The 141,380-nt window shown below is 43.7% G+C and overlaps 2 protein-coding genes across 2 annotated transcripts; one reads left to right on the top strand and one right to left on the bottom strand.

Moving 5' to 3' along the window:
• The first annotated feature begins 21,045 nt into the window (after window positions 1-21,045).
• Window positions 21,046-107,905, top strand: B4GALNT3 (beta-1,4-N-acetyl-galactosaminyltransferase 3). Its single transcript, XM_054987693.1, has 20 exons — window positions 21,046-21,224; window positions 71,170-71,273; window positions 74,442-74,519; window positions 81,523-81,618; window positions 82,935-83,025; window positions 84,695-84,795; window positions 86,669-86,736; window positions 87,598-87,676; window positions 89,818-89,884; window positions 90,991-91,134; window positions 91,766-91,875; window positions 93,279-93,379; window positions 94,998-95,077; window positions 95,873-96,881; window positions 98,500-98,795; window positions 101,325-101,478; window positions 102,789-102,861; window positions 103,540-103,693; window positions 105,707-105,833; window positions 107,146-107,905. Exons 1-20 carry the CDS (start codon window positions 21,077-21,079, stop codon window positions 107,249-107,251), a joined length of 3,186 nt encoding a protein of 1,061 aa, XP_054843668.1. The 5' UTR covers window positions 21,046-21,076; the 3' UTR covers window positions 107,252-107,905.
• A 10,311-nt stretch (window positions 107,906-118,216) lies between these two features.
• Window positions 118,217-128,315, bottom strand: NINJ2 (ninjurin 2). Its single transcript, XM_054989234.1, has 3 exons — window positions 128,147-128,315; window positions 122,312-122,501; window positions 118,217-118,420 (listed from the first exon to the last, which is right to left on the bottom strand). Exons 1-2 carry the CDS (start codon window positions 128,298-128,300, stop codon window positions 122,335-122,337), a joined length of 321 nt encoding a protein of 106 aa, XP_054845209.1. The 5' UTR covers window positions 128,301-128,315; the 3' UTR covers window positions 118,217-118,420; window positions 122,312-122,334.
• Between the last annotated feature and the right edge of the window lie 13,065 nt (window positions 128,316-141,380).

Genomic DNA, 141,380 nt, shown 5'->3' with positions numbered 1-141,380 from the left:
CGGAGGTACGATGCTCTGCTGCACCCTCCGTCCCTCAAATTCTCTGTCCCGAGGGTCATCCTCTCCTCCTTGGACTGGTGGCTGTCTGATGACAACTTGTTTAGAGGGACCCCTTTTGGGTATCAACACCATGACATCACGGTTACCACTGATGCCTCTCTGTTGGGATGGGGGGCTTACTGTGGTGATGTGTCTGTGCAAGATGTCTGGTCTGACAGGGAAAAGACCCTCCATATCAATGTGCTTGAACTAAGGGCCATTCGTTTCGCACTTGTGTCTCTTACAGCACTGCTGAGAAATCGTCAGGTCTTGGTGCAGACGGACAACACGACTGCCATGTACTACGTGAATCAGCAGGGGGGCACAGTGTCCATGGCCCTGTGCCGGGAAGCCACGCTCACTTGGCAGTGGGCTATCAGGAACGGCGTGTCGCTCCGTGCTATACACGTGGCTGGGTCAGACAATGCCCGAGCAGATGCCCTCAGCAGGGTCCCTTTGCTGGACCACGAGTGGGAACTGAACGTAGAGTGCGTTGGGCCGATCTTCCAGATGTGGGGTCATCCAGTGATAGACGTGTTCGCCACTGTGGCGACCACCAAGGCCCACACGTTCTGTTCCAGGGCAGGGAGCGACCCCCTCTCTATTGGGGATGCCTTCCAGTTTACGTGGACGCAGGGCTTGCACTACATGTTTCCTCCGTTCCCCTTGATTCCCAGGGTCCTGTGCAAGATAGAGGAGGACGGGACGGACTGCATCCTGGTGGCCCCCTTCTGGCCACGGCAGGTTTGGTTCCCGAAGCTCCTGCGGATGTCCCAACGGACATATGTGAGTCTGCCCCCTCGGCAAGACCTTCTCCTAAACGGGAGCCTAGTCCACCACGATCCCAGGAAGCTGCACCTAACGGCTTGGCGGATCGTTCCTCCCCTGTAGGCTTTACTGACGAGGTACGGAGGGTCCTCCTGAATGCTCGTCGGCCATCCACTAGGCGCGCTTATGCGGCCAAGTGGCGCAGGTTTGAGCTCTGGGCACTGGCCAGAGGAGTGGTGCCCGAAAGCAGTCCCTTGGGGGTTGTGTTCGAGTATTTGTGCCACTTGCGTGGCCTGGGCTTGAAGGTGTCCTCCCTCAAGGTACACTTGGCAGCGATATCAGCTGCTCACGCCCGAGTAGAGGGTGCTACGGTGTTTTCTCACCCACAATCCCGCCAGTTCCTTAAGGGCATGTACAATCTTTACCCACCTGTGTCGGCGCCAGTGCCTCAGTGGTCGCTGTCCTTGGTGCTCTCACGCCTCATGTTGCCTCCATTTGAACCTATGGCTACATGCCCCTTGGATATGCTATCCTACAAGGTAGCATTCTTGGTGGCCGTCACATCGGCCAGAAGGGTCAGTGAGCTGTCTGCACTGCGGTCTGACCCTCCCTTTCTTGTGTTTCATCCCAACAAGGTGGTCCTGCGTCCCTGCCTCGGGTTCCTGCCCAAGGTGGTGTCCGCCTTCCACCTCTCGCAGGATATCTCACTGCCTGCATTCTTTCCTCAACCTTCCTCTAAGGGGGAAAAGGCCCTCCATTCCCTAGACTTGAAGAGGGCCCTAGCCTATTACCTGGATAGGACGAAGGGATTCCGCTCCTGTCCTCACCTGTTTGTATGTTTTGGGGCCAAGGACAAAGGTAGCAGGGCTTCCTCACAGACCCTGTCTAGGTGGATTGTGGCGGCCATTAGCAAGGCCTATTCCCTGGCAGGGGTGGCTTGCCCGCTCCATGTCAGAGCCCACTCCACGCGGTCCTAAGCATCCTCTTCGGCGCTCCTCAGGGGGGTGCCCCTGGTTAACATTTGTAAAGCAGCCACATGGTCCTCTGCAGACACCTTTGTCAGGCATTACGCCGTTGATGTCAATGCGGAGCAGGATGTATCTGTGGCCAAGGCTGTCTTACACTCCCTTTTTTCCTGAGGGAGTTTTGGAATGACTTTCTTGGCGTACCTGCTGGGTACCCTTGAGTGAAAGTGTGTATATATGTACCTGGGGGTGTGTATATATGTAAATTTTGAGTATTTATGTGTCCTTACACAGTTTTTTACATAGATGTATATATGCATATCTATTGTTGTTGTTCTTGTTGTTCAATAAAATTGTGTTGGACTTCACCCCCGCCTTCCTTATTGTGTGAAGCTTGGTACACTCCCATGTGTGGAGGCACAGAAGAACGAAGATGAAAACAGGGTTAACATACCTGTAACTTATGTTCATCGAGTTCTTCTGTGCTGACACACAACCCTCCCTCCTACCCCGCTGTGAACTCCAATGCACGATAATGTGATGGCTGTAACGGAAATTGGTGTTTTTAAGGTGTTATGGCTGAGGTGTGTTGGTCAAGCGGCGGCAAGGGAGAACTGAGGGAAGGGGCCGTTGGTCGCTGGAGGATCACGTGACCGTTTGGGCGGGAAGACGGTCGCTGAGGCGCGCGACAAACGGCCCCTTCGGAGCCATGGAAGCTCTAGAAAATTCTCCGGCGGCTGGCCTGCGCCTGCACAGTCCCCATGTGTGTCAGCACAGAAGAACTCGATGAACATAAGTTACAGGTATGTTAACCCTGTTTTCTGTTGGCTCTCTTCTACTTGTGAGCACTACGGGTTTGTTTTTGTTCTTCACTTCAGTGCACTTCTATGAAGCGTGTATTGTTGGGTGAGGGTGGTTGGGGGGAAGGGCAATGTTTGTCCACATCGCCCATTGGTGATTGCCACCCCTACTGGGGGAGAGGTCTTGCGGGCACCAGAGACTCCAACTGCTGATCCGCCCAGGGGAGCTGTGGAGGAGGCAGAAGATGTCTCTCCTCCACTGCCGGGAGTAGACTTTGTTAAACGTTTTGCGGAGGACGCGGAGGGGTCTGAGGAGGAATGGCAGGGGTTTGTAGAATCAGCCAGTCCCTCTACAATCCAAACTCGATGGATTGTCCCTGCCCGCAGTCCACCCCTCACTCCCTCTTCCCAGTCCAGCTCCATGCCGCGGAAGTTAGTCCTTCGTTCTCCTGACTCACCAAGTCCTGGTCCCCATTTCATTCAATCACTCTGGCAGCACTTTCAAGCTCTTCCCAATGATCCCTGCTCAGCACAGTGTCGTCACTGGGTCCACCATCCTACGCAAGCATCTGGAGAGGCACCACCTGAACATGTTGCTTCCTCTGCCACGCGAATCACCTAGCAGCCGGGTGAGGATGGCTAAAGATCAGAGAGAGAGGGGAGGGGAACGGATGTCCATGGCCAGTAAGAAGACTTGCTGTGTGGGTGCTGCGGGTGGGACCCTGAAGGAGGTGGTCCCCTTTGGATCTGTGACAGTGTCCAACATACAAGTCGGGGAGGGGGAGGGCTCAGGCGGCAGGCACTAGAGTGGTGGCAGAGGTGATTGCTCTGGATAGACTCCCGTTGTCCATCGTGGAGAGTGTGCGCTTCCAGAGGCTTCTGCATTACTTTGCACCCTGGTTCTCAATGCTGTCGCAGTGGACCATTGGCCAGCGAGTCTTGCCCGCCCTGTACCAGGGTGTTCGCGTGAGGGTCATGAAGGAACTGTCAAGTGCAAAGGGACAGACCGTCCACGACAGACCTGTGGAGCGGCCGTCATCACAGCTACCTCGCCATCACAACCCAGTGGTGGCAGCCAGAGGATTTCTGCTGCTCGAGGGAAAAAATCAGGTCCCTGGGAGGAGGTGTTGCCATTGGCACCAGGTTACAGAGTGCTTCTGCTGCAGGCATGGGGGATGGATAAGGATCACACAGGGAAGAGCACTCAGGCTAGGTAGCAACATCAAGGCCAGCTTGGCGGACAGCTGCCGGCGTTTTGCGTCCCATTTTTCTCACAGCGTGAAGTCTTCGCGTGAGCTTCAGAGGCAGGAGAAGGGGGAAACCTGAGCACCACCTCTACCGGGACATGGCTACCCAGTGGAACTCCACCTAAGACATGGTGAGTCATCTGGTGGAGCAAAAGAACCCTGTGCAGGACATCAGGTCCTCGGTGCCAATTTTGCAGGGGAGAGAGGAGCTCAGTCTCAGCTCTACAGATTGGCTAGCCCTCTCTCAGATGGTCTGTGTCCTGAGGCCATTTAAGGAGACCACCGAGCTCCTATGCTCCTACGAGTCCAGTTTGGGCCAGGTCATCCCCTTGATCCATGGCCTGGATCAGGTGCTGGCCAGAGAGATGGAGCAACAAGACCAGCTTATCCCCAGGGTCGGTGACTTGGTCAGGAGGTTGCAGGCAGGCATGGCCACCCGCTTGCATCCTCTCTGCAAGGAGCTGCCATACAGACTGGCCTGCATATGTGACCCACACATAAAAGGCGGCATAGCCATGAGGAACAGAAAGCTCCATCAGTGGACGAAGGACCTGAGCAGAGCGGTGCACAAGTTCCAGTTCCAACGAGTGGGATGGAGGGAAGAGTGTGGCCGCAGGGATGGAGGAGGAGGAGGCGGAAGATGCGCCGGGCGTCCCCAGGCTGGAGAGCCCTCCCCACGATGACCTACCACCCTTCTGGTGCTCGGTGGTGGGCTGGGCAGTTGGCAGCAGCAGGGCTGGTACGTCCATCATGGCGGAGGACTCGTCAGAGACGATGGTCAGAGTACCTCACCGAACCCCCCAACGCCAACCTCCTGGTGTATTAGGCAAGAAAATTTGCCATCTGGCAGGACCTCTTGAATGTGGTCACCAACATCCTCTCCTGCCCTCCCACCAGTGTCCAGAGTGAGCGGGTCTTCTCACACCTGGGAGACCTCCTCTGTCCCTGCCGCTCGCATCTGGACCCGGACCTGGTGGACATGCTGTCTTTCCTGAAAGTCAACCTCCCCCACTCGGCTACCCCTGGAACTGGAGTTTTCTGACCTCTGACCCACCCTTGTCTCTGCTTTTCCGCATGCCTACCATCAGGCTGTGGCCCGGCCACAACATCTGAGATCAAGGTCCAAGCTTGCTGGACACCTGTGATGCAGGCTCACAGGAGCACGTTTTAATGTTTTGTCTCCTTTGCTGTTCAGCACATGATGCTTTTCCTTCCCCTTCACTTTTGAGCACATTTTGAGTTTCTGTCTCCTTCGAGTCTAATTTTGAGCACCTTTCTTGAATGGGAAGGAGACTATCCACTGCCAGGCTCTGGCTGGGTTTCTCTGCTTGCAGGAAAATATTCTTGCTTAAAGCGCCTGTCCAGAATGGGAATGGGTGTGTGGGTTCGGGTCCTGCTGCACCAGAAGTAAGTACATCCACCATCAGGGTCTGGGCCACCCACATGTCCTCGTGGTGGAAGGACATGTTAGTCTGTCTGAAGCAGTACAGAAGAGCTACAGGTGAGTGAAAGAGTGGGGGGGATTTTCTACCTTTTTCCCATTGCCTCACGAGTGGCGGGCTTCCCTCACAGACCCCATGTCCGTATGGTGGGCTCTGCTGTTGATCGTGGTATTTTTGCTGGGGGGGCCCTCCCACCCCGTCTTGCCAAATGTGTTGGAAGAGGTGGGGTCCAAAGATGGCCACGGTGTCTCTATTGCACGGGCACCTTTGTGCCTACATCTGGTGTCATGGATCGGAGAAGGTGACGGCATAATTGATTGTTTGGTGTGGCGGGTGCTGCATAAACTGTAATGTCTTCAATGCAATACGATGCCCTACTGTCTCCTTTGGGGGGCTTTTGTTTCTCCCCAAGATGGGGGGGGGTGCATCCTCCACTGCTGCCATGTCCGGCTGGTGGGTTTTGTTGCTAGTCGCCTCCAATCCTCAGCAGGAATGGCAGGCAATGATCCAGCTGTACTGCCCTGTGTTCTCTGTTTGGGTGTGTGTGTGTGTCTCCATCCCTGGCCCTTGGGAGAGTCCCCATCCTTGCCACCATGTCTGGCTGGTGGGTTTTGCAGATGTTCAGCGCCCAGGGGTCTTATTTTCTGCAACATGTCCCTCCGGCAAGGGTGTGTGCGGCACTCACCAGCACTGCCATGTCCGGACGGTGTGTTCTGTTGCGCGCTGGCAGCCCATGCCCTGCTCCTCAGCATGACGGGCAGGCATCGCCATCTATTCCCGCTGCTTGCCAAAATTATGACATCTGTGTCCATTCAAAACCACACCCATATCGGATTCCATTTTGATATCATTTTGAAAACCACATCCGGCCGGTGGGTTCTGCAAGGTACTCCCGCACCTCAACGCAAGTGGTCGCATGAGAATGGTGGGCTGCCCAGCTGTCCCCATCCGGAGGAATTGCTTTGAGCAAGCTGTCCCTTGTGAGAGGGTGTGCAGGGACCCCACTGGTGCCTCACTGTCCAGCTGGAGGGCCTTTCCCGGGGGCCTCCACTCCTTGACGCGAGGAGCGGTCCCCAATATCTGTGTTACTGTGCTGTCCCCATCCGGGGGACCTGGTCTCCCCCTCCCCAGCTGGGGGAGGGTATCCTCAGCCACAACCACGACTGGCTGGTGGGCAATATCACTGTTTAACATTTACTTTGTACTACATAGTATGTAACAGGTTATATATAATATGTAATATGTCATCCCTAAACCTATCTGACCCTATCTCTGTCTATATCAAAAACTACATTTTACACAGTACCAATATACCGCTGAAGTGTGAACTTTGTGCCTGTAACTATTTATTACCCCATACCAATATACTGATGAAGAGTTACCTCTGTGCCTTGACCTATGTATTACCCCGTACCGATGTACCGGTGAAGATTGTGCCATGTTCCTATAACCACGTATTACCCCTTACCGCTGAAGAGTGAACTCTGTCCCTATACTCACACATCACCCCTCACTGATACAATGTTGAAAAGTTACCTCTGAGCCTTAACCTATGTTACCCCATACCAATATACCAGTGAAGTGTGACCTTTGTGCCTTAACCTATGTATTACCCCGTACCAATGTACCGATGAAGACTGTGCCATGTTCTTATAACCATGTATTATCCCTTAACGGTATATCGCTGAAGAGTGAACCCTGTGCCTATACTCATGCATTACCCCTTACCGATATACTGATGAAGAGTAACCTCCGTGCCTTAACCTATGTGTAACCCCATACCGATATACTGATGAAGATTATGCCATGTCCCTATAACCACTTTTCACCCCTTAGCAAAACAAACATGAAGAGTGATTTCTATGCTTATAACAACACCTCTCCCCTTACCGATATAGTGATGAAGATTGTACCATGTGCCTAAACCTTTGCATAGTAACCGATACCATGCTGATCAATAAGTATATATTTATTGTTACACCAGTGTACATACCGAATAATGTGAATACCACGGCCAACGGGAATGTTTTGTCGGCGGCCTCCGCTCCTTGGTGAAGGTTCATCGGTAGGTCTCAATTGTGTGCTGTGGCAGGTTATAGGGCCCAAGGGGGATTGTGGGCCACCCCCGGGGCCACAGAACCCTGGGGGAACTAGGGAGGGCAGTCCTGTCCATAGACTGTCTCCCCGGCCCACAAGGAGGGGGCAGCCACCAACCAAACACACACGTCTGACATGGTGGGTGCTCCTTGGGAACAAGGGGGTGGTGCAGAGAACGGGGGGCAGTCCTGGCCATAGACCACCTCCCCCACTCGCAAGGAGGGGGTGGCTGCCAACCAAACACACCCATCTGGTGTGGTGGGTGCCCCTTGGGTGGAAGGGGAGGTGCAGGCCACCCCAGGGGCTGCAGAACCCTGGCAGAATGAGGTGAGGTCCTGTCCATAGACCGCCTCCCTAGCCTGCGAGGAGGTGATGGCTGCCAACCAAACACACACGTCTGGCATGGTGGGCACCCCTTGGGCACAATGGGGGTGGTGCAGGCCACCCCCCAGGGCCGCAGAACCCCTGGGGGAATGAGGGGGTGGTCCTGTCCATAGACCGCCTCCCTGGCCCACGAGCAGGGGACAGCCACTGACAGAACCCACAGGTCAGGCATGGTGGGTGCATCTTGGGCGCATGGGGGTGGTGCAGAGAATGAGGGGAGGCAGTCCTGTACGTAGACCGCTTCCCCGGCCCATGAGGAGGGAACGGACGCCAACCAAACACACACGTCCAGCATGATGGGTGCCCCTTGAGCACGAGGGGAGTTGTTCGGGCCACACTCAGGGGCACGGAACCCGGGGGAACAAGGAGGCAGTCCTGTCCATAAACTGCCTCCCCAGCCTGTGAAGAGGGGGTGGCTGCCAACCAAACTCATATGTCCAGCGTGGTGGGCGCCCCTTGGGTGCAAGGGGGGGTGCAGGCCACCCCGGGGGCTGCAGAATCCTTGGGGAACAAGGTGGAGTGATCCTGTCTATAGACTGCCTCCCCAGCTCGCAAGAAGGGGGCGACCACCAGCAGAACCCAAAGGTCAGTAGTGGTGGGTGCCCCTTGGGCGCCAGGGTGGTGGTGCAGGGAACGAGGGAGGGCAGTCCTGTCCATAGACTGCGTCCCCGGCCTGCAAGGACGGGGCTGCTGCCAATGAGAGTCACACGTCCAGCATGGTACCCACCCCTTGGGCGCAAGGGGGGGTGCGGGCCACCCCCGGGGCCGTGGAAACCTGGGGGAACGAGGGGGCAGTGCTGTCTGTTGACTGCCTCCCCAGCCTGCCAACAGGGGGTGGCTGGCAACAGAACCTACACCTGGAGGTCCATCAATCCAGTAACTGTTGGGTGCTGCAGTGCAGTCAAAGGAGCCATTGGTGGAGGTGCTGGCTTTGGGGGGTCTACAACTTGAAGATGTATATTGTGACCTTCACATAACTTGGAGGATGGCTGGAGGAGAGTCTTCTGAAGACTCCGTGCAAGTATGGCATTTCTAAGGGGCCGGGATCTAACAAACCACGAATCGAACAAACCGGTTCATGAAAATGGGAAGTTCATGAAAATTCGTGGTTCGTCAAACGGGACAAACCACGAATCACGAAGTTTGGTTTTTTGGCGATTTGTGCCCATCTCTGGTTACCAGTAATACAGTTTAAAACCACTTCATCAAATCAATCCGGCCATGACATTACTCTCATCTGACAGTAAGATCCAAATCAGAGTGCATATGGACTTAATCCTTCAAAGGTTTGAGCAAACAGGAAGACTTTCAAGGCCTTTTTTTAAAAAAAAAAAACTTTGAATCTTGCTGACTTTAGCAGGCAACATCCCTGGCAATCTAGCAGCCATGATGGAAAAAGCCCACTCTCAAAGGGCTACTAGCCTGCTATTGTGTGGAACCGTTTACAGATTATCCACTGCAGATCTTACTGAGTGGGTAGGACTGCGGCACCAGGTGCTCTTTCCGGCATCTTCACCTGCTAATGTTCGAGATGCTGACTAGCAGTTCTGAAAGTCTTTGCCTCTTCAGAAAACTAGAATATCCTAGAGAAGGGTTTTATTCAGGCCAGTCTCCTATGTCCAGGAAATTTTTTGAGGAACGTTCAATCATCTGAAGTTCCAGACTGAAGAGGTATCCTGAGAAACAGGTTTTCAGCACCTCTTCATTTTGTGAAAGCTAGACCTCAATTGCAGCTGTCAACTAGGACGGGGTTTTCCTCTCGGCGCTTGTAGCCTCTTAGCACCTGCTGAATTCTGAACGCAGGAACACTTTAGGAGTGGACCGAGAGGCACCATAATTAGGGTGAGCAGGGACATTTTGCCATACTTGGCATCCACTTCAAAGCCCGGGTTCAAATTTCTCTTGGGCTATGAACTCATTGGCTCAGTAAATCTCAGCTGACAGAAGGGATTTCTTCTGGTGGAGCAAGACTTCCTCATCTCTCTCCTTCCGCCACAGCTCAAAATGCCTGCCAAATTGCTGCTCTTAGGGACAGGGGACTGTCTCCCAGAACAGCACGAGGGGAGAACCAGCAAAAACAGCCTCCCCCTTCTGTAAACAGGCACTTTCTGTGGGATCCAACTCACTGAGTGACTTTAGTCACTTATGTCCCCTGTCTTTCCACCATGCCTCCCCTCGTATTACACAGACGATAATGCTGTTGTCTTACAAGGTTATTCTCAGAAAATGTATATGAAGTTTTCTGAAGGCTCAGGAAAAAGTTGTATGCAAATGCTGAGTCGTATATTTTGTGTACAAGTCCTGAGGGAGACAGAATTGCTATAGGTTACAAAGTTCCTGCCAGATGTCAGGATAAAGATGACTAACCTACCTAGAGAACTCTTCACCTGAACATGAACTAAGAAGAGCACCAGAAATGATTCTGCCTGTTAAGCAGCATAGTGAAAAATCCTACGAAATAAAAGCTTAAAAGCCCTAGAGCAGATTATTTCAATATATTTTACTAGATCTTCTAGGGGATGTACCAGCTACTTGCAGCATGTATTTCTTCGTTGCCAGGAAGTTGAATCACAGTGATGACATATACGTAGCACCACTGTTTCACTAAAGTATCTCTGGACTTTAAACCTTTATTTTGTAAACTTAATTTTTTTGTTTGTGTTCTGTAGCTTAGGAGTCATAAAGGGCGAGAGGGAATTTGGGTTTGCTTGTATGATCAACCGTGTTATAAATCATTACCTCAGTGTTCTGTTTTCACAACAAATCACTATTTAACAGACTTGCTGTTACTCTAAATAGCTAATTGTAGAACTCTTTCTCTAGGCTACGCATGTAGAAAAACAGGGAAGGATTCTCTAGCCCTGCCAACAACATTGGGAGAAGGCACAGCTTCACCCTTGTCCTAGCCAACCTTGGAGTAAAACCAAGCATATCCACTTACACTATTAGGACCGCTGGTGGAAAGTACTCACAGGCTTTTCTAGTCTTAATGAATCTGGTAAGGAGAGTTGCTCGTATTCCAAGGAGCGATGTAGAATGGCAGCCAAAAAATAAAACGCTCAATGTTCTGCTCAGAATAAATTATTCCAATAACTAGGATTCATACACTTTTCTTTTCATCCTATTAAATTTAACTTCTAGTAAAGTAGCTTCCACACAGGGATATTCCCCATTCTGCCTCATTGCTGCTCTGAATTCAGAGGTGTTCATAGAAGCAAAAAAACCCCCCAACCTTCCGCCGGGCCTGTAAGACAGAGCTGTTCCGCCAGGCGTTCGGTGGTTGAAGGGGGCGGCGCCATGTCGGCTTCCCACCTTTGGGGTGGGGGTGGGGGTTCTCCCCACCATTGCACTTGGTTAATTTATTTTATTATTGTTTTGTATATTGATTTTAGTATTGTTTTCTTGTTTTTATTGATTTTAAACTCTTCACCGCCCAAAGCCCCTGAGGATGGGCAGTATATAAATTGAAATATAAAAAAAAAATAAAAAAATGGGGGGAGGGGGATTCCCCACTGTGTCCCCTCCCACCTGCCATTCCCCCCTTTACCTCCAGAGGGCTTTTGCACATGTTAAAAAATTGTAGTAGCTATACCATCACAGTGTACTAAGTCTATAGCAATATATCTACTATCATTAAAACAGTAGCCAGCAAAAAGCCCACTGGCAGAGAATGAGGGATTGTGCAAAAAGGAAAATGGTGCTGGTTGTGGTACTGGATGTGGTCAGGGAAGTGTAGAAATCCATCCGTTCCCTTCCATGCTTTCCAAACCCTGGTGTGGGTACAATTTTCCAGGATATATTATACCTAAGCAGGTTTGGGAAAACACACAGCAGAGCCAGGGACAACCCAGAAGGTGGGTGGAAGTACAGTGGTGTCATGCCCAAAATATAGTTTGTGACTGGACGAGAAGTGCAGAACAAAGCCTCCATGTAGAAGCAACTTACAAGGGAAGGGGTTAAAATAAATCTGGTTTGCTCTGCATTCTGAGCTGTGCATGTAAATTACTCAGACATGCTGAACTGGGAGTGATCTTTATTTTAGACTCTCCTTACATCAAGTGCACCCAGATGTGCTTAATCTACTAAGAGAAAGACATAGGCATTGGCTTTGTTTGTGGTCCATACAAAGATAACATCAACCACATGGCTTCTTCTGTATTTCCCAAGCTGTTTCTAATACGGAGGAACTCTGAGGTCCGCACCTAATGAGGAGAGTGTGCTTTTGATCTCTTTCCAAAGGCAGATCACACACAACAAAGGCAGAGGCTGCTAGAGAGATTTCTGCATCCCAGGTTCTGTACGCTGGCGTTACCTAGCACAGCATACATAAAACTGTTGCAAAGACCATGCAGCTCTACTCCTCCCTTTCTCTGTCCCCCATTCTAATTCCCTGTGAAGGATGGGAGCAGAAAATAGTGGAACCCATACGATTGGGAGTGCAAAGATGAGAAGCTCACAGAGCTCCCCGGTATGAGAGGATGCTGGTGTCTGTTACCTTGTACTGTGGTTTAATGCGGGAAAATGACAAATGCAGCCACATGCATTAACAAAATTTTAACAACGCATCATGAAACGACAAAGCATCGGAACAGTGATTTGCCAAGGACTAGAAAATATAGACCATCCCTGGAGAATATGAGTTTGACTGTGGAGTTTTACCACCAGCTGCATGTGTTCCAGTTCACATCTGGCCATTCTGATTTTACAAAGATTCATGTCTTAGTCATGTTCTTTCCACCTTCCAAAACACATTTTGAAAATGCAAATGTGGAAAAGTAGTATCAGAGCCAGCCACGAAACTTCTTCGGTGTTTTCTCTATAATACTTTTCTGTCGTAACATTCAAAAACACTAGGGGGCAGAGTCACTCCTTGTATTGCTTGTAAGGAAACCTCTCCCTCCCCGCTCCATGTATTCTTTTTCAATTGTGCGCGTGCACCTGTATGTTTACAGTTTTATTTTCTCTGTAACTTAAAATATATATATATACACGCCTCATTAGGTTCCTTGCAAAGCCTTTCTAAGTTTCCCTCCCACTCCACCCCGAAGTTTCTGAAAAATGTATTTAATTCCATTGACTATTCTAATCCAGAAAAAACGGTTTTGGTTTGGTTTTGTCAAAGACAGCGAAGCCATACTTGCCTCAGAATAATGTCCATAGTAATACAGTTCAACTGTGGTTCTCAAAAGCTTAAGCTAAGCATAAGAACATAAGCAAAGCCATGTTGGATCAGGCCAGTGGCCCATCCAGTCCAACATTCTGTCACACACAGTGGCTAGAAATCCAGTGCCATCTAAAGGACTGTCAGTGAGGCCAGGACACCAGAAGCCCTCCCACTGCCTTCCTTCCAGCACCAAGACAACAGAGCACCACCTCCCCACAAAGAGAATACCATCTATCTCCTGTGGCTAATAGCCACTGATGGACCTCTGCTCCATATATTTGTCCAGTCCCCTCTTGAAGCTGGCAATGCTTGTAGCTGCCACCACCTCCTGTGGCAACGAATTCCATGTGTTTATCACCCTTTGTGTAAAGTAGTATTTTCTTCTATCTGTTCTAACCCGACTGCTCAATAATTTCATAGAGTGCCCACGAGTTCTTGTATTGTGAGAAAGGGAGAAAAACACATCTTTCTCGACCTTCTCTAACCCGTGCATTATCTTGTAAACCTCTATCATGTCTCCCCTCAGTCGTCTTTTCTCCAGGCTAAAGAGCCCCAAGCGCCTCAATCTTTCCTCATAGGGAAAGTGTTCCAACCCTTTAATCATTTTAGTTGCCCTTCTCTGTACTTTTTCCAGTGCTATGATATCTTTTTTAAGGTGTGGCGACCAGAACTGTACACAGTACTCCAAATGAGGCCTCACCATCGATTTATACAGAGGCATTATGATACCGGCTGATTTGTTTTCAATCCCTTTCCTAATAACCCCTAGCATAGCATTAGCTTTTTTTATGGCAGTCGCACACTGTGCTGACGTTTTTAGTGAGTTATCTATCATGACTCCAAGATCTCTCTCTTGGTCAGTCTCCGCCAGTTCAGACCCCATCAACTTGTATTTATATTTTGGATTTTTGGTTCCAATGTGCATTACTTTGCACTTGGCTACATTGAACCTCATTTGCCACATGGATGCCCACTCTTCTAGCCTCGACAGATCCCTTTGGAGTGCCTCACAATCCTCTCTGGCTTTCACCACCCTGAACAATTTCGTGTCATCTGCAAATTTAGCCACTTCACTGCTTAATCCCAATTCCAAATCATTAATAAACAAGTTAAAAAGCATTGGACCCAATACCGACCCCTGTGGCACCCCACTGCTCACCACCCTCCACTGTGAGAAGTGCCCGTTTATGCTCACTCTCTGTTTCCTATTTATTAGCCAGTTTTAGCTACAATAAACTTGGTTAGTCTTAAAGGTGCTACTGGGCTCTTTACTATTTTACCTCCCAAAAGTTTCCCTTTTCTGGATTCTCTAAGCATTTGGGCTGATATACCTCCCCCCCCCGCCACCTTCCTTTTTAAACGACACTTAGTCGCTTTCAACATTCCTTCCCTTCTGAAGCATAATTAGTCTTCATCAAGCTGGTTTAGAGAGGGTTTCCCCCCCTTTTTTGATTTATTTAAAGAATATGTTTCTAAATACCTGGGGAGTTCTCATCCTCAGAGAGAGGCCATGATTCAGTGGCTGAACATCTCCTTTGCATACAGCATGTGCCAAGTCCAAGTCCCGTCACTTTCATTTCAAAAGAATCAGGTAGTAGATGAGAGTTAATCTGATATTCTGCAGTGATACTCACTCAGTGGCTCAGGAGCAAGATGTGGCTCTTTTACATGCCACCTGTGGCTCTTCTGAGCACTGTTCCCCTATGTGGCACTATGACAAATGTGGAAAGTCTTGCCCCTTTCTGTCAGTCATCAATCACTTGTATGTCTGTTTGGTGAATATGCAGAGCAGCTAACAGTCAATTAGGGCCCCTGGATGGCTGAAGAAGCCACAAGGGAGGGAGAACTGTCAGCTTGGATGAGGATCTCACCACACGAGACAAAATACACTCGAATTACATGGGTAATTCGAGTGTATTTTGTAATTCGAGTGTATTTGAGTGTAATTCAAGTGTATTTTGTCTCATGTGGTTTGATGAGACAGAGTTGTGCCTTCAGAGGGATGAGCTGAAAATACCTTCTCAGGAGACTTATATAGATCTCCAAGTATGTCTTTAGGAAGAGTTTGAGCTGTCTCAGGGCCCAGTTTCTAAGGGAAACTGGCTACAGATTTGTAGTTTCTGGGAGAAGCTCACATTTACACTGTGAGAGATTCCTGAGGCTGAGAGAAGGACAATATTCACCTCGAGAACAAAATCTTGGCTGTTAACTGTTTCATGCACCCAGGAACTGACACCTGAAATGTTATAATTTAATAAGCCCAGAAAAATAAGTGTTGACTGTAGATAGTTTTAAGCCTCTTTCCTGAACAATCTTATTTCTCAGCATAGTTTAAATGCTCCCTTATCAATTGAAAATAATTCAGTATATTTCTTGTGAATACTGAGAGAGAGAGAATATATTCTATGTGAATACTGATAGCTAATTCAGAAACCAATAAATGTATGTTGGACTGCATTTATTCCAGATTCTTGCAATACCAGAGAACATGCCAGATGCCCCAGCCTCACAGTTCCAGTGTCTTACTTTTGATTTGACAATTTGATCTAGAAAAGTATGTTCTCCATTTAATTTAATTTGCAAAGTATCTGACTGGGGAAACAATATATTTTTTCAATTCAGAAAAATTCAACTAAACACAAATAATTTGTGTACATCTACAGTTAAGGGCTTGTCAGAACCTTTAACTGCAGATACCTTGACCCAGAAGGCATGGGAGAAGCAGCTAAAGTAGTTTGTACTTTGTATAGAAGGGATAACATGGGACAAGAAGAATTTGGAACAGCCGTTCTGCCCGTTTTCCCACTGCAATGCTCCTTTTCAGCTATGACGCTATCAGAGGATCACCAGGCACATTGGCAATGTTTTTTTAATAATTATTTATTTTTTCAAATAATAAGATACTTATGTAAAACATGTCTTACAGATACAATTTTACTTATTAAGTACAATACTGTATAGAATTGGCATTATAAACAATTGTAATTAACTATAATGTTTGTTACACTTTATAGGTATAATTAAGAATCTCAAGTTGGCTTCAGCTGGTATTACTCCAGTTTTAGAGATTCAAAATTGCTTGGTAGGTTTTGTTTGATGGTTGTATATTGTTGATAGTAATGAATTCAAAAAGGGAAACCATTTCTCCATAAAGTTTGTTGTTTTAGGGAAGTTTTCGGCTTGATAAATTTCATCATTAATCTTTTCAAATATTACGCGGTCCCAGATTTTTGAGTACCAGTTTGTTGTTGTAGGTATGACGTGGCCTTTCCATCTAGAAGCTATTACATTTTTAGCTGCCATTAAAAGATTAATTATGAGGTCTCGTCTAATTTGAGGAATATGTATATTATCCCATTGGTCTAGAAATATCAGCTCTGGTTTCATTGGCATTTTGTATCCTGTTATGTCAAATATGTGGTTCAGGACTGTTTTTCAGAGTTCTTCTATAAAACAACATTTCCACCAGCAATGTAAGTTCCCGGTTCACCACAACCTTTCCAACACAGAGGTGATCTTTTTGACTATATAACCGTAGTTTTTGCACATTGGCATGTTAATAAGCAACAGCTCACAAAATAAAGCACCCTCAGAACTATGGTTGTTGTGGGTTTTCCGGGCTGTATTGCCGTGGTCTTGGCATTGTAGTTCCTGACGTTTCGCCAGCAGCTGTGGCTGGCATCTTCAGAGGTGTAGCACCAAAAGACAGAGATCTCTCAGTGTCACAGTGTGGAAAAGATGTAGGTCATTTGTATCTACTCAGGAGGGGTGGGGTTGAGCTGAGTCATCCTGTAAGAGTTTCCCAGGGTGTGGAATGCTAATGGCACTCACACTGATCGGTACCTACACAAAAACTCCAATCACCATCCCCGACAGAAAAGAGGCATAATGAAAACATTAGTGGATCGTGCAAGACGGATATGTGAGCCGCACTTGCTAAATGAGGAAATTAATCATCTAAACCACGCACTTCAGGCAAATGGCTACTCCAGAAATGAAATCCGAAGAGCAATCAAACCCAGGATGAAGCAAACAACCAAAGAAAAACAGTCTCCCACAGGAAAAGTGTTTTTGCCATATATCAAAGGAATTACTGATCAGATGGGAAAGCTTATGAAAAAGCATAACCTTCAAGCAGTATTCAGACCCACCCGAAAAATACAACAGATGCTACGATCAGCAAAAGACAGTAGAGACCCCCTAACCTCTGCAGGAGTATACCGTATACCCTGCAGCTGTGGACAAGTTTACATCGGGACCACAAAGCGTAGCATCCAGACAAGAATAAAAGAACATGAAAGACACTGCAGACTTGGACAACCTGAAAAATCAGCAGTGGCTGAACATAGCCTAACTCAAACAGGGCACAGTATCTTATTCCAGGACACCAAAATACTGGACAACACTTCCAACTACTTTGTCAGACTGCACAGGGAAGCCATTGAAATTCACAAGCATAAGCAAAACTTCAACAGGAAAGAAGAAACCTTAAGAATGAACCGAGCATGGTTGCCAGTTCTGAAAAACATCAGGCTAACAAAACATTCTATCCTTGACAATAGCCCTGCAGAGAAGATTAGCACATCAAGTACCAATCCATATGCAAAAGAACCTCCTCAGGATACAGTGAAGCCTCCCGCCATTAGCATTCCACACCCTGGGAAACTCTTACAGGATGACTCAGCTCAACCCCACCCCTCCTGAGTAGATACAAATGACCTACATCTTTTCCACACTGTGACACTGAGAGATCTCTGTCTTTTGGTGCTACACCTCTGAAGATGCCAGCCACAGCTGCTGGCGAAACGTCAGGAACTACAATGCCAAGACCACGGCAATACAGCCCGGAAAACCCACAACAACCATCGTTCTCCGGCCGTGAAAGCCTTCGACAATACACCCTCAGAACTAGATTGGAAAGTATATTTTTAAAATGACTTTACCAACTTCATGACTGGTCACAATCATTATATCTAATTCTGAACAACAGCTGTCGAGTATGGATCCAAAAGTCTGTATGATGGGGCCATCTTCAGATATAGAGGATTAGAACATACCAGGGAACCCCCCAGGCTTGCAGAAAAATCCCAACATACACAAAAACACACACCCCGGTTTTTTAATGGAGAATGCTGACTAAATCTTGCTAGATCACAATTGGCATTTGGGGGCTTCCTAGCGACCAAGGTGATGGAACCTGGCCTTAGGCAACTCTGGTACGACTGGAGGTTTGGGGCAAAGCAGCAGCAGCCATGATAGGGGAGGGGAGGGGAGAGAAAGGTGAGAAAGGCCTGAAAAAGTGGGGACTAGCATGGACGTGCTGATCCCCAGCTTGTACATATTTAAATAAAAGATATGGACATTTTACGGACAGACATTCCCTATTTCTGCCCTAATCTAAGAGCATACTTTGGCGGGGTGGGGGGGAGATCTTACTTGGCTCTATGAGTTTATAATCTTGCCAAACGGACTTGTTTTCTCAAAAACAATGACGGACGCAGCTGCTCTGCTTATAGGTGTCAGTCCCCTCCTTGCTATTAGAGTTTTTCTTCATGCTTACAGTGTGATCCTAAGCAGAATGAATCCAGTTTAAACTCGGTGACTTCAATGGGCTTAGACTGGAGTAACTCTAGTTAAGGTCGCACTGTTAATTATGCTTGCTTCTAAATCACTGTTTTATTTTGATCTTTTGCCCCTCAAACTTTCTTCCTTGTTATAGGCAAGCCTTGTGGTGGGTACCATTTTCTCTGTTCCTCTGAATTGACACAGCATTGAACTTGAGTCTCAACCAGTCTCTGATGGGCAATTTTCCAATGAATATTTGCTCTGTAAGGCGTCATTTCTCCAATCTGGTAGGTGGGGGAAATGAAAAAAAAAATGTTTGCGGTGGGGACTGCATGAACCTGTAGTAACAAAAATAAACAGAAGTCCTCATGACCCCTTAAATGGCTAACAAAATCTTATTTTAGCTCATGTTTTTGTCATGTTTACATTTCTTCAGATGTAGCTTTACTATACAGATGTAAAGTATGCAAAAAAACAAACAGTGAGGTTGCGGAAAAACAAAATAGAGGTAGCACACAGTAAAATGCAGTTCTGTCAATCTAATCTAAATTTGAATTTATTTTGATTGCATGTCACCCTGTGCTTCCTGCATCACAGGGTCACAGAAGGGGGTAGGGCCCGGGGGGGGGGGGCAGGTACTGGCAAGTGACGACAGTCCTGGCTGCCTGCTCTACAGATGGGAGCGAGGGAGAAAAGGTGGATGGTACAATGTGTGTGTGGGGGGAGAAGGTATTTTGTCAAGCCCCCCCCCTCACACACACACACCAGGAACTGGACTCATGAGCTACCTGTTAGCTTAAGGAGAAGATGGAAACCTATACTATACCCTGGGTATGCTTGCTCATTCTGTCACAAACTCCCTGCCTCCTTTATATGGCACCTCTGATTTCCCAAACCTATTGCTTTAAGCAAGATAAGAGTCAAAGAGCTGCATGTCCATCAACCTGATTTCCATAGCTAACGTTGTTTTGTGAGCCCTTGTGTCCCCCTAGTGGATTTAAAAAAAACAGTAACTCCGTAGTCTTATGTTAGTCTCTTGCAGCAAAATTGAAAAAGGATCTGTGAGGTCCACTAAATCTTTAAGGTGCCACAAGACGTTCTGTTTTTTTTAGAGGGTAAATTGACCTTTTTATGTTTCCTGATTGGTCCACTTCTCCCACTGAATTAGTAACACTGAACAAGAAGTGGAAGAAATATATCTCCTATGGATGTATGCACACAGTGCTTCTAATGAAGTGGGCTGTAACTCATGAAGGCTCATGCTAGGATAAATTTCCTTAGTCTTGAAGGCACCCTGAACTTCCGTGTAGATTTGGAAGATAAAAGCCACATGTGGTCTTAGTGCTACTACTGTTGCTGATTCGGACTGTGAATAAACTCTGCGCATTGGCTGGATTCTTCTTTCCATTACAGTTTCGCGGCTCTCCTCTGGAAGGTGCACAGTCTCCCCACATTATTATATGGTGCACTGAGTGTCTGTTTAGGCTAGCAACAATTAGACTGGGCTGCACATGGGGCCATCACAGTGATCAACAGGGGCGAGGTGCAGCTTGCAAGTGAGCTAGGGAGGGACCCTTCCCTGGCTCCTTTCTAAGGAATCTCTCGCGCTTGCCTTACAGTAGTTTGGCAATCCATTTTTCAACCAAAGCAAGGCATAATTTAGGGCTGTATAAGATTGGTCTGGGTAATCGGTTGCCCTTGGTTTTCTACTGGGGGGATTCAGGTCCAGTAGCATCTTCGTCTCTGAAGCACCACTGTTCCCAAATCTTGCTCTTCTACTATAGCCCAACAAGGCAACCCGCCTGAAACTGTCTACTGGGGGATTTTAGCATTGCCAGTTTTGGGTTGAAAAATTCCTGGAGTCTGGTGGTGGAGCCTGGTGAGAGCGGGTTTGGGAGATACCTTAGCAGGGGGTAATGCCACAGAGTCCACCTTCTGCAGCTGCCACGTTCTCCAGGGAAACAGATCGCTGCACTTGGAGATCATGGTAATTTCAAATCTCCAGGTCTCGCCTGGAGGTTGGCAGCCCGAGGAGTGTCTACGGCCATCGGGGTGAAAAACAGGTGCGCGGGGCGAGCAGGCAGGGAGCGCAGAGCCGCCGTGCTCGGAGGAGGAGGCCAGAGGGCTGCCCTCGGAGAGCCCTCCCTCGGCGAGGGGTGTGTGGCGCTTGTGGCAGTGCGCGCCTGGCTATGCGTGTGAGGAGCGCACGGGAAGGGAGAGGGAAGCCGGGCTCGGTTGCCTGCAGGGCGGGAAGGGACGGGCAGAGGGCGAAGCGAGGTGGGACTGGCGAGCCAGGAGGGGCGGGCAGAAGACACCTGGAGAAGGCGAAGGAACCCGTCGCGCAAAGCAGGAGGCACCGCGACGGAAGGGGGCTCCGGGCAGCAGAGGCGGCGGGACCCCAGGCGGCGGCGGCGGCGGCGGCGCCGGGGGATTCAAAGGCGCAGCGAAGCCCCCCCCCCCCGTTGGGCGCCAGAGGCGGCGGGAGAGCTTGAATTTTGGCGGCCGGAGCAGCGGCAGGAGCGCCGGCGCCGGGGAGGAAGCGGCGCGCCGAGCAGGAGCCCGAGGCAGCGGCATGCTGTGGCCCGCCGGCTGCGACTGAGGCGGGATGAGGAGCCGCCCGCTGCAGCTGGGCAAGCTGCTGAGGAGGCGGTTCCGCCTGGTGCTGGCCCTGGGCGTGCTGGCCGTGGGGCTCTGGGCAGCCTACCTGGAGCTGGTGGCCTCGGCCGAGGCGGGCGGGCACCCGCTGAACCGCAGTGAGTGGCTTGCGCGCGCGTTCCCGGCCGGCCGGAGCGGGGCTCCCTCGGTTACTTTAAAATGAGCTCCCGTGTCTTCAGAACGAGGGTCCCGAGCATGTGCAGAGAGATGTTAAGGGAAGGGGCAAGCTAGATTTTCAGAAGCAGGGTTTGAGACCTTAGAGACGAACAAGATTTTCAGGGTGTAAGCCTTCGAGAGTCACTCACAGCTCCGTTCTTCGGAGATCTTTTTGGACTGGAAGGCACACAGCTGTGCCCCATGCCTCTGGGTTGGTGTTGTAGGGCCTGGGAACTTCTGGAAAGACAGCTCTTTCCCCACAGGTGTACGTCTCTCACCGCAGCAGAGATGGGAAGCCATACTGGACATGCGGGTCATAACACTGGTTCCTCTTAGCTCTATGGAAAGGTTGGGGGAATGGTGCATTCTGCACCTGGGTGAGATTTTAGCCCTGTTCACAAATTACAGTGAACACATGTGCGATACATGTACAGCTTGATTTTTTAAATACATGCATTGGGTAAATTCTCATGTTATGTTCAGTGCATGCACATGTGATACATGCTCCATATTTATCCAAGTTGTGGTCCCTGGTTTCAGTTGCAAAGTGAATGTGTGTTGGCGCTTTTCCAAGCAGATGTATTCAGGGTGTGTGAAATGTGAATAGAAGACCTAGTAAGTTGAATGGTTAAAAGAGCTGTGAAGTGTGAGTTCAAACATCAGCTGAGTCATGAATGCACTAAAAAAAATCTGGCAAGCCTCTGTGGGTTGGATCCAGCTGGCTTTTTTGCTGGTGAAAAAAGGAGCCTTTTGACCACCGAAAAGACTATGCTGTGAATTTTAGGACCTGCATGTACAAAATCCATGCAGAACGGAGGATCTAGTCAGGGGGAGAATTGGATAAGGTTGAGTGAAAAAACTGATTGGATCCAACTGTGTGTATCTGTAAGAACTGGTCCATATCCTGCCGCTCTGCTTAGCCATGTTCAGAACTTCCTCCAACTTCAGCAGCTCTGAAAAGCCCCTGAAGTCAGAGGACTGAAGGTTCCATAGGCAGGAGGAAGGCTTCAGTGTTGGCTGAGCAGAGTGGCAGGATATAGGCCAATGCTATGATCTAACACCATTTATGTACATAGCACTTTTATAGAGGATAAGAAGACACGTCCCTGCTTCAGGGAATTTACAGTCTGAAATGTAATCAGATGATGACAAGGGAAGGGAGAGGAGAAATATGACTGCATTTAGATGTCACGCAAAAACGTGGTTTTATTTAACTTGACTATGGTTAGCACAATCACCCGGATGTGCATCATTCCAGTAACTAACATTGGTTAGGGTTTGTCAAACCAAGATCTGAAACCATGGTTGGAGCTTGCTTTATTAACCACTGTTAGTCTTAATTATATTTTTTGTATGATACAGACGTGTGAACATCCTAGTTTATTGCTGACTTGTTTCCTGGCACTTCCCTTGTTACAGTTCAGAGACTGGGATACCAGCCAGCTCTCTCTGGAAGATGGAGGGAAAGTACAAAGGCAAGGAAACCAGCCTTTGTTGAGGCAAACCAGGATGTGGGTGATCATCTGTAAGCCAAATCCTGGTTTTATGAGCTAATCACAGTTAAACCATGGTTTTGTCCGGTATCCAAACGGACAAATTCTGAGTTTAAGCTTCCTTTCAGCAGGGAAAGAGGGAGCTTGAAGTTTGCGTCAAAGAGGTTACAGGAAAGGTTGTTTTTAAGGGAGGTTCTCAAAGAATGTGAGAGAGGTATGAGGTTAACACTGGCATTTGGTAGGTGTTTGGGTAGGCAGTTCTAGGAATAAAGAGCTGCCAAGGAGAAAGAACATTGTTCTCATCTAAGGGAGCGATAGACCTAAATACAACTGACCTCACTTACAGGGTGATTGTACTGAAACATTATGAGCACTTGTGAAAAGTAATAATAAACATGGAAGTAAACATTATTATTAGATATTCTCAATTTGTTCATTCAGTCCCCTAGATGAATTGCTGGAATTTAAGCAGGTTCCTTGAGGCTACGTGCACCCTGGCCAAAGAAGTTGCCTACAGAGTATGCAATGAAGATGCTCGTGCAAAAGGCAGAGGGGAATGTAGCCAGAAATGTTGGCTAACATTTGATCTAGGGCTGGATTTTTTTCCCCAGGGGGATAAACAGGGAAGTGGGTGATGCTTGTTCCAGAGGGCTTGCCCAAAGGCATGATTAAGAAACTAGTATTAACATCTGGCAATTGAAGGTTCAGGTTATTGGTTTCTTGCAAGGACAGATTGAACTTTGAGGCCCACAGAGTTCGCCTGGAAGTGACATGAATTGTTTGTTCACGTTTTGAATATTGTTATGTGTGGGAGGATGGTGATTTTAATGAAACTGAGTTGAAATGTTCTCTACCTCTCTTATACATACAGACTCTAACCTTATATGACACATAATTTTAAAAGAATAAGGGTGGGTTCATGAAAATCATTTTTTTGCTTTAAGGAAGCAGGATTCTTTTTGAAAGTCAGCATTCGATGGACTCTGCCGCCAGCTTCAGACTGTCTGCCAGAACAGTTTCAGAGAACTTTGGGCTGATCCTAATATGACAGTTTTCTTTTTGTTTTTCACCCAGCGTGCACTGACTTTTAAAAAAAAGTATGCACGTTGACAGTTTAAATGGCATTACGTTGAACTGGTCTAGCGAATCATCATTGGGGCCAGCCCACATTCAAAAGTGGCTTGATTGAATGTAGGTCGATGCAATAGCTTCAACCATATATTGATTAGTTCCAGTGATGGAAGGAATAATAAGCTTCTCGTTCAGCCTAACCTTACACTGCTTGATGACTGCAAAAAGTCCTCATGTAATGGGGGGAAATTAATGGACTGATTCTAGCCTTGGTTTCTAGACTCATGGTTGCAAAACCATTCTTAGAGGATAGAGCTACTATAGTCGTGACTTCGTAGCCAGGTTGAAAAATATAATGGGCAATGGCAATTAGTTACTGTTATTTAATTAATATTTCCCAACACGGTTCACATAACTTTGTTTGTAGCCATCCCTTCTTATCCTTTTCTTAACAAAGATTGTGTCCTTTGTACCCTGTGTATGGCTGGTTATATCTTTGGGTATGTGCACACATCCTTACACAAATGCATAGTTACATTCTAATGGCCTAAAATCAATATATCTAATTCTCGACATGGATAAATCCATGGGTACTCAAATTCAGAGACTGGAGTCATGGACAAACAAGATAGATCTTTCTGCAATCCTGAGAAAAACCCCAGATTTGTAGAAAAATGTGAAATCTAACACCCCAAACCCTCCAAAATGATTGAAGCAGCACCTGTAGCTTTAAGAAATGAATGCCCCTCAGTGGCCGTTGCTAGCAGTATTGCCACAGCCTTAAAAGGCAGGGTTTAGGGCCCTTTCCAGGGCAGTTTTGGCTTTCAAAAGAGGATGCCTCGGGGCAGGCCCACCAGCAACCTGCTACCACATGAATTTCTTGAATTACCCAGGCGCAGTTGCCTGCTGCTGTTCAGCTGCAGCCACTGCACAAAAGTCAGAGTGGTGTAGTGGTTGTAGTTTCACAGGAGAATCTGGGAGACCCGGGTTCAAATCCCCGCTCTGTCACTGGGTGACCTTGAGCAATAGGGCTATTGTGAGGATAAATGGAGGAGAGGATAATGATATAAGTTATTTGGGGGGCCCCCCTGTGGAGAAAGATGGGAGGGGGTATAAATGAAACAATAAATATAGCTAAAGATGGGGGGCAGGTAAAAGGTAGGTTGGTGGATGGGAAGGAAAGGAGCAGGGAAAATTGAGAATGGGGGGGGGGTGGTTACCAGGATAAGGGAAAGAGGAAATAGTTGCGTGGGGGGGGGGAATGAGAAGGCCCCTACAAGTCTAATGAATCGCCTGCTTGTATTTGTTTAATATTTGTCTCAGTTGATAGGTAGCAGATAACATAAGGCAGCTGAATCCACTTGCACACATCGAGTTGCTAGTACCTGGCAAATGATTACCTGGATTTATTATAGATTGCTCTTTACAGGACTCTCCCAGACAGAGTTACACCTTCTAGGTTAATTGAAGTCAGTTAAATTAGAAGGGTTTAACTCTGTTTAGGATTGCACTGTTAGTCTACTGGGCAGAAATGGATTTGTACTATTGACTCTGGTATGAGGGAAGGGCACTGTATTCATGGGCTGGTTTGTACTTTTTAGCAGCAGACATCTTTGCGGTTTTGACGCTTGTGTTTCCTGCAAAGATCACGTAAAATGTTCTACACACCTTCTGCAGAAAATGAGACTGTAAATGCAGTGAACATGCCAGCCCTCTCCACTCCTGGCATTGTGTGGATTAGCTCTATGTTCAGGTGCTCCTTAATAACTGCGCACTTGGACAATGGCTAAACTGTGCCACAGGTTGTGTATTTCTGGACATTCTTCAGCAATTAACCATGCAGTCTTAAACAGAGTTTACACCCTCTGGACCCAGTAATTTCAATGGACGTAGGAGAGTATAGCTCTGCTTTGGATGGCACTGTAACTCACTCAGCACTCGCTCTGTAACTCTTGCAGTTCCTAAACTCTAAACGGGCAGCAGTAATTTAATCTCAGACCTGGGATGTTGAGAGATGAATGAAATAATTGTAACAAAGTATTTTGCATATTAAATATCAAGCAGGGGGAAAGGCTAGGCACCTAAAATATTTTATTTATTTGATGCTGAAATTTGGAGTATGTCTTCAACATTGCACAGAAATAACAAAGAAAAAATACTGGGATAGTTCCAAAAATTCTGGTACTGGTTTGTAGGAATTAGAAATACTGTAAATGTACAGTCCTGTAACCTAGGCTTTAACATGTGTCGCCAGATGAAATCAACAAAGGAGATTTCTGGAGCAGACTAGCTGGTGGTTTGAACCCTTTGCCTTTGTGTCAGTGGTGGATTTTGATGGCCCATTTTCCCAATAGACGGATCATTTATTAATTCAAGAGCCATGAGAAAATTCCACACTTGGTTTTCCAGCATGCTGAATTTGCTGAAATAATAGTAGACGCAGTGTCCCATCATAGGCAGAACCCCTTTCTGTAACCCAGTTCCAGTATTTCCATGTAACATAGTGCATTATCTGAATCTGCAATAGTGTGTTATCTGAATACATAATGAAGATGACTAAACTTGGGTTTAATCATACTGTTGTAATTGCAATCAGTGTGATTAAAGGATGGAAAAATAGTACATTTTGAACTCCGTCAGTTCATACTTATAAGTGAAGACAGAATTCTAATTCAGATTAGAATGCCCCCTTTGGTATTTATAATTCACATGAACAATGGTGAATATGGAGCCAAGCATAGTAGTAATTACTATACTGCTATAGCAACATATATGAAGGTGAGTGTTGGAATTAAATTTGTCATATTTGGACCTAAAATTGTCATATCTGACAAAGGGAGCTCTGACTCTTGAAAGCTCATATCCTGGAAATCTACAGTAGTTGGTCTTTTAGGTGCTACTGCAGCCGCATCTTGCTCTTCTACTACAGACCATCTAGTCCATTTCTTAAATCATTTTGACGCCATTACAGTGATGGATATTGATAAAATTCTAACATCTGTGAAGGCTACTACTTGTCCTCTGGATCCTTCCCATCCTGGCTACTAAAATCTTATAAAGACCATATAAAAGAGTCCTTGATGTTTATCATAAATCAATCACTAACTCACGGCACCTACCCTCAGCCTCTTGAAGAGGCGGTCATCTGCCCTCTACTTAAAAAAATTTTTTAGATTAAAATGATGTATCCAATTATCGCTCAGTCTCTAATCTACACTTCCTGGGCAGAATAATTGAGAGAGCAATAGCTGACCAACTCCAGGCCTTCTTGGACAATTCTGGTGCTTTGGACCCTTTTCAGTGTGGTTTTAGGCCAGACCATGGGATGGAGGCAACTCTAGTAGTTCTAGTTGATGACCTCCACCTGAATGGAGACAAAGGCCACGCTTCATAGTTGCTCCTCCTAGGTCTATATGCAACCTTTGGCACAGTAGACCACGCCAGTTCACAGCACGGTGTTATTTGGTTAATTTAACATTCACACTGTGGTCCAGTTGTATTCTATTGACAGCTATTGTTAGGTGGCTGACAGCAAACCAATGGAAATTGAACCCAGACAAGACAGAAGCGATGCTGGTTGGAAAAGCGGAGATCATGAAGGACATTGTGCTTCCAACCTTTGGTGGAGTTCAGTTGACCCTGGCTGACTCAGTTAAGAGCCTAGGGGTTATACTTGATCGAGCACCGCTGCTAGAGAAGCAAGTAAATGCAGCAGCAAAAAAAAGTCTTCTCCCAACTCAAACTAGCCTGGAAGATGACCCCCTACCTTGACATGGCTGATCTGGCTTCCTGGGTTCCCAACACAGTAACATCGAGACTGGACAATTGTAGTAGACTATTGTACTCTCAGGAGCTAGATGGAATATTTATTTTATTTATTTTTATTTATTTCAAATTTCTATTCCGCCCTCCCCGCGGGCGGGCTCAGGGCGGATAAGAACATATTAAAATACAATAAAATTTACCTTCATTAAAACAGCTGTGTATTTCTATTAATACACATTTAAAGCAGGATGGTGGACAGCCTTCACAGGGAGGGTTAATATGCATATCGCTACCATTTTGCAGTCACTCCATTGGCTTCTCATCGGTTACTGGGCTCAATTCAAGGTCATGACTTACATTCAAAGCCCTTTATGGCTTTGGCCCCTCATATCTGTGCGACCGCTTCTCCGCCTATGTTCTGCCATTGCAGCTTCGCTTATCTGGATGGACAGTGCCTTCTTCAGATAACCCCCTGCAGCTTGGCAAAATCAGCAGCTGCCCACACACGTGCCTTCTCTGTGGTGGCCCCTACCTTATGGAATGGCCTCCCTGAGGAGGTCAGGAAAGCTCCCGCCCTCCTGGCTTTTTGCAGACTATGCAAAACTGAATTATTCAGGAGGGCTTTGTACCCAGGATATAGGGCTTTGTCTTAAGAAGTAGCTCAGAGAGATGCATTGATAGGGATAGCGATTGTATGTTACTTTGTTGGACACTGTTTGCTGATATAAACATACACCTACTAGTGAGCTTTCCGCATTGCACATGTCATGTAAATTAGTTATGCTTTGTTTCAGAAAGATTTTATCTCTGTGCTTGGCTTTATGCTTGTTTTTCAGATTTTCTGCTACCATACTGTATTATCTCGTTCTCTGAATATCCTTATTATTGTTCATTAATGTACTTTGCTTTTGATTATATTGTTTTTTTACTTGCACTGTGTAATCTACCTTGGATTTCGGTGAGAAACACAGACTATAAATTATTAGTATTATTATTGATAATAATAATACCCACCTGGACTTATTATATTCCTATTCAACACAGTTGTTAACATATCAAAGCTTAGCAATGAATGATAGTTTAGAAATGGGTCAGAAATGAGTGTTTTTTTTTTAAAGCAATGGGATGGGTCTGCAAACATTTGTTTAAAACAATGAACACAATCCTACCATTTTAAGTCCTACTTATTGCAATGAGTGAGAGTTACAGTGCAATCCTAACCAGAGATTTCTGTAATTTTGCTTACAATTGCACTGTTAAAGTACTAGACTTCACCAAAGAGACTGAAAAGTGCTTAATTTATTGGATGCTGTCCATTTTAACTGGATTAAAAATTAGGATACCCCAGACTCTGGGCACACGCAGATTGTCAAAAAACTGTGGTTTGCTTTTAATAGCAATATGCTGTCATATAAAGAAATGTGCAAAACAGCCTACTTCTGTGTTTAGTTTAAGGCTGAGTTGTTTTTTCAATGGTTTGTGTAGATAATTTTGAAGGCTGCCAATATTAGTGAATTACTAACAAAAATCTATTTGGGGTTGTAGGAATGAAAAGCAAATATTGTTTTGTTTTTCATTTCACTATTCTAGCTCAGTAAAATTTCCTCCTTGTACAGATAGAGGCAAGCACTAAAGAGGAGAGAACCTCAATGGAAGGAGGTAGAGACAGTTAGATGCAGAGTTTTATTCATTATCCTCCTTTATATATTTTTGAATCTTTCTTCACAGTCTCCCAGGTGGAAAACTCAGTGACAACATATAATTGGGTGTCAGCCAGCGTTTATACCATTGGCTTTGCTGATGCAACAGCCTCCCTCCGCGTATGTTGTTCTGAAACCCAAAGGTAGATTTTTCAGTATTTTTCCAGGGCTGGAAGTAAGCCTGAAGTAGATCATTATTTCCATTTCTCTGGGTGCAACAGGACACTCTCTGCTCAGCTTTGGCTAGAAGACACTGCTGCAGTATGGTGTGTTCAGAAGACATTTGTGGAGGGGTGGGGGGACCTTGGACTGTCATGTCCCTACAGTGTCTTTTTTTTTCTACAGTAAAAACTAAACAAAATGCTAAATGTCTTTTTTTATCAAGGAAAAAAAAGTTGGAAATGTTTTTGCCTTTCAATGTTGGAAAGATGTTCTAGCCCCTTAATCATTTCTAGGCATTCCCTAGGCCAATTAGTCTGCATTAACTGCTGCCACAGCACTGCTTCTTCTGGTCACAGAAATGTCAAAAGATTGACATCATTGCTTCAGTTGCATAGTTGAAAGGAAAAATAATGCCTTAACTGCTCCTTAGTTACCATAACCTTGTGAACTAAAGAGGTAACTAATCTGTTAAATTATTTTGCACCCGCTCCTCTGCTAATACTTCACATATAATGTATTTAACACTAAGAGATAAGAGGATGGAATCTCTCCTGGGATCGGTAGCTGGTTTGAAAACAGGAAACCAAGTGCATGAATAAATAGCTAGTTTTCACAATAGTGGAGTGGGTTTCCCCAAGAGTCTAAACTGAGACAGGTGCTAAATGATCTGGAGTCCGGGGTAAGAAGTGAGTTAACTGAAGGTGTCGATGGTACCAAATTACGCAGAACTCCAGCATGATTGTCCTTGACTGAGGAAATGAGCAATGTAATGGCGGTTAAGGTCTGTTGTCGGTGATGCAAATGTGGGTCAAAAATTATTAACTTTACGTACATGCTAAAGGGTCTAGCTTTCAGTGATCATCCAGAAGAGAGATCTTGTGTCCCAGTGGAAATGTCTGTTTGGTTTGCAGGGTGAGTGGAAAAGGCAAGTTCCATGCTAGGGATGGTTGGGAAAGAATCTGAAATTAAAATGGCCAGTATTGCCTTCGGCTTGGATCCCATCTAGATTCCACAGCTGCAAGGGAGGGGCTGATTTTCCCCAACCCCCCTCCTGCAGGAGAACTCCAGTTTCCCCTCCCCTTAAGCTATTTCTGAGGGTCCCCTGTCCCCCAGAAGCAGCATTTCAGGGTGTGTTTTTGGTGTTATGAAAGCAAGGAATTTGCAAAAATTGCTCCTCACCCTTATACTTGCAGAAATCTAGGCAGGATCCAAGTCCGTGGGTATATTTGTGATGCACCTGCATGTTGTATGAAGCCCTGGGCTTAAAAAAGCCCAATCTCAAAAATGATATTGTAGACCTAGAAAAATGAGCAGAAAAGAACAAATCCAAACAGTAGTGAGAAATATCCATATATCTAGCAAAATCAAAAAGAGTCCAGTGGCACCTTTAAGACTAACCAACTTGATTGTAGCATAAGCTTTCGAGAATCACAGTTCTCTTCGTCAGATGCATGGAGGGCAAGAAGAAACTGGTCAGATATATAGGTGGAGAGAGCGGAGTAGATGCAAACAGTAGCTTCTGATATGGAGATCAGTTTGCTTCTGTTAAGGAAGTCATTTACTTCTGATAATGAGATAACCATTCATAGTCTCTATTCAATCCCAGCCTGACTGAGTCAAATTTACATATGAATTCCAATTCAGCAGCTTCCCGTTGGATTTTGTTTTTGAAAGGTTTCTGTTGAACTACAGTGACCTTTAAGTCCTTGATGGAATGTCCTGGTAGATTGAAGTGTTCTCCCACTGGTTTCTGGATGTTGCCATTTTTAATGTCAGATTTGTGTCCATTTATTCTTTTGCACAGAGGTTGGCTGGTTTGTCCAATGTACAGAGCACGTGGACATTGTTGGCACATGAGGGCATATATCACATTGGAGGATGAGCAGTTGTAAGAGCCAGAGACAGTGTAGTTGACGCCATTGGGTCCTGTAATTGTATTTCCTGGGTAGATATAAGGGCAGAGCTGGCATCTGGGTCTGTTGCAGGGCCTGGTACCTGTGCTGGTGACTCTGCTAGCCGATTCATGATTGTAAGTGAGAAGTCGTTTCAAGTTGGGGGGCTGTCTGTAGGCAAGGAGAGGTCTTCCACCCAGGGCTTCTCAGAGAGAGGCATCATTTTTCAGGATGGGTTGCAGATCACTGATGATACGTTGGATGGGTTTGAGCTGGGAACTATAGGTGACAGCCAGTGGTGTTCTGTTGTTAGTTCCTTTAGGTTTGTCCTGGAGCAGGCTGTTTCTGGGTACTAGTCTGGCCCTGTCGATTTGTTTCCTCATTTCATTTGGTGGGTACTGTAGTCCCAAAAATGCTTGTTGTAAATCTCTTAAGTGGGAGTCCCGATCAAGAGCATTGGAGCAGATACGATTGTAATGTAAGGCTTGGCTGTAGACAATTGACCGAGTGGTATGTTTAGGGTGGTAGCTGGAGGCATGTAGATATGAGTATCGGTCTGTGGGTTTCCGGTATAAGGTGGTATTTATCTGTCCATTATGTAATTGTACAGTGGTGTCCAGGAAGTGTACCTGCTGTGTTGAGTGGTCCAGGCTCAGGTTGATAGTAGGGTGAAAGTTGTGAAGTTATGGCTAACTCCTCTGCATCTATGACCATATATCTAGGTATGCTTAGTAGTGTTGCAGTCTGTACCTTTAACATTTTATTGCTTTTTAACTCCCTCATTTTATATCCCAAAATAACCAGATCTTTGCATAGTACCTTAAAGACAAACAGAATTTCATTTTTTTAAATGTTGGATTTGTATTCATTTATCCTCCTGCATAGAGACTCTCCAGTTTAGCCATCGAAAATGTCAGAAAGGGATTTCTGGCATGTGTATAAAAGGATGTACAACTGAATGAGTTGTTTATGGTAAGGCTAATGTTGTCAAGTCCTCTGATATTGTCACTGGGGAGGATGTGGGGACAGAGTCAGCATCAGGGTTTGCTGCAGGGTCTTGTCCCCTGGGTTTGGATCTCCATTGGTTGGACTTTGTTGCTGGTGAATAATTGATTCAGTTGGTGGGGCTATTTGTAAGCAAGGGCCAACCTCCCCACTCCACTCCCCACTCCTCTGTGTGAGGAAAGGATCCTCTTTCAGGAAAGGTTGCACAAGCCTGATGCTACACTGAAGAGAGTTGAACAATGAGTGACAGGCGACACAAGCATCTTGTTGTTTTCCTTGCAGAAGTTGGTTCCTGGATACCTGTCTAGCCTATTCAGTCTGTCTGCTAGCTGAGACACATTGTGCATCTGATGAAGTGGGCTGTAGTCCATGAAAAGCTTGCTGTACAATACGCCATCAGTCTTTGAAGTTTCACAAGACTCCTTTTTGTTAATGCATATGTATGTGTATACAACATTTGACAAAAGGGTTGGGTGCATTAGAGATGGGACAGATTTGCCAGGTGGTAAATTCCCACCAGTTATGTAAGGAGAACAGAGGATTGCCCTCACCACCTGCCAACAAGCAAAGGTGAAAGAGACCATTCTTTATTGCCCATGAAGTTCAAGGTTTATGGATGTTTTTCCTTTCAACTGTTCCTTTTGCTGGCTCTTAAAAGGTGCTGTGGCAGCAACTGAGGCATCTCAAAGGACTTCACTAAGTGCCTTGGAACTCTGTTCTTCGGATTCCTTCCCTGCAGTATTGATTAACTCCCTGAGAAATAATCAAGAGGGTTAGGCCTGTCTAGGAGTAGATGTTCATTGTCTGACGAATGACACAAACTTCCTCTGCCCAAACCTGTACGCTCTCAGCTCTTCACATCTTGTTTCTCCACATTTCTCTGGCAGGATCATGCTGTATTTTTGTCTGGTTTGTGACAATACAAACTTCTTTCTTGTTTCCAAATCTGAGTTGCAATAGCAGCAGCTCACCTTTAAAACAAATGCAGCCTCTATGTGGACTCTGTTATTCCAGGAGGAAAAGAAAAGGGTTAGAAAACGGGCTACTGCCTATTCTAAAGTACCCCAGGGCTTTCTCATGCGGGAAGCAAAGCTTAATTGCTGCTGCCGTGAAAACATTCTTTTATCAAGTAGAGATGCTCACAACCTGGAGTTAGCTTTCTAGTTTCACAGAAGTTTCATGGATATTTCTTTACTCCAAGACCCCCTTCTAGTCAGTTTGTGCTTTCACGTATAACCTGGAGCAAGATGTCCCTTGCAGAAGCAGAGGGCAGAGAATTCACCCATGCACACTGCTAGTTGTTTGCCTTGAAAATAAAAGATTTCCTTTTCATGTTGTGCCAAAGGCACATACACAGTTGATTTTAGTGGTAAAGTATCAATCAGTTCTAGTTCCCCAAATTAACGTGTCTAATTATCAGTTTCAGGGTGTTCCAAAAAACCTTTGGGGACAGAACAAAGAAGAAACACCTTTTCAGGCGCTTCAGTTGATATTGTTTATTCTGTTCTTATATCCCTCATATTTTCTGCTTCAAGAGTTTTAAATTTATACTTTTGAAATGTAAAAATCACAATAGAAACCCCTTTAAAATAACTAATATAGAAAAATTTCAAATAAAGTTTCATAGAACAAGCCAAGTTTAAAATTTGATCTTATCATCATCCTTCAAAGAACTTTTTGAAAGAGAGGTTTTACATTGATTTCTAAAAATGAGGAGGCATGGGCTTGGGGGAAGAAATATCTGGGAATATTGCCTATCCAATACAACATTTGCAAACGTACTAGCACTGTTGTCTTTTCTCAAACTATTTAGTCTCTTAATTGGTATCAAAAATATACATGTTCTGGAAGAGTTCTCCCACAAATCAGGATTCCAGGATCAGACACAATCAGGATCAAATTTTAAGTCAATCCAGCACATGTTAAAGAAATCTTTTGACTACTGACATCAGGGGGTTGTCACTGTGCGTATGTGCACTAGATTACACCCAACTACCTTTAGCATGTGTGAATGTCATAGAATTCCATGTTCAACTAAAAACGTATACGGCTGTATTCACACAACCTTTGATAGACACGAGTTCACGCAGAGAGACCTTCCTGCTTGGGCTATTTTCCCAGGGCACTCCTTTGACTTATTATGATCTTTTAATTAGCAAGACGGGGAATCCTATGACACAGACTTAGTAAATTTTGTGCTTACTGCTGTTGCTTGCGTGCTGCTCAGATGAGTAGGAAGACCTTGTGAAAGTGATTGTTTTGTCCAAGTCGTTCTTCTTTGTGTACGTATGTACAAGTTTAGGCAGGAACAGGGCTTGGAAGATTGGTTTTAGCTTATGTTATTTCTTTCACTGGATTTCTTCTGCCAAGGATTGTCTGGGCACGTTCACAGGTGGGGATATTTTTAATAGGTGTTTAATCTCCTTTCCCTTTACTTTCTGGATCTTTATCACACCTGTCTTTTCCACCACCCCTTTGAGTAAACAGCTGAGGCGCTGCAGACCTAAGCCTTTTTTTTGTGATGTACAATGAAAGATCCTACAATGAAAGATCAGACAGAGATTTTTCCCTAACTGAAAGAAATGGGCCATTATTTTGATGGAAGGTTTTGGAAAGGAAAACAGGTCTTCCATAGACCAGCACTGGATGTGACAAGGGATCCATGGTTCCCAGGGCTCTTTTTCTGGGAAAAGAGTTGGTGGAACTCAGTGGGTTGCCCTCAAAGAAAACGGTCACATGGCTGGTGGCCCCGCCCCCTGATCTCCAGACAGAGGGGAGTTTAGATTGCCCTTTGCACTGCAGCGTGGAGGGCAATCTAAACTCCCCTCTGTCTGGAGATCAGGGGGTGGGGCCACCAGCCATGTGATCATTTTCAAGAGGTTCCGGAACTCTGTTCCACCGTGTTCCATCTGAAAAAAAGTCCTGATGGTTCCATATAAACAAGGGGGACGACTATCTTGTTAACAAGAATGGAGCATGCAGGCAAGGGAAGTGAAACCTGTCCTCCCCCCCCACACACACAACTTAATGAACTCCATAAATTTTACCACTTTTTAAAAAACAAAAACAGCCTTGGGAGGCTGGAGTTATGAATGGGTGACAGAGAGAAGAAGAGGCCAATCATTTTTAATGTCCTGCTCTTTTTCTGCTCAAAACTACCCCTGAAAGGCAGCATACTGTTTCCACCCCTGTGTCAGAAGGGGAGGAGGATTTTGATTGGAAAAGCACCCAGAAAGGATACAGTTAAACAGTCCCTGCCCATGGCAGTCTGCAGCATCCATGGTTGCTTTGAATTTTAAAAATTGCGTTGAAGGAAGGAAGATGCATATGATTAGTGTCACATATAGTTTCCTCGAGTCAAGACTATGGACTGCCTAGTTTCAAAACTCTTGTTAACAGCTTACCATAGCTCACATTGAAGCAGATGTAACACTACACTATGTTTAATCCTGAAAAGCAAAGGAGAGAAGTATTTGCACAAGAGGGAGGGAGCATATGAGTCCACAGGGTGCTCCAGGTGCATTAACCATGGATAGAAAGAAGATTGGGAAATGTTACAATGTGTTAAACTTGTGTGTTTAGGGAGGAGTTGACGATATACAGCCTACGGACAGGCGTGTGCATGACTCCTGAATGAATTCAGTGCAGCCAAGAGACCTGCAGAGAAGCTCAGTTGTAGGTTTTGATGATGTTGGCTTATTTGTAATGGCTTTGTTTTTAATGGTTTTGTTTTTAATGGCTTTGTTTTGTTGCCTTAATCGTAAGCTGCCTCGAGGTGCTTCCTGGATAAGTGGCATACATTTTTTCTAAATAAATAGTTTCAAATATATATAATGCCACCACAAAATGCTCGATAGTACCAGCTCTATTTGGAGTGTGCTCACACCACCTACCAGTTTATATTTTGCATTTTGTCTTGTACGGAGACCAGGAGAAAAATGGAAACCGCAGTGTAAATGAAGTTTTATCATTTTCTCAACTAAACTGTATGAGATGCCCACACGTGTCGGGTTCCCACAAGTTTACCTGGGAAGTGTAGTTGCCCCCAGCTCTCTGAGGAAAACCTGAGCGGAGTGTCTCTTGCCAAAATCCGCTCAGCTTGGGTTTTCCTCCGGGAGCCCAGGGGGTGGGGAGGGCATGTCAGAGCAGCAGCAGCAGGGCCAGACGGACAGGAGGGAAAGAGTCAGCAAGGAGAGCCCGAAGAGAACCGAGACTGAAGCTGACAGGCAGCTAGCAGGAGCAGAAGGAGCTGCTGAAGTTGCTACTGCCACCAGAAATTCTAGACTCAACCATCTCGTGTCTAATTGCTGACACTATAGCTTACAGGACGTGTTTCTGAAGCATGTGTGTCATGATCTGGCTGTGCCAGGAAGGCCTAGCAAGGCCTCAGAAGCCTGTTAGCTGTCGGAGTAGGCCGGCCTACAATTCCAGGAGCCCCTGGGCCGTTTTGGCGCTCCTTTTGGCCAATCAGAACACAGAGGCTAGTGCTATGTAAGTCTGGGAGGGGGAAAGCCCGAGTTCTTTCTCCCAGGGAGCAGGCCAGGGGAGGTTTCTGCTAGGGAGAGAGGCCCTCATCCAGGTAGGGTGAGAAGACAGGCCTGGCAGACAGAGGGACAGTGAGTTCAGTCGCGCTAGGGCCTTTTGTTTATTTTGCTTTCACCCATCTTTTGTTGCTAAGGCACCTTGTTTGCTTGTTTGTTTGATATTAACTGACCTTGTAAATAAACTATTTCGTTTGTTGTTACTCTGCTGGGTCCTCACGCCTGTTTATTGGCCAAGCTACGGAGATCAGAAGGGTTGGGAGGGTACTCTGGGCCTTCCCAAGGGACCCTAAATCCCAGAGTGGTGGCAGCGTAAGGTGGCTCACCCCACCTGAGGCATGACAATATGCTTTGGACATGTCCAGTTATTTTATCTTTTGGGGAGGACGTTATCACCCATATTCATTTTGTATTAGAATTTCTATTGATTTTTGAGGATGTTTCTGTACTTTTAAACTACCTACCTGGAACCTAACCAGTAGTCAACGGAAATGGACCCTCCATGCCCTTACTGTAACTAAAAAGTTATGTTACAACACTGGAGAGACTAATTCAATGGATGGAGGACCTTATAACTTTATATTTGAACATAGGGCAAATAGACAGCGACGGAGGGTAGACTTATTTTTAGACATTTGCAAGCTTTTTATGGATACTTATGTGTAGATTTCTTACTATTGTCATATTTTTATTTCTATTGTGTATAAGGCTTACTCTAATTTTTTTTCTTTTCAAATAAAAAAAAAGTGAAGGGCCTCTGCTCCTTATCTTTTAGGCATTCACATTTCGAAATATGTGATGCATAGATGCATGTATCAAGGATCTGAGTTACCTTCAATTCCCTGTTAGCGTGCAAACCCAGATTTGTTGCTTTGTGCTCTGAGACACAGCACCAGGAGCTGCTTCAGCCCAAGAGGATGCAAGTTTGTTTCCCTTTTTGTGGTCGTGGCAGCGGGTTTATATTTAGCTGGCAGAGTGTGGCCATGTGGGCAGCTTAGAGAAAGAAAAAGAATCTCTCTCCTGATCATTACCTCACGTTGCCCAGCTTCCCAGAGCATTTAAGCCTGGGTGGAGAGCTGGGTGATAAATTTAGACGGGAAATTTCTTGCCAAAAGTTGTGTAGCTGACCCAGGCGGGCCTGGCAAGACAGGAGAGGAGAATGACATCCAATCTCCTCTCTGAGAGCTCAGAGTTCCGCAAGCCCTCTGTATTCCAAAAATTTATAGCGGAAAAAAAAGAATGCCTTTCTCAAGGACACGAAGAGTCCCATAGGAAAGCCCTGGCAATGGAGTAATATTGTTACTATCTATTGTTTATAGTGAAATAGTCAAGTGGTATTCTTCTAGTATGACATGGAGTAAATGCCTCCTCTATTGAGTGCTCAACTATGCAGGAAAGCAGCTGGTGCATTTATGCATGGAATGCTACAGGGCTTTCCTGAAAGAAACCTGACACAGGAGTAAAGGCCTGTAATGGCTATCCAGAACTTCTCATCATTTGTGAATGAAATGCAAAGAATACTGGTCACTTTGAGCAACCTCTTGTCTTAGCATGCATCTTATTATTAAAGGAATTTTCAGGTATAGCCGCGTAGGAGATACTCATTTTTGGTTTCCTACTTGCATCCTCCCCTGCCCTGGTCCTCCTCCATCTCATGTGTATGTTAGCGTGTCTTTCCATGCCATATACTGGGCCTGCCCAATTTTTAAACCTACCATGCCAAACATAGCTGTGTGTTGTAGGCTGCCAGGTGCGTGACAATCCCAGGCAAACAGCAAAAACAGACCCCGGGTGGAGCACCATATATAGCTCATGGCTGCAGTTCACTTTGTGAGTCACAAGTGGAACAGGCCTTCTGTACATATTTAAAACAAAGGCCGTTAATGGTGCAGCCTTGGGTGTAAATGCAAACACTCATTCCTGCCCTGCAATAAAAGATGGCTGCAGGTTTTTTTTACTGCCCCTGATATTTTACTGTCCTCAGTAATAATCCCTTTCTTTGTGTTAGAAAGCCTGCTAGCAGCCCTTTATGCCAGACCCATACTTGCTGCTGGCCACTGGTGCGAGGGTGCGGCACACTAGTCAGAGCAGAGGGAGGGAAGCCAGAAGCCCTCATGTTCTGTTTGCTTTGGCCATTGATATACTGTGGGATTTTAAAAGAGGCCCATTTACCTCACTCTGGCTCAGCGAGTTCTTGTTAAACTTGTAAAAAAAGAAAGAAAATGTGTGTGTGCATTCATCCTTTAAGAAGGATGCTGTGTTTTAATTAATGCTTAAACCTATGAGAGCTGCCTAAACAAGAGAAGGTAGAAGATGCAGATGCCTGGAAGAAATTCAACATGAGACCGCGAAGACAGACTTTCTATGAACCCATCGCTGTTGCTTGTCTGTGGTCCTTAAACTCTGGAGACTGAAAAGTTGTTCAAATACACACCATTTTTTTAAAGTTCAGTTTGTTGCAGAAGTTGCCAGTGTACAGCTTTTTCGAAATTTCCAGTCGTGTAACTTACAATGAAATAATAATAATAAGGATCTGTTTTCATTTTTTTAAAGTACATTTCTGCTCCTCATTGTTGCTATGGACAGCTTTGAAAATTAACTGCTAATTGTCATACATTAAAGAAGTCTTGAAAGATTTTTGTGTTTAAATAATCCTGTTTTATATTACTGTAATCCTGTTTTTCATACTGTAGTTCTTTGGCACATGGTTTTGGAACATTTAGAAATGACTGCTGTGGAAGGATCAGAAATAAGATTTAATGAAAGATGCATACAACCTTCATATAAAGATGCCAGTAGATAGGTAGCAATATATAGAAACAGGTGTCCTGTTTAGGAGATGTGAAAAAAAACACTGAAAAGATCATTTCATTTTTTGTGTGGACCTTGCAATGAAATCATTGCTGCTGAGGCAAATGTAACTGATCCTAAGAAAAGCATTTACAGATTTCTTTCTTGTTACTATTCTAGACATACATCTGTCTGGCCAGATAATGGCATCTCTTTCTCAGCTGCAGTGCTGTGTAATTTTCATTATAATTAACAGAGGAAAATCCTTTCATTTTCTTTGCCAGAGACCAAGGGAGGAACCGTTAGGATATTTATAACATGAAAATACAGGGGGAAATAATTTTAGTAGTTTCAGCCGCAGAGATTCAATTCTAAAATCACAAATTGGACTACAACAAGTCTCTCTCAGTAGATGTTAACATTGTGATTGGGGAGTGGGGGGATAAAATTCCACGTGATGGGACTATTAGAGTACCCTGCTGCCCAAGAGCTGAGATTGCACCAGATTTAATTATTTATTTTTATTTTATTTATTTACTTCATTTATAGCCCACCTTTCTCCCTGATGATGATCCCAAGCAACTTACATCATTCCCATCTTCCCCTATTTATCCTCACAATAGCTGTTTCCACACGGCCTTGTAGGGACGGACCACTCACAGAATGCTGGCAGCATTTCCCCAGGAATCCAGACATGTCTGTTTTCAAAACAGTTGCAGGCTGTTTGGCTTCTGTTTTTTCGGCACCTTTTCTGGGACTGCGGAAAGTGCATTCCCAGAAAAAACGCCAAAACAAGATGTTCAAACCTCACTCCCCCCAACGTTTCAGTGGCTGACTGCTATCAACTGGGCTCTATAGTATTCCTGTCTGGCCATAAAGGTGTCCCTTCTGGAATGATGCTGCAACAGCAAGCAAACCAGACAATACAGATAACCTTCCTTGGAGAGATCCAATGGCTGGTAGGGGCCAACACAAGGTTGCCAGTTGGCCAGTTTTCCACTGTTTTCCCCTGTTTGGAGCAATTGTGAAATGAGTTTATATGGAGGGAATAGGAGAGAGATCAGTTTAGTGCCTTTTAAGGCAATGGAATTTATGTTCCTGCATTTTGCTGCATGAGTCTTGCAGCCATTTTTAACTTTTATTTTCAGCCCAGGCCTTTTTGTTTCTGAAAAGCATCTTTTCTTAACAGCTACCTTTTGACTGACCTTTTTCCTCCCCTTTCTTTACTGATATTTCCTCAACCAGAGAGAGTGGGGGGGGAGGGGAGAGGCATGCACCAAGATGAATTATTCTGTCCCCTCATCTTCATCCCCCAGGGCATATAAAGTTAGTAAAACATTGAAAAGCTGTCACTGTCATTGATGGAGATAATGGTGGAGAAATTTTACTTTTTCTTTTTTGATAACGTTGCCAGTATTCAACCATTCCTAATAAATTCTGTTTTTAGTTCAGTCTTTCTAGTCCTGTGTGTGTTATGTGCTGTCAAGTTGCCTCCAACCTATGGCGACCCTTTGAATGAAAGACCTCCAAAATATCCTATCATTGACAGCCTTGCCTTGGTCTTCCAAACTGAAGGCCATGGCTTCCTTTATTGAATAATCTTTCTCATGTTGGATCTTCCTCTTTTCTTACTGCCCTCCACCTTTCCTAGCATTATTGGCTTTTCCAGAGAATCTTGTCTTCTCATGATGTGACCAAAGTATGATAGCCTCGGTTTTGTCATTTTGGCCTCTAGGAAGAATTCAGGCTTGATTCGATCTAGAACCCACTTATTTGTCTTTTTGGCCGTCCGTGGTTTCCACAAAACTCTCCTCCAGCACCATATTTCAAATGAATCAATTTTCTTCCCGTCAGCTTTCTTCATTGTTTAACTTTCACATCCATACATAGCAACAGGGAATACTATAGTTTGGATTATATTGATCTTGGTCCCCAGAGAGACATCTTTATTTTTAAGGATCTTTTTTAGATCCCTCACAGCTGCTCTTCCAGGTTTCAATCTTGCAGTCTCCTTTTTGGTTGATAATTGAGCCAAGGAACAAAATCTCGAACAATTTCAATTTCCTTATTGTCAACTTTAAAACTGTGTAATTCCTCAGTAGTCATTATTTTCTAGTCCTAAGCAACAAATTTTTAGGAATCCTTCTGCAAAGTAAGGTTTCAGCTGCTTCTGACCACACTTCAGTTTGTTCACTATTATCAGTTATTTGTTTTAAAATCCTGAATGTTTTTTTTTTGCAAATGCATTTTTCTATACACTGCACTATGGGTTTTGTAGGGAGGAGTGTTTAACATGTTACATAGTAGAAAATCTGGGCTTACCATCAAGCAAAACAGAGCAGCATCCTGCTTCTTTAATGAGTGTATTTGTATGAAACCCATCTTTCAGAACATGCATTTTTGTGTTATTGACACAATTTTTAAAAATGTCGGTGTACACCTAAAAATGCAATTTATGTAGCATTCTTATGAGTGCTATGGTAAAATAAAATCCTTTCTGGTCCCCATGAATTTATAGGAGACTTGTTCAAATCATGGTGGATTTTGGCATGGACACCAGAATTTTCAGAGTGGAATTTAACAGTGATGAAACTGCAGTGACAGACGCAAATTAGGAAAAGAGAGTGGCATTACTTTATTTTCCAGAATCAATGTGGTGTTTTAATAAGTTTTTTTAAAAGCGTCTACATACATCGTCAGCATTTCTACATACATCATCATATATTCACACAAAACAGTTGTTTGTCGGTCCTTAGCGAACACTCTGGCGATGATTGATTTATCAAGGGTAGCTACAAACTACGCCATGCAAAATTTCAGTTGAGTTGTTGTAATTAGAAATCAGAGTGGGTGAATTCTTGATTGCATATTTAGATACATTAGCCTGTATCCTATAACATTCCAAGAGGGAGCAGTGAGTTCCACCAATTTACTCCCTCCCACTGCAGACTCTCCATATGCTGTTTCTAAGATTTTCAAGGCATCTTATTGGGTGGTGAATCCATGGAAACTGTCATGATCGCTTAAGAAAACTTAAGATCGCTTAAGTTTTCCTATCTGCATGGTTGGATGCTGGTCATTATGAAATGTTCTTATAGGAAGGAATGGTGGTGGGAAGGGAGAAGAAGAAGACAACTGCCTAATCATCTGCCTGAATGAGTGCTTGTTTTTTAGGGAGCAATCCTCAACAGGTCTACTCAGAATTCTACTCTGGTCTATTCAGTGGGGTTTACAACCTCAACCTGGAAAAGTATTCTTAGAATTTCCCTATTAGTCTTGTTTCTGCTAGTAGGATAGGTAAGGAGAATCTGGCACGCCAGATAAGCTTAACAAGTGCGGAAGCCTGGAAATGAACAGCAAACTTTGTAATCCTGTAGAACGTTTATTGATGAAAGCACAGGCAGAAACTGATTACATACAGCAAGTGCTGAGAATAATAGTTTATCTTGATGACACCAGACACCATCCGTGCCTTTATAGCCAGAAACCACAAAATAGACATACACAGTTACTTGATTTTCTGTTAAAGAGCTGCTGAAGAAGGTTCATTTCCTTACAGACTCGCTACCAGACAGTTCTTTCTTTGACATTTCTATTCTTGTAACTCAGCTGTCTAAGTGACATGCTCTTAACCATTAAATGGCATTTTCCACGCACAAGAACAGATAGTTTGCTCCGTCTTCATTTTGAAGTTCCTCTTCTCCTAACTAGTGTCATAATATGAAATTAACCAATGTAAAATATCTCTTCTCAGATTCCTTGGAATTCTGTGCAGCCCTCTGCAGACATTCTGTTAATTCCCTTGTAATGTCTGTCCTATATTCCTTTCTTACAGTTTTTTCCTACAGTTGATACAATTTTATTTTATTATAAATATTTTTACTCTGTCCCTCACCAATAAGTTCCTGAGCAGCTATACAAAACTATATGTCAACTCTTTCCTCACCTGAAGCCTTTCAGCTGTTCTGGGATGGACAATACATAGAGTTGCCAGGCCCCCTCAACCTCCCAGCGGGGGATTGGGGCCTGGAACTTACCTGCAGGGGGGAGGTGCACACGAGAATGTGTGACTGTTCCGAGAAGTGACATCATCACGTGGCCCCTAGGAGCATGCCCACGTTCTGCAGGTGCCCAGATTGGCAAAAACGGGCCCGTTTTGGGCCGCTGCAGAGTACAGGAGCACTCCTGTGCTCCACAGCGGCTCAAAACAGGCCTGATTCGCACCCAAATGGGCCCGAAACGAGCCCGATCTGGGCCGAAATGGGTGTGTTTTGGGCCGCTATGGAGGGCAGGAGCATTCCTGTGCTCCATAGCGGCCTCAATCTGGGCCTGATTCTGTCCAAAACAAGCCCAATCCAGGCGGCTCTAGCGCACGGGAGCGCACAGCGCCGCACGGGAGCACTCACAGAATGTGTATTTCCCCCCCCCCACTGGCCAGGTAAGCGGGGGCGGGGTGTGAGGGGCAGGGGCGGGGGTCTGGCATCCCTAACAATACATGATATTTTCACCCTCAATCCTATGTCTCTAGCATCTCCAGTTTACTTCATTTCTGAGTTTCCACACAACTTCTGCAGTACAACTTAATCCTCACCTATAGCACTCCTCGATTGAGGTTCAGATTGTTGACTGGTTCAACAGTTGAATGAAATACATATCATCATCATTACCTGTGTAATATTTCATTGTTTTATGCCTCCTGCCATATAGACTAAAGACCCCTTATTGAGAAATGGAATTTAATTTGATTTACTTATTACTCCTTTTTGTTATCTTTAGTATAAAAGTAGGACAACATGGGGTTTTTTTGACATGTACTGTCAAGAAAAAGAGGGTGTCTTATATTTGCCTGCAAATTACAGTTATGTAGAGCAATAAAAAAACCCTTTTGTCTTTAACTTCTAGGGAGGTCATCTTACATTCAGGATCGTCTTCCTTTTGGGTAAATACAGTCTCATCTATGGTCTCAGAAATGTGCCCTTCTGTATTTAATAGGGCAAATCTATATATTGGTTTGGTCCTAGTTAATAATGTGTGTAAAGTGCCTTTAAATCACAATTGATTTATGGCAACCTCAACAAGGGGCTTTCAAGGCAAGTGAGAAGAAGAGGTGGTTTGCTGTTGCCTTCCTCTGCAGACTCTTCCTTGGTGGTTGCCCATCCAAGTAGCTTCTGACATCTGATAAGATCAGGTTGTACCATGCTGCCTTCCCTGCCCCCTGGTTAATTACATAAAATCAATAACAGATATTTAGACATCTTACTACTAAATATATTATTCTAAATTAGAAAATCAGGATTTTAACAGTGCCATCCTAAGCAGAATTATACCTTTCTAACTTCAATAGAATTAGAAGGTTGAAACTATCTATGATTGCATGGTAGGCTAGCTATGGTTAACCTCATTATTTTTAGACAAATTAAATTTATTGAAATCTCAAATTTGCCCAAGACCAGAACTTTTTGTAACCTACAATAAGACTTCCTGAATTAAGTCATCAGCAGTGTAAGCTTTGCCAGTTTGACTAAAACATTTGAACCACAGAGCTTTCAAAGGTTTCGTGTAATATTTATTGCAAGTGCTGGGACTCCTTCTCCAGAAATAGCAAAAATGCTTTTTGAGATGGGAGTTACTGGCTGTTTGGAAGCCACAAGAAACATCCTTTTTTATTTGCCCATTTATTTTGGTAGACACATGTTGCAATCATGTGTAAATCATGATCTAAGTCACTGGAAAATGCCACGCATTAATTAATTCACTTTAGGAAAGGTACTCAATTCCAGATGTCTTCTTATGTGGCATATTGTTGCTCTTCTCTGCCTGAGCTGTCAGCCATTTGGAGGCAACACTGTGGTGATATGCCTACTACCTATAATGTAAAACATGGCAAAAAGGCCACAAGTGGCGTGAAGAGGGGAATGTTGGGCAGAAGAGGAAAGCACAGAGACAATCTCCAAGACGAAGCTCTGCTGCTGATCCAAATAAATGCCTTTGTATTTACAGCAGCCGTGAGGGGGAAACAGGGAATGGCCTCCATGTGGAAACAACCTAAAACAGCAGGTGAGATAGGAAAGAAGGGCTACAAAGAGGACTCTTGGAGTGTGCAAAAAACAGGAGAAGGGGTGTTTCACAGACAGTTCACCGCTCCATTTCCTCTCTTTCATGTAAGCATGCTTTTAAAAAAACCCCCGGTGTGTTTTTCAGATGTTACTGGGAACAATCTTAAATCCATTAGGCAGCAGCTGTGTCTTTTGCGTATATACATGTGTGCCTTCATGTTTCAACCGACTTATGGAGACCCCAACAACTGGCTTTCAAAGTGAGAAGCAGAGGAGATTTTCATTGCTTTTTCTGCAGTCTTTCTTGGTGGTATTTTCATCTAAGTACCAGCCATGCATAGCTTCCAAGATCTGATGAGATCAGGCTATACCATCCCACCTTCCACTGTCTCACTTAACCAGTAATATGGATTCCCCCCCCCCCCCGCCAGCTGTTACAGTCATAATCAAGCTCTGACATGTTGGCACCTAGGTCAGGCTGAACCCCCATCCTTGGAAAATAATGTTATTTCTCTAGGGTTTTTTGGGGGGTGTAGAGTCTTCAGCTTCTGTTGTACTATTGTTATATTAAAAAGATAAAGATAAGACATCTGGTTCAAGAAAGATTTTATTTAGCACATTTAAAAAAACCAGAATGATAAACTACATTTCTTTATACTTGATATCAAACAATCTAGGCCCAACCTGCATTTTCTTTCCAGCATGAACTTAAAAAACACCACCCCCTAAGATGTAAACATTAAGCAGCAGAGATCCACTCATTCTTTTAAAACAAAAGAAAACCATGAACTTTAATTATTGATCTTCTGAGATTCATTTCACACACTATATTGAATTCTGGATATCACTGTGTGCAATGCACCTGTCCTGCAGTGTTTCCAGTAACATTTGAAAAGCACACCGGTCTTCTTTAAAAACATGCTTACATGAAAGAGAGGAAATGGAGCCGTGAACTGTCTGTGAAACACTCCTTCTCCTGTCTACATTAGTTATTTTCCAAGGATGGAGGTTCAGCCTGGCATAGGTGCCAACATGTCAGAGCTTGATTATGACTAACAGCAGGCGGGGGGGAGGAATCCATATTACTGGTTAAGTGAGACAGTGGAAGGTGGGATGGTATAGCCTGATCTCATCAGATCTTGGAAGCTATGCATGGCAGGTACTTAGATGAGAGACCACCAAAGAAGACTCTGCAGAGAAAGCAATGAAAATCTCCTCCGCTTCTCACTTTGAAAGCCCTTTGTTGGGATCTCCATACGTTTGTTGAGACATGAAGGCACACACGTATATACGCAAAAGACACAGCAGCCGCCTAATGGATTTAAGATTGTTAGGCTGCAGCCCAGAATTAATACCGTACCCTGTAGCTAAATCAGCAGCTGAAATCAGGAGATTCCAAGTGGCTTTTCCTGCCCATGTCCTCCACCCTCCTCTTCACGTTATCTGATCCTCTCTCCTGCTTGCTTTGCTTTGCAGCTCAGCTGAAGTCCTGCTTTCTACAGCAAGTAGAAGGGGGTGGTGCATGACAAGACTCTGTGGGAAGAAAACAAGTTGCTGAGGTTTTGGGTTCAGTGGCGGCTTTCAAAGATGGAGCATCTGTCTTGGAGGCTTCATTCTGGCAATCCAAATGAACCGTGTGAGTTCTGTTGCAGCATACAAGGAAATTGTGCATGTCTGCCAGCAAGTCTCTGCATCCCTTGGGGGGCTTGCCTCAGAAGCTGAGTGTGGTAATTCTGTGGAGTATAATTTACACATTATTTAAATTAATTTTCTCAATAGGACTAAATTAGAACTCTGTTACATACACCTTTGGAAAGAGATGTTATCCTTAATTCCCAAATGTTTTTCATTCTCTTAAGTTCCAATTGCCATTTCCCTCAAATTTCTCCACTGACAAGACCTTCTTCATAGCCTCAGTCAGTCAAAATGATTTTCTAAACGTGATAACAAAAGTAACTCTGAAGCTAGAAAATGCTATGCGTTAAAGTTGACTATGCAGTAAGTTCACTTCTTATTTTGCTGAAGCGGGAGAAGAGGAAATATAAGGCCTTAGGCCAAGTTGAAGAGGGCTCAATGGCTTCGTCAGTAAGCTTTGTTATTATTTTTAAAGAGCATGAAAATACAGAACACAGTATGCTGATAAAGAGTTCGACACAGAGCGTTGAAAGCATTCCCAGAACACCAGTGAATAAAGATGATTAAGAACCAAAAAATGTTTGTACATATATATATGAGAAAGTATCTGTGAAGAGGAACCAAATATAAAAGGATGAGTTGATGGAAAACTTTAAGTGCACAGGGAATACCAAAAATAGGTTAGGTCTCTTTTGTTTTATATCATGTCCTATTATTAGGAACAAGGCGTCACACAAATTAAAGAGCAGTAAATGCAAAATGAAAACAGGCTGCTATGGTCTTCGTTTCCTCACAGTAATTGGTTCCATGCCACGCTGGGGGGAATGTTCTGGCTGAATTTTTCTTTATTTATATAGGACTGGATAATTTTTTATAGCTAGCACTAACAACTGCAGTGATGCATAACTAAATAGGGGAAATCAGTTCTTTTTCCTGAGGGCCAAGCTATACCTTACACGAGAGAATCAAGATTGGATCTTCTGAAGTTTTTTTTCTCTTTTTAATCCCTTAAAAGCAGGTGAGGGAGGGTATATGTGTGCACTGTTGTGGGAGTCTGGTGGGGGAAGGAGTATTTAATTACTTTTTCCACACTGTTTTCCCAGTAGAAGTCCCAAAGACATACAGACTCACACCCCAAACTACTGTTAACTACAGTGAGGAAAAGATTTAAGTAAAATATGGTTACCTGATGGAGGGAGTTTTGACTATGGAAAGCTCATACTTTGGAAATCCAGTTGGCCTTAAGATGCTACTGGGCCCAGATCTTGCTCTTTGACTGCAAACCAGCATGACTACCCACCTGAAGCTGTCTAACTATGGTCAGTAGTAGAGATGGGCACGAACCGAAATACCAAAAAACCCCATGAACTAGCCCGGTGCGAGGTTTGTGAACCAGGATTCATGGAAGCTCGTTTCCACGAACTTCCACAAACTAGACTACTGATTCGTTTGGTTCGTATTAAAGGGCCAGTTTAAATGGCTATTTCCCCAGGGGAAATGGCCATTTAAACTTTTCTTGCCACTTGCAAGCAGCAGGTCTCTTTAAACTATCAGCTGGCAGGCGGCAGGGGGTATCCGCAGGGCAGCGGATCCACAGGGCAGCCATGGCTGCCATTTGAGGGGCAGGAGGGCCCTTTTTGGCCTCCTTCGCAGCCCTGTGTGCCGGCGCCGAAAACGGCCTTTCCACACCTCAAATGACAGCCACCCCAGTATCAGAGGGAAGGTAAGTGGGGGGCTGGGGCTTGGGGGTGAAGAGGTGGGAGCTGGGGCTGGGGGCTCAGGTTTGGGCCATTTAAAGGGCCCTGCCTCGCAAGTGGCAGGTCCCTTTAAACTATCAGCTGGCAGGCAGCAGGGGGGGGATTCCCCCGCCTGCCAGCTGATAGTTTAAAGGGTCCTGCCCCTTGCAAGCAGCAGGAAAGGGCCGTTTAAACGATTAAATGCCCCTTTCCCTGCTGGCAAGGGGCATTTAAATCCTATGAACCAAGAACTGGTTCATAACTGGGCCAGTTCCGTGCCAGTTTGTTGTTCGTGGAAACCCCACGAACCCCATGGTTCAGTTTTTTTCTGGTTCATGCCCATGTCTAGTCAGTAGTGGCTGATGAGGGAGTGGAGATTACTGGGGAAAGTGCAACAAGGGTTACCAACAGCCTGAGAAGACATGTCCTGTCCCTTTTATTGGAGGCTTGGTAGTGTAGAGTTCCATCAAGACATAGCAGACTTATGGTGACCCCTGGTGGGTTTTTCATAGCAAGAAACTACCAGTGATGGTTTGCCATTGTCTGCTTCTGCAATCCTGGTCTTCGCTGGAGATCTCCCATCCAATTACTAACCAAGGCCGACCCTGCTTAGCTTCCAAGAGATCGGGCTTGCCTCTGCAATCTAGGTTATGGCCAATAGAGGCTTAATGGGCTCTATTATTTACCAGATGTTACTTACCTCCATGTTATGAAAAGCTTCAGCTGCCCATCTCTACACATTTAAGTCTTTGTTAAAGGGACAGGACAATTTCTCCAGATTGTTGGCAACCCGAATTGCAGTGAAACTGAAAATGGTTAAAGCCTCCTCTCCAGGACCCTAGAACTGATCTGGATTCTCCTAAAGTTTTTTTAAAAGGAAAAATAGTAAGACTGCCTTGGTTCCAGGTCCTGCACCGTCAGGCTCTCCTAGCTCAGTCAGTATTAATCATTCTCTATATTTACCTCCATAATCCCCACTAATATCCTTCCACCTCCAAGTGTGATGTAGTGATTAGAGTATATTTTGAAATGATGTATTCCATAATTTCACAATATTCATTGCACTAAGAGGATAAGTGGTTTGGTTGCATATCTTTATTTCTTTTCCTTGTTATTTCTTGAAACAAATGCAGCCTAATCCTATGTCTCTTGACGCTTCAATAAATGCTATGGGACCACACTTCCAATTAAGTTTATATAGGGTTGTATTTTGATTAGCTCTCATTATCTGCACATGGATTTTAAAAGGATTCAGGTGTACCTGTCCAAAGTTTGCAACCATCGTGTTTTCCAGTCATCCTCCTGTCTGCTCCACAAATTAGGGTAACTCTGGGACAAGAACAGGCGGATCATTGTGCTTCCAGCCTGTGAGGAATGGTGCTTGGAATTTTCTGGGAACGTTCTTTTTCCTCCTTCCCACACTTCTGATTTATTTTATTTAACAAAGTCAGAGAACTAAAAGAGGTGGCTTACAGGAAACAGCAAGCCTCCAAAATATAAAGCTAAATCTGCCAGCAAAAGAGAGAGCTGATGAATCATCTACTTTGTAGCTGAGTTATCATTTATATTTAAATCAATTTGCTGATTATTGTAATATATTAAAAAACCTGTGAGAGAATTCAACAAACAAAAGGTTCCCCTTTTAGTACACCAGTGAAATTTTTAAAATTTGCATTCCATCAAAACAAAATAACTTTATTGAGCAGACAAGTGTGTCTTTTCAGTCTCATTTCTACCCATTCAAACTTGCCTCCATTGACTTAAATTTACTCGCACTGATTAATTTAGCATTTAAAATTAAAATATAAAAACATCAAAAATTCCCAGTATAAAAAAGTACAATTCTGAAAGTTAGTTCAAATCATTTAAAAAGGTAGACCTGTTTGAATACAATCTTGATACAATCTTGGGTTGTATCAAAGGGGCCATAGCATCAAAATTGCAGGAGGTCATAGCCCCTCTCTATACTGCCTTGGTCAGGCCGCACCTGGAGTATTGTGTGCAGTTCTGGAGGCCTCACTTCAAAAAGGATGTGGACAAAATCGAGAGGGTGCAGAGGATAGCGACAAGGGTGATCAGGGGTCTGGAGACTGAGCCCTACAAGGAAAGGCTGAGGGCCTTGGGAATGTTTAGTTTGGAGAAGAGGAGAATGAGGGGGGACATGGTTGCTCTCTTTAAATATCTTTAAATATTTGAAAGGCTGTCATTTGGAGGAGGGCAAGGAGCTGTTCCAGTTGGCAGCAGAGGGTAGGACCCGAAGCAATGGGCTTAAATTACAAGCAGAAAGGTACCGGCTGGATATTAGGAAAACTTTTTCACGGTCAGAGTAGTTCAAAAGTGGAATCAGCTGCCTAGGGAGGTGGTGAGCTCCCCTTCACTGGCAGTTTTCAAGAAGAGTCTGGATGAATATTTGTCAGAGATGCTTTAGGCTGATCCTGCACTGGGCAGGGGGTTGGACTAGAAGGTCTGTATGGCCCCTTCCAACTCTGTGATTCTATGATTCTGTGAATAAAATACTTCCTCTCAGAAATGCTTTCATTGTCCATTGAAGTCCATGGATATAGAATGGTGTAACTCTGTTTAGAATTGCACTGCTAATCTCTGAACTGATCTCCTGTTCCATCATGTTCTTCCCCTCATAGATCCAAACATAAAGAGTCAAATGTGGTTCCCTTTGTTCTCTTTCAGCCCCAGTGAAAGTTTTATGGAACACCGTCTCCCCTATTCTGCTGCATTATTATCTAGCGTTTACCTAGCTGTGCTGCCCTTCCTTCCGCAAGTTCAGGGTGATGTGCTTGGGTCCTCCTTCCTCTGTTTTATTTTTACAACAACACTGTGAGGGAGGTTACTAGGTTGAGAGAGATTGACTGTCCCAGGGTCACCTAAGAAGTTTCATGGCAAGTGGTGATTTAAATGCTTGTCTCTCCAGTTCTATGCTGACACTGTATCCACTACACCAGGGGTCTGTTAAGATATCCCAATGGAGTATGAAAAGCAAATGCTTTATGCCAGCAGAAAACATTATGGGAGATGTCGCCTAAATAATCTGGAAATAAGGACAGCTGGAATAGTGTGTCCATTGCCCCAGCCTCTGGAGCACATGAATGCACGAAACTTCCTTAGACCATTGGTCTATCCAGCTCCATATTCGCTACTTTGAGTGACAGCAACTCTCCAGGGGCTCAAGTCTTTCACGTCACCTGCTATCTGCTCCTTTTAACTGGAGATGTCAGAGATTGAATTTGGGATCTTCTTCGTGCAAAGCACTGTGCCACATCCCCTTCATCTGTTAATCCCATTCATAGAAACAAACGTATTGCAGAACAGAATAGCTTGTAGCTGTTTTCAATAATAACTCTGTGTTCTGCCCTCTAGGCCTTCACCCTTCTGAGACTGCCTTCACATCCAACTAGGCCAAGCCTGCATAACTTGCAATCCACCATCCGTATATTAAACATCCCTCCCCCACTTTGTAATTCCAGACAGGCATTAAAAACAGACCTGTCAAGCTTGTTGGGCCATCACCCATGGCCATTGGGCTGTGTTCAGCTTGCTAGATCAGAAATGGTATAGGTCTGCTCCCATCCTGCCTTCTCAATCACTGGTTGCCAGGCCAACCTCCTCCTAAAGATATGTATGCCTCTAATGATTGCCCCAGAGATACACAGAACATTCACTCTCAGCATTCTGTTAAATTTCCATAGTGTACAAGATTGCGAAATTCAGTTCTATAAAAGTTTCAAACTCTCCTGCCCTTCTGCCTTTGTCCTTTCTGGCCTGCTATAGTGAGCCCCTGAGCAACTCCTATAGATGTGTTTATTTTAAATATTGGCGCTCTGGGCTCTTACCTGCATATGGCTCTGAAGGAGGCTTACATGAAAACAAGACTCCAACATTAGCTGTGCAATCCCAAACAGAGTTGCACCTTTCTAAATCCATTGAAACCAACTGGCTGAGAAGGATGTAACTCTGGTTAGGATTGCATTGTAAAACCATTAAAACAAATTAATCCACAAACCAATTAAATAGCAGAAAAGATTTTAAAACTGGAGATCAGAAGAGTTGCAACAACATTTAAAAAAATTATCTTCATGCTTATCTGCAGCAGGACAGCAGATGTTTGTTCTTAGTGTTAGTTCCTGGACAGTTCTGGACTGTCTAATTGTTATTGCTTGTATGTGTGTTATGTGCTGTCAAATCTTCTCCAACCCATGGTGAGTGGTGACCCTATAAATGAATGTCCTCCAAACCATCCTATAATTAACAGACTTGCTCAGATCCTGCAAACTGTAGGACCTGGCTTATTTTATTGAGTTAAACCATCTCATTTTGAGTCTTCCTCTTTTGCTACTGCCTTCCACTTTTCCTAGCACTATTGATTTTTCTAGAAAGTCTTGTCTTCTCATGATTTGACCAAAGTATGATAGTCTCAGTTTTGTCATTTTCGCTTCTAGGGAGAATTTAGGCTTGATTTGATATTGCTTCTAGTGGTCAAGAAAGGAAAAGGAATTTTTCTCCGTAACCATGTATAATGGATAGCATGTGGTCTACTTGCCGAGATATTTTACTTTTGAGGCTCCCAAATTCAATCCCCAGCATCTCCGGTTCAAAGCATCTGGAAGCAGGTGATGTGAACAGCTTCTGCCAGCCAGAGTAGACAATACTCAGTTTGAAATACTAATGGTCTGATTCAGGGCTTTTTTTCTGGGAAAAGAGGTGGTGGAACTCAGTGGGTTTCCAGCACAGGGGGCAACTCTTAGTGGGAAGTGGTGGCCCTGGTACCACATGCACGCATGCAAAATGCGTGCATGCTCCCAGGACCAATGATGTCACTTTGGGTCAGCTGGAACAAGGGGGGAGTTTTTAAAAGTTTAAATTGCCCTTGGCGAAAATGGTCACATGGCTGGAGGCTCTGCCCCCTGATCTCCAGACAGAGGGGAGTTTAGATTGGAGGGCAATCTAAACTCCCCTCTGTCTGGAGATCAGGGGGTGGGGCCGCCAGCCATGTGACCATTTTCCAGAGGTTCCGGAATTCCGTTCCACCGCGTTCCAGCTGAAAAAAAACCCTGCATTTGAGGTTGTCTTCACGAGACATCTCTCTTCTGGCAGCCAGTAGAGCTGGGGTTGTTTAATGCACTGATATTTCAAATCTAATATGAGAAACATTTGAGTTGGATCCCCCAGGGCTTTTTTTCTGGGAAAAGAGGTGGTGGAACTCAGTGGGTTGCCCTTGGAGAAAATGGTCACATGGCTGGTGGCCCCGCCCCCTGATCTCCAGACAGAGGGGAGTTTAGATTGCCCTCTGCACTGCGGCTCAGAGGGCAATCTAAACTCCCCTCTGTCTGGAGATCACGGGGCGGGGCCGCCAGCCATGTGACCATTTTCCAGAGGTTCCAGAATTCCATTCCACCGCATTCCAGCTGGAAAAAAGCCCTGGTCTGATTCAGTATAAAGCAGCTTCACATGTGTGAGAGACCGTAACTTCAAGTCATACACTTTGTAACATGCCATTATTAAACTCGAATGGAATCCTGTTTAGTTGCGTAGTTCTGTACTACCTGAGTGACCAACCACCACACTATTTCTCAACGTGTTTATATTATTCTGTGTGACCTAAAGCTGTAGGGGGCAACTATTAAACACTGATAATGGGCCTGAATGGATAATTTGTAACATTGTTCATTTTTCTTTTTCAAGATTACGCTCTTACACCCATCACAGTTTTGAAATGACTTTGAAATGAATTACTCTTTCACACTGCCTACTTTTTAACATCTTCATAGAACTGTGAATTAAAGCTGATGTTATCTTCAAGGTAGTTGGTTGAATGGCTAGAGGAGGCATATGACGAATTGTTTTCTTGGTATAGTTCTCCATTTGGTTTTAATTTGCTTTCCTCAAGGATTTGTACAAAGGCTGCATTATTATGGCTGAAGCAAAGCTATTTTATCTTGATTGGAAATCATTTATTTTATAAAGTGCGCTGTGTTTAAGTCAAAATTACTTATATAAATATGAGCATACACCTACTAAAGACTTCGGCTTGGTCAGCTTTAGTGGTATCTGTAGATTTCTGTCTTTGTGGCAAGAGTGTAATAATGTAGTTCATTAGCTCGATTTGACATGTATATCATTGAATTTAATTGGCATAATAAGCAAAGGACCTCAGTAGGCCAAATAGTGAGGGAACAAGGGAATAGCCTGTAAAGCCTCTGAGGAGCCATTTGAAGAGAAACTTGTATAGTTATTTCCATGGAAACTCTTATGGGTAATTTGGCATCTACTGACATTAGAAGGAAGTGGACAAGGCTTGTTGGACAAAGGTACCTAACTAGCTAGCCCCTTGAGTAAGGGTCTTTATCTTGCTTTGATATGGTAAGAAGGCTGCTTCTGTTTGGCCATGAACGACACAAGGCCTTGACAAATCACCTCTCTTCTAAAAAACTTATACTAGACCTGCAATGTTCTGCTTTTGGTTAATTAGTAATAATTTCCATGAGGGAGCCCAAAGATAACATCTTCTGTTTTCTGGTGTTGTAGTTTTGCTTCTGAATGAACTGTGAAGCATATCTTGAGATGGAGCCAGGATTTAGATTTTGGAACTTGGGCTTTATGTGGTGCTTTTTAATCTGTGAGTCTATGTGCAGGTGAGTTAACGCAATCACACAAGTGTCTGTTGAGGTAAATCGTCCTTGTTTACTGACTGAGACTGAGCATGAGCAATAGTGATTTGCCCAGAACCCCTCTTAAATCTTTGGCGTGTGTAAATTTACCAACTTGGACTTGGGAATATTTGTGGAGATTTGAAGGGCAGTGGCTGGGAAGTGCAGCATTTGAGGAAAGGAAGAAATTTACCAGAGACACAATGCTGCAGAACCCGTACTCCGAAGCTGCTGTTTTCTCCATGGGAACTGATCTCTGTAATCTGGAGATCAGTGGTCATTCCAGGAGAACTCCAGAGCCCTCCTGGAGGTTGGTATCCATATGTGAGAGTCATGTCCACTGGACCACTCATTTCGAACAGATCTCTTAAATGAAACAGGTTTCATAAGGAACAATTGGGAATTGACGTTGCTGTGCTTTCCTCGCTAGCTGCAGACAAGAGGCGGTACTATATATGGCTTCTGCATAATCTGAGCCCCAAAAGGAACCCTCTGTGGTCTGCTTCCTGAGCCATTAGCTGCTGATGAAAGACAAGTCTTGGCTTGCACACCCACCTATTACTTTGCAGGTGGTAACATGGGCAGACGATTGTTTTGCAGCCTTCTGTATCAAGCAGGTCCCTGTGTGGCTTGAAAATGTCACGGCTGCGCTCAGTTCATTGTCAGTGCCTTTACAAAAGCAGATCGCTTACTCGCTTGAGAAGAGGAGATGACGGGGCAACAAGGGGGCTGGCTATCATTTATTAATGCCCCCGTGTTGCATTTCCTTCTGACTCTTTAAGATTCTATAGACTACAGAGAAAGAGAGAGAAGTGGTGATGACTTCTTTTTTTAAGGGGATGAAGTTTACGGAGAAAATTGAGCAGGATGATTCTGTGAAGGAAGAAAGAAGGTTCCATGAAAGATTGGGAAGGAGACGACATCATTTATTGCTGTGGAGGCATTGGAAGCCACGGAAAGGAAATTTATTATTATTTGTTTTTATTCACCGTCTGTTTGCCCTCTAAAAGTGGCTTACACCAAAACAACTAAAACATTATTACACATCAGGAAAGGCTGGTGCTGAAGCACCTGAGAAAGAACTGGATAGAGAAGTCAAAGCAAGCCAGAGGCTGCTGGAGATGAGTGGCGGAGGATGACCGGGCAGTTTTCTATGCTGAGGCCTGGAGGAAAATGTTGCTCTATCTGAACTACTTTCAGCTGGCTAATAACTTTTATTGTAGTGCAGTGCTTTGTAGATGTTACTCTGTTCTCCTTTTAATTACCTAGTATAGCTTAGTGAGCGCCACTCCTTTCCTGTATTGGTAGCACAAACAGGCCTGGCTTTTGTTTGTGTATTGTGCCTGACAAAGGATGTACATGTTTGCATGTAGTTTCAAGATTGTTACATCACAGGCTGCATTCACATGTCACATAAAGCCGCTTCTAAGCTCCAGTTTGCTGTAATGGCAAGGGAGCAACTTGTTCATTGTGTCCTCCTCCTTCTCCTACTCCTGTATAAAGCAAAAACAAATTCTGGTTTTTATTTATTTGCTTCACATATACTCCATCTGTCCCCAGTAGAGACTCTAAGTGGCTTGCAATATTCTCTCTCCATTTTGTCCTCGCAACAACCCCATGCAGTAGTTAGGCTAACAGTCCATGACTTGTCCAAAATCATCCAAAAAGCTTCCGTGGCAGAGTGAGGATTTGAACCTAGGACTCCCAAAACCTACTCCAGTTCTTTCACAACACTACACTAATGTTTGAAAGCAGACACCTGGACAAACTGGTCCCCCCTCCCCCACACACAAACCAGAGTTCCAAACCAGTGTTTGAATTAGTTACTACTCAATAATGCATTTCCTTCTTGGTATTTCTGTTGATTTACATTTGATCTCCTCAAAAATATTACAATAAATATCATTCACACTGGAGTTCTCAGCTTGTTTTATTCCTTCCTCTGAATCAGAGTTGCTTCTCAGTTATCTAGAAATGGTAGGCTGCCCACCATAGTCTGTTATCTTCCGCTGTAATAAAAAGGTATTCCCCCCACCCCACCCCACTTCTAGCTGCTTAACAAAACACCACAGGGCTTGAGCTTGGGGCAGTTTGCCTTTGGGTTGTGCTGTTTGTCTGCCCTCCAGTACCTTGCAACAACACTACTGCACATAATAATAACCACACTTATATATCACTCGACGGATTAGTGCTTCACCCAGAGTGGTGAACAAAGTGAGTGTTATCAGTATCCCCACATTACAGTGGGGAACTGGGGCTGAGAGGAGGCTTACTCAAGGCCACCTGCTGAGGTCCTGGCAATAGTGGGATTCGAACAGACTGCTGGTTTGCAATCCAACCACTTAACCACTATGCTACAGCAGCTCTCACATAATTGGAGGTGGGTACTGCATCTACCAATTTTGGACTCATGGTGGTGAGTGTAGAAGCATTGGTTAATCCACATTGTTTAATGCAGAATGCTCTTGTGTGTGTATAGTATAAACAGAGAGATGGGGTAGTCGTTTTTAATTCTTTTGCCATCATTGCAGTTGCTCAAATTCTGCTATTGATGCATACCGGTTATTTCACTTGACACTAACATCTTGACAGGTATCTCAGTTTAATACTGACAATCTGATCCCTGAAGCCTGTTATGTACACAGTCATGAAAGAGCATTGATGGTCATCACCCTCTCTTCCATCCATCTGTTAGCACCTTTTGCCTCTCTTGTGTGGGATTCCCTCTATTCTCCGTTTTGATTTCATTCCTCATAAAGGAACCCAAGAATAACTAAGAATAGCAGTGGAATTATCTTCTTTCATTGACTTGGGAAAACTAGTTTATCACATTTTCATGTTAGGATTACACGTAATACTAAAAAGCACATTTGAACCTTCCTAGTGGTTAGAGGGTTAGACTAGGATCTGGAACATCCAGTTAAGATCCTCACTCTTCCACTGAAGCTCACTGGCTGGGTAACATCAGGTGAGTTTCTCAGCTTAACCTACCTCACAGGGTTGGTGTGAAATTTTAATTTATTTAATTATTTTCTTTATAGTCCACCTGTCTCACGGAGACTCGAGGTGGATTACACAGTGTAAATCAATGCAACCAGTAGGATGAGCCTTTTAATAAGCAATGCGATAGGACTAGGATTACAAAAATTTGAAACAACACAGAAAGGAGGAGGAGGAGGAGGAGGGAGAATGATGTCGTAAGCTTCTCTGGATACCCATTGGGTAGAAAAGCAGGGTATAATATCTAAATAAATGTATCAAATCTGAGTGTTAATAGGGGATAGATTATAGAAGACAAGATATAGATAAATATTGATATAGATAGATATGCCCATATTGGGGCTATATATGGCATTATGAACCCATTTAAGCAAAAATAAATTTAACCCACATAGGTAGAAATACAGTAGCCGTATATTGCTTGCATCACTGGTAAGATTTTAAAAGAGGGACTAATGTTAGCATATTTTACGAACAGCTTTTTCTGTGTCTGATCATTTCAGACAAAACAGTTTTGTCACATTCCTTTCCCACTTGAGGTATGTAGCTATTCCAGTGAGGCCTCGGTGCATTTTAACTAATGCCTATGCCGCTGGTTTTTTTGTTTTTTGTTAAGGTTAAGACATTTTCAGGTGCTTCAGTGCATGAATCGCTGGCTTCTTGTAGAATTTGCCATGCAGTCCTAAACAGAGTCACACCCTTCTAATTTCATGGGTATCAATGGGCTTGAAAGGGTTTAACTCTGTTTAAGACTGCAATTTTGGTCACCATAGGTCAGCTGCTTTTTTGAAGCCTTTTCAAAAAGGTAATGGTCAAACTCTGGTCCAGGATGTCGGAGCCAGGGGGGCGGGGAGGGACCTTTCAGGTTGGCCTCACCTCTGGCTGGGCTCGGGGTGCACTTCAGAACTGGGGGGAAGAGGTTTAAACATCCCTTGTCCCTCTCCCCCGCCATCAGATAGACAGCACACTCTCCACTCTCTTTCTCTGGCTTGTCTCGTTTCTCGTATCCGCTCTGTCTCTCAACACTGCTCCTCGGCTTCCCCTTCTTGGCCACTTTTATGGGGACATCCCTGTGTGTTGCCTCCACCCTGTCCAAGCTTCGCCAAGTCCTGAGTGACCCCACCCCCTTCATGGGACATTGGCAGCTGAGTTAGCCTACCAGGTGGACTCCTATGGCCCTTCCTGGGCTTTGTCCCCGCCCCCTGGGTTTTCCTCCCTCTCGTAGGGTGGGGATGGCTGGGCTTCGCTGGGCTGTGGGGTCTAGGCCCCATCTGCTGCTGACTGGCTCCCTTGGGGATTGTGGTGCTGCCTGGGTACCCTCTGTGGACTTTGCCGCTGGTCTGGGGGGGGGGTGCCACGGGCCTTGATGCTCCTGATTCGGCTGCTGCAGGCTCAGGCAACAGACCTGCAGCCTCCGTGGGCCCTGTGGCTTCTCCCTGGGCTGCTGCGGGCCATGCCGCTGTGCCAGCAGCCTCCAAGGGCTCTTGGCTGCCACTCTTGGGGCTGCTGTGAGCCTCGCCATGCTGGTGGCTCCCCAAAGCTCTGCCATCGCTCCCGCTGCTCCTGGGGCTGCTGTGGGCCTCTCTGGCTATAGGGGCTGTTATGGGCTTCAAAGGTGAGTCTGGGGGGGCTGGGTGTTCATCCCTGGACAGTAATAAAAAAAAAGATCTGATGAACACTCGCTTTGGTTCATTCACATTATGTGAAATCCTATTCCCGTGCAAAGAATGTTTGACTTACCTAACGGTGTCAGCTCTGGCTTGAGAAACTCCTTGGAGATTTGGGGCAGTGTCTGAGAAGGACAAAATTTGGGGAAGAGAGGAAGCTCAGCAGGGATGTGGTGCTGTAGAGTCCACCCCCAGAGTTGCCATTTCCTCCTAGGGAACAGATCTCTGTTGTTTGGAGAATAGTTGTAATTCTGGGGTAGAATTGAGGTTGGTTACCCTAGACTAAACCAGTTGTAGATTACTTGCTGTGGAGATAGTCATGGGTGTGTCTATTAATTTTATTCCTTAATTGGGGAGAAGCACCCTTCATTGTTAGAGAGGGAAAAACTAGAGGTGAGCACAAACCGGGGAAATGGCGGTTCGTTGCGGTTCATGGTTCATCGCGTTTCACAAACCACAAACCAGCATGAAATTGCCCGGTTTGCGAACCAATTTGTTTGGTTTGTGATTCATCACTTACGGGGCAGCAGGTCTGTAGGAAGCGCTGCGCGTGTGCGCGCACCCTGAAGCCAGCGTGATGATGTCACTTGGGGGCATGCCGGGGCACGAGCTATCGTGATGATGTCTCTGCTGGAAGTGACATTGCTGTGCTGTTTGTGGCAAACTTTCCATATTTCAGTTTGTGCCCATCTCTAGGGAAAACCACATCTTTCAGACAAGAAAAAGAAGGGAGGAAAAAATAAGGTTCCTGAAATGGTTGGCCATTAATGCAAGTGAAGAAATTTCCCTTACTCCTGTTTACTTTATATATAAAAAAAAGGCTGTCTGAACAATCCTACCTTAGAGTGGTACAGCGGGAGAGCCTTTTAATGAAATTTCAAATTCAAAAAGTTGTAGTGATTAGAGAATTGGTTCAAATCCTTACTCTGCCATGGAAGTTTGCTAGGTAACTGTGGCCAGTTGTACACTTGTAGTCTGACCTACCTCACAGTAATGTTGTGGGGATAAAATGGAGTAGAAAGTGATATAAGCTGTTTTGGGTCCCCGTTGAGGAGAAAGATGGAGTATACATGAAGTAAGTAAGTAAGTTTAAACTATAGTGTGGAAACAGGAGGCAGGAACTCTGTCACACACTTAACCACATCCCAGAATGCACTACCAAAATTGATATGTTAGCTTGCTTGGGGGGGGGGGGTCACATTTTTACACCTCCTCCCATTACACTTTGTATGCTGAAAAACTACAAGTTCCCCATAGTGAAAATGCTTCCTGGGAGAACTACGTCTCTATTACCAGCACCAAATAATAAGCCACTATGCATTTTTTTTGCTTAAATTGATCTGTTGGAAAAGCCCTTATTTACTGGGCTGTCCTATGCAGAGTTTCACCTTTCTAAGAGTCAGGGCTCATTTTGAGGGGGAACGCTCAGGAACGCAGTTCCGGCAGTTCCCCAAAGAGGTCACATGTCAGGTGGCCCCGCCCCCCTGACTCTTGGTCATTTTGGGTCTGTTTCAGCCTGGATTGGGGCCGAAATGGCCCGGATTGGGCCTCTGACAGGTGGTGGATCACTCTCCCACTCAGCAGCGACCTGATCCTGACCATTTTGGGCCCCTTTTCGGCCACTTTCGGCCCCTTTTTGCCATTTGGGCCCAATTTCGGCCCTGAATGGCCAGGATTGGGTCCAAAACAGCCACAATAGGTGATGTCAGGGGATGTGGCATATGCAAATCAGTTATACTAATGGCACGCTTCCATTGATGTCAAGGGGTGTGGCATATGCTAATAAGTCATGCTAATGAGTTATGCTAAGGAGTTCCTCCAGCTCTTTTTCTGCGAAATGACCCCTGCTAAGAGTATTGACTTCAATGGACTTAGAGCCAAAACACACGAGAAGAAATACCTAGGTTCAGCACGTGTTCTCTTACCTCAAGGTTTGCCGGGATCTGTAGGCGTCCTGGAAGCTTAAAGTTTAGCATTTACAGAGCAGCAGGAAGGGAAATACAGGCGCCTGTATTTCCCTTCCCCTTCCTGCTGCTCTGTAAATGCTAAACTTTAAGCTGCCAAGACACCTACACTTCCCAACAAACCTTGAGGTAAGAGAACAAGTTTAACATTTACAGAGCAGCAGGAAGGGGAAGGGAAATACAGGCGCCTGTATTTCCCTTCCTGCTGCTCTGTAAATGCTAAACTTTAAGCTTCCAGGACGCCTACAGATCCCGGCAAACCTTGAGGTAAGAGAACACGTGCTGAACCTAGGTATTTCTTCTCGTGTGTTTTGGCTCTTAGAAGGCTGTAACTCTGTCTAGGATTGCGCTTTTAGCTCCATTGAACTGTTCGGAACTGTGTTTAGAATTGCGTCCTTTTGGTGCAATAAAAAGAGAGCACTTTGAACAGCAAGAGTTGTATTTTTTCTCCAAATTGTGCTAGCAGACTAGTCTTTCCATGCACAATGACATGAACTCTGTAAAGCAATATTCTTACCTTCTTCATAGGATGGACCAAGCTGGTCAGACCTGTTTCTGTCAGGTACCTAGTAAAGATTTTTGAAATGTGCAAAATTACTTCTCAGTGACTGTTAAGTAGGAGGTAGGAACGTGTGTTACCAAGAGAACTGCATCTCATCATTTTATAGGGCTCGGTCTGAAGATCTGTACAAAAATATATCAACCATGAAATAATTATAGGCTGCTATGTTTTGAACTCCCATTTTTAACTTCGTAATGGATAGCTCACCGAGCCGCCTGGGGAAGACTCCCTGGAGATCGCCTGGCCTAAGATCCCAGCTGTTGTCCACCACCACCCTTTCCCACATGTAAGTTCCCACATAACTTCTGCTGCAATCACTCCCCAGGCTGCAGTGTAGGATAGCCCTTTCTGTGCTGTGGAAAAATAAGTGAATGAGACCATAGATTTACCATGACAAGTGTTTTCCTTTTCAGAACTCTATCCTTGCAAATACACACGTCATGTCAGAGGAAACATGCACCAGTGCTAGCCTTATCTCAAGACTGCCAGTTTGTAGACTTTCAGGAAGTCCTCCCTTCCATTGGCAAAGTTGCCAGATTTTTCTGTTTTATGCTGGAGCGGACACAATATTTTTACCTTCTGTTTGAGGTGTTATTTTGGATCTACTGAAAACAGGCCCATTAGGGAATACGCTTGCCAATTTCTGACCTAGGATTTTGTGCACAGTACTATTCTAGAATCTTCATATAATTCTAGCTACAACCTGGAAAGAAAAAAAATTGCCACCTTACTAGGGGTTGTGTTAAATGTCTGGAGTGTGATTTTTACATCTGGCATTTTATTTCCAGTTGTTTAGTTGTGCCCCCTCCCATTTATGGTGGGTAGTCAGGTCATGCTGTTGGGTGCAGGAAACATTGCTGACTCCATGCATGAAAATTATGAGCAAAGAGACCATTAAGAAACAGTTCACAGATTACTAGAAGCACTAGGTAAATTATGACATTCTTGTAAATAACTATTTACCTGATCTGTAAATTGCCTCCAAGTAATTTGGTTAAGGAACCAAATCGATCTTCACTCCCGCCCCCCCCCCCCCACAAGGCCAAAATTACAAAATAAGTATGTATGATGTTGATTTTTTAAAAACTATTTTAGCCTGGATACTTGTTTTAAGCTGTCTGTGGTTTGCTTTTATCATCCATTTTTATGCTGGGCTGTTTTTTTTTAAATGCTGGATTTTAATTCATATGTTTTAATGTTTAGTTTTTATTATTTTTATTTTGTAAACTGCGTCAGGCCTGGAAAGGCAGCATAAAAATATTCTTAATAAATAAATGTAAAAACAGAAAATATTTGATTGGGGGAGGGTTTAACTCTTATGGACTTTGTTGGAAGGTTGACACTGTTACCTGTGATTCTGAAGAATCAAATTGCATCCTTTGGGGTGAAAGAACCATCCCTAGGAATCCAGAATCTGATATTTTCTCTGCCTGGACAGGTTTCTAAAATTGGCAGAATAGTGGCTTTGCTAGATGAACCTATGCTTCATACAGACACGATTGCTTCTTTTATGAAGCTAAACTGAAGCCTGATAGCTTGTTCAAATCATTACCAGTAGATGTTGGACAGGCTTCCCAAAGAGCTTGATATGCATTGGTTCAGTTCATTTAAGAGAAGCACTTTCATGACATTCTTCTTAAGTTTCTCATGTCTTTGCACAGCCTGCTCTGTCTGATGGCCTTAACATGTCTAACAGATGTGGATTTTGAAGATGTAACCTAATAATTTCCATGCTAAGAATGGGAGGGATATCCCTTTGCCAAATGTGGGCCCATGGGAAACAAATCTCAGCTTGTTAATGATAGAAAGAGAGCCAGTTTGGTGTAGTGGTTAAGAGTGCAGGACTCTAATCGAGAGAGCCAGGTTTGATTCCCCACTCCTCCACTTGAAGCCAACTGGGTGATCTTGGGCTAGTCACAGCTCTCTGGAGCTCTCTCAGCCCCACCCAGCTCACAGGGTGTTTGTTGTGGGGATAATAATGACATACTTTGTAAACCGCTCTGAGTGGGCATTAAGTTGTCTTGAAGGGTGGTATATAAATCGAATGCTGTTGTTGTTATAAAGTATCCTGATTAATCTCCAGACGTACACTATTCTCCTTCCTCCTTTCATACATTGCACCAAGACTGAAGAGAGTCATCAGTCTCACATTATGATGCCTGAATGCCTTCACAAATCAAGGTTTGTTTCTTTTTGATAACGGGGTTCCTCAACCAAGATTAAACCATGGTTAAGAATCCATGTTCCTGGGACGAAACAAACCTCAGTTGGTGGATGCATTCTCATTACATTCAAAACCTGGGTCTGAAAAAAATACTGACGTCATCATTTCATTTCTAGCTTTTAATTTGTTCAGCGTTGCTTGCACCCAGTGATTTGTCATCTTTTACTAAATGAAAACCTTTAATTCTCTGTCATTATTTTTTGTGGTTTCCTGGGATTAAAAGCAGTGTTCTGGCACATCAAGCAGCCAGGATGGCAGTCCAACTGGCCCTTAGAGACACGGAATTCCTGTTCAGTAGAATTTTTTGTCAAGAACCACAGTCAGGAAGTTGTCCAGCCTGGCTGAGAATCATTGAAATCCATACTCTTAGGTCTTTGCTGGATAGAGCGTCTCTGCAATGTGTGTATTGTGCAAGGACATGTGTATTGTGCAAGCGTGTTGACTGAGTGCCCACATTTATCAACCACTTTACCAAACCCTGCCATCAGAACCCCACACTGCATAGACGTAACTTCATAGAAACATAGAGCTGGAAGGGATCCCACAAGTCATCTAGTCCAACCCCATGCACAATGCAGGAAATTCATAGCTATCTCTCCCCGTCACCTCCCCAGTGATTCCTGCAGTATGTCCAAAGGAAGGCAAAAAACTGTCAGAACCCTGGCTCATCTGGCCTGGAGGAAAAACCCTTCTTGACCTCAAAGTGGCAATCAGCATTACCCTGGGCATATAAGAAAGGGCCACGACAGCCTAATACTGGCTCTGCCTTCCCTCTCACAATCTGCCTAAATGCCTAGTGAGTCATAGAATTATCATAGCTAGCAGTTGGCCATCTAGCCTCTTCTTACCTCCAAGGAAGGAGAGCCCTTCCTGAGAAGGCCTATTCCAATGAGGAAATGCTCTAACTGTCAGGAAGTTCTTCCTAATGTTTACCTGAAAACTCTTTTGCTTTAATTTTAACCTGTTCTGATCCAACCCTCTGGAGCAACAAAAAACGGCTCCACTCTCTACTCTTCTGATTGAAAATGTTATTGAGTGGTTGGGGTGATAGCTTTTCTTTTCTATTCTTTTTTTTTTTTGTAAGAGTTTAAGACTAAATGAGACCTCAGTCGTTTTTTTCCTGCTACAAATTGAACAAAAACCTAAAGACGGCATCTTGTAACATAATCTTGTGCATGATACAATATGGTATAAATTCTGTTGGGCCACGAAATCTGATTTATCTATCCTACCTGAATGTATCATATTGTTGACTTCGAGGACTCACTAGGAAGAGAGCCAACACTAATTACGAATCCAATGATAAAGTAAATGTTTAGACAATCGCAGTACCAGGTGTTGAGTAGAACATATTGATTGCTTAACAGTTTCATCTTCAAGCTTGACCTTGTTATATTCTCTACCATACTTTCTGTGCACTGTATTTACCATATATAAACTGGCCATTGATCTTTGATGTGCATCTGTATAAAAGCAACACATCTATGCACCTGTTTGCCTGTTACTCATAAATAACTATGTACTAAATTCTAAATCACAATTTGAAGATTTGCTTGGTAAATTGAATGGCCTACCAAACAATTACAGTGTGAAGTGTTGGGGCCCTTTTCTCTTTTATAAAGTTGAGAAGTACTTGAAGCTTTTCTGGTGAGATTCACCATGTTGGTCCTCAATATAGGCTCTCTGGGCCAGCTGTGATAATATTTTGCATCCAAATTAGAGATGGTGGAATGATTCCATCGATGTATATGCATAAATATATTATGCTGTGTGTATCATTGCACAACCATCTTGATTATGAGACCTGTGTTGCAGCTTTGAGCCAAAATATCATTTATTCATTTACAACATTTTAATGCACCTTCCCATTCAATTAAGGTTCCCAAGGTGGAAAACAGCCAAAATATTAAAACTAATATTAAAATGTAGGTGGGTGGGTGGATATAATAATAATTATTCAACAAAACCCATACGCATAAATAGGAAGGAGGGTCAAGAAGAGAATACCAAACAAAACGGGGAAAGTCTTCACTTCCTGGCAGAAGACAGTGATAGAGTGGGCAACTGAGTTTCCCCAGGGAAACTGTGCTGTGATTGAGAGAGATTGCCTGTTCTTGGATTACCTCCCATCTGGCTTTAGATGTAGAGGCACCCAAAGAAGTGCCTCTGAGGGTGGCTCCAGTGGTCTGGGGAGCCACCCTCAAAATCTGGGGAGCATAAGTTCCTTTACTGAAGCGTTACCAGTGAGAAACTGGCAAGTCCATGAAACAACTTGGAGCCTTCCCTGATGGACAGCAGAGTTGCTTCTTTCTTTCCTCACAAAGGTCATGTGTTTTTGGCAGCTGTAGGGTGATGAGAAATTCAACAAGCTCAGCTTTTCCCAAAGTGAAAAGGAAAGCAGCTCTGGTTTCTCAGCCCTTCACAGCATCAGGTAAGACAGTTGCAACTTGAAAGGCCAATCGATGTCGTCCCTGTGATTATGGTTCCACATTTATTCTCAGTCAATTCTTGGTGATAAGAGCTTTGCGTTTTCCCATAGAAATATAGATCATGCATGTTTTAGAATACCCTTTTTTTTCTTTTGAAATTTTACTTCATTTAGAACCCATTTTTCTCTCCAATGGGACTCAAAGTGGCTTACACCATTCTCTCCTCTATTTTATCCTCACAGCCCTGTGAGGCAGGTGAGTGAGTGTGTGTGTGGCTGACCCCATGTCACCCAGCAAGCTTCCATGTTAGATTGGGAGTTGACGTCTCCCACTCTCACCACTACAGCATGCTGGTTCATGATATTTTTGTTGGCATTTTATTTTTGATCTGAGGAAGCTCATCATATGTGAACTAATCAGCTATTTGTGGGAAATAGTCCCATCTTTCATCTGTCTAGCCCTATCTGTTTATTTAGCCCTGCTGAGGTTTATGTGCTATTAGCTCAAATCAAACTGATCTATACCCTTGCCTTGGTGGTATGGACTGAAGCCTTCCAGCTGGGCCCCTTCAGAACACTGAGGAATTGGGACTGTTAGTTGGTAGTGATGATGGTAGAGGAAGCGCCCAGTGATTTTCAGAAGATTTTTTTTTTAAAGAATGCATCATATCCTGCTCAAGTGGACACTTTCTCTGTCCCTGTATGCACGTGTATGTGAGAGAGCGCATGTGCTTGCATGCACATACATATATTAGAGAAAGAAAGGAAGAGGTTGCTGGTTAATAACAACAACAACAACAACAACAACAACAACAACAACATTCAATTTATATACCGCCCTTCAAGACAACTTAATGCCCACTCAGAGCAGTTTACAAAGTATGCCATTACTGGTATATAGTAAATAGGCTAACCTTTCCATCTCAGCTGTATGAACCCATTCCTTCTATGCAACCCATTCATTCTATATTGCTTTTGAGTCAGCTGGTACACACATGGTGCTAAGGGTGAAGAACTAGCCTTCTTACCTAGTTCAGACTTAACCTGGTTGAGTTTTCACTGGCAAAAACAACTCCCTTTATTAGTAATACAATCCTAAGCGGTTACACTTTTCTCAGTCCGTTGACTTCAATGGATTTAAAAGGGAGTAACTCTGTTTAAAATTGGACTGTCGATGTTTCAAGTGTGCTGACAATAATAGTGTGCATTGGCTGAAGTACTCTGGGGGATAAATCATATTAACAAAAGATAATTGAAGAAATAAAGATTATGGGAGCACAAAATGTTCTCTGATTTCTGAAGCACTAAACATAATTACAGTGATAAAAGCGGGTTACGTATTTTCTAGAACTCTGACAGCATTCCTGTGGTAGTGATATGAATGAAATGTTTTGGGAGAATATCATAACACTTGGCCGATAGTGGGCATGCCTTCCCTTCCTCTCTATATGAATATAGTTCAGAGCCAGATGTAAGTAAGACAGAATCAAAGGCATCTTGGGAAAAGTGGGATAAATGTTAGCTAGAAATGGAAGAAGCAGCAGACTAAGTGGAGTGTACAAGAAAACTGTGTTCTGTGTATACCTGGTAGACTAGGATATGTACAGTTTATTGTGGCATCTGAGTGTAGTCAACCGTGGTTTACGGCTGAGATAACTTTCGTTCTTATTTCTGCCCATAAACTTGCACTTATGAAAAGAAATCCAGCAGCCTCATAACAATAAAATTGTCTTTGAAATCATACAAATTACAATAATAAATGGGAGAGCCTTTCTAAACTTGTTTCCTGTTTTGACCCTCATATATATGAACATATACATGAATCTGCCTTGTACTGAAATCAGACCTCTGGTCCATCAAAGTCAGTATTGTCTACTCTGACTGGCAACAGCTCTCCAGGGTCTCCGGCAGAGGTCTTCCACATCACCTGCTGGCTGATACTTTTAGCTGGAGATGGCAGGGATTGGAGCTGAGACCTTCTGCACGCCACGCAGATGCTCTACCTCTGAGTCATGGCCCCTCCCTTTCCCCCTTCAAATATGTATGTGCAGCACCATAGGCAAAGCACTCTGCTCTGAAATACCAAGAGGAATTTCAGGAATTTTTTAAAGAGTACATGGGCTGCACAAAAATGACCCAGCTGTCTGTTTGTCATATTATGCCCCTCCATGTTCAAAGAGAATCGAAGAGTTTTAGAAGTTAAGGCTAACATGGCAATTGGATACCGTCCAGGAAATGACAAATTCATAAGCTCAAGGGTTTTTTTTAGTTTGAAAATTGTATACTTCATATATACTTGAGCTTGCTATAGTTGCTTGCTATATATAAAAATTTAAGTGCTGTTTTAACAGTGTAATCCTATGCAATGTTATTCCAGTCTAAGCCTACTGAAATCAGTGGGCTGAGACTGGAGCGACTCTGCTATAAAAGTATTTTCTGGGGCTAATCCTTAGAATGATGTGTTGTGAGACGGAACAACCCTGGGTTGTATCTCATGGAAGGTTTCCACATTCCCAACAGTTCCTGTGCAAGTGGAAGTGGTAAAATGACTCCTTGCTGCCCACTTGCTCTAAGTGAAAGTTATTGTATCCTTCCCTACTGTCATATTATGCATGCGCATATTATGCATGCCCTGCATGCACAGGGCTTGGCACGAAGTATGTATTCTGATACAATTTCAAAACTAAATGAAAATAAATTGTATGAAACATCTGTTGTATGTTCCTTTGCTCTATACGCACATTGTTATTTTATTAAAAATTGTATTAATGCGTTGCAGCTTTTGTGCTGTGTAACTGCACTAAGTACATTTTAATTTCTGCTCATGTATTGCTGCAGCCAACCCCCATTACAATTTTTTTCACACATTGGCAGCTGGAGGCTTTCCTTGGAAAGATTCTAGAAACTTTCCTATGCAGAGTTATTCCAGTCTAAGCTCTCAGAAAGCAATGGGCTTAGATGAATAAACCTGCACAGGATTTCACCTGCCAGAGGATGCTTATAATTCCAGTTGTTTTATGCTGTATCAGGGAGTAAGTCCATCGTCTACCATGGGACTGATACTCTGAGTAAATGTGCACAATCTGGGGGACCCATGAGGAATTGCATGGCTGGGGGAACATGGAAATACCACCACCAGGATCTCCCCCTCCAGGTTTCTGTAATCTCTTGGGACTGAGCAAATTGATTTCTTCATTTCCCCTTCCCATTTTTCAGCTGCCCCTTCTGGAGCATGTTTTGTCCTCTTCAAGCTGATTTTTTCTTCATACTTGGGAAGTTTCCCAAGTGTGCAAAGATCTCTGTCTCCTCAATGGGTAGCCTGGCGTTGCTTCTTTCATCATATATCCAGAGGCCAGCCATCTTCGTGCGATGTTAGGATTAAGTTGCAAGTCACTTGATTGCTTTATGCTGTTATTTTTCTATCCACATAGTAGAGACAATATTTCCAAAACGTTTCGTAAAGGGCTATCGAAGTTAATTCTTAGTGAGTCCACAGCAGTTGAGTCAACTTTTAACCACAATATCTCTCTACAGGATATGGAAGCTGGAGTGAACTGGCTAAAGCTCTAGGGAACCAGGATACACTTATAGTGGACCCAAGCCTTCAGTTTTATCTGCCGCAGAAACCAGAATCTCAGGTAAGCAGAACTCAAGAGCTTTGTTAAACACTCTGGATAAAAACATCCTTCATGGGCAGCGAAACATCAAAGACATTCAGGCATCAAGTAGTAATCGAGGTTTTTGTATTTCCAGCAGGGTTGGCAACAGTATACCATATGTAAGTCCTTGAGTGGTGAAGAGTGCCCTCAAGTCACAGCTGATTTATGGTGACCCCTGGTGGAGTTTTCATGGCAAAAGACTAACAGAGGGTGGTTTGCCTTTGCTTGCCTCTACAACCCTGGTCTTCAATTGAGGTCTTCCATCTAATTACTAACCAAGGCCAACCTTGCTTAGCTTCTGAGATCTGATGAGATCAGACTCACCAGAGCTATTCATGCCCTTATCAGATCCTAAATTAAATACAAGAATCAGATCCCAAATTGTTATGGATTGTTTGGATCCATTCCAATCTGGTTTCAGGCCTGGTTATAGGACTGAATCTTGGTTGCCCTGGTGGATGACCTGTGCTGGGAGATGGACAGAGCGCAACTCTGTTGATTCTCCTGGACCTCTCAGTGATTTTCAATACCATTGATCATGATATACTTCTGGACTGCCTTTCCAGGCTGCACCCTGGAAGCACCATTTGGCAGTGGTTTTTTTTTCTACCAGGAGGGTAGGTTTCAGAAGGTGATGCTGGGGCTGCTGCTCAGTCCCTTGGCATCCTCCAGCATTGTCTCTTGTCTCCCGTGCTCTTCAGTCTCTACATGAAATCACTGGGTGAGGGGATCCAGAGACTGGGACTGGGTGGTCACCACTATGCGGATGACACTGAGGTCTATCTTGCACTTCCAGCCGATCCCAGGGAGGCTATAGAAACCCTTAAGCATTACCTGGAGGCAGTTCTGGAATGGATGCAGGCTAATAAACTGAAGCTTAATCCTGACAAGATTAAAGTGTTACTGGTAAGCATAAGATCTGACCGGGGATTTAAGGTGCCATCCATTCTGGATGTGGTCACACTCCCTTTGAAGGAATAGGTCCATAGTTTGGGGGTACTCTTGGACCCAGGCTTGCTGCTGGATAAGCAGGAAGCAGCTGTGGCCAGAAGCACCTTTTACCAGCTTTGACTGATTAGTCAGCTGTGGCCTTTCCTTGGCAGAAAAAATCTCGCCATTGTGGTACATCCCTGGTTACATCTAGATTAGATTACTGCAGTGTGCTGTATACGGGGCTGCCCTTGAAGAGTGTTCAGAAACTTCATTGGTCCAGAATTCTGCAGCCAGGATGTTGACCGGAGTGGGTCATCTACACTGGCTCCCAATGTATTTCTAGGCACAATTCAAGGTGCCTTTAAAGCACTGTATGGTTTGAGGCCAGCATACCTGAAGGACTGCCTGATCTCTTATGAACCTGTCTTCCAAGAATCTGTTTTGGGTGCCCTGGCCTTTTCAGATTAGGCACGCTGCAACCCAAGGTAGGGCCTTCTCAGTCACGGCACCAAAACTCTGGAACTCTCTCCCTAGGGAGACTTGTCTGTTCCCCTCTCTTGCCATCTTCTATCAGGGGGTGAATACTGTTGTTTTGTTTATTGCTCCCTCAATGTCCCCTCCTTCTTACCTTATATTTTAATTGTTGTCTTTATGTTTTGTATGTGTATTTTAGCTTTGGTTATAATTGTTTTAATGATGTGTAGGGATGTTGTTTTTAATTATTTTTAAGATGTGATTTTATGGTGTATGTTTTTAATCTTTTAGTCACCTTGGTGGCCCTGATGAGGAAAGAAGGACAGGGTATAAATCTTATAAATAAACAAGTAAATAATGGATCGTTTCTATACTGAACAGCATATGCCTATCACAGCTTACAGATAGTATCCTCTCAGTATGATCTGGACTAGACATGAGCAGGAACTGAAAAAAACGAACCGGGAGGTTCGAGGTTCGTACAGTTTCACGAACCACGAACTTTCACAAACTTGCCCCAGTTCTCGAACCAGTTTGTGTGGTTTGTAAAAACATCACTTCCGGGGCAACAGAAGGTCTGCAGAATAGAGGTGTGAGCTAAGGTTTCCCCCTTTTAAACGCCAGTAGCTTTTCAGCTGATGGGAGGGAGTCCCCATCAGCTGAAAAAAGCTGCTGGCTGTTCTGCTTCCCGTGTTTGCAGAAGTTTGCTTATTCTCTGCTGGCTTTAAAAGCCAGGAAAGGGCTAAATGGCTGGTTTTCCCTTCCTCCTTTGGGGTATGCACACACACTCTTTTTTCCCAAAGGCAAAGTGTAGCAATGTTGTAACATTGTAGCATTGCAACATTGTAACATTACTGCACTTTCTTCCTGGTTTTAAAAGCCAGGAAAGGATTACATAGTCAACTCCCCACCATTGTAAACTTTCCAAAACCTAAGCTACTCCAGTTAGCAGCTAGCAGATCATGTAGCTACCCTCAAGGGTTGCAATTTGTAGAGCCAATGAGCCAAGATTCTGTATTCTCTAATAGAGTATGCATCAGAAGAGAGTGAACAGGATTAAGCAACCTGATTTACTCTCACTGTTTTCCCCAGTAGGCACAGTTTATTTATTTAGAACAATTTAATGCTGCCTCTCCAGGAACCTGTCCAAGGCAGCATACAAAATAAAAATAATTTAAAAACCCCAAAAAATTAAAAGATATTAATTAAAATGCAGCATTAAAAATGTCCCAGCCCAGGATAAAAACATGACACAGACAGCTTAAAACAACACTTTCCAGGCTTAAATTGTGTTAAAAAATCAAACCCATTCATACCTATTTTATAGTTTTTGCACTTAAAGGTAAAAAAAAAAGATCTACTTGATTACATAACCAAATTATCTGGAGGTAATTCACAGGAGACCAGGCAAGTAGTTATTTACAAGAATATTCAGTAGCATTCTGGCTAGGATTTTTAAAATAAATTGTACCCAAAGTAAGGATTTGTATTGGTTTTAAAGTTGGCTAGATGACAACCCTTCCAGTGGTATAACTTTTATGCCCTGCAGTGCAATCCTAAACAGAGCTTACTCTGGTCTAGGCCCATTGAAATCAATAGCTTTAGACTGGAGTAACTCTGCTTAGAATTGCAGAGCCGGTGACTTTGATAGGCTTTGTGATGGTGTGTTTTTATGCCCTTCCAAAAACCTGTGCACAGAATAACATCATCTTCTTGCTTTTTTTCTCTGCATGGATTTAGAACTCAGAACACCGAGGAGGTGGGAAGAGTAGGAATGATTCTGCAACGTTGGACAGCTCTGCCCCTTGGAGGCCTGAGGTTAATGTCCTATTAAATACCTTGCTACTAAAAATCTGAAACTGACCTCTTCAGGATAATGAAAATGAAGCTGTGGGTTGAAGGTCCTGGTGGCCAGGGCAATAGCTACCCGTTTTGGGGGAGTGGCATGGGTAGTACTTTGTTCTTTGATTAATATGGATTAGAACTGAGTTCTGGCAGCCAAATTGACTTTGTTTTGTTAAGCTTGAAAGAAGATGCCAAAGGATTTAGTGCTTGGTTTATTGATTTGGGGAGCTTAAGATATTAAAAAGGGATTTTTTTGTTATTTTGTTTCTCCTGCCATGGTCTTGTCTCATGTTGCATCTACAACAGTCCTTTGTAACCAACTGTTTTTTTCTCCCCAGTAATACTAGTAGCCAGTGAGCCCAATTTTGCCACCGGAGCTTAATGTCATGTTCATTTGTTGAAGCAGATAAAATGACAATGATCTCTGTTATGTCCCCATTTTGCCTTTTGATTTCTTCAGGCTAATTTCCTTTTGAAATTTCTAGTGGTTTGTAGATTAAATTAAGGATGAGAAATCCATATTCTTGCACAAATTAATTATAGATGGGGATAGGATACCCTTTATTGTACTTTTGGCATCTTTCTAAGCATTTTATTGAATTGTGATTCCTGTGGCTGCTGGGATCAGGGCAAGGAAGGGAACAGAGCATGGCTTTATTCCCACTGGCAATGAAGCTTGGATTTGTTTGAACAGGAGATGTGTGCTCCTGGCAAACCAGAGCAGTAAAAAGAGATTTCAGAGTCATTTGTGACAATAAAATGCCTTCTGACAGCCAGAGAGGTTTGGCATTTCACACCAAGCAGTTTTTAAGAAAGGGAAATTGACCTTGACATATATTGCATAAAGTGAAAATATCTTTGTGGAATGAAGAGATAAGACAGACAGAGGTAAGACAGAGTGTGCACTAAAGAACTTCAGACTCTTCTATACAGTATATTTTTAGTTTCTGGGTTGATCGGAAGAAGGAAATTAAACATTAATTCTTCTCGTTTATTTTCCCAAGAATTTATCCTCTTCTAGGGCCCTTGGATGGTCTGCTGGATCTCTTCATATTTTGTAACTCCCTTTACATGTACATAATTTCCTGCTGTAGGCAGTGCTGCCTCCATGGTTGTTTTCTCTCCAGTCCCGGTACCTATAAAGACTTCCACTGGAGTGGTTAAGCTTCCTCGTGTATTTTTAAAACCCACCAAGTAATGGCAACCTTTAGGGAGGTCCATTGCTTATATGGCATGCAAACAGGCCAGGATGCTGAAACGCACGATAGAAAGTCTTTGTGTGTGCTTGGCCAAGATGGTAACAACCATTGAGGCAGAAACTACCGCTCTTGGAAAGATACATGTAGAGAAAACCAGTGATTCCGTGGCTCAGCAGCAAAAAATCAAGTACCAGCTACAGGTCTTTCCCCTTTAGGGCACCTCTTTTCATAAAAGGAGCAATGGAACGGACAGTAAGATCCAGTATAAGATCCAGTTTAATACCCTGCTGAAACAGAAACTGATCTTAATACTGTAGCAGTTGAGGGCTAACATAAGGAAAGAATGGTATGTATGTTCTGTACATTACATGAAACAAACATGTTCTTTGGCATTAGAATTTAGCGTGCTAAACATGTCATCCTGTCCTACCAATGTAACTGCATGTTTCTAGCCCTGAAGGCAGAATCCTCTGAAATCTCACAAGCTAGAGGGGTAGCTGGACTGGGGTGGATTTCCAGTGGGAGGACAGTGAGGCTTTAGCATAGTTCTCCCCCCTCCCCCCACCCCCGACTAGCAGGAGCAGAATAGATTGTGCAAAAATATGTGAGGTTGTTTAATTTGCCCAATTAATGCAAGTTGCAGAGTTTAGGGTTTTTTTCCCCCTTGGTGTGGAATTTGGGTTGGCTAAAAATTTAATACCATGCATACACAGCCCGAACTATACGGAACAGCACCATTATCTGCACTCAGTTGCATTTGTCATCCAAAATGTCTGTAATGGGCACTGAAGTTATAAATCCTGAGCATCTTCTCCAGAAGCGGCACCGCCACGAAGGGTTCTGAAAGGGACCCTTCATCTCCTAAGGGGCAAGGGGAATTGAGTTTATTCATATTTACTCAAGGTTCCATTCAAGAAAGCCTGGATATTCAGGAAGCGACAAATGCACGTAGTTAAATTACAACTCCTGGAACATGTTATTTTAAAGTGCTTCCCTGCACTGAGATTTGAACTGTGCATGCTTCTTGCTGCCTGCTTCCCCTGCATGCCCCTTGACTGTGCTGAAAGGTGCATCTTGTGTGTGCTGGAATATGCAGCCAGCCCCTACAAGGACGGCAGACAAATCTGCCCCCTCTTTGCCTTGAAGTGTTGAGTTGAGTCGATGCACGTGAGAACAAAACACATCTTTTATTGCAGGGGCAGGGGGAATGCCTGTTAAGAAAATTTAGCAAGCGTATAGTTGTACACTAGATGTATGGTTACAGCTTCGAGCCACTAGCTACTGAATATCACCCAGCTTCAGAAGTTCTCCAGAGAGGAGGGGCCTGGACCTGTGGAGCAGAGAGACAGAAGAGTCTTACAAATGTAACTTTAAAAATGTCTAAGCAGCAGCAGCACAATCTCTCCTTTCTTCTCCGGCTCAAACCCCCTTTTTGTCTGTTTTATCTTCAATAGCATTTGTACATTCTTCAGATTTTATGCAGCTGATTTTCCCTAGAGATAATGAACTGCCAAGCGATAAAAAAAATTGAGCAAAGTTTTCCTAGTGATTACAAATTTGAAAGTACCCCCTTTGCACACACGCGCACACACAAGAAATTGTGAAGTCTTCTTCAGAAGCTAGTTGTCTACATTTTGTAGAAATCTAGCCAGAAAAGGGCTGCTGGCTTGTAACTTGGGCTCAGGGCACAGTAAAATTATCCTGCAACCTTGCTGAAGCTAAGCTGGTCAAGGGGCCCAGGTGGGAGTCCCTTTGACTCTATACACTGCCTCAAGCTCCCTGGAGGACAAAAATAAATTACGTAATGTGTGAATGATTGCATGCGTGTCAAGTGTACAAATGGGAGACAGCAGTCCCTGGAGGTTTTCCAAACATGCCTCTCAAACTCATGCCAGATGATTTCCATGTTGCAGAGATCTATCATCTGCCTGCGATTTTCTGTTCACTTCCTTGGAGTCATTTTCAGAATGTGAAGTAGGGAAACACAGGGTTGGAGACCATTTTCTGCCGGCTTTTCTAGAGTCCAATGACTTTCTGCTTCAGCAGAGCATTATTTTGATCCCTTATGTTTTCCATGTCCTTAGACTTTTTCTCCTGAGAAACCCTTGCAGCAGAAGGAAATATTTGTTATGCAGCAAGTGCCAACTAATTTGTGGGCAGCCTGAGATAGTCTTTGTGCTTCTGAGTAAGGTTTAAAATTAGAGCAACTTTAGCGCTTTTATCTACCGTATTAGATCCCAGACCCAGGGAGAAATCTAGGATGGCAGAGAAGTATCCGGAGTTCTCCAGTGAAAGACCAAATTGAATTTGGCACAATTCTGGATACTTGGAGTTTGCAGCTTACTTTTGCTCTAACTCGTACTCTGACTTTTAGCAAGTTGATTGTAGCCACGCACATGTCTCATCATCAAACTTGGGTTTGCAGCTGGGTATGTACTCAACAGGGTGCTGCAGCCAAATCCTGGTCCTCTGCGTATATCTGTATGAAATTCATATTATCTATAATAAAACATAGAAGATATATGTGCGAACAACTGTAATGTGTGAAAAGAGTCCTTAGAATCAATTGTCTAAGCAGATGCAATTCAGGCTAACTCTGATAGTTGGTGGTCCACTGGAATTGCATATGCGCCACATTTAGAAAAGTGTTGAATGCTTCCAGCCACAGAATAAGGTAGGGAAAGCATCTCACGTGAGACCCAGAATCTTTCCGTATCTTATCAGAGGAATTAATAATGAGCTGAAAATATTTAAAGGTTCAGCTTTCTATGGAGAGCAGGAAACAAGGGTGTAGAAGTCCATGATCCAAATAACTGTTTTGCCGGTGTCTCTTGGCTACATAAAGTCAGCACTCCACTCTGCTTATGCTCAGACAGAAGTGCTGTCAAGTGGAAATACTGATCTGTTAACATTTCTCAAGTTCTACAGGATGGACATGCTCAGAACTCTCCTGTTGCTTTCCAAGAGTAAAAATGGCTTTCCTCTGGCTCCATTCCTCCTGCTAGCCTGTGCTAGTCTGGGCTCAGCAAAGGAAAGGGTTTCCTATTGCCCTCTAGCAAAATAAGACACTGGCAGATATAACTGCATTGAATCTGCCATTCTGTCACTTGAGCAGTATCCATTTATAGGTGCTTCAGATCCACTGTGGTCAACTTGACCTGCAACAGAAACTGAGACCTGAATAGTCATGGTGCACTTCATATACCATTCCTTGTCCCTGTTCTGCTCCATTCATACAAGGCAGCAGTACTGCTCCTGGACTGATGGGGAAGAGGATCTGCACCATTTTGCTCCAGACCTGGGTTAGCATTACTGACCACAGCCAGACCATGCACATGGGCGATTCATGTATGGGTGATTGCTTCTACCATTGCATTGGCCTCAGGCTCCAACATAGATCGCTTGGACGGTTATGACATCTATAATTGGGAAAGCACTCCAGATGCATCTTGGTACCATATCCCAAATTCTATTTGTAGCTTTAGTTTTGCATGGACGTGATTGTCTGTGGAAGTGCTTCCATTACTTGTGACCTATGCATGGCACTGTGAAAACAAATGACTCCGTTCTTACTGAGCTTCACTTGGCTCAGGTTTTGCATCAGATTAACTAATCGATTTAAGAGATGAACAGATGGATGTTGACCATACCAGGCAGCAGCATCTGTAGTGTCAGATATCTTGATTATCAGAGTGGAAAATATTACACTTGGTTACGGACTTTGACTCCTACATTACCTCTTGCTTTCTGTTTCATTTGCGTATTCCAAAGTCAAGGACCTTGAACTTCTACTTTAACGGAGGCACAGGCGGCGTCATCTCCCACTGCCCAGTCAGGGTTTTTCACTATGGCGTTTTCCACACTGGTGATTTACTCCACTCTTTTTGAGTGTTCACTCCTTAAGGATTGTATTCATTTTGGCCACCTTCCTTTCTGCATGTAGCTTTTTTTAAAAAATTACTTTTATTAACAAACTATAAACATACACGAAGGACCAACATACATACTCAAAAGGGAATACAGGATACAGGGGAAAACACTGATATCTACCAATCCTATCACTCATCTAAAACCTCCTGTCCCATCTCCACCAATATGCAAAATCACACATCACCAGCTCATACTATCAATACCTCTTCCAGTTACAAAATTGCTAGTCCCATTCTTTGTATTGCTTCTGACCATAAAAGATCTATACGGCAAATATCTCTATTTTTCTGATATGCAGTTAATTTCACTAAGGTATAAATCTTTATTTTCAATAACCAATCATGCAATTTAGAGGTATTCTTTTGTTTCCATTGTCTGGCAAAAACCAATCTGGCAGCTGTAATCATATGTAGGGCAATTATTTGCTGATCTCTAGGTAAATTAGGTAGATAGTTCAGCAGTAGTATCTCTGGTTTCTGAGGGATATGTATTTCCAATCCAATTGGTAGAATTTCCGCTATTTGCTGCCAAAAACCAGAGGCTCGTATACACATCCACCACATATGAAAGAAGTTAGCTGTATCTTTGTTACAGAACGAGCATGTGTTTGCATTGGTCTTGTACATCTTTGCTAACCTTAAAGGAGTTAAGTGCCATGCATGCCGCTTTTAATCCGGCTATGAGTGCCTTCTTTTTTTGTCCACACCGCCGTGAAATAAAGAGGACTATGTGATGAGGCATGGACATCATCGTTGGTGTCACTGTTAGCTTCTCCGGTGCTGTCACGTCACCACCACCCCGTTTTAAAAAATCCTTGTGTATGCTCAATTACATTATTACTTTATAATGTTGTGATGACCAGAGGTGCCCAGCACTAAGGTGTTAACAGTGGAAAAAATGGGGGGGGAAACGAGAGTGAAAGTGAAAGAAAATCCATCAGGGCATGCGTGCAGTGTTGGCTCAGAGTAACCCCAACCACATAACTTTTTATCCAAAAAGTATAGATAGCTAATCTTTGAAAACTCACTGGAGATTCATGTAACCACAACACAAAGTAACCTTGCCATTATATTTTTATGACGTCATAATGTCATTATATTTAGTTTAAAATAAATTTCATCTGTACATGACAGCCATGCTCCAAGTAGACATTTTTGTTTCTGATTTATGACCCCCCTCCATGGTTCAAGCTGGAGTGCCTTGCCTGGGCTGACCCAGAACTGGGAGGCAGAGTCCGGCACTGGTGGGACCAAGTGACACAATGTAATGACATTATGACCTTATAACGTCAAGTTTTCTTCCAAAATAAAGGTGTGTCTTGAGAAAGGAAGGGGACATGGGGAAAGGAGGAGAAAGGACCTGAGAGGAGGCTGGAGACACCAGCCAAGCAAGAAGGGGCCTGCGGAGCGGGTGAGGAGGGCGGAACAGAGGGCTGCAAGGAAAAAACTGAAATGAACATACTTCATGATTGAAAAAGCCAAATCAAAATGCATCAAGAAAAACATGGGGGAGAAGATTGAAAGAGAATTCTTGAAAATGCTGCATTGAAATCTGAAGGGGGACTTAAGCATGTGGAATTCAGAAGAAAATCTGAAGTGGTGCGGGGCCAGAACTGGCAAAACTCACCCGTGCAGAAAATGTCTGTATCCTATATGGAGAACACCAATCCGTAATCAAGCCAAATTAAAGGTTTTCATGCACTTTATCTTTTGGGGCGCCTTTCAGCTCCCACTCTCCCAATCCTGCCATGCTGTGCTCTGGCCATTTAGACGTAAAACGGTAGTAGGCTTTGTGGGCATTGGGCTGAGTTGTAATGGGGGTCTCCTTGTTCTTCCGTTGACTTGCAGTTCAGGGGCCAAGTCAATCTCCATGTCTTCGAAGACTGGTGTGGTGGCTCCATTGAGCAGCTGAGGAAGAACCTCCACTTCCCATTGTATCCTCATGTGAGTATGCCATGGTGGAACAGGTTTTCTTGTGCCAAGTAAAGAAGGAGCTGTATTTTCTCCTTAGGCTTCTATATCCTCCTAGATGAGACCAAGTAGCGTTTCTTTATTGTCCTCTAATTAACCATTAAAAAAAAACATTGTGGAAGGTGCCTGAAGCCACTGGAATTCATCTCCAGAATGTGGTCACACATACATATCATTTCAGTTTAAATCTGTCTGGATCACTAAACATTTGTGGCTGGCAAGAAGACATTTTGTGGGACTAAAACATTCTGTTGTTACGCTTGGAGCTAAAGCTGCTTTAAGACTTCCACTGCCCTTCTATCTGTCTGTTTGCTTCTCTCTTTGTTATTTGTAAATAAACAACTTAATATTAAAAGAGTCATATATCCGTAGTACTTTCTTATAGGGATCCCCAGGGCTTTTTTTCAGCAGGAACGTGGTGGACGGAGTTCGGGAACCTCTTGAAAATGGTCACATGGCTGGTGGCCCCGCCCCCTGATCTCCAGACAGAGGGGAGCTTAGATTGCCCTCTGCGCCGCAGTACAGAGGGCAATCTAAACTCCCCTCTGTCTGGAGATCAGGGGGCGGGGCCACCAGCCATGTGACCATTTTCTCCGAGGGCAACCCACTGAGTTCCACCACCTCTTTTCCCAGAAAAAAAGCCCTGGGGATCCCAATCCCATATAAGAGGCAGCCTCTAGAACTTCCTACAACATAGAGAAATAGGGAAAGTATGTGGATAATTTCAGGCGGATAGCTGTGTGGGTCTGCATTAGAAGAACAAGATGTGAGTCCAACAGCACCTTAAGAATCAACAAGATTTCCAGGGTATAAGCATTCGAGAGTCTCTCAAAAGCTTACACCCTGGAAATCTTGTTGGTCTTTAAGGTGTTACTGAACTCAAATCTTGCTCTGGCACTGTATGGTCCCCTCAAACCCGCTGTACTTATTCCAAAAACAAAACCGGGAATTTAGGCATCTTAAACACTAACAGATGTAAAAGAAAAAGCTTTTGCAGGCTCGAGCCCACTTTATCAGATGAACAGTGCATCCTGTGCAGAATTATTCCAGTCCAAGAACACTGATTTCGTTGGGTTTGGACTGGAGTAACTCTTAGTAGAATCGTGCTGTAATGCAGCTGTCCCTTTTCCGGAGTACTTGACTTCTTCTATTCTTTATTCTGGCTGTGTTACATTTCATACTTTTCCCTGTCCTTCTCCCTAGCTATTCCACTCCCTTATTATTGTTATTGTTATGTTTATTATTATGTTTATTATTATGTTTATTTTTGCTTTTGTTTGTGATTGCAGACACGGACCACTTTGAAGAAACTGGCAGCCTCTCCAAAATGGACCAACTATGGGTTGCGCATATTTGGCTACCTGCATCCATTCCATGATGGTGAGAAGTTCAGCTGATGAGATTTAACCTCATTCTCAGAATAGTCCATTTTTAAAAATGTTCATCTTCATATTTTTGAAGCAGGTTCATCTTTATTCAGTCTTTTTTTTCATATAAACAAATCAGGCTTCTCACATACAAAGCAAGTGTGGCATCTTTTCCCCTATTGCTTTTTCTCCTCCTCCAAAAAACCAAAGCATTCTTTAATATCATAATAATCTTTATAATTACTTGTTTCCTAAATTGATAAAGAAAAAGCTAAAATGCCTCTTAAAATTGCTGCCATTTTTAGGAGATGGTACTGCTTTATGTGGAACATCCTTACACTGACTTAGGCCTTCGGTCTGTCAAGGCTTACTCTCTGTACTCTGACTAGCAGTGCTTCCCCGGGGTCTCAGATGGAGGTTGTTCACATCACCTACTACCTGATCCTTTTAACTGGAGGTGCCGGGGATTGAACTTGGGAACTTCTGCATGCCAAGCAGATGTTCTACCACTGAGCCACAGCTCCACATTTACAATGAAGCATGGCTAGAAGAGAGCTTTTTACACTCAGCTTCAGCTGAAAACTGGAAATAAAAGGAAGTGATATCGGAAGGGTGTGTGGAATTTTAGGTAATAACATCACCCCCTTTCTCTCAATTCTATGTTGCTCATACAGATGTGAGATAAGATACTAAACTCTAATTTAGCCAAGTTTTTAATGAGCAGGTCCAGGATTCAGCCACACTTAAGCTCTGTTAAGTCTCACTGATTTCAGTGACAGACGCAGTTAAATATCTCCTCCTGGACACCAACAGGATGTCATTGTTCTTAGCTTTGGCTGGGTTGCACCTAACATTTTTGACATCTCTATTACTTTATTCAACAATATTGCTGTACTGGGACGGAGTTTTATTAATTGGTCTTACTGGTGTTTGGTTTTAGTTTGCTTTCTGTTTTTACCGTATGTATCCCTAGAATGTTTTGCAGATAGGCAGAATAACAAGGGTGGAAATTGTGTAATTAAACCAGTGTGAGCCTTTCTATATCAAGAAAACGATTATTTGAGATTTCCCTATTGTATCTAATATAAGGGCAGGTCTAACTATAGGTCTGACTATATCATTATGTCAGTTTGTCTGCCGTTACTTTTGATCAGAGAAACCTGTGAATTGTAACACTGATTTTTAACAGGCTTCTTAACACCTTCACAGAATTAGTGTTCAGGGTTCTATATGGAGAACTATGACAATTAAACCTGTGCAGATGTAGCATCAGACTAAACAACTACTGCAGCCAAAATAACAGAGTCTTGTGGCCCTTTAGAGACTAATGGATTTATTATGGCATAAGCTTTCATGAGCCAGAGTCCACTTGGTCCGATGATTTAGACTAAACAAAGATAGACAATCGAGCGAGCCGTGGTGCATTATATTTCCTTGCAGTGCATATGGGAAATGTCTTCCTGTACTGAGGTGTGATTAGGGGAAAGGTGCTTGGCTTTTTACAGAATATTCTCTTTTTCCTTCTAGAGGTTTACTACAGTACAGAATTAGGGGGTTAGAAATCTGCTGTCTAGAATTCTCCCAACAAAGGGCTCCATCTCACTTTCTGTACAAGTCGAAGGGCGTCTTCTCTTTAACAGGTCTGGCTAATGTCCCAGTTAACCCCGGGATTCTTTCTGCAGGCGAGTTTCAGTTTGCTATTGCTGCCGATAACAATGCAGAGTTCTGGCTGAGTGCCGATGAGAACGTCCCAGGCATCCAGCTCCTGGCCAGTGTAGGCAAGGTACAGTATCCACTTTCTTTCTTTCTTTTTAAAAATGTAATGTCGTCATCTGCTCTTGGAGACAAACAGAGGGGTCCATTTTTCAAGTCTTACAGAGCTCTCAAACCTGCTACCTCTAGGGTCTCCCATCAACCTACTGTGATGAGTAACTCTCATCACAGTTACTGTTTGCTTTATTTGGGTAGGCACACAGGCATTGGTTCTTGTGGTTTATATCACCCAGGACTGCCTTTTTCTGCTTGGACCTCCCCTGGCTCCAGAGCCTTCCCCTCAGTTCCACCTCCTCCCATACAAAATTCTGCTGCTCTTTTGGCATCTCTCACCCCGGGAAAGCTAAGTTACTTCTTATGCCTGCGCTCCTGAGCCTGGCTTCTCTGCTGGGGCTTCTCTCTCTGTTTCTCCCTGATCTCAAGCCTGGACTTGCCTCAGCCCTGCCCCAAAACTCCTCCCAGAAGGCCTTTTCCCACGGACATGGGGGCCACCACCTGCCAGTCTCAGCCTTTCGCTGGCTGCTTCCCTGCCTCCAGGTGCCAAGCAGGTGCTGCTGCTCAGCTGGAATGTTCGGTACCAGCATACACACCCCCACACCCCCTGGCCAGCTGATAGTCAAAAGCAGTGCCAGGACAGTTGGCCTGATTCCAGCCTCTGTGCCTTGGTTGGCTGCTGTGGCCGCCATGGCACCTACTATGTGTCCAGCTGGCGATCCCACCAGTCACCAGGATACTCCCTGCTGGTCTGGCTTCAGGCAACTCATTGGTAATGCCCCCTGAGGCCCAGGTAAAAAGATCCAGGTTAGGCTGGGGCAGTCTGGCAGGACTGAGTCTCTCACTGCCATTTTTATTTGGTGGCTGTTTATATATTCTTGTAATGGCTTTCCATACTCACCTACTTGTGCAACGGTTGAATGGCATCCCAGAATGCACCAGGAGTTACCTGGTCATTAAAATATTTGCAGAATTCTGTCATGACTCCCTGTGACCATTTAGGGGGCTGGAGATGAGAGATGTGTTTATGAAGTGGGAAAGCTGCAGAACTCGGCATCAGTGAGACTAGGAATACGAACCTTGGCAACTCCAAATAGAAGCTTGTTGGCTGATAACTGATGTGAGATTGCTGAGCTTTATACTGAGAGGAGACAAGTGGTGAAGAGTTTACTTTGCAAATGGGTCCTGAAAATTACAGTTTGAGAATGCTGTGAATTAGAATTACCAAAATGGAACAATATTTAAGCAACCTGCTAATTCTTTACAGCAGGGATGGCCACCTCATGGGAAACCTGCTTTTGTTTGGGCCCCTTTAAACCTTTACCATAATGCTTCTTGGCTGCTGTGCCAAGCTTGGAGTCTGGGGCAGGGCGCCTTTGTGAGGGCAGAAGTGCCTTGGCCTAGGCTTTCAGTCATCTTCTGCAAAGGTAAAGATGTGTCTCCCCCCTCCCCATTGCTCATAAGACCCAGGCGAAGACGAAGAAGAGTTACTTCTGCCCTCACTGAAGCTGCAGCCAAGGCACTTCCTGCCATGTATCTTCCTTTCTCATTTCTCTGAGCCTTGTTGGGGGCAAGCGTGGAGCCAAGAATCAGTGCTGCAAGCCTGGAACGGCAATGGCGACAACGCAGGGAAGGATCTTGATTAGGAAGGCGCCTGTTCCTCGGCCCAGTGTCTGCATCTTTGGGCTGTACTCATTGGAAATTATCATGTCATGAGATTCAGGAATTATGAAAATAGCAAACAACAGGCTTTGCTTCTTTCACAGTCATTTGAATATTGAACCTCGGGCTGGGTTCACCGCCACTCCACAAGCAATCAAGAACTGTGCTGCAGCTCCATATGGGTGAAGTATAATGCGGAAGGGATATTTTCTGCTTTTTTGTTGCAGACTGGGAAGGAGTGGACAGCGCCTGGGGAGTTCGGGAAGTTTAGGAGCCAAAAGTCAAGGCCAGTGAAGTGAGTGACTTTTGTATTGTTCAGCCGCCTGCAAATCTACTCATCAGATTCCCGTGATTCACTCTTTAGGTGTCAGCCAATCACGTCGTTTGCCCTATTTTTAACAAAAGCCTGTATGCTTTTGCGTGTCTCTTATTAATCCTCCTCCTGCTTGAGCCCTTTGATGACAGGAACGTTTTCACCTTTGAAGGTCTTTGGAAATGTCATTTTTAGAAGACAGTGACTTCAAAACGTTTTGGAAATGAGATGATGACCTATAAGGCTTCTTTCATCGTTATCAGTGGCTCCTGCTTGTATTTTAACGGTTCTGTTTAAAACAATTTCAGAGTGCCCCCTGGTGGTGGTGGCTGATATTTCTTAGAGATCACTGAATTCTCTCCTCTGATGAAACAAATTTATCTTGAATTTCACAATAAGCACAAAGATTAATGCAGGCATCCAGCATTATTCATGTGAATATTGCAGTTGTTACTTGATAGTAATTTGCTCAATTAAAGATTTTGTCTTCCCCCATGTCTGGGGCTGTTCCCATGATAGTCTTTTTGTTATGCAAGATGGAGCAGCTGATGGCCTTATCTCTATACAAATAAATGGGTTGACTTAGTTGAATCTATCTCAGGTTTCCCAGAGATTGAGACGCTTGAATTCAATGGCCAGATCCCATGGCTAGAGGGGAGGTATATTAACAGGAGACACAAAGAGACACAAAGAATTCCTGCACATTTTTGGCCTCTTCTTGGGGGGAAAAATCATCACTGACTAGAGAAATAGGATGTGACCCCTTATTTGACTGAATTATGGGTTGTAAGCTAGAGCGATGTAGTGTAGTGGGTTCATCTCTCTCTCTCATCCTTCTCATAGATTATCAGCTTCAAACAAGTACTATTTTGAGGTGCTGCACAAGCAAGATGACAAAGGCACAGACCATGTGGAAGTGGCAGTAAGTGTTTGTGTCTAGCTGTGTTTGTTTGGCTAATTTTGCAGGGGCTTGGCCTGAAGAGCATTGCCCATGCTGACTTTCCTACAGAGAGGAGAAAAAAGCATGTTCACTGTAATGCTTGAAGTATTGTTATTATTGTTGCTGCTGCTGTTGTTATTCATTTATAGTCCGCCTTTCTCACTGAGATCCAAGGCGGATTACACAGTGCAAGTAAAACTACAGTTTAATCAACAGCAATGTACTAATGAACAATAGTAAGGACATTCAGTGAAAGAGATACCATTTGGTCTGGTAGCAGAAAATTTGAAAAACAAGCATAAAGCCAAGCACAGAGACGAAATCTTTCTGCAACAAAGCATAACTATTGTCAAAGGCTCTCACGGCCGGAGAACGATGGTTGTTGTGGATTTTCCGGGCTGTATTGCCGTGGTCCTGGCATTGTAGTTCCTGACGTTTCGCCAGCAGCTGTGACTGGCATCTTCAGAGGGATCTCTCTCAGAGATCCCTGTCTTTCGGTGCTACACCTCTGAAGATGCCAGTCACAGCTGCTGGCGAAACGTCAGGAACTACAATGCCAGGACCACGGCAATACAGCCTGGAAAATCCACAACAACCAAAGCATAACTAATTTACATGGCATGTTTAGCAATGTGGAAAGCTCCCTTGTAGGCATGCTAGTATGTTTTCACCACTGGGAGTTCATGGATGGAGCATGTACCAACCAGTCGATCCATTTACTTAAGAATAAGTTGGGAGAGGGGGATGAAAGCTTGCACCACAAATTGTAATGCTGGCGCCTTTTCCTACACAAAAACTAATCTCCTTAAAGAAAATATGTGATCTAATTCTAAGAGTTACATTTGTTTACTATTGGATGCCCTTCTCAGCTGCTTAATATTTGTGAGGCCTTCCTACTGTATGAAGGGGTCTGTCATCTTTTTCATAATACATGAAAAAGAACTCAAGGGGGAGCTACATGATCATCTGCCCCCTCATTATGTGAAGTCACAGTGCAATATTAGTTTGTGCTCCCTCTCCCCCCTTGTTTATATTTTGGTTGGGAAAGAGTGGAAGCGGCTGCCATCTTGGATTCTGATTGTATATATTTGGATGATACCTGATTTTAACGTATTTAAATGTCTATTTTTGTATTATTATATTGTTGTAACGTGCCCTGAGCCTGCTTGTAGGGAGGGCAGGCTATAAATCAAATGAATAATAATAATAAAGTTAGGAAGGGATTCCTTATTGAAGCCCGGTGAGCAGAATGTCAGTCACGTATATCAGTCTAACCAGAGTCTCGTTATCGGCACAGTCCTGAGCTCGCATACTCAGAAATAATTGAGCTTAATGGGACATTCACTAATGTGTTTGTGTTGAGATTGTAGCTTAACAGTGCAATTCCGTGCAGATATACTCCAGTCAGATTGAGAGTGAATGTGGTGTAATGGTTATAGAGTGTCAGACTAGGGTCTTGGAGATCTAAGCTTGAATCCCCACTCTGCTATGGAAGTTCATGACATGAACTTGGGCCAGTCCCTCTCAACCAAACCTACCTCACAGGGTTGTTGTGAGGATAAAATGGAGGAGAAGAGAGCCCTGTAAGCTGTTTTGAGGATAAAAGGAAGAGAAGAGAGCCCTGTAAGCTGCTTTGGGTTTCCAATGGGGAGAAAGTTGGGGTATAATTGAAGTAAATAAATGATTTCAATGGGCATAGACTTGAGTAACTCTGCACAGGATGGTACCATAACAGTGCCATCCTAAGAAGAGTTACATCCTCTTCTAATCCTTCTCTGTTTCAATGAGAAACGTGGGCCATAAATGAACTAAGTAAGTAAACCTGCTTAGTATGGCTCTGTTGCAGTGTCAGCTTAAGCACAGGTACATTGTTCTAAGGCCATTGACTTCAATGGGCATAGAAGGGTATAACGCTGCTTAGGACCGCACGATTATCTCTTATTTTGCTGGCTGTTAGGGACTGCAATTCCAAAGGGCTGGGTAGGTGTCAAGCACCTGATAGGCTACAATGCATGCGCCGTGGCTACATTTATCTTGGGTTATAAGGGTAAGGCTCTCCATTTTCTTTTCCAGTTGATAAATATAAGTAATGGACCTTGTTTGCCTCTGTCTTCCTCTTTCAGTGGAAGCTGAATGATCCAGAAGCCACGTTTGCAATCATTGACTCTCAGTCTCTCTCCCTTTATGCCAGTAAGTGCCTCCCCAACAGAGTTAATACTGCCACATGAGCTAATCTTTGTCATTCATATCATTTCCCTCTGAATGCCGCACATCCCAAGCCCAGTCAGGAATGTTGCACTTGTACATTTTTCATATAATATCTCCTTTGTTTCCTGGGGTATTGGGAGGAGCTGAGATTGGGAGAAAGAGGGAAACTAGGAGGCTCCATAAGTGGCCTTTTGTTGTTTGATAAAATTTGGAATTCAGTTTATGTTGCCAGATCCATAAATATGACTGGATTTGGAGTCTCTAATGTTGGATTGTTCTCTGATATATTGATGCAAGAGACATCTACTAAATTCTGGGTGGAAGGGTCTACACAGCAGACACAGACCTTCTGTGATTTATATGGTTTTTAATCTGTTACCCTTCTTGGGACCCTGTTGCTTGGAAGAAATGTGGGCTTATAAATACCCCCAACAAGAGTTGCCTCATTTCCCTGGTTTTCCAAGGGAGACGGGAGGGCTTCATAGATGAGCCTTGAGGCTTGGACCCAACAGGCCAGGGTGGAGCTCCTATGGTGTGGTGTAAAAATCTGTAGACCCCCACAGAACTGTAGTTCCTGGAGTTACTTGTGAGAAAGCCACGGCAGGATTAAGTTTGTAGTGTATGCATGATCTGGGACTGTGATGGAGTAAGAGTTGTCAGTGCCTCGTGTCAACAAGGTTTGAATACAAGAGCCAGTTTGGTGTAGTGGTTAAAAGCAATGGGACTCTAATCTGGAGAACTGGGTTTGATTCCCCACTCTTCCACTTGAAGCCAGCTGGGTGACCTTGGGTCAGTCACAGCTTCTAGGAGCTCTCTCAGCCCCACCCACCTCACAGGGAATAATAATAACATACTTTGTAAACCACTCAGAGTGGGTGTTAAGTTGCCCTGAAAGGCGGTATATAAATCGAATGTTGTTGTTTTTGTGGAGTAACTCACCATAGGATTGCACTGTAGTAAATCTGTTACTATTTCTTTGGCATACATGCCAGGATTAAGGACACATACACAGAACTATGCCTTTACCTGTGCTGATGATTCTGGTTTTCTTCCGTTCTTACCCTCTTTTTTTTCCGGGATCCTAAAAGATGAAACTCTTTTGAAAATGAATGAGATTGATCACATCCCTCAGTCTCTGGCTACTCATGGAAGCCAGATCACGCACAGTCGGAATGCAGCGGGACACCCAGCTGATATGCTGAAGCCTGACCCTCGAGACACCATTTATAAAGGTAAACAGTAAAAAACAATATCTGAATGCAGCATTAATCCTCTCTCGAAGTTATCATGCGACAAGAACTCAGTGGGGTACGGCAGGCATATTCAATGCCTATATCTCTGGGGAGACACTGTTCGGTGGACAGTTACCCAAGGGGTTATAATAACATGTGTTTTATCACATTAACTAGGCATGATGCTGGGATATTACATAGAAAATCCAAAGAGATATAATACTCATTGAACTCTCTCCCGCACAGAACTTGATTTTTTCTTCTTTCCCCTACAAATGGAATTGTGGGCAAGCTTTTGTATCGTATATGATCAACGTTGGTAGGGCCACAGGAACAGATAAGGGCTGGATGTAGCTGGATGTAGTTAGCCATTCTCGTAGAAAGGATTTCTGAAAGCTCTCCACCAGGTCAAAGGGAAGGTTGACTTGTTGCAGGCAATACAAGTGGATCTAGAAGGGACTCCTATGGATACAGGACAAATTCCTTTGGGAAGAAGTTATAATAATCAAAACTAGACTGGACAAAAGTGGGGTTCAGGTTAGCTGGAAGTGGCTTTTGCTCCTGTTGAGGATTGTTTAGCGTGGAGCTGTTCCACTGGTGTGAATGCTTCTTTTTTGCCTTTGTTTCTCAGTGCCTCTGCTAAGCAAGTCACAGATGCGCAAGGTCCTTCCAGATTGCCCTTACAAGCCAAGCTACCTAGTCAGTGGGCTCCCACTGCAGCGCTATCAGGGGCTACAATTTGTAAGTCTCATTGTTCAGCTGGAAACAGCCAACTTACACACCTGCTGTGAATGGATGCATATTTGGAAGGATGGCTTAACCCTGTTGGTATAATGTATATGTGTGCATGTACATTTTTCTCATTCTGTTTCCTGCCAAAACACTACCAGTCTGTTTCTGAACCTGCCCAGCCTCTAAGATCATCTTCTGAGGTCCTGTTTGTGACATGAGGCAGGTGGCAACCTGGGAGAGGGCCTTCTCTGCAGCGGCACCAAACTATGGAACTCTCTCCTCAGAGATAGTTGTCTGTCCCTTTCTGTCGCTATCTTCCACCAGCGGGTGTAGACTTTTTTTGTTCCTTCAGTGATCCCTCTTTCCTGCCATATGTTTTATTGATTGTTTTATGTACTTTTACTATGTATTTTCGCTGTGGTTTTAATTGTTTTTATGATACATTTTATAATGTTTTTTTTAACTATTAGTTGCCTTAGTGGCCTTGATTGGGCAAAAAGGAGGCATACACATTTTGTAAATAAACAAAATAGGGGTTCAGGTCTATCCCTCTTGTTTCAGGACCTTACCAGGCAGACACTCAATTTCTGCTGCAAGGAGCTGATTGACTGTACCAGCTTCTACACTGACTCTCTCACTGGGTCAGTTATCATTCATTCCCATCGGCTGATGATCATCTTCCATTTGAAAGAGTCTTTTTTGCACACCTGTCCATTTTGTACCAGCATTCCAGATTATGTATTACTGGGTACTTTTTATTAGTTGTAAACTGCTGTGTGAACCAGCAGATTGAGAGCTTTTGAGTAGATTGAGTTCAAAGAATAACATTTCCACAAAATAAAAGCATGAGTTTCAGTGGAGAACTAGATGACATGTCATATCAATGACCTGTCAGAAATATAATTGATGTTCTAGAGAGATACTTGGGGCATCTGAGTAACATAGATGTTGGCCATTTCCACACACATTGAATAATGCACTTTCAATGCACTTTAGCAATCCTTTGGAAGTGGATTTTTTGTTCCACACATGGAAAAGCAGTTCCAAATGTTCACTAAAGAGTATTGAAAGTGGATTATCCAACGTGTGTGGAAGCAGCCTCTCATTTGTCCTGAAATTACGGTCCCTTAACATGCTTTGTTTTGTCATTTTTAAAATTTGAGTGACGCATTATATCCACAGCTTAAAATTAAGGACAAGTGGCACACCTACCTCTGAAGGAAATGACAACACAATTAAATAGCAGGCTTGTTATCCCTGGTATAAAGCAAGGCAGATCTCAGAATTCTACACAATGATCCATGCAATTTGTGAATAAATCTGAAATGAGTGAAAAACTCTGGATGTTTCTGATCATGCAGAGTAACTTTGAAATTCAGTTCTGTTGATGCATCATCTTCTGCTCTTTCAAGGTTCATTTGTCCTTTGTATATCCCAATGACTACAGTCGCCTGAGCCACATGGAGACAGATAACAAGTGCTTTTACCAGGAAAATGCCTATTACTTGGACAGGTAAAACCCTTTCCTTTTGGAGAAGTTGCATAGTTTTGTGACTGGAAAGCTAGAACTGAATTTTAAGAGAGGGGGATTGCTGGGTAAAAGATGTGTATATTAATGAGTATGTAATTCTGTTGCTGTTGAGAAGTCGTAAGAGATGCTTCATACAAGGGTCCTTAATATGTGGAAATAACTTACATGTGAGAAACCAGCTGTAAACCTCATGTACACTGTAAAAATATATGTATATCTATTTTGCTAAGCAGGTTCCTACAATCTGTATCCATGGCAAAACGAGCATGTGTACTTATTACTGTTGCAGGGCCCATGTAGTTTTATTACACATATGTAATGGCTGTCTGTGACTATGTTCTTCTGCATGCAAAATCTACAACTACTATTGATATTTGTTACAGCAAAGGCTCTGCAAAGTGAATCACATATATATGAAGTTCCCAGAGGCCTGTATCCTATTGTACAGCTCATGCCAGTATACATAGAAATCCCACTGCCATTTATATGAATAGTTTACTATCCAAGTGTATTAGATGTTTCTCATGAGGCAACAGATATAATGGCATTAGTGGTAAGGTATTTCATTAAATAGTTTGTATTATAAAGAAGTAGTGGAGATGTATAAGCAATGGGAGCAGCATACTGTACAGCTGGGCTTTCAGCTAGTTTATATAATGAACAGAATTAAATAGTAAAGGATTCCACTCCATTCCACTCCTTCCTTCCTTCCTTCCTTCCTTCCTTCCTTCCTTCCTTCCTTCCTTCCTTCCTTTCTTTCTTTCTTTCTTTCTTTCTTTCTTTCTTTCTTTCTTTCTTTCTTTCTTTCTTTCTTTCTTTCTTTCTTTCTTTTGTTGCACTGTATCACTTTCAGGACTAAAACAGATGTAATGCTAGGAGACAAGTTTATGAGAACCTCCGAGCACTTTTTTTTTCTTTTTAAACAGCAGTCGTCTAGGACCCCAATACGAATCAGGCCAATGGTGTGGGTGATTAAGCCTTTCCACCCATGCCATAATCTTAAATGAAACAGCCATGCCAAGCTACTCTTTATCCCATTGGAGCAGGTATGGAAGCATTGTATACAAACCTGCATGTTTGCCCCAACAAGGCAAATAGCAGTTCTATAACAGCCAGTTCTGGTCGAGACAATGGCACTGCCTGCACCATGGTCCTTATTCAAAGCCAAGCCCCACAAACCTGCTGTTTAAAAAGAAAAATGGCTTCAGAGCTTTATACATGGTGTCTCTCTACATTACAGCTGCATTTGGCTCACAGAATGAAGGCGAAGAGCTACATGTTTGAGTGGTCCACCATGTAAAAATCTCTGTACACACAGAAAAACTGGTTTGACAGGGAGAAGGGTTCCACCTAACCTTCTTAGATATATTCTTTTTTCTATCCAGTGAGCTTTAGCCAAGGAGGAGGATTCAAGGTTGTGACCTATCACCAGCAACCTAAAATTGATACCTTCTGGGAAAACCTTTGTTGCTGGATTGGGTTGATTGTATAAAGCAGCCCTCGGAAGGTGTAGATAAAATAAATATCCAGCAGAACAAAGGAGGGGTTTCAGATAACATAGCAATGACACAATACCTGTATTTCTTTTTAACCCTTGCAGATACGGATTCTCTAAATATATGAAAATTGACCAACCAGAGGGGATAAATCTTGAGTCCGAGGAAATGACAGAACAAGCAGGTATGTAACTTCCTGATACCCATAGAAAAGTTTCCTCACGTTGGAAATAATGCACTTTCAATGCACTTTAGCAATCGTTTGGAAGTGGATTTTTTGTTTCACACACGAAAAATTCAGTTACAAATGATCTCTAAAGAGGATTGGAAGTGCATTATCCAACGTGTGCGGAATCATCCTTATGCTTTACGATTGACAAAGATGTATAGGCCCAGATAGGTAAAGTTAAAGAAAGTGGTTTCACATTGGAAGAAAGAAATACTCAGAGTACCTTATTTTTTCTTCCGAAGAGGAAACAGAAACTTGAGGGAGGAAATGGCATGGGGGAGTGGACAAAGCACCTTCTGTGACTGATGGAAGGGGGCAAATTGGCAGTCTACCATGTCTGCATTTCATTGTTTTAAAATGTTGGAAGACCCAACCGTGATTCTTGTAATTTGGCCCTCTAACAAGTAGGTGGGAAGAGATAATAAGCTAAATAATAATTCCGTCGAATAACTGAAGGTGATATTGCTGGCCAAGTTTTTTGGGGGTATTGTTGGCCACATTGAGATTGTTTTCCTCTCTCCCTGTTGTCTCTGGACGAACAAGTTTTGTGGCTTTTCCAAAAGAAAGGAGTGTTCATGCAGTGGGCAGCAATGGTCCTGCCATAGTCTGTGTTTATCTGTCTTCAGCCTTAGGAAGAAGTAGGTCTTTGAGGAAGGACAAGAGATGGTTGGGCTTATCCCTTCCTCCCCTCAGAACTTAGTGAAAAAGTAACAAAATCCTAGAGATGTTTTTGGTCTGCCCTTTTTTCAGGCTTTGAGGGGGGAAATCCTGTTGACGTCCAGTATGTGGAGCCAGAAGAAGACACAGTTCCCCTGCTGAATTCGACAAGGCTCAAGGTTGACAGAGATCCCACTCTGGCAGCAGAGTATGCCAATCCTTATGATTATTCCCCGCAAAAGCATCGGAATCTCTTGTCAATTACGGGTGTCAACGTTGGCAAGAATACAGGCAGCAAAGATGTTAAAAGCCAGAGAACGACTTCAGTCGGTCAGAGTAGCAGTAAAAACAATCCAGAAAGAAATTCACCAAGGAGGAAGCCACGTTTGAAAGGTAGCATCATGGGAAGTTCCAAAAACTCTCCTCATGACAAGAGTGTCCAGGAGTTACCAGTGAACAAGAGGAATGTGGAAGAGGAGGAGCTGCCGCTTAAGAAAAAGCCCAAAATGGCTGGAGAGAAAAATCCCAACAGGCCCAAGGATTCGACCAGAAAGATGCCAAGAGAAGCCAGTCCTGCCCAATTAGGTCTTAATGAAAACTATAACAAGGGCCTATCCTTGGATACCACAGAGATGAGGCAACAATCCCGGGGGTCCATCAAAGGTGCTGTAGAGTCAACTCTTCAAAAACAGCCATTTCATGAGGACCAGTGGCTTAACCAAGTAGATTCATATATAGCCCAGCATAAGGCAGCAGATGCTGCCAATGTCATCTTAGGAAGGATAGGTTTGGATTCCCAGCAGCCTATTGGTGTTGATTCTGCTCCACCAGCAACACAAGAGGAGGAGGAAGAGGAGCTGGTGGTAGAGGACAGGGAAGGAGAAGTTGATGCAGAGGAAGAAGGGTTTGACTACATACCTGTATTCGACCAACCAGTGAACTGGGAGCAGACTTTCAGGGCAAATAACTTGGACTTCCAAGTGCTGAGGACAGACTGGATTGATCTTAAGTGCAACACTTCAGGGAACCTGCTACTGAAGGAGAAGGAAGCCTTAGAGATCACTCGTGTATTCCTGAAGAAACTCAACCAGAGGCACAAAGGGTAAGGCAAAAGGTATCTTGTGGACTCTCCGATTTTTACTCATAATATAAACTGAACTGTCTGGTCATTATTTATCATTTGAACTGGACTCTCTGATCTTTATTCATAACATGAACTATAGTACAAATACTTGATGGGATTGTACTTGGGATCCTCTAGGCCGAGATAAAGGTTATCAGACTTCACTGTGAATTAGATCGTCCTTTAAAATAACATTGATAATATTTGGTTTATATTCCACCCTTTGGGACAACTTAACAGCCATTCAGAGAGGTTTACAAAGTGTGTTATTATTATCCTCACAACAATCACCCTGTGAGGTGGGTGGGGCTGAGAGAGCTCCGGAGAGCTGTGACTGACCCAAGGTCACCCAGCTGGCTTCAAGTGGAGGAGTGGGGAATCAAACCCGGTTCTCCAGATTAGAATTCTGAAGCTCTTAATCACTACACCAAAGCAACTTTATCCTGATGAGGAAGAGTTAGGGATATTTTTTGTGGCTCTGGTGAATGGGGAGCATGGTATAGGAGCCCGTACCAACTCATCCCCTGATCTTGCACTTCTGGCTTGTCCACTGCTCAGCCCTACTGGGTGCTACAGGGCTAGAACCTGTGGAGACTTGTGGGCCAGACAGTGATTCCTTATTCCACGCCCCTGCCTTCACAACTAGATGAGAAAGGAACAACAGACATCTTAAACCAGGATGTTGTTATGATTTACACACTTTCCAGCTGCTTAGGGAGCGACCTTAAGAATACTTGGTGGGTCAAGGTGGGCCGTAGAATGAGGGTGCTGCAAAGAGCTGTTTCAGGCATGGCACAGTGAGGAGAGTTCTACACGACAAATTATAAACTTAGATTAAAAGTCCTTCTCTTACACAAGAGCATTTTAGGAATTGTAGTTATGGAGGGAGATTACAGAACCCTGATAGAGTTTCTGCTCCTTCCTAATGAAGTCAGTTTATAATGAGCATAGCCCAGTGCATTCTTTCTGTGACTTGACTGCCCTTCTGAGAGGTAAGTGCGTTGTCATGGACAAAATTCCCAACCACAGACAATCAGCCAATGTCACTTCCTGCGCCCAGTGCTCCCCTCCTATTTGTCTGTCCCTCCTCAGGAATTTCATGAATAACTGTGGTTTCTTCCTCCTCCTTCACCACATCAGGAATATACTAGACCAACAATTCCAATGAGGGAAGGTTTGCTACAGAATTTGCCTTTTGAATGGAGGAGGCCTATTTGGTAGGATATTGTTTTTGTGCAGGTGTTAGAAGCATCTGATTGATCCTTCAGGCTTCCAGTGAACAAACAAACAAAAAAAATCAGGAGATTTGGTTCAAAGATCCTCATAAGGACATATCCAAAAGTCTTGTCTGCTTTGTCTAGGCCATTGTAGAAGGATCAGTGGCATGACATAATGTTCCTGTTTATGCAAGAATTAGGCTTATCAAGCTGGTGCTTTTCCTGCACGCTCCCTTGTTCTCACTGTACCACATTTGCAGTTGCAACAGAAAGGAGTAGGGCAGATCAGAAATCTTGCAAGGTTAATACACTTCAGACTTGTGGACATTGCACTAGGTAAGATGCAAGCCAATGAGCAAACATGTTGTCGTCCATTGCAGGCGATTCCAACTGCGGCGCATCGTGAATGTGGAGAAGCGTCAAGACCACCTGCGGGGCAGCCGCTACCTTCTTGAGCTGGAGCTGCTGGAGCGGGGAGGGCGCCTCGTCCGTTTCTCAGAATATGTCTTTGCACGAGAATGGCAAGGGATCAGCAGTGCTGAGGAGGAGAAGATTATGAAGGACTTGGCGTGGGGACGTCGGAGGCATCTGATGGCCAACCCAGGCGAACCAGTCCTTTGCTGGCCTTTGGGCTTTTCCTGGAATCACCGTGCCATGGTCCACTTCATAGTGCCAGGTAAGGGAGAAAATGATAGTTCTGTGGTAGACTGAGTGTTTCTGATCATGTGAAAATAACAGCAGGAGAATAATGGTGTTTGGTCTTTTGTCATGTCAAGGTACGCTAGGTTTGTTCTAAAGGGATTCTTTGGAGTTTAAAGGGTCATTACTGCGGCTTAGGTGAGTTTAGGTGATTCACTTTCTTTTATGGAACTCTTCTTTTTTACATCTGGCAGTCATAGACACACTCATATGGATTAGCCCTCAAAGTCTGTTTAAGACCTTCATCCTCTTTCTCATCCTTCCAAACCTCAGAAACAGGATGCTTCAGATTCTCTGTCACATCTCCCAAATGTTACTAGGACAAAATATTCAATTTTTGACACTCAGATAACAAACTGAAAGAAGAGAAGAGGCAAAACCTCAAACTTGTACATAGAAATGGAAATGTATTGAACCTGTGGTATTCACAATGCTTTTTGAAACTGTCTTCTTCAAGAGTTAAAAAGAGTTTTATTTGTTGCTATTTGAATGAGATATATTTATTTTATTTAAAACATTTCTGTGCTACCTTTCCACCCAAATAGGGTTCCTACGATGGCATACATTAAAACATTTCAACAGTAATACAATTTAAAACAATATAATAATTAATAAACAATAGTTCAATAAAACATATATAACACAGAACACCAAAAACTGGGGATGAGGGCCAATCACTGTTTTGGGGAATATACCAAAGAGAACAAAAGTCTTCATCCCACTGGCAGATGAGGGAGACAAATGACTCTCGCTGAGAAGGGAGTCCCACAGTTTTGCTGCCATGATCAAGAAGGCCCTTTCTCAAGTTACCTCACGGTAAGACACCCAAAGCAGGGCCTGCAAAGATGACCAGGGCATGTTCATAGAGGAGAAGGCAGTACTTCAGGTAGATCCTTTTGCCCTTGCCAAGATCATTTTTAAAATGTGCTTGGCAGTATGTCGTGAGTTCTGTCATGGAGTATCAGTTTGAGGTTTGGTTTTGTGATGCTCTTCTTCTCTGTTTGCCCTAGAACTGAGCCATTGTGAGAGCCAGTTTGGTGTAGTGGTTAAGATCGCAGGACTCTAATCTGGAGAACCGGGTTTGATTCCCCACTCCTCCACTTGAAGCCAGCTGGGTGATCTTGGGCTAGTCACAGCTCCCTTGGAGCTCTTTCAGCCCCACTCACCTCACAGGGTGATTGTTGTGGGGATAATAATGACATACTTTGTAAACCGCTCTGAGTGGGTGTTAAGTCATCCTGAAGGGCAGTATATAAATCAAATGTTATTATTATTAATGTTATTATGTTATGATTTATGGCTTCACTCCAAAAACCAGCACCCTCATGATACCTGTGTGTATTCAACAGAAGCACAAAGAAAACTGTATAATGATCGTCTTAGTTTTAGGATTCAGCATCCTAAGAATTGTAGTCATTTTAAAAAGTAATTTATGGTTGCCAAGATAGGCTTGAAAATAGGTAGGAAATGCTTAGCAACATCTCAGATGATAGAGGTATGACTGAAAAAACATGTCCAGTGGTCAGAGGGTGGTACTTCAGTACCCTTTTAAAAACCATTGCCCCGCATAACTACCACAAACAAAAAAAAATGAAAAAAGCCAAATAAATTGTGCAGACTAAAAAAAAAAATCACTGCAATGTGCTTGATTTATACAGAAGAATATAGCTTTCCTGTGCCAAATTTGGACTGATGTAAAATATTTGTATATTTTTCATGACACATACACTTTTGTATCTATAACTGAAGTGTGGGCTGAATTAGCTGATGAACCAAATGCTAGCAATGTTTTTTTCCTGAAATAATCCATGTGGCCCAGTAAAGATTTTGGACTGACTTGTGTATGGCACATTGGCCAGTGAAAAGCTAGACCAGAGTCTTACAGAATGCTTCGACTTTCCTCTGAGAAAAGTATTTCATTCGCCTATTAGCTTCTGTACCTCTGCAACTGTGATATTGCATAGATGGGTTTGCAACAAACATCTTGTAGCATTTGGGTTGTATTATGATCCAAAATATGAGAATAATTGAGCTCCCTCACCACTGTCCATCTAGCCCAGAACTGAAGAAAGCTAGGATCGAACCCAAGACCTTATACATCCTCTGCCACAAAACTATAGCTGTCCCCAGGGCTTTTTTCTGGGAAAAGAGGTGGTGGAACTCAGTGAGTTGCCCTCGGAGAAAATGGTCACATGGCTGGTGGCCCCGCCCCCTGATCTCCAGACAGAGGGGAGTTTAGATTGCCCTCCGCGCCGCTCAGCGGTGTGGAGGGCAATCTCAACTCCCCTCTGTCTGGAGATCAGGGGGTGGGGCCACCAGCCATGTGACCATTTTCAAGAGGTTCCGGAACTCTGTTCCCCCACGTTCCCCCTGAAAAAAAGCCCTGGCTGTCCCTAAAACTTGTGCAGGAAGCAGAAGTAGCACACATCTTGTCCATTCAGTACAAAGGACCACTTCAAAAACAGCTTTGCTCTGATTCTGTTCTTCCCTTCACTCCTGCTTTCAGTGAAAAATCAGGCACGCTGGGTACTGCAGTTCATTTCAGACATGGAAGAGCTGTTCAGGGTCACCAAGGACCCTCACTTCAACATCATCATCACAGACTATGATAGTGACGACATGGATGTAGAAAAGGCCCTGAAAAAGTCCACCTTGCGCAGGTGAGAATATGTTCCCTGCAATATATATGGTCTGATTGGTACAGAGCATATGAAGGACTGAAGCAGATATAACAGTCCCTATTGGTTAAGAAATCCAGAGTGAGCTTCAGGACCCCCTGTTACTTTTCCCTCCTCTTCTCACTTCTGGAGCACGTTAACTGTTCGCTGTTTTATCTGCAGGGGCATTAACAGCCGTTAGACCTTCCTAGGGTTTCTACTCTATATAGATTTTTTTCAAGCTTGGTTCCATGTCCTTGTAAACAGGAACCATAGTTAACATTAATGTTGCCATAGATATAACTTAGCCCAAGTAGGAGGGAATTTGTACTCAGAAGGGAAATGGTGGGAAAAGGGAATGCCTGATGCAGCCATGTCTGAAAGAGTACAGGCATACAGGTTTATGACAATCTTCTGTATGGGAGACAGATGCTTCTCTGGTATGGGAGACAGATGTTTCTCTGGTGCTTCTCTGGTATGGGAGACAGATGCTTCTCTCACGGCTGGAGATGCTTCTCCGGCCGTGAAAGCCTTCGACAATATATAGATGCTTCTCTATTCTCTGCATGCCATCATAACATCCTTGTGCATGCAAGATTCACACACAGCTGTGTCATCCAGCTATATATTACTATTTTTGTCATTTATAGTCTGCCTTTCTCACTGAGATGCAAGGTGGATTACACAATGTGAGATTAGTACAGTCAATATCAAGAATATTTCCATAAACAATGCCATAGGGTAAATCGATACAAGTTCACAAAGACATAACATTAGCAAGAATCCAATACAACATAGTGGTGAAGTCTATAGTGGTGAAGTCTATGGTTCCAACTCTAGCAGAGTACCTGAGACCCCCTCGCTACAATACAGCCCTCCTATCTGAATAAAAAGCTTTTTTGAATAATTCAGTTTTGCATCTTTATAGAGTACCTTAAATTTACAACTTGCTTTACAAAATATTACAAAGTGAAGATTGGCACTGTTATTTCCCAGCATACAAATGGAAGTCTTAAGATTTGCAGTATCATCCTAAAGGATGTTACATTGAAGTCAGTGGGCTTAGGAGGGTGTGATTTTGTCTAGGACCGGATTGATAGTGAGTTACCTACAATCAGAAAGTTACCAGCAGCGCTTCTAAAGACTGCAGCCCTCAGGGTACTGGATTTCACTAGGTTTCAGCTGCTTTGGTTGCGATTCATGCTTGTTTTGGTTTCATTTACTCAGCTTCCAGACTGAGAAGCTCTGAGCAAAAGGAGGTTTGCTTTATGAGTAAAAAAATAACAAAGTTGTTATCTCGTGTTTCTCCTCAGGTACCAGTACTTGCGACTGACAGGGAATTTTGAGCGTTCTGCAGGTTTGCAAGCCGGAGTAGACCTGGTGAAGGTGAGAGAAAAGATCAGCTGTGAAATCTCAGGAGAGAACTGTATGTTAAGTGTAGTTCAGGGAGGTGGGGTTCTTTTTATACTGTGCCAAAAGTCCTCTCTAAATTGGTTTTTCTCATGCTGAGTAAAATATATAATTATTTATGTAGCTCTTTTCACTTGTGATTTATTTTACTTGAGGAAAAAGTGGAAGGAGAGAGGAATATGCCAGCTCTTCTCAGATTTTTAGAAGAACGTTGGGGCAGGGGCAGGAAGTAGCAAAATAGTTCCAAGTAGCCAAAAGGTAAATGGGTTTAGACTACAAACAAGGTATATTTAGATAAAACATTTGGGTTTAATGTCCTAATTCACACAAGTGGCTCACTAATGGAAAGAGTTGCTTGCAGAGATAAAATAATATCTTTTCTTGCAAGTGTCCCAAGAAAAACAGGGCCACTATTTACCAGGGATATCTTAAAAAATGAATAATCCAGTCAAAGCAGTGGGAGTGTTGTGCTAGCAACGCATCATGTCTCTGAATTTTATTATTCTATGTCCAACTCCCTCTTTTAGGCTAAAAGGCAAAGTCCACAATGACCGGGTATTACTGTTAAGTCCTCTTATGCATGCATGCAGGAATCCCTTTAATATGAAACTCTGTAGATATAAGAGTCTGACAGAAAGGTGTCTCTCCTTCCAGGATCCACATAGCATCGTATTCCTTTGTGATCTCCACATCCATTTCCCGGTAGGGATCATCGACTCCGTTCGGAAACACTGTGTGGAGGGGAAAATGGCCTTTGCACCCATGGTGATGAGGCTGCAGTGTGGTGCGTCCCCACAGTGGCCTGACGGTGAGGAGTCGTAAAAAAGGGTTTTTCTCTGGGCTGTGGTCAATGTTACCAAAGCACCAGGCTGTTGACGTTTGCAGGTTGCTGCAACAAATGAACAAAGGGAATGAAGGCCTTTGCTTAGTATTATGGAGACTACTGAAGTAGCGAATTCTTACATCAAAGGGAACAAGGAAGGTATTTAGGATAGCAGATATGGCAAGCACCTCTGTTTTTAGAGACTGCAGTGTTCTGCAGGTTGGGATTAGGAGGCCAGATGTGTACTTATTTTTGCAACTGACCCTCTCTGTCAATATCTATCAAATTTTTCTACTGCTCTCCTTCTAAGAAGCTTAGAGCAATATACATACATTACATACATCCTCCCTTTTATCTTTACAACAACAACCCTGTGAGATAGGTTAGGCTGAATGAGTCTGACAGGCCCAGTGAACTTCATTGCAGAGTTGGGGTTTGAACCTGGATCTCCCCAGTCTATGTGAGACACTAATCACTACATACGTTATCTCTCGCGCTCCTCTCTAGTAAAGCTCCATATGCAGTAGTAAAGGCTTCACAGTCACAGAGCCTGTGTGACACAAACAGCTAAAGCATTGCAAAGAAAACCAAAGAAGCTGCATAACCTCCATGCATGCTACATAGACGGGATGGATTGGAGTGTTCTGCAGGCGAGATCTGATCCCAAAGCTGTCTGGCCCCTGGCATCTCTACCAAAATGTCAGCAAGGTTGGGCCATTATGGCAAGTAGCAGTGGAATTAAGAACTAGTAAGTGAGACCCTGTGTGGTGTAGCGGTTAGAGCATCAGAGTGGGATTGGGGGGGACCTTGGGTTCAAATCCTGAGTATGCCATAGAAGCTCACTTGGTGACCTTGGGCCAGTCTCTCTCATCCTACTTCACCTCATAGGGTTCTTATGAAGATAAAATGGAGGAAAGGAAAACAATGTTATGTCCCTTGGGATCCCCATTGATGAGAAAAGCAGAGTATAAATATCGAAGTAAATAAACAAGCCCTCTGTGCACCCCACAGTGGGGAATGAATGTTAGTGAAATTGCAGCGTCTGACATGAACAAAGAGTGATCTTCACTCCCATATTGGCTTAAAAGTAAATCCTAGTGCTATCAATAGAATTTACTTCACTGTAGGCAGTGATTCAAGGCATAAGCCTTTCTCTCTAAAAACAAAACAAAACCAAAAAAAACCCTCACACAGAATGCTAGTATATCAGAGGGAAAGCTGGGCTGGAATTCTTTTCCCTGAGATGTTAGGATTTTTTTGTATGGAGAGAATTTTGTTGTAAGAAGGAACATTCAGTCATGTGAGCTCCCAGTTGTAGCTAAAGTGGCTGATTTTTCATCTCACAAAGAACTAGGCCCCTAGCATTGCCAGGTCCCCAATGGCAACCAGTGGGAAACTTACCGTTGGAGAAGGGACTTTACCATCGTCATGATGTCGATGAGCTGACGTTGCTGGGGCTGTACTGATATCTCTTCCTGGGCATCTGGAAGTGATGCCACTATGTTGTTGGGGATGCTCTGGTATTTCTCAAATACTCTATGGTTTTACTATAGAGTTTTTGAGAAATGCCAGAGCATCCCTTGCCACTTCTGGTTTAAACTGGTCATTAGGCCAGCGCACCAGGACTTCCCCCCTTTTCCTTCTCCCAAATTTCTCCCGCTGATGCCCAAGGCACCAAATTGCCAGAGGCCTCCTGCCAAAAGCAGGTATCTGGCAACCCTATAGGCCCTGTAAGGGCAGGCTAGGAGAGGTACGTTGTGGAACCATAATCATGAGGGCCCACCTATTGCATATTATTTCCCAGCAAAGAACGGTTGTTAAGAAGACTGGTTTGGGGATTTTTCTGAGGAGAGATGTTTTCTTTGGTTTTTTTTCCTCTATTAATCAGTTGCACAAATCTCTGTAAGCAGTCAGGTGCCACAGATGGGTATTAAAGCATTACTTGTTAGTCATAATGAGTGCAATCACTGCTGATGCTTTGGGGATTTGTCTTCGCAGGCTACTGGGAGGTGAATGGCTTTGGTCTCCTAGGTATATACAAGTCTGATCTGGTTCGTATTGGAGGCATGAACACCAAAGAGTTCCGAGAACGATGGGGAGGAGAGGACTGGGAACTCCTGGACAGGTCAGTGGGTGCCTCAGGTTATCTCTGAGAAGCAGTTCAGCTCCAGTTGTTTGTACTGTCAAGGGCATCCAGTGCTGCTTCGCATTCAGAATGGATACCCTCAGTTAAAAAAGAAAACAACCCTCTTATAAATGAGCAACGTTTCTTCAGTATTTTTATTCACGTGGGTTTTCTTACTACCTCATTGCATCCCATACATGCATCCTATTGCACTACTGTGCTTTTGTTTAGCACTTAGGTGCTTTTTAAAAACTCTACCACAGTGTCCCCAGAACTGTTTTTCTATGGATTCATCCTATAACACTGCTATAGTGCTTATGGGTTTGTCAGCATATGAGCAGAGCCAGTCGTGCTGATTCTTAACCGCACAATTGTTAGAAGAATCCCACAGATATGGGATACTAAGTTTGTATGGCGTGCTTATCGGTGGGAAGATGTGGCTGTGTAGTCTGATTGGATGAATAGTTGGAGATGTTACTCAGTTAAGATGTGCTAACCTGTTTTTCCTTTACGGGTTATTGTAAGTTAAAAATGGATAGAATTTGTTTAGTGATGATGGGAGGGGCTGCAGGCTTCAGAAGTGAAAGCTGATTGGCCAATGCTGACAACAGGGGGTAGTTAGTTGGAGTTGTTTTGCAGGGGTGGGGTAGTTGACTCTAGCAGAATACGGTTCAGATGTAATTCTCAATTAATTTGGTGCTTTTCAGTTAAAGTCTCTGGAACCCAAAAGGACAATAAAACATTGTGGAACCCAAAAGGATAATAAAACTACACATAGGGTTGAGGAAAAAGTCCCACATTCCTTACAAACAATGATGGCATGAGGAACTGAAAATATAAATAAAATTGGAGGAGGGGAGAAGCCTGTAAAGCTTTACATACACATACTGCTCTAAAATTCTAAGTAGCTTTGTTGCTTTTGTGCTTCTCAATATTCCGTACAGCTAGTCTTAGTAAATTTTTCCATATCATACATAAGAGCGCTTTTTAGTCCATAGCACTTTATTGTTAGAGTAGCAGAAGAGGACCAAATTTCAAATGCAGCTGTGCCTCGGAACCAGGGTCAGTTTTACATTTGAATGATAGATGCAAGGCCCAGTTCTAAGTGTCACTTGTGGTTCGACCCCAGGGTGAAGCTTCCAGAGAGGAAGGGAGAGATTTGGCCCAGGCAGCATTTCCCTTTACCTCAGCACCTTGAGACGAGAAATCATATCTGTGAGACGTCTCTCAGCCTGAAACTGCCTTAAAAACAGGACTAGGTTTTAAGCAGTTGTAATCATCACTCTGTTGAAATTTCCCTCTCTTCTCTCAGAATCTTTCAAGCTGGCCTGGAGGTGGAACGACTCTCTCTCAGGAACTTCTTCCACCACTTTCACTCCAAGCGGGGCATGTGGAACCGGCGCCAGCTGAAGAAATGACAACATTTGCGCTCCTGAATCTCAGCGTGCACTTTATCCAGGCATATCACCCAAGTGTATTTTCTCCCTCTCCCCATGGAAATCACCCTACACGGTTGGCTGTTTACACATGTATGTGTAACAAGAAAAGAAGACAGCAACGGAAAGGGGAACTTTTCTCTAGGAAGGGTGGGGGAATCGGAAGAATATGAGCCTGTATGTAGCATATTCAATGCAGAGAGTGGCTTTTGAAAGCAAGCAACACATTTTCTCACCAGCAGTTCATGAAGGGACATGGAACATGGACCTTTCCCTCCAACTAAAGGATAATTTAATGGCCTTATCAGGTTTTACTGGAATACAATCACTTCTTTAAAACAAAAGTGCAAAAGCAGTGGTGCAGAAGTAATAATGCTAAGAGACTTCTGAGAATTCCCAAAACCTTAATGTTCTGGGTCTGGGATCAGTGAGACACAGTGTCCTGGAGGACCTCAGATCGTTGGAGGGTGGATCCTGTAATACCAGAAGAACTTTAAAGATCCAGTCAATGGAGTCTGAGGAACTGGAGCACCTTGCACCATGTGTTAGAAAGAGGAGTGCACCCTCATTAGGTCTGGTACAAGTTATTGTTAATGATGCAGCTTCTTCTCTCTTTTTTGAGATACTTGAAAAGAACATTCTGAAATTCATTCTGCCTTTGGACCAAATTCTCCAGTGTGGCTTGTGAATGCCTCCTCATGCACCAGCCTAACTGGGACACATTTGAGGAGCTGGTGGGTTCCCCTCCTCAGTCAAAGCAAATGATGCTCTACTCAGGTATAGCAGAACAACAACAAAAATCCTTAGGCCTTACGTGGAATCAAAGGTGCCTTCTGACTACCAGCATCTTTCTTGGGTTAATCAACAACTCATTTGAACTAGCATCACGTGGGGGGTGAAACCTCACAAGGACTGTTGTCGGTGATAGGAAAATAATTCTGTTGATCCTGACAATCATATGAAATGTGACTTAGGGAGCATAGGAAAAATGAATTTTTTATTTATTTCATATGCTAAAACATTTGGTGAAGGAGAGAGTCATTCATACATTATGAGACCACCCCCTCTTTCTTGAACTCAGTATGTAGTGTAGCATTTGGAAGATTTATTTAATAAGTTATGATTTTGCTATTATGTTCTGGAATTGATTGTGCATGAAGAACAGTTGCTCCCTCAATGATGTAAGAAGAAGAACTGCTATCTACATGGCATCGTGGGAAGAAGCTTTCCTTTGTGCTATTTAATGTGAACTTTGGGCATATTGTTTGTGTGACACACACTTTCAGGAAACAAACCATTGAAAATCTTTATAGAAATGAGTAGTGGCTGTACATAGGATTTTGTGGCAGAGTTGGTTTTCTGACACAGGAGTTTTTGCTGAAGGAACTTACATGAATTTATACACACACAGGCCAAATGATAATGGGAAGTAGCATTTACTGACAATAAAACACAAATTCTCAGTTTGCAAAACTTGCCTTTCTTCACCAGCTTTATAGCATAAACAGTACACCCTAATAGCTACAACCCAACACAGCATCAGCTGCGTTGAAGTCTGTTAAGCTTAAATGCAGCTAACTTTTTGCCTGTGTCTTTGCCTGGCCTGTGTCTTCCTTGGGCCAACTGGTGTTTTGTTTTTTAATGCTGGAAGCACATTTTTGATGCTCTGAGAGCAGAACTACAAGTGACACTTGTCAGCTTCCCTCAGGTTTTGATGGGAAATGTAGGCAGCTTGGCGGAATGTTGGACAAGTGACAGTTGAAAAGTCCATTGGACAGCAGACAGAGAGTCAAGCTGCAAGACTAGGGCCGATTCCAGACGGCCCTCCCCATCCTGAAACTCGCGCGAGAAAACGCGATATTTCGCGTTTTCCGCGCGACGTTTTGGGATGGGGAGGGCCGTCTGGAATCGGCCTTGGATGCCTACATTTCCCATCAAAACTTGAGGGAAGCTGACAAGTGTCCAACCTGTGCCTTTTGTCACTTGTAGTTCTGCTCTCAGTCATCTTCCCTAAGTTGAAAATTAGATAAAGTATACAAATTGCTGTGCTGGGTCACAGTGTTTGCTGAGATTTGCTGGCTTGGTTTTACGCAGGAATGGCTGCTGACTATTCCGTACCTTTTGTTATCTCACTCTGTTCACAGGGATAGCAAGAATCACTGTAAGAAATAGTTCTGGCCCTGTTCTTGCCTGGCGCACAGAGGTGTGCATGTGAGTGTGTATGAGAGAGGGAGAGAGAGACTGCGCATGTGCATATCTGCATCTTTGTCTTGGAACAAGTACCAGGTGGGGTGGGGGTGGGGATCTGGGTAATGCCCTGCAGAAGCAGACCCTGTCGCCCCAGTTCCTTACTCAGCGATGGCTGTAGCTGATCATCAACAGGCCTCCCGCTCCTCTCCCAGGGCTGGGCACATTATGTAAATATTAGCCAAACACCTCAGGTTTTATACCTTGCCTGCATTACTGTGCAAAAATTTCACATGGAAGAGCAAGCTTGTGGCTCCAGGACGTGAATAAGGGGTAAAATAAGCTATGTAAAAAGCCCCAGGAGTCTGTACGCTTCTTCCATATAGGATGGAGAATCTGAGGTGGCTTAGCTTTAGTGTAAGCTGCTCATTTCTAGCAGAAGTGCAAAAACAGTAGCAGTAGCAAGGAAGTACATACATTTACTGTTTTCTCTCAGAGGAAAACCAGATGCTATTTGTATCGTATGTTAATTTATTTAAGTATGTGTTCATCTGAAGTTGGTTGCCGCCTGCCAGGAAGTATGTTTGAAAATGACCAGCACTTGTGTCTTGAGTTTTGCACCTCCGGTCCACTGTCAGACATATTTTGCATGTTTAAGGTAAGAGAGTCAGTTCCTAGCCGGTCCAATGAGGGGCTCTCAGGTAGCACGACTGGAAAAGAAAATGTCTGCCGGAGACCCTGGGGAGCTGATGCTGGTCAGTTTGGACAGTGTGAAGTTAGATGCACCATTGATGTGGCTGTATTAGGCGGCTCCTGGTATCTTTTACCCAACCTATCCGATATTTCCTATGATAACAGTGTGGTCACCAGGGCTCATTTTGAGAGGGAACGCGCAGGAACGCAGTTCCGGTAGTTCTCCAAAGAGGTCACATGTCAGGTGGCCCCGCCCACCTTTCAGCCATTTGGGGCCTCTTTCAGCCTGGATTGGGCCCAAAATAGCCAGGATTGGTCCCCAGATGGCCAGGATCAGGCCTTTGACGGGTAGTGGATCACTCTCCTGCTTAGCAGCAGCCCAACTCTGATCATTTTGGGCCACTTTTAGGCCATTTTCATCACCTTTTTGCCATTTTGGGCCCAATTTCAGCCCTGAATGGCCAAGATTGGGTCCAAAACAGCCAGGATAGATGATGTCGGGGTGTGGCATATGCAAATCAGTTATGCCAATGACACACTTCCAGTGGTGGCAAGGGGCATGACATATGCTAATGAGTTATGCTAATAAGTTCCTGCCGCTCTTTTTCTACAAAATGACCCCTGGTGGTCACTATCCAACGTCTCAGTGCTACTGGCTTTGACTCCCTAGGTCAGTTGAGCAATCTGGAACCCAACAGAGAGGCTGCTAAGTAGCCCATCAAATTCAGTGCTTTAAAATCTAGAGTAAAAGCTTGTGCACAGCATCCAGAAGGGAATCTTCGTTAACAAATAGTAGTAGCACCACAGAGATCTCTGAAAGGGCTTGTCTGATTTAGCAAAATAAACGGATGGTTTACTCATGTAAACAGCATTTCAACCATCCAAGTGTATAAGCACCTCAGTTTATGAATTAGCACTCGGTGCATTCATTGTGTCTGTGATGGTGGGCCTCTATCACAATTAGGAAAAAAATGCAATAGGAAGTAAGGCTGTATTGTGGATTTCTGCATTTAGTTTTTGCACCTGGGGACAATGACATGAAAATAGTCCACCTGTGTGAGCTCATCTTAAGTGATATGTCTTTCTTATAAACTTAGTTCTGACATTTTGTAAATTATTTAGAGGCATGCGAGTGAGCCTTTTTATTTCTGATCTTCTTGGTACAGGAGGTCTGCTTCCCATATATGGGCAGGGGCAGGGGGGTTGACATCATAAAATTACCTTTATGTGACTTTTTGCTGTTCCCATGGCAAGCACAATATTTCTCGTGTAATATAAAATATTCTATTCAGACAACATGCATTGTGGCCATATATCAGAGAAATTCATCATACTGTTTCTCATTAGGGTGGACAAATTTTAAACCGGTCACATGAAAGCAAATAGCATGACTTACTGTAGCCCACCCTACTCAGCCACCATGCATGTTCCATAGATCTTCAAGTTATGGTCAATACTGAGAAGTTTCACAGAAGTTTGGCTTATATGTGGGTCCGTCCCCACCTACAACTACCAGAGTTTTTGTGCATGTGGCTTGTATGTAAGTATTTGCAGTAGAAAGGCTGTGTGGCTAGTCTTAAGCCCCCAGTTTTTACTAATGGGTAGGGGGCACATGAGATACAATCCTGCAGCCCATCAAACATAATGCAAACATGGTGTTATGTGCAATTCTCAGCTTTCACCAGATTGAGAAGTGTGCAGACAGACATCACACCATAGTCACTTTACTACATCAGAAACTAAGGCTGCAATGTTTAGGCCAGGGGTCTTCAACATGGTGCCTATGGGTGCCATAGTGCCTGCTGGTACCTTTCCTGGTGCATGCCATGTGTTTTTAGAAAGTAGGTGAGGCTTTTGCCCAGCGGGGATTCTGGTTGGCCAGTGGAGAGCTCATTGGCTGGACAGATTAAAAGGCATCCTATTGAGCAAATCTTCTGCCTGAAATGTTGAATAGTTGCTATTGGAATTATGCATAAACTTGTTTTCCGGCATTTCGTGCTTGTCTCCACCTCCTGAAGCAGTCTTTTTGTGGTTGCACCCACCACCCTGTGTCAGAATTCCAGAATTTCCCACAAGCTCAGAAAGGTTGGGGACCTCTGGTTTAGGCAGTTAGAAGATTTTTAATAGGTTTGAGCCAATTAATTATTTGACTAAAGAATTGTCCTCTTTAATTGAACAGTGGATTTGGTATAGATGGCAGATGCCTCCTTAGAAGAGTATTCCCTTCATCTCCCATAGAGGAGGAAATAAATCCCACCGAGTTCAATAGGACTTTATTCCAAGTAAGCAAGAATAGGATTGCAGCCATAATCATATGAAAAATTGTATCATTAATCAACTGTTTCTTTAACTGTGTAACAGCCTTATTTAAAAAAAAACCATGGGAATCAGGATTGCATTTTGCAGTCCAGTCAAAGCAAAAGGTAGGCATAGATGGACTGTTTGGAAAGAATCTATTATCTGTATATATTTGCTTGTTTTTTTCATTGTTGTCTATGTGACGTTTGAAGTATCTGTCAAACATTTATAAATTGTCAACGTTAGTGTTCAGTATATTTAAATTCTGTACTGCTGCTCTCAAATTTGTGCCTTAAATACAACCTCAGAACATTTCTCGCTTATAAGATGGGACAGAATCATTTACGTTGGTTTATAAATACAGGCCCCTTGACAGAAATGTGTGTGTTATTTTTTTGTGGGCCTCCTACGTCTTCCTGAGACATTTTCCTGCACTGAAAAATAACATATCTCCCTATCCCCCTATTTATGGAATGAAGTAGTCTTTCCTATTTATCAGTGATGTAACTTATACAAGAATGGGAAGGGAGGTGTTATATTCCATCATATCAGGGCTTTTTTTCAGCGGGAACGCGGTGGAATGGAGTTCCGGAACCTCTTGAAAATGGTCACATGGCTGGTGGCCCTGCTCCCTGATCTCCAGACAGCGGGGAGTAGATTGCCGGCGTGGAGAGCAATCTAAACTCCCCTCTGTCTGGAGATCAGGGGGTGGGGCCACCAGCCATGTGACCATTTTCTCCGAGGGCAACCCACTGAGTTTCACCACCTCTTTTCCCAGAAAAAAAACCATGCATCATATAATTCCTCAGTACATCTAATTCTCAATATGGCCTTATCTGCGGATGCTTAAATCTGAAGATTGGAGCCATGGACAAAAAAAACTTGTCTTTGAAATCTGAGCTAAGGCATGGGTTTGCAGAAAAATCTGAAATCTTATTTTAAAAAAAGCCTACAGCACCCACACCTTTAAGAAAGGAAGCGATCACAATAGTTGGGCCTTTGAGGGAGGACTTGTTGGGGCCAGGCCTGGATGCTCGTTTCTATTCAACAATAGTCACTACATATCTCGCTACCATGTATAGTGGTTAGAGCGTCAGATTAGGATTTGAAAGCGCCAAATTCAAATTACCACTCTGCCGTGGAAGTCCATTAGGGGACCTGGGGCCTACCAATTACACATTCTCAGCCTAATTTTCCTCACAGAGTTGTGAAGATAAAATGGAGGAGAGGGGAATTGGGTTCCCATTGTGGAGAAAAGGTGAAGGATAAATGAAGAAAGTAAATAATATAACTGAAGATGGAGGGGAGCAGAGAAAAGGAATGTGGGTGAGACGAGAAGGAAACAGGGAAAGATGAGGGTATAGAGGTGCCAGGAGATGGGGGGGGGGAATGATGTGAGCAAGGGGGTACAGGGGCAAACAAGGTGCCGTGCGCGAGTCCCTGCAGCTCCCCACAGTACAACTGGGTTGGGCCTGGCAGCTGGCACTATGCAACTGAGACACATTTTTCCCAGGTTGAGGCTGCCAGGAGGAGGGAAGGAGGGAGAACTGAACACAGGGCAGCAAATAAAGGTAGGTTGGCTGGTGAGTGGGGAAGGAGAGCAGAAAAATGGGAGGAGCTTTCAGGGAAGGGAAAAAGGAAATAGGGAGGGGAAATGTGATGCCTTCTGCAAGTCGTTGCAGGTTCTTGCTTGACTGTGCGTGTGTACGTGCGCGTGCACACACACCTGCGCTTGTACCCTAATTTGGTAGTATCCTAATTATGAAAGAAGTTTTCTGTGGAATTTTGTCCCCATTCCTACCGTTCAAGACCTACATTGATGGCTTATCTGGGACAGATTTTGGAACGGGGTCATTCTAGACTCCATTTCTTCTATGTCCGCTAGACCAAGCCTGGCTTACTTTTATCAGGAGCAGTAATCATGCATCCCTTGTTCTCCCATGTGCCTCCTGTAACAGACTTTCAGCAGGTAGCCCTATCTGTATGCTGTGGGGCAGAATCGGAAATGTCAGAAGCAGATACCTGGATGTGCTGCAGGTCTGCTAAAGTTCTTGTATGTCAAGCTAACTTAGGTCGAATCCACATTCACCCATTACCCGCATGTTTATCGGATATCTTCCGTTTGCCTCCAATCCGCGATTTTTTCCTCTTCGTTCACATTCCTGCTTCCAATCCGTCTTTCTCGCGCGTCCCTCCGGTCACACGGCCGCTCGAAAACCGCTTTTTTGGGCGGGAACTTTTTTCCCCGCCCATTTTTTAAAAAAAATTTTTGAGTGCACTTTTCCGTTATTTCGATCTTGCCTTATAAAGAAACATCATTGAAGATAATGATGCCTCTCTTTCCCCCACTGACAGCACTGATGGCTCTCTCCCGTTTCTTTTTTGGAAATTTGGAAGCATGTGGGAAGCTTTTGTGGGCATTTCCTGTGCAGGACAGTTCAGTGCCTGAATTTTACTGAAGTTTCACTTCCTTGGAGTGTCATTATTTCGATATTTTGTAATTTCGATATTACAGTAATATAAAATAAAAAACAGTTAAAAAGGAAGTTTCACGAGTCCGTTCTGAGGATGGATTCACCCCAAAATGATTTTTCAAACTACCAGATTTGATTCAGAAACAGCATAATCAATAAATCTAATGCTATGAAGTCAAAAACAGTCTTTTGCAAACTACGGAGCACCTGCAAGTTGAATCAGCCAATAGGAACTCTCGGAACGGCCGGAGAGACAGGAAAGGGGGTGGTTTTTAAAAAAACCACGTAAATTGCGCATTGGCCCGTTCACAGCCACCGTGAAACTCCCGTTGAAAACCTGTGACCACATATTCAGGAGAAATGCGAATGAAATGCGTCTGTTTAATGAGGTAATGTGACCGGCACTCGGGATTGCGTGGGGAATGCGGGGAACATGCGACTTAGAAGGAGTAATGTGGATTCGACCATAGTCAAACACAGAGGTATCTTTTGTTCTAACACCAGACACAAGCCTGAATGTACACTGTGTTGTAAGGCAGTCTGGGTTATAAGGAACCACTCCCCGGCTTCTTCCTGAACAAATTGTAGCGCTGTCCGGTGATGAGGAGGAGGAGGCTCTTATCTTCCCAGCTCCTACCTGTTCGGCACCCCAAAGGATGGATATGAGGGTTTTTTCCTCTAGCTGCAGCCCTTTCCATAAAGTCTGAGATCTGCACCATCACTTCCAGATCAGGGCGATAATATAATTTTTTTATCATTGATATATAAAATAAAGGAAATGGTTAACTGTAAGATACTTCCCCCCCCCATGCAGTGAACATTTGAATATATACACTGAATCACACCTTTGGATAAAATATACTTTTAATAAATAAAAAGAAAGCATATAATGCCTAGAATATACAAAGAATGTCCCAGTTCTCAGTGGGCTAACACAATTGCAAGTCTGCTTTTATGAAACGGAACAAACCAAAAGCAGTAGCAACCATACGTTTCTGCATCATTACACTGTGCTCAAGACAATGAGGTTAATGTGTGCAGCCTTAAAACGATGCATTACTATAAACACTTTTATTGTCGTTAACACTAGTAGAGGTTAAAAATGTTATTTCCCCCTCACTGCATATATGCTGGTGGTGAGTTTTATTTGGTCTATATTTCAACATAGCTATAAAAACTTAAGATACAAAGCCAATACTGAGGATGCCTCATATCCTGTGTGCGGCCTTCTGCGCTCAAGGAGAGCAGCTCCATACTGTCTTTCTTTTGCATGTGCAGAATTGCCTTGCCAAAAATTACAAGGTCAAGGGGCTCTTAATAGTGGAGTTCTGTGTGTACCTGATCAACTGTGTTATCATTGGTTAGTGGTGACCATTGTGTAGTGACTTCCAGTGTGTTTGTAGCTAAGGCATCCCATTCCCCAAAATTAAAATGTAAGGCACAGTTCATCCTCACATGCAGAAAGAGTCGCTTTTAGATCCCTGCCTAAGTAACTGTTCTGGGCATGTCTCCTGTGAGCTGGAAATTCTGCTGCATCTCTGCATTGAGAGTGATTGATCTAAATACAAGGCAGGGGCGCAGCCAACTTACCTGCTTCCTGTAGAGGCAGGTTTGGAGGAGATACAGCCAGCGCTGTGGCTCAGAGATACAAGAAGCCTTTTCTTAGTACTTGAGGATCATGGGAGTTTTATTTCATTAATTTCTAACAGCACAATAACCAGTCTCTTGTAGCATACTTGCATGCACTGATAATGCACTGGCATGCATTTCAGAATTAATAATCTTAATGCTTGTAACTGACCAGTCAGTAGGTTTTTACAGTCATTTGCAATATTCAGTTTATTTTAATATTGTGGCCACTGCCACTATAGCCATTGCAGCCACCGTTAATCAAGCACATAGCACACAATCAAATCTGCAGGGCATTTTACAGAGCAAAGAAAAGTGTAAGTATTTGTCTTGTTTACTCATACAGCTGAGAGGTGTTGAATGTTGAAGGCTATGCTGGTCACTCTTTTTCCTAAGGTAGTATTTCTTGCACGGAGCATGAATACAATTTTTATAATGATGATTTACAAAGTGGACAGGATTTGGAAGGAAAGAGAAAGTGTTTAGTAATGTTTTCTTTTTCATCTTTGTTGGTGCTCGAGGAGTGCTTAAATATCAATGCCAGGGTAAAGAAAGCAGTTTGGAACCGTGCCTCTCCCCACCACCACCACCACCACCACCTGCTCCCGCCCCTGCCTTTTTAGCTTAAGGATCTGGAGCTCTCTGGCATTTCCCTAGTTAAGTTACACTTGATGCACAATACATTTGGGCCACTTACTGTTGTCTAATAAACACTAATAACACTATAATCACTAATGAGCTTAGCTGTTAGTCCATTTTAGCAAAAGGAGAAAATGCTGGGCACGGAAGGCATGCACCTGAGGCTCAGCTCACACCACTGTCTCTCTTTGCAAAATTAATTTTGCATTACCCCCACGGGCAGTTCCCTTGTGGCTCTGAAAGTGCAACAACCAATAATGAAAAAACTCCAGGTTTGCAGGCTTGTCTTCTCCCCCCCCCCCCCCAATGCTCGTTGCAGGGGAGCAGGTCTTTTCAGAGGAGAATCATCAGGTGGGATTAATTTATCCACAAGCTGCTGATGTTCTTTTGCAAATCCTCTGCCCAATATCTTGTTTTCATTTTTTAATTCATTTTCTCCAGCCAAGCTCCAAGATCAGACGATGCTTGGTGGTGAAGTAAAAACACCCAGGAGGCTATTTGCACAGAAGAATGGAAGTAAAGCACAAGTACTCTGCCTGTCAGTCCCTCCCTGCAAATCCTTCCCCTATATTCATGTTAAATGGCAAGCATGTGTACTGGAAACATGTATTCGCTTTTGTAATGTAGTTCTGCTCAAAAGAGGGGAGGGCTGTGGCTCCATGAAAGCGCCTCTGCTTTGCACCCAGAAGGTCCCAGGTTCAATCCCTGGTATCTTCAGTTAAAAAGGACCAGGCAATAGGTGATGTGGAAGACCTCTGCCTGAGACCCTGGAGAGCTGCTGCCAGTCAGAGTAAACGACAGTGACCTCAATGAACCAAAGTCTGATTCAGTACACAGCAACTGCATGTATGTGTGTCCAAGAGATCCAACACTCTCCAAATTTGGGTTTTTGAGAATTGCCATTTGTCTAAAACTAGGAAGCCCATTTACAGAATTCCACCTGGATTATTACAAAGTGTGTTTCTGTTCACATGCACACCACAATACATACACATCACTAGTAAGGTAGTTAAGCTCTTCAGCGAAGAAAGAGTAGGTCAGGCTCTGGAAATGGATTTCTGCAGATATTTGAAAAAATTTTACCTCTTCGGAGCCCTACGTGCATTGTATAAACAGTCCACATGGAACCACTTCCACGTGCTTCTAGCAGGCTGCACTGAAGCTTCACCGCCACGTATGGAATGTCAGCAAAACTACAGAAGGTATCCCAGTCAGTTGCCATGCATTCAGTCTGCAAAACAAACCAAGGAAATAATGCAGCGGGTGGCCAACTTGTGCTGCAGGAGCCAGGTGTACCACAGGCAGCAGGAGCGCCATTTCAAATTTCAGAAAAGGATAACAGATGCTCTGCGTGATTTATAGGCCTACTTCAGGCTGCCTTCCATATTAAATTACAAATAACTTGAATGTGCGTGAAGCATGTGTTGTGCTTACAGCATGCCCACGAGTGCCGTCTTCCAACTTCTAGTCAGTTTGCTCACTGGGTCCTCCTCTCCTTTGCAACAATGATCTTGCTGCAATCCCACATGCCTTTGGTAACTTCGGTAACAAGGGGCTGCCCTTGATCATTGTAATGGGGCAATGGGGCTATCTATCGTCGTGTTATAAAACAAAAGTACACTAGCACCTTAACTACTAATAACATTTATTTCACTATGAGCTTTTGTAAGTCACCACTCCCTTACTGAGGTATATGAAAGGAAGTCATACCGGGAATCGCACTTAAGGGGTTACGTTTGGGGGGAACAGTTTAAGGCAGAGAGTGAATTCTGCCAAGAATCTTTCAAGTGGAAATTTTGCACGGGGGGAAAAAAGAGGTAAACCCCTTCTGCATGTGCCAATTTTGCCAGTTCAGTTCCCATACTGCAGCATTTTCTCCATGACCAGGGCTTTTTTTCAGCTGTAACGCAGTGGAACTGAGTTCCAGAACCTCTTGAAAATGGTCACATGGCTGGTGGCCCCGCCCCCTGATCTCCAGACAGAGGGGAGTTTAGATTGCCCTCCGCACCGCTGGAGCGGCACGGAGGGCGATCTAAACTACCCTCCGTCTGGGGATCAGGGGGCGGGGCCACCAGCCATGTGACCATTTTCTCCGAGGGCAACCCGCTGAGTTCCACCACCTCTTTTCCCAGAAAAAAAAACCCTGTCCATGACCATCTGCCCCTGATCTGCTGCCATCACTCCGGCTACCATACGGCTTCTCTGTGGCTTTCCTGGGAGCGTTTATACCCTGACTGTTTTTTAAAAAACTATCTGTTTTCCAGTCTGCTGTTTTCCCGTGCGCACACTTTATCCCATCTTTTAGCCCCCTCCCACTCTTTATCCCATTTCTTCTGCCCCCTCCCACCCTCTGCCAGCCCACTTCATTGTGATTTGCCGCTGTTGTCTATCCAGTCCCTCCCTCCCCCTCCTTTCCATTCCTCCCTCCTCCCCTCTTTCCTCTCCATTTTCTTTTCTTTTAATCCAGCATAGGATCAATGAACAGATGGGATGAGAGGGAGAAATCCAGGAAATAGATTGATCCAGTGTTCCAGCGAGGCATCAATTTATCACACGTGCAAAAGCAAAAAAGGAAAGGGTTAGCGCTGTGACATCACCAATGACTGCATCAGTGACAAAAGTGCCGGCACTCATCAATTTCGGTGCATTTTGAGACGGTGCAGACTAAAAAGAACTGCCCCACACTGACCAAACATGAGAGTTATGAAAGGTCCCAGAGAGGCTGATTCTGTGCCTTTTGGCTTGACTTCTGGAACAGTGAAGAGTTACCTCCCCGGTGCAGAAGAAAGGTTAGGTATGAGCAGGGCTTTTTTTCTGGGAAAGGTCGTGGAACTCAGTGGGTTGCCCTCGGAGAAAATGGTCACATGGCTGGTGGCCCCGCCCCCTGATCTCCAGACAGAGGGGAGTTTAGATTGCCCTCCGCGCCGCTCAGCAGTGCGGAGGGCAATCTAAACTCCTCTCTGTCTGGAGATCAGGGGGTGGGGCCACCAGTCATGTGACCATTTTCAAGAGGTTCCGGAACTCCGTTCCCCCGCGTTCCCCCTGAAAAAAAGCCCTGGGTATGAGTCTTTTCATAAACCTTCAGAGGGTGAAACAAAAATAGCAGCTACAAATAATGGATGATGAGAGAGGTCAGAGGTGATAAGTAAGGTGGTAAGTTTAAGTGAAAATTAACAGATACTGGGGCAAGGTTAAAGTCTAGTAAAACTCCTCAAATCTCCTATAAAGTGGGTCCTCCTGGAGAGCTGCTAGTGCCGCAGTAAGTAAAGAAACCCAAGTCTCTGTTAATTTTCAGGGTATGAAAAGTATGAATTTCCTTTCACATATTTGAAGAAGTGACTCACAAAAGCTCATGTTGAAATAAAAGTTGTTCGTTTTTAAGGTGCCACTAGATTTTTGTTTTATTCTGCCCTTGATTTTTGTTTTATTTTGCATTCAGAAACTTCATCTGGTCCAATGACGTGATGTAAAAGACTTCTGCCACAGGCCATGGAGAGCCAGTGCCAGTCAGACTAGACTACTGACCTTGATACACCAGTGGCCTGGCTCCGTACAAGGCACCATCATGTGTCCCAGTGTACCAGTCTCACAGGAGCGCCATTGATTACAAATTTCCAGGCTCATTTAGATTTTCAAACTTGCCTTTAAAGCCCCACATGGCCTGTGGATAATTCCATTTGTTTCAGAACTAATGAAAAGCAGGAAAGACCTTGTTGATTCTCAGACAAATCAAATTGAAATGAATTAACTAATCCCATGTCTTTTAGTTTCTATTGTGTTCAATGAAAAACAGATTTTTGCCTGTGACATCTTTGTTTTCCGTTCATCAATTGTACATCAACTGAACCCCTTCGCACAATAGATCCTAATTGCCAAGTTTCAGACAATGGGTCCCACATTGCAATCCTAAACAGAGTTACTCTCATCTAACTTCACTGAAGTCAATGGGTTTAGAAGGATGTCACTCTGTTTAGGATTCCACCATCAATTTTGTTGGCAAGTCAAAAAGTGTCAGGTTACTACATCTTGGCTTTCCAGCCAATGTGAATGAAATTCTTATGGACTATACACCTCCGCCAAGAGATCACGGCTGTAGACTGGCAGCAAAATGGGAGAAAGGCTCATTTTAATCTTAAACTGGAAAATCACGATTGACATATCCTGAACTGCAGCCATTTTCTCCAAGGGAAGTGATCTCTATTGCCTGGAGATCAATTGTTATTCTGGAAGATCGCCAGCTTACACCTTCCAGGATCTCCAGAAATTCCCCAACATGGAGCTGGCAACCCTAGCTGAGCCACCTCTCAGCTGTCAAAAAAAAGCCTCATTAAGTTACTGAAAGGGAGGAGATAAAACTGGAGCGTAGTGCTGAAGGAAGCTCAAAACCATGCCCCTATGAGATTGGCTGAGGGCAGAGCTTTCACACAGAGCCATAGTGCCACTTCCCCTTTAAGTCAGAACAAAGGAAGTTTTCCTCTGCTCCTGCTCAAAAAGGAACTCCGTGAGTTGTGTTCAGAAAGAACACTGAGAGTCTCTCTACACAAGACTTCTGACACGTGTTCTTCACGTGTCAGGACGGAGACACAATGTTAGCCAGGAAGCATAGTTTTAAAAGACAGAGCTGGCAGAGATCACTCTGGAGGGAATGGATTCTCTCACAGCCCTCCACCACCTCTGGCGTGCCAGACTCTCTCCCCTTCTGGAGCCTTTGCCCTGTGGAAGCTTAGTTAATTCAAAGTTTTAAGCAGCAAAGATGGCAGCAGAAAGGCTCCAGAAGGGGAGACAGTCCAGCATGCCAGAGCTGGCAGAGGGCTATGAGAGAATCCATCCCCTCTGGAGCGATCTCCGCCGGCTCTGCCTTGTAAAACTATACTTCCCGACTAACATTGCAACTCCTGGCACTTGATGAACATATGCCCAGGTGTCTAATGTAGAGAGACTCTGAGTCATGTGGAAGCTCCAAAATAAAGCAAGGGCCTATGTGGAAACAGCCCAAATTGGCTGCCACTATCCTTACTGAGGCCCCCTGCTGACTCGCAAGTGATGGAAGGCTACATATTTGCACACCTTTGTGGGTGTCTGGCTGCCAAGGTGTTTAGCTAAGAGCTCACCCATTTCTTACCCAATTCTCTTGCCTGCTCAGGCTCAATAGTACCTCCGACCGTAAGGGCTTGGGTAAAGCCCCGTCTTCTGCACCCCAAAGGCCGTAATGAAGATGTTGATGATGACTGTAAAGAAGACCAGAGCCGTGGCAATGTTGTTGAGCAAGTTCAGACGCTGCTGCTTCGTCACGTCGTTCAAGTTCAGCCGAGCTATGGGAGGCCGAATACGAAGAAAAGGCAGGATTCAGAGGGGCAGGGCCTCCTTTTCCCTCACAGACTCCATCCCTGCCCATATCTCCCAAATCCATCCTCCCTGCATTCTGCAGAAGTTTCTTTTTTGCCCAAATTGTCAGCATCCAGAAAACGTTATCATCTCTGGAGAGTTTTTAATTCCCTGGAATGGCATGTTTCTCAAGCTGTCCTCTCCCATGACGAAGTTTTAAAATGCATGCGTGCTTTGAAAAATAAATAAAATAAAAAGCAACTAAGACTAACCATTTGCCTTCACAGCACTGCTGTGCCATTTAAAAGTAATTTTCCTGGTTTTTCACTCAACAGAGCGAGCAGCTGTCTCACTTCTGCTCTGGGTCGCCAACAGGCCTGGAGAAAAACGCCCTGCCCCTTTAATAGGGGCCTAATGTGTGGAAATGGGCAGCTGAAGCTTTTCATGGTATAGAGGAAAATAACATCACCTGCTGAATAACATCCTAATAAGCTGCATTAAAGGGGCAAGACCTTTTTTCTCCAGGGAGTTGGCAACCCTATAGAATTAACATCACCAGAAGCAGAATTTAAGGAGGGTGGGGGGGGTGAGAAAAGGTGTTATCCGGTAGCAAAGCTCTGGATTCATCTGCATCGTGTTTGCCTGATTATTTTCAAGCTGGATTGCCACAAAGGGAAAAACAAAAGCCACAAGGGGGAAAACTGCTCTGAAATTATTTATCTAAAAAAAATTATATCCACCTCTCAGACATAAAGGTCTCCATTATGTTACATGTGTACGGCTCAGCTTCACAAATCATCTCATTTCCCTTCTCTCTTGCCTGCATGAAATACATTCCCAAGGACCGTATGACACACAAAAGATGGAATCCTAAGGACGATTTCCTGGGAGTAAGCCCCATTGAATAACATGGAACTCACTTCCAAGTAAACCAGCTTAGGATTGCTCTCAAGGCTGCACTCCTATGAACATTTTCCCGGGAGCAAGTTTCACTGAGTAAAATGGGACCTACTTCTGCTTAGGGTTGTTCCCTAAAAAGTGATCATGCAGCCCAATCCTGTCCATATTTATTTGTAGGCAAGTCTCTTCGAGTTCTTATCATTGTGTGGGAGATACATGATTGGTTCTCCCAACTTTTCGCTGAAATTGCCGCTTTGAGTGTGCCGGTTTATTTGATGCAGGCAATAAGCAACCCCACCCCCACCAAAAACGTGGCCTTTTCCATATCAAAATTGCTTCCTTCCAAGTGTCTGCCCCTTACCTCTTGGTAAGGTTGCCAACTGGCAATTTAAGCTTTTCATGGCTTGGAGCTAAATAACATCACCTAACTATTGCTATAGATCAAATTGATATTAAAAGGACAGTTAGAGGGGTGAGTTTAAAAGTTTGCAACAAATTTGCTACAAATTAAATAAGAAAAAATGGCATTAGAATGAAGGGTTAAATGCATATGCATGCACACTAAACAAACAAATGTACATTAAACACGCACACACTGCTGCTATTGCTAGCAAATTGATAGTGACCCTCCTCCAAATATATACAGCTGCATTTCAGGGTTTTTTTTTAACTGGGTGATCAATCACAATTCTCACATAATTGTTGTCTGGCTTTTACGCCAAAATAATTTGCACAAGAGTGCAAACGCAAGACTTCTTTAAATATTACATTTTCCCGATGTACACTGAAGACAGTTCAGGCATTGCGCTACAAATGTAATGTGCGAATATAGCACGAGGAGTCCTTTAAAAGCATGCAGATCTTTCATGTGCTGGGCTATGGGTGGCCAAAGCACATGTGCTGCAGGGTAAATCTGTGGAACAGGCCTTGCAAAAAATGCCCTTCTGCTAGCCCCATATTTGAGGTGAGTTTAAAATTAGGCTGGAAAGTTATCAGGAATATAGCAAATCTTCATTTTTAGCAGGAAGATGATTCTGTGTTTAAAACCAGAGCAGCTATTCCTAGACGGAGCTTGAAGCCAACAGGAGCTGTGGCGGCTGGGACTTTTCACAACTAGACTCTATGAGCAGACAAGAGATTCTATTGCGGCAGGCGTAACTGCAGCTGTATGGAGCCCAAGTTCATGACCCCGTCATTCCTTTCCATGCTGAACACACAAGCAGAGAAAGAGGAGCCTGTGTTTATGGCATAAGGGGAGGCAGAGGGCTGACCTCAGAGCAGCTCTCAAGACTGTAGCTGTCTGTAAGGGCAGCTCAGGAATGCTCAGGGCTGGTGAAAGGAGAAAGACAGACCACCTGGGGGGATGCAGCTTTGGGTTTCGGCAGGGTGATGAAAGAGGATACATAAGACAACTGGGAGGGGATCTGTTACACTGAATAAGAATAAGCTATTTCTGACTGAGCGCAGATTCACGCATTAAAGTGGTGGGCCGTGCTTGTATGGTTGAATCCAGCGCAAAATGTCTGCTTGCACTAGAGCTCTTGTGCAAGAGAAAATGCAAGAAAAAGATTACAGTAGTAGCTTGAATTAAGTCAAACTTATTGAATCCCCACTTGCTTTTCACTTGTGCAAGATCTTGTGCAAACAATTTCTGAGAATACAGAGGGATGAATGCACTAGGTATTGCAAGAGATCTTGTGTAAATAGAACCGCGATAAGTCTGTTTATGCTTATATTTATGCATCACTGCATCAAAGGCAGGTTGTTCTCCAATGTGCAAGCGCTACTCACTTGCCTTCCTATAAAAACTAATTTCAAGTGGGTAACTATGTTGGTCTGCAGTAGAAAAGCAAGATTCGGGTCCAGTAGCATCTTAAAGACCAACTAGATTTCCATGCTTTTGAGAGCCTCTGACAAAGGGAGTCTTGACTCTCGAAAGTTCATACCTTGGAAATCTAGTTGGGCTTTAAGGTACTACTGGACCTGAATCTTGTTCTATAAAAACTAACCATGCCTAGCATTCTATTACAGCCTGAATATTGACTGGAGTGGGCCATAGGGACCATATCACTCCAGTCATGAGTTGACCCATCTACACTGGCTCCCGAATGGTTTCGAGGTACAATTCAAGGTGCTGGTGTTGTCTTGAGACTAGCATACCTCAATTACCACCTACTCTCTTACAAATCTATCTGACCATTGGGGTCATCATCTGAGGCCCCTGCCTTCTGAGGTTAGGTGCCTAGCAACCTGGGAGAGGGCTTGCTCCATCCTAGTATTCTCTCGCCAAAGAGACTCACCTGTCCCCTTCTGTTCCCATCATCCACCAGTGGGTAAATACTTTTTTTTTCATCTGGCGTTCCCTTAATGATGCCTCCTTCCTGCTCTGTTTTAATTGTTGCTTTTATGTTTTTGTATATGCATTTTAGCTTGGATTTAATTGTTTTAATGATGTGTTTTTGTTTGGTTTTAATGGTTTTTAAAATGTGTTTTTATTATATATGTTTTGAATTTGTTAGCCACCTTGGTGGCCCTGATGAGGACAGAAAGATGGGGTATAAATTTTGTTAAATAAACACACGATTAGAGTCCTCGCAATGACCCTCGTAGGCTAGTAGATGTGGAATCGAGGGGACAATGGCTGGCCTTAAGGCCCCCTAGTGAACTTGTAGCCCAGGTAAGATTTAAACCAGAGACTTCCCAACTTGCAGCTCTCAAGCTTAGCTATTACACTGCAGCAGCAATGCTGAGAAATCAGAATACAGGACAGAGGAGGCCACAGTGAGCTAACCTGATGCCATTATATGCCTCATTTCACTGTGCTCACAAGAGAGCTGGCAATCGAGATGCTAATGGACCGAGAAGCTTACTATGGTAGCCATGGGAATTTAGTGGAATAAAAGAAAGACAACGCTGCTGGCCATTTTAAAAAAATGTATGTAAACACACACCGAACCCCAGAGCCATGTGGGATTCTGTGTCACTGGGCAGTCCAGTGCATACAGAAGGGCTCTTTCGTTGCAGCACATATACCCCCCTCAATCAAGTACACATAATCGGTTTGAAAGGATAGGTAAAGCTCTCGCCTATTATCAGGAACACAATAGGTATGTACAACTTTCAGAGAGGCTCCTAAGCAGGTCTACTCAATTCTATTCAGTGAGGCTTAAACCTAGGAATGTGTTCTTATGACAACAGTACGTACCTGGGAAGTCTGTAACATTCAAAGCACCCCTGAGAAAAAGCTCAGAAATGTTTTGGGAGTGCTCATTTCACACATATGGATTGTCAACTAATAAGAGCAACATAATATATGGGCTAAGAGCACACAGGAAGCTGGTTTTGTATAATGTCTGGGTGTGAGAGCTGTAAACCTGGTCATCTTGTTATCAGTCAGACCTCTGTCTCATACTTGAAGGGCAGTTTATGGATATGAAATATCATAAACCTCTTTACCAGCATTTCCAGACAGTGCCCAGCAAGGCAGCACAGATGCCAAGTGGCCTGGAGACTGGAAAGTTACCAAGACATGAGTCATAGGGGAAGACTGACTGAACGGCCCCTACACCCTGAAGAGCAACAGAGATAACGAGGCTTCCTGAGACACCTCCCTGCCTAATCCCATCGACACCTCCCTCCACCTTTCCTCTCCCACTTACCTAATCAAGGTTATTCAATGCATCTGATAGCTTCCCTATTGAGTAATTACCAAGTCATCAAGCAATATTTTTACCTATAGTCCAGCCCAAGATAATCATATCACACCTTTCTCAACTTATTGTCCCACCTCAGGACAAGCAATTAAGTCACTGTTTTGGAGGCAAGATGGCAGTCATGCTCCAGGGTATGTTTTCCACTGTAACTAGACTGCCCAGCCATATGCTCAGTGTGTGCATATCTTGGTACTCGTCCACACGCCCTCATGTTCGCTTGAGCCTCCTTCTCACCATGAAGGTTTTGCTGCTCCTCCGTGGATCCTCTCCTCCTTCTCCCCGAGGTTGGAAAATATCATCTGATCTCAACAACTCTCTTCATTTTCTTCCTGTTTTCTTAGTTAGCTCTGTATGCTGTGTGTGTTTCTAGAGTGTTTGCCTTCTATTGCTCTGTTAATAAACCTTTCCTGTTGTACATCTGCCCATTTACTCAAGAGTTCTCTAAGGGAACGATCCTGGTATACATTGGTGGAGATTCCAGTTACCCCCTCTTACTGTGTCTCCTTGAATGCTAATTCCCCCAATTCACAAGGAGACCCCTCCATTTTTGTTACAATCGGTGCTTCAAGTGGTTGGTGCTGTACTCATTAAGTGCAAGCCACTATAGCTCATGGTCTCAGCCCCACCCAGCCCCTTATATAAACAATACAGAGATAATAATGCTGCTCTACTCTGCAGGATAGTCACAAGGATTGCTGAGATACTGTGTGTGAAGCACTTTGAACACAGAGAAAGTGCTATACAGATGCTAAGCATGGTTATGGATTTCTGCTGTAGCCCTTTCCACGGTGCCAGAAACTCTTGAAAAGTTCTTCTAAGATCACTGATTCTCACATTACATGGCTCACATGAAACTCTTAGTGAAACAAACAGTCCCCAATATTGTTTGAACCACCTCTGGGATTTTGTTTTTCAAAAAACCTACAGAGAGGGAGAAGCAACGGAGCACAGCCTTGGCATCATTTTCCTTTATGGCCAAGCTCCGGGTAGGACATAAAGATCCTCGGAAAGAGACTTACCAATCACAATGAGGAGAATCCCAATCACAGTCTGGAGGAAGAGGGAAATGCTGATGAGAGTGGTCAGGGTGACATAATAGCGGAAGGAAGGCCCCTGCTCCAGCACCGCTTTCAGCTGCGTGGCATTAGCCATGAACAGCGCCACGTCTAGCATGCTCTCGGCCACGCTTTTCTTGGTAGCGTAATGGTTGATGTTGATCATGTTTTCCCTCCTGGAACCAGGATGAGAGTCCTAAGGAAGGAAGGAAGGAAGGAAGGTCACGGTCACTCAGAAATGGACTTGCCGACAAATCTGATGCAGAGGAACAGCATTAAAAGCTAGGATGTCTTGGAGTATCCAGAAAAATAAAATGATGTGCAAATATGTTCTGAACACATTCATCTTGTTCTGGATGACTCCAGTCATGCCTGATTCAGATATAGGCATGCACTTAAGAAGCCCTAGGTGTCTCGTTAGCTTTCCTATATCAGATAACTTGATTCCTGGCATGAGGTACTCCTCAACAACATTTTAGGTTCATTGTGGGTAGAGTGATACTATTAGAGAAATTTTGCTATTTTATCATTTTATTACAGCACAACTATAAGCATTGTTAACATTGACTAACTCAACAGAAAACTGAGTTAGTCAATGACGAACTCAATGTTAGCCCGTTACTGCTACATAAATAATGAAAGGAAAGCAATTACGAGTCCATAAAACTATTTTATCCAAAGATAATTAAGTCACAAGTAAGGAAGAAGCCCCTTCTAAGAAGAAGCAACCAATCAATTCAGCTTCCCATTTTAACAGATTTTTAAAATACTGTCCTAATAGCTCATTGTCCCACTTAATACAGGTGCACATTCTTCAAACACCAGTTATCTATACTTGAATGTCTTCTTAAAATATATTAAAACTGTTCATTCATTCTTGCTACTTTTTACCTTCAAAAAGTCTGTTTTAAAATAGTGAATACAAGTTTTTCATACATAGATATGAATATCGGGCAGCCTTCAGTCAATACATTCCATCTTTGAACTAACTTTTCTCCTGTGATGTTAGACATTCTTATCATTCTCAGACGCTTCTGCACTTGTACCTCCACACAAAGTATCTATTGATATGGGTTAGACGGCTTCTAATCTAATCTACAAAATGCTATATAACTGTGTTTCTCCTTTGTTTCTTGCCCCTCTCCAAGGCTATTGTATTGGAGGTTTCTAGACTCTGTTTTGGCACATTTTCTGGTATGCAGAAAAATCCTCCATGATCTTTTTGGTCAAGCCCAGCAACTTATATTCCTGACCATATTTATGACGATCTCTAGGTTAGGGGTTCCAAAGAACTAACTGAGGGATACAAAACAAATCCAAGAATCCAGCTGATGGCTCCACCAAGCAATAGATTTTATCTTCAAAACAATACCAGGAGGTAGATTAGGCTGAAAAGGAATGATTGGCTCAAGGACACCCAGTGAACATCCATGGCTGTGTAGAGATTCAAACCTGGGTCTCCCAGATCCTAATCCAACACTCTAACCACTATACCATATGGACAGTGCTTGTGCTTGAGGGGCTAGGATTCTACTGTACCAAGATCTTTCCCCCCAACATGGAACATGAGGAAGAGTTCTTTGAAACTCCAGCTCAAGTTCATTGCTTTGAGATTTCTCAGTTAATATTATGGTGTTCCCTTTGGATATTTTTTTCAGTGTGGACAGATGGGGGAGCACTGAGGAGTCCCTATTAGCACTCTTCAAGCCAGGAGCCCACTGCGAGGTAGTAATAAATGCTACTGCAACAGAGCCCGAAGCAGTAATGAAACATCAGCTCCTAGAGATGAATATTTGGGGTACAACCTAGAGGAACTCAAGGCATTTGCAGCTCACTTGGGTTCCATCTGCCTCATTATTACATAAAGGGTCACACATATTAGCCTCTGATCCTTCATGTAATTTTAGTTTTAATAGTGCGTATGAAAAACAAATGCCTTCAGTTTCTATAAAACACTTCACCCATATTCAGGGTTTTTAAAAAAAAATATTTGCTGTTAAGCCCTTTTGTATTGTTATGTTTGTTCAGATGGTCCATTTGATTTTCATAAACTGATTTTCATAAAATTCTGTCCCAGATAGGTTTCCAGCATGGGGTCTGAGCTTTTGAATTGTGAACAATCCATCAAAATGATGAATGAAAGGCAAACCTATTCTCATCCTAGCATAGTAAATGAGTTGTGCGAATTACCTCTTATTCTAAGAACACTTCTCCCTTCTTCACATGTACAAACACACAAATAATCGGCCCTTTTTGGAGGAAGGGGGAAAAACTGGTTTCAGACATAAATCCTTTCCAGTGCTGCTGCTTCTTTTAAAGCCGAAGTCATTGCAGGTGGTAACAAAGCAGAGAGGGGAAACATTGCCAGGGGCTGCTCATATCCCCTGGGGATATTCATAGGAACCCACTTTCAGGATTTTTAGTTAATAAGGGGGAAAGCAAAGGGACGACAGGACAGCATGAGACAGCGGGAAAGACAGAGAGCATGTGAACGATAAATAATCCTCTTTGAGAATGTCTGCTGGCACAGGCAGAGCTGTGGAGGCACTTGATTAAAAGGCCATTAATTCCCAGCGAGCCGCTGTGGAATGCCAAATAAAACACACAGAGACACCCGGGCAATTCACATGCAGGAAACAAGAGAGATAGCCATGTGCGGAGGCTGCTGGAGTCTGGGCACTTTCAGGCTGGGCGAGTGACACTCACACCCAGGCGGAGCTGTCTGAAAAGGAGGGTGCGAAAATTTGTTCAACACTGAGGCCTCCACCAGAGCTGCAGCCAGAGAACATCATATAGGCATAGAAAATGCCCTTTAAGCTGAGAGCTGCTCCTATTTCTCATTGCAACTGATAGCAGCCAAAGTTTTAAAACTGAGGCACACAGTCTCTGATTTTACCCCTGCAATCCAATACTCCTTTAACCTGTAATGTCATCGATCATCTATCCGTCCAGAAGTTGCAAGTAGCCACTCATTGGTCTGCGAACAAATGCCAAAGCAAAATGTTTTTCTAAGCTCTGGAAAAAGGCAGGCAAGTACATAAAATACACAATAATCACAGAACGATGTGCACTTTAGAAGAGCAGGCTTTTGTTTTCTATAGAACTCTTCATCAGGCCAGACGTTAAGTATTAAAAAAACAAAAAAGGGAAAGAGGAGAGAAGATGTTTCAAGGTAAAACCCCAAAACTGATGCTGTAATCTTAAAATGGAGATCTATCAGGGCAATCCTAAACAGCATTACACCTTTCTATGTTCATTGAAGTCAATGGTCTTAGTAGGATATACCTTTGTTTAGGATAGCTTTGTAAATTGGTTAGTTTTGATGGTGCTGGGTATACAACAGTTGCACAAAGTTTCTGGGACAAAGAAAAGGACAAAAAGGACATTCTTCTATTTGTGAATAAGAAATGCATCAATTCACATTTTAGGAACTGTGCCAATCCCCTTTTCATCAGTTGAGTATCCCTGGCTATAGTTCAGGAACTGCCAATCACAATGTTGAAAAGTTCAAAAGGAATATTGTATTAACAAGCACATGATTTCAAAATATAATACACCTTCTGACTGAATCTTTTACATGTATGCAAGTGGCTGAAATGTGTTTCTTTAAATGAAATGCAATTTCCCCTTAAGTTTTGTTAGACTTTATACTGTAAGGAAAACTCACTAAGAGTATAATGGACGGCTTCCACGTGGTACTGATCCTCTGTTTTGCTCCTGTTGCTGCTTAGAATGCAGAGACACGGAGCATCCCCACATCACTGTTCCCTGCACTTTCTCTGCCTCAGTATCCCATGGCTTCCCTTCCTCTCCTAACCACTAAAGGGCATTCCCCAGTTCTTTAAAAATATTGGCAATTAAAACAGATCAACCAATAACCAAGCAATAAAATCTGACCAATAAAATAACCAAACAATAAAATCTCAGGCAAACGTTAAAATAACAATCTGCTGTTTGAGAACCAAGAACACATTTCCTGATCCTTGCTCAGGTTGGGGCCTGGTCCACCCAATAAAAGCCCTCCCAAAACAAGAGCCATTATTACTCATCTTCTAGGGCAGAAAAGGACCTGGTTTCCCGCTTCCTCTCCAACATTACAAATTAGGAAAGAGAAAATCAGATGTTTAAAGATGTGACTTTTTCTTCAGACTGTTTTTACTCTTTTCAAAACTACATTCTCCACGGATGAAATGTGCAGTTTGTCACAGTCAGAAAGGAGAGAAAGCTTGCTGATCAAAGGGTAGAAGAAGCAGGCTCCTGGATGTGATTATCGGGACCTAGGTAAGTGTTCAAACATTCCTTGATGTGTCATAGTCCCACCTCTGACACATTCCACTCCTAAGGAACACCTTGACAAATGCAAGTAAATCAAGACAAAGGCATCAGTGGACAGTGTTGTGACCTTCTTAAAGAGCATGCAGTCATTCCACAGAGATCACATAAAGACTGTTTCCCTCATTCTCATCCTTCTGTCATGGTCCCTCACTCACACTGAAATAGGATGCAAGATGGGGAAGGGGCATGGCTCAGTGGTAGAGCATCTGCTTGGCATGTAGAAGGTCCCAGGTTCAATCCCAGGCATCTGCAGATAGACATTATCAAGTAGTCGGTGATGTGAAAGACCTCTGCCTGAGACTCTTGCAACTGCTGGTAGTCAGAGTAGACCTTGATAGACCAGCAGTCCGAATCAGTATAAGGCAGCTTCACGTGTTCGTGTCTAAACCAGCAGAACTGGTTTTTGATTTTCTGCTGGTTGCCGTGGATGGACCACATCAGAGCTTCCTCTTGGAGGAGTCCCCCCAAACCATATGCCTTTTCTAACGCTGAAGGGGTCCCAGTTGCCGCTTAGATTCTTTAAACCTTTTCGTTTTTAGTATTTTCACAGGGAAAGAAGTTATCAGCATGGGACCACATTGCATTTACAGACCATTCAGGAAAGATGAACATTAAAAGTCTTCAATGTTGTTTATAATTCAATATCCAATACATGCATGGAGAAACATACAAATGTCTCATCCTTCAATACGTAAGAACAGAAAATCTCACCCATCTCTTGCAAAATGCTTGGGTAGAGTCTCCAGAACATTTTTAAGCATCCATTTTTCAAAACAATTAGAAGGTTTAGTCATTCCTTTCAAATGGGATTAAGTTTTGTGCACTGCTCGCAGTTCACAATTCTCACCATTCTGAATAGATGGAACATGTCTATTTTTCTAATCTTGTGCTCCCTGGCATAAATAAATAAATGCTAGTGTATGTAAATAAGCATCATCAGGGTTGATCGGTAGTGAATGGCTGTTAAGCATGATAGCCCCTGCATGGAGACAGCACCATGCAAAACAATTTCCAGCTGCCTCCAAATAGCACTCATAACTTTTGTATTTGACCTCCGAGTCTAGCCCAGAAGCCCCCTGCTCGATGGGGTTTAGAAACATGCAGGTGTTTCATCCAGTGAGGGCTGCACACATAGGCAACTGCTTCCCTGTGAGTATATCCCTAGCTGGACTGGGCGGCAGGAACTTGTTGAGACTGACTTCCAAGCATGCTGCACTTGTCCCTTCAGGCTGCGCATGCTTTGGCAATCCAATCTAGAACAAGGAAATGAGAAGCATGAGAGGCCTTTCCTATGTGCTTCCTGTTGAATGGTTCATGGCCATTCCGGCTAGACTCCAGTTTCCCCAGTAGGCACATTTGCTAATGTAGGAAGGAAACTGGAGGCAAAGCTATTAATTCTTTGGTGACCAGGACGATTCCAAACATGTCTGAGGAGGAACTGAAGAAGCAAACGGGCATCTGAGTTGGAGTTCTTCTTTTTAAAAAAATTCTCCTCTTAAAGGGCTCTGGGAGGCCATCATACAGTGCCTTTTGGCTGACCTGCAGCTGACCCAGGTCAGCCATGGCCATTAAAAACAGTCCAATGACATGCTGTGAGAACTCAGCATTCCTCAATGTGTTAGGTTACAGTATGACTTGGGATGGGAAGGGCGTGTGCAGAAGCATGCAAAGATTAATGTCCCAGATACTGTTTCAAACAACCTTGGTGGGTTGGGGGGGGGAATCATAAGATCTTCTCAGCATTAATACTAATCAGATTCCATTTTAATATATATCTATATATTGCTGGATATGTTATATAGCCTGTGGTTATCAAATATGCTCTTACAAATGCAACAGGTGCGATTCAGCCCGGGTAGAATGTGTCTAAGTTCCACTGAGGTACAGTAGAAGACTTAAGCATGTGCTTTATTAGCCACTGGCTGGTCACTGTGTGAGACAGGATGTCATGAACTAACTGGTGTTTGTTTGTGAGGAGCATAACTCTGGTAAATTTTTTATTCGCATTCTCCCTTTCTTGCTTCCTTCTTCCTCCCCTGGCATGCTGCACCACAACTGAAGATTGCCTGGTTTAGAAAATCTTCAGTCTAACTCCATTTTGTTATAATGTCTGGATGTCTCTACTACATTAACAAACTGGAGTTTGGGTTTTTTTCCTCCTAGCAGTCAGGATTCCAAACCAGGATTAAAAATTGGATTCAGTATGTTCAAGAAGTTGCATTCAGACAGCACAACGAACTACAACTAGGTTTTGGCATGCTAAATGAGGGGAGGATGGAGGGGAGACATGGGGAGTAAGAGCACAACCCCCCGATAAACTATGTTGACACTCTTTCCAAAAATGCTCCCGTTTGTTCATGATGTCTGAATACAGCCTTAGTGAGGACATAACTACAGTTAGGGGACAAGAGAGTCAGTCTCTTATATTCCTCATGTATTAATTTTGAACTTTCGTGATAAGGCTACAGATACATCCTTACAGCCTGTAGTGTCGATCTCTCCTGGATCCTTTCTTGGCACTGCACCTCTAGACATAACCTAAGAAAAGGAACATTTTTATGAAGTTCCCGTTTCATGACCCCAGTTTCCATTTTAGTGCTTGCACAATGATGTATTTTTCTCAGCCAAAACTTTGATTCCCGTTTAGCTGATCTGCAGTATGTGGACTTCAAGAAACTGTTTCTGTGCTGCAGCCTCAATGAGAAGTTTCAGACAAGGTCCTAACCCATCCAACTGAAAGGCCAGCAATGGACCAGCTTTTGGGTCTTCTCAGTAGGTGTAAGCCAATCAGCACACACATCCCCAGCGCAAAGGGTACGACAACGCATATTGTGAAATGGCAGCTTAGCACAAGCAGAGGAAGAGGCGGCAGCCCTTTCAGCAGAGAGATTTGAGACCAACCTGTCTCCCTGCTGTGGCTCACAGAGGGGAACACCAACTGTTTGGAAGCGAGAGGAGCAGCCCAGCAAGGCCTTGAAGGGGAAAGGTTTTCCACAAATGCACATACTCTTTCCTTTCATTCCCTTGCCCTTTGGCTGACATTGAAACAGGATTCCTCTTCTCAGCTGTCTGACTGAAACCTTCAGAAAACTTGTCTGACAGATCAAGTGCGAGCCCTGCCTCCCTTCTCTAGCACTACCCGCTTTCTTTTTAAACCTCACCTACAGTGCAGTCCTAACTAAGAACAACTGCATGCTTCTTTTAAGTCCACTGACTTCAATGGCCTTAGAAGGGAATAAGCCTGTTTTGGGTAGCATTGGTATACTCCCATACTCTCTCTATAGCCCCTCTACTTTTTGCCACCTTGCCAGTGGTGAGAGCCAGTTTGGTGTAAGAGTGGCACGACTCTGATCTGGAGAGCAGGGTTTGAGTTCCCCACTCCTCCACTTGAAGCCAGCTGGGTGACCTTGGGTCAGTCACAGCTCTTCCAGAGCTCTCTCAGCCCCACCCACCTTACAGGGTGATTGTCATGAGGATAACAATAACACACTTTATAAACCACTCTGAGTGGATGTTAAGTTGTCCTGAAGGGCTATATATAAATCATATGTTGTTATATTATCTACCCAACAGACTGGTTTAATTGTGTTGTGAATTTGGAACCATGTGACTGCTATTGCTTCCACATGGTGACCCTTCCTTGTTGCGCATTCATTGCCATTGCAAATGCAGAGGGATTTGCAGCAACAGTACAGAATCCACACAGGAGGATTCTACGCTCTTTCCTGAGCCATTTCCTCACAACCACCATCCACTGTCCCACTGAACAGTTATTTTACCAGCTTTTAATACAAATGGATAGTTGTTATACTGCTATAGGATTATAATACCTGGGTTAGAAGCAACCACTGATATTTTAAAAAATCTGTCAGAAAGCCCTCTGGTGGCATGAGAGAGAATCATAGAATGGGATCTCCAGGGTCATCTAGTCCAACCCCCTGCACAATGCAGGAAATTCACAACTACCTCCCCTTCCATGTGGGGATGACAGCCACAAAACGTTGGGAGAGACACACCTTTCCAGCCACGTGGCATGCAAAACCACTTGGGCTGTGATCTTTCAGGAAAGATCAGGTTTGGGAAATACTGGAGCAAAGAAAAGAACGATGTCCTAAGGCTGCTCCAAACAACCCTGTGCTAGTTTGAAAACCAGGATGAAGCAAAACTTCTGTGCAGAAGCAACTTGTGAATGGGTCTAAATTCACCAGCAACTTGTGAATTGGCCTAAATTGGTACGCTGGGTGAGGATGAGACATGAGCCCTGAGCTGCATAGAGGCAGAAAGAATAATGGCTTACCTACCGCCAGTTAGTGCATTTGTGCCTGAGGTGAAGTTTGGTTCCTGGCACACTCCTTACACTCATTACATTAGCATAAGTTCCGTTAACTACGATTAGACAGGAGTGACCCCTGTGCCTGGGTGGGAGAGGGGCAGGAAGGAGGATGGGTTTGCGCAGCTAGGCCTCTTGGCATCTCTTAACTGAAGGTCCTGTGTTGCCATCCATAGTTTCACCCCACCCTTTGGTCAATTTTGGTTTTTGTGTGAAAACTTCCTGGCTCACACAACTCACATTCTTAGTCATTATATTAGCATAAGGGTAACATAGATTATTTCTCTGAAAGCATTTGTCCTATCAAATCTATTTACCAATCTTGTCCAGTTAAGGGAACTTACTATATTGAAATGAAATCATGTCAATATTGATTGATGTTCAGCAGAGCTGAAGAGAATATTAGAGAGGAAGTTTTTCATTTTTCTCCCCTAGACACCAAGATTGCAGAAGCCTGCTTTTTCTGATACTTAAAAAACCCCCTCAAATTAACATGACAGACACTTTCACAACTTGTTAATGTGCTTTCCTTGAGTGTAGCTCCCAGGGGAAATCCTTTCTAATATGAAAACTCTCATGTGTGGTGGAAGGTAGATTATCTTGAAATTATTATTTCAAAAGCCAGGCTACCGAAGCCATGTATAAGTGAACGCGTCCTATTTAGCATTCACGGTAGATTCCTCTCCAATAGTGCTGAAGGTAGTAGAATAGACTAAATTAGAAACACCCAAAGATATTAAAAGTAGGTTAACAGCAAAGTATATTAAAAATTAAATAGAATTTTGATAGTACAGCAGTAATTACAATAATCTGCTTATGAAGGTAAAACTGTAAAGATGAACAGATGCACAGGTCTTCCCAGTTTATGCACGAAAATAATAAAAGAGGTAAGGCAAAGATACATAAATGCTTTTAAATATCAACAAGAAATCTTGCACTTCCAGAAGATCCCAGGGAAGCTGTAGAAACTGTGAACTGGTGCCTGGAGGTACTTTTTGGACAGATGAGGGCTAGTAAACTGAAACTTAATCCTCACAAAACAGAAGTGTTACTGTTAGGCGGAATGACTGACCCGGGAACTGAGGTGTCTCCTGTTCTGGATGGTGTTGCACAATCCCTAAAGGAGAAGGTTTGTAGCTTGGGGGAGGTGGGGGTGCTGAACCCAGGCCTCCTAAGCAGGTGTCAGCAGCAGCCAGGGTGCCTTTTACTAGCTTTGGCTGGTGGTGACCCAGCTGCAGACTTTAACGGACATAAAAATTGAGTTTGTCACTGTGGGACATGCCCTGGTAACATCTAGACTACTATACCACACTCTACATGGGGCTGCCCTTGAATGGCATCTGGAAGCTATAGCTGGTACAGAATGCTGCAGCCAGAAGGCTGACTGGAGTGCATTGTAGGGACCCTATCACTCACTAAAGCCTTGTTCCACCTACAACGGCTCACAATCAGCTTCCAGACCAAATTCAAGGTGCTTTAAAGCCCTATGTGGCGAGCAACATACCTTATGGATCGCCTACTCCAATATGAATCTACTTTACCACTGAAGTCATCTTCAGGGGCCCTTCTTTGAGAGTCCTCACCATCTGAGGCTAGTTGGGTAGCAAGAAAGGGTCCTCTTGGTTGTGGAAACAAACAATGAAATTCCCTCCCCAGTACAGAAGAGTTATCTGTTTCATTTGGCATTCCCTCACTGACCCTCTTTCCTCTGTGTTTTTTAATTGTTGTTTTTAATTGTTTTTTTTATAAAATGTACTTTCAAAAGCTTGCTTTAATTATTCGTTGTCCTGGGGACCCTGAGTGAAAAAGTGGCATAAAAATGTTTTAAATAAGTTAAATAGAACTCATGTCCAAAGTAATATTTATACTTTGGATCAAAATTCTATTTATGCATCTCTGCTGTACCTGATTCTGGTCTGCAGTTTTGGACTGGGGCAGTTTGCAATATCTGTTATTTTAAAAACAAGTTCTAAATTTTCCCCGTGGTTAAAGAGCTGTGGACTTGTGCTAAAACAAGGAGCAGCAAACTGATTTTTTAAAAAATCACTGAGCAAGCTCTGCGATTGCCTGAAGGAATATTAAAAATACTGAGATGTTCTAATACGGAATCTTATGGCACCACTTTCCATTTTATGTCATATTAAATTGAAGCAGAGACTTAATACAAGACAGACATTTCCTGGAGGCCTGAAAAGTTTTGGTTCTTCCAAAGATCTTTTGGCACAACTGATGGTTTCTGTTAAAGTCTATCCTGGGCAAAAACAGATGCAAAGTTTCAATAGCAGTCTGTGGAGATGGAGGCCTGCCGAATTCTAAGTGGGTGTCGTCCAGAACAGCAGTCCTTTTTCCTTGTCACACAGCATTCCACTTAGTTTTGTCCAATTGCTGCCCTAATTCCTGGTTCAGGAAGCCTTTGTCCTTGTGCTACTTCAGATACCCTGACAAGACTAGGTTTGTTTCTTTTTCATTCACTTAGGTTCTAAAAGATTAAACTGCAGGCTCTGGCTGTCTTTCTATTCCTGTTGCAGTTGAATTTGTTCACCGCAATCTGAGATAAACTAGTTTGATGATGAAGATCAAGACCTGAGTCATATCTTTGCCATAACAATATCTCTATCTCCTATTAAATTCATAATTAAGATGACTTTCAAATGGGCAGAAGGGCCAGCACCCCACTGACCATTTCATTGTTTATAATTGCCCAGAGTCTTCAAGTCAGAAGATGAATCAAATAGCAATAGGAAGATGGTTCAGGAAGCTGTTGCAAGAGATCTTGTTAATCGTGCTGAGCATCCGTGTGGGTAGAAAGGTTGGCTTCTAAGCATACTAAATAAATAAAAACATAAATCTCCTTTACTGCTGATTGTGTTATTGTCTATTGGGCCCAATTGATTTTACAATGAGGTGGTACATGTTAGACATGTATTTAGTGACTAATCTTGTTTTGATTTCTTGCTGTTTATTAACACACCCATTCTATCTTTATGCCGTGTGAGTGGCTGGGTCCATTTTGTGGCTTCCCTTCACTGACTGCTTGGACAGGAGACTTGCTGCTCATAAACCAAACTGGTCTCCTGCTGAGCACAACCTGTCATGCCCTTCCTTGCCCGCCCACCCACCCTGCAAAAAATCCATTTGCTTCAAAAGATGAGGAACTTAACAGGTTTCTTGGTTTATACAATGCACAAATACAAAACTACAAAACCTTTCTAATGGTGAGAATTTCCAGAATAGGAAAATAACATAGAAAATGCAAGAGATTTATCTGAAAGCATGCATACTTTCATAACTCACTATAGTATGATTTTTTTCTTTTCAAGAAGGAGGACAGAGACTCCTTCCTGTATATAATGGCAAGCCAGTTACGCCAGAATAACTCAGCAAGGTGAATACAGGGCCATATGTCCACTGTGGGAGCACATTGGAAGGAGGAGACAAGCCAGAAATGTGCATCAAATCCACTTGCACCTGAGAGACAACCTGTTAGTTCCCCAAGACCTTCCTGAAACGAGGCTATTCTCTAAGTACCTTCACCTTCAAACAGAAGAGAACCAGATACAGGGCCTTTTCCATGACAGTGCCCCAGCTTCGGAACTTATTCCGCCGGGGGACCTAATTTGGCACCCATCCTACTTTCTTTTTGATGCCAAGTTTGATGCCACTGCTCTAGTCTCTCTAACTTGCTTTTTCTTCCGTCTTCTCTTTTTCAGTCCGTCTGTTTCTCTCTCTTAAAAAACAAACAAACCCACTAACCAGCAGGTGGCGCTGGGTAGTAAATCTGCAATGGTTTGCTCTCATTTTTCCTGGAGTAATCTTTTCAAATGCATTAATCATCTCCCCTGCACTGGAACTAATGCACCAGCAGATTTTTAGTGCATTATGGATTAAATGTGATAAGGGCTAAAAGGGGTCGTATGTTATCTGGATAATATCCTACTTCTGCAAGAAGCCACAGAATTGCATTTGTGTAATTCAGAGGCAACTATTGCCTGCATCATCATCATCATCATCACCACTGCCGCCACCGCCGCCGCCATCACCATCATCACTAATTATTATTATCATTAAGACTTGGAAGTACGTAGGAAACAAAAGAAAAATGTTCATTTTAATATGTTTTTTAAATTGTGTAAATCTGGATGTTTTTATGGTTGCTAATTTATAATAATTATTTTATATATTTTAACCTCTATATATCTGTAATCTGCCCTGAGCCTGCTGGAAATGTGGGAAGGTGGAATATAAATAAATAAATAAATAAATAAATAAATAAAATTTCTGGATACTTACTGTAGCACATTTAGAGTAAAGAAATGCTTGCTGAGTAGCCTGGCTGCATATGCATACTCATTACCATAACTAAATGAAAAACGGGGATCTCAGCACTAGAAGTCAAAGCTGGAAAGCAAAACCACTAGGAAAGCACAAACACCCTGAGCATCCAGCTAGAATGACAAAACACTGTGCTAGAGCACATTAGCATTCCATGGGATGTAGTGTGCCTTGAAAAAATAAGCCATCATGTTAGATGCA

This window comes from Eublepharis macularius, chromosome 9 (genome assembly GCF_028583425.1).
Source record: "Eublepharis macularius isolate TG4126 chromosome 9, MPM_Emac_v1.0, whole genome shotgun sequence".
Classification (NCBI taxonomy): domain Eukaryota; kingdom Metazoa; phylum Chordata; class Lepidosauria; order Squamata; family Eublepharidae; genus Eublepharis; species Eublepharis macularius.
This window is presented reverse-complemented; position numbering and strand designations above follow the sequence as displayed.

Excerpts from the sequence above, each read along its gene's own strand:
- B4GALNT3 (XM_054987693.1), top strand. The coding sequence starts at position 21,077 with ATGAGGAGCCGCCCGCTGCAGCTGGGCAAGCTGCTGAGGAGGCGGTTC. Across the intron at positions 96,882-98,499 it reads CTCAACCAGAGGCACAAAGG|GCGATTCCAACTGCGGCGCA; the intron begins GTAAGGCAAAAG and ends CGTCCATTGCAG. Across the intron at positions 103,694-105,706 it reads GTCCCCACAGTGGCCTGACG|GCTACTGGGAGGTGAATGGC; the intron begins GTGAGGAGTCGT and ends TTGTCTTCGCAG.
- NINJ2 (XM_054989234.1), bottom strand. The coding sequence starts at position 128,300 with ATGCTAGACGTGGCGCTGTTCATGGCTAATGCCACGCAGCTGAAAGCG. Across the intron at positions 122,502-128,146 it reads GATTCTCCTCATTGTGATTG|CTCGGCTGAACTTGAACGAC; the intron begins GTAAGTCTCTTT and ends GGCCTCCCATAG.